The sequence below is a fragment of the Microtus pennsylvanicus genome, chromosome 12, assembly GCF_037038515.1.
Source record: "Microtus pennsylvanicus isolate mMicPen1 chromosome 12, mMicPen1.hap1, whole genome shotgun sequence".
Classification (NCBI taxonomy): domain Eukaryota; kingdom Metazoa; phylum Chordata; class Mammalia; order Rodentia; family Cricetidae; genus Microtus; species Microtus pennsylvanicus.
In genome coordinates this window covers 607,122-749,183 of record NC_134590.1, presented here as the reverse complement: position 1 = coordinate 749,183, position 142,062 = coordinate 607,122, and the positions used below count along the sequence as shown (strand labels likewise).

At 46.1% G+C, this 142,062-nt stretch overlaps 5 protein-coding genes and 1 long non-coding RNA gene across 8 annotated transcripts in view; 2 read left to right on the top strand and 4 right to left on the bottom strand.

The window, feature by feature from the left end:
* LOC142832479 (uncharacterized) overlaps window positions 1–5,776 on the bottom strand; it is a 6,403-nt gene extending 627 nt beyond the window's left edge. The window contains exons 1-3 of the long non-coding RNA XR_012907229.1: window positions 5,282–5,776; window positions 1,425–1,463; window positions 1–652 (exon numbers count right to left, since the gene is read on the bottom strand). The exon at window positions 1–652 is cut by the window's left edge and continues 627 nt beyond it. This is a non-coding gene — a long non-coding RNA (uncharacterized LOC142832479). The remainder of the gene's footprint in view (window positions 653–1,424; window positions 1,464–5,281) is intronic.
* A 61-nt stretch (window positions 5,777–5,837) lies between these two features.
* On the top strand, window positions 5,838–41,024 carry Pigg (phosphatidylinositol glycan anchor biosynthesis class G (EMM blood group)). Of its 3 annotated transcripts, XM_075944123.1 has the most exons (13): window positions 5,838–6,122; window positions 6,979–7,184; window positions 9,127–9,336; window positions 10,073–10,261; window positions 11,051–11,192; window positions 15,238–15,450; window positions 20,304–20,521; window positions 20,915–21,196; window positions 23,527–23,984; window positions 27,668–27,859; window positions 31,298–31,607; window positions 33,089–33,252; window positions 38,684–41,024. In XM_075944123.1, the coding sequence occupies exons 1-13, from the start codon at window positions 5,969–5,971 to the stop codon at window positions 38,898–38,900; spliced, it is 2,955 nt and encodes a 984-aa protein (XP_075800238.1). In that variant the 5' UTR covers window positions 5,838–5,968; the 3' UTR covers window positions 38,901–41,024. The 3 variants fall into 3 exon arrangements, 2 of the variants coding, with proteins under 2 accessions (XP_075800238.1, XP_075800239.1); XR_012907321.1 differs by lacking the exon at window positions 31,298–31,607 and having other exon boundaries at window positions 38,684–38,820; XM_075944124.1 differs by lacking the exons at window positions 31,298–31,607; window positions 33,089–33,252.
* An 18,456-nt stretch (window positions 41,025–59,480) lies between these two features.
* Tmem271 (transmembrane protein 271) lies at window positions 59,481–61,726 on the bottom strand. The gene has a single exon (XM_075942882.1). The coding sequence runs from the start codon at window positions 61,504–61,506 to the stop codon at window positions 60,382–60,384; it is 1,125 nt and encodes a 374-aa protein (XP_075798997.1). The 5' UTR covers window positions 61,507–61,726; the 3' UTR covers window positions 59,481–60,381.
* A 390-nt stretch (window positions 61,727–62,116) lies between these two features.
* Pde6b (phosphodiesterase 6B) lies at window positions 62,117–119,974 on the top strand. The gene is made up of 24 exons (XM_075942881.1): window positions 62,117–62,599; window positions 67,892–67,984; window positions 81,888–82,833; window positions 100,006–100,158; window positions 100,642–100,731; window positions 106,528–106,668; window positions 106,753–106,827; window positions 107,279–107,343; window positions 107,968–108,034; window positions 108,237–108,284; window positions 109,731–109,880; window positions 110,163–110,306; window positions 111,228–111,293; window positions 112,195–112,341; window positions 114,700–114,807; window positions 115,045–115,154; window positions 115,356–115,443; window positions 115,884–115,984; window positions 116,081–116,188; window positions 116,526–116,589; window positions 116,803–116,877; window positions 117,452–117,535; window positions 118,780–118,936; window positions 119,747–119,974. Exons 3-24 carry the CDS (start codon window positions 82,366–82,368, stop codon window positions 119,806–119,808), a joined length of 2,571 nt encoding a protein of 856 aa, XP_075798996.1. The 5' UTR covers window positions 62,117–62,599; window positions 67,892–67,984; window positions 81,888–82,365; the 3' UTR covers window positions 119,809–119,974.
* Window positions 119,975–121,149: 1,175 nt separating this feature from the next.
* Atp5me (ATP synthase membrane subunit e) lies at window positions 121,150–122,270 on the bottom strand. Its single transcript, XM_075942880.1, has 4 exons — window positions 122,128–122,270; window positions 121,853–121,907; window positions 121,581–121,679; window positions 121,150–121,240 (listed from the first exon to the last, which is right to left on the bottom strand). The coding sequence occupies exons 1-4, from the start codon at window positions 122,161–122,163 to the stop codon at window positions 121,215–121,217; spliced, it is 216 nt and encodes a 71-aa protein (XP_075798995.1). The 5' UTR covers window positions 122,164–122,270; the 3' UTR covers window positions 121,150–121,214.
* A 5,698-nt stretch (window positions 122,271–127,968) lies between these two features.
* Window positions 127,969–136,234, bottom strand: Slc49a3 (solute carrier family 49 member 3). The gene is made up of 10 exons (XM_075943316.1): window positions 135,739–136,234; window positions 132,803–132,961; window positions 132,352–132,565; window positions 132,107–132,183; window positions 131,340–131,477; window positions 131,138–131,254; window positions 130,574–130,726; window positions 130,200–130,357; window positions 129,795–129,904; window positions 127,969–129,098 (listed from the first exon to the last, which is right to left on the bottom strand). Exons 1-10 carry the CDS (start codon window positions 135,874–135,876, stop codon window positions 128,815–128,817), a joined length of 1,548 nt encoding a protein of 515 aa, XP_075799431.1. The 5' UTR covers window positions 135,877–136,234; the 3' UTR covers window positions 127,969–128,814.
* Between the last annotated feature and the right edge of the window lie 5,828 nt (window positions 136,235–142,062).

Below are 142,062 nucleotides of genomic sequence, written 5' to 3'. Positions count from 1 at the left end.
TTATTTTATTTTGTATGTACGTGTTTTATCTCCATGGATGTATGTGCTTGGTGACTGGGAGCCAGAAGAGGACATTGGTTCCTCTGGAATAAAGTTAGAGATGGTTGTGAACCACTATTTGGTTGCTGGTAATTTTAACCCAGGTCCTCTGCAAGAGCAACAAGTGTTCTTAACTGAGCTCTCTCCAGCCCAATTGAATATCCATAAAATATTGTTTGGAAGGTGAAATATGTTCAGGATGATTCACTTGCATGTTTTAGCGGACATTTTCAGGTGAGTTCTTAGCGAGGGTAGTCAGTTGTAGCACCTTGATTTTCAATGTGGATGGACTTCCTATAGCATGGAAGGATATGTTTGTTTGGTTTTGGTTTTTTGAGATAGGATTTCTCTGTGTAGCCTTGGCTGACTTGGAACTTGCTCTGTAGATGAAGCTGGCCTTAGATTCACAGAAATCTTCCTCCAGAGTGCTAGATTAAAGACATATGCCACTACTTGCCTGACTTCAAAGCCCATGGAGGGATTCCAAGAAAGCATCTCAAGAACATTCTCCACGAAAGGAAATGGAAATTGCCAGTCATCTGCAGTTTTGAGGTAATAAGGCCCAGACAGTCTTCTATCACATTCTATTGGTCAGAGCAATTATGGTGTCACCCTACATTCAAATGAACAGAATATAAGCATACATGAAGAGCATACATCTTGGTAGACGTTTTAAAAGACTAGCTATCAATAAAACTGTCTTTGCACATGTTTCTTCCATGCACTGGAATGTTCTTTATAAAAAAAATGTTCATTCTGCAAGAGCCAGGTTTTATTACAGTCCTTCTCTGACACTTCCAGTACACAGTAAATCTTTTCTCTGTATAAACTGTATGTATATATATATATATATGTCTTTTTGTGTATGTCATTCATTGTAATGTATTTGCATGCACATTGTATTGTCAGTGTCTAGGAAAAGCTTGTTATCACTAGGGCTGTCATGGTAAAGCTTTTATGGTTCCATTTGTTTTTTTAGATTTATTTATTTATTTATTATGTATACAATGTTGTGTCTGCATGTCTGCAGGTCAGAAGAGGGCACCAGATCTCATCACAGATGGTTGTGAGCCACCACATGGTTGCTGGGAATTGAACTCAGGACCTCTGGAAGAACAGCCAGTGCTCTTAATCTCTAAGCCATCTCTCCAGCCCTATGGTTCCATTTGTATCTGCTTCTAGCCAGTACCAACTTTGTATGGGGTTTTAGAAAATGTTCCTAGAACTTCAACACCAGAGATACTAAGTGAATATTCGGTCATGATAATTAAAAGAAAATGTTCCATTTCAAGGATTCTATTCAGGAAGAAAAATAACACATCTTAAACATTTAATATAAAATTTCAGGAAATCTGGTGTTTTGGTGTTGAAAAGTTTAAACTTACCTGAAAATCTGATTTTCCGTGCCTGCACATTCTCTGGTTCTATGAAGGTGAGATAATATTATAAGTTATCAAGAAAACGAAGCCACCTGTGTTCACAATAGCCACAAATAACATAAAATATCTTGGAGTAACTCTAACCAAACAAGTGAAAGACCTGTATGCCAAGAACTTTACATCTTTGAAGAAAGAAATTGAAGAAGACACCAGAAAATGGAAAGATCTCTTGGGTAAGTAGAATTAACATAGTAAAAATGGCAATCTTGCCAAAAGCAATTTACGGATTCAATACAATGCCCATCAAAATCCCAGCAAAATTTTTCACAGACCTCGAAAGAACAGTACTCAACTTTATATGGAAAAGCAAAAAAACCCAGGATAGCCATAACAATCCTTTACTATAAAAGAACTTCTGGAGGCATCACAATCCCTGACTTCAAACTCTACTACAGAGCTACAGTACTGAAAACAGCCTGATATTGACATAAAAACCAGACGGGAGGACCAATGGAACTGAATAGAAGATCCAGATATTAATCCACACACCTACAAACACCTGATTTTTGACAAAGAAGCAAAAATATAAAATGGAAAAAAGGAAGCATATTTAACAAGTGCTGGCATAACTGGATATCAACATGTAGAAAAATGAAAATAGATCCTTATCTATCAGCATGCACAAAACTCAAGTTCAAATGGATCAAAGACCTCAACATAAAGACAGCCACACCGAACCTCATAGAAGAGAAAGTGGGAAGTACACTTGAATGCATTGGCACAGGAGACCACTTCCTAAATATAACCCCAGTAGCACAGACACTGAGAGAAACAATTAATAAATGGGACCTCCTGAAACTGAAAAGCTTCCGTAAAGCAAAGGACACAGTCAACAAGACAAAACGGCAGCCTTCAGAATGGAAAAGATCTTCACCAACCCCACATCAGACAGAGGTCTGATCTCCTAAATATATAAACAACTCAAGAAATTGGTCATCAAAGGAACAAATAATCCAATAAAAAATGGAGTACAGACTTAAACAGAGAACTCTCAACAGAGGACTCTAAAATGGCTGAAAGACACTTAAGGAAATGCTCAATATTTTAGCCATCAGAGAAATGCGAATCAAAACAACTCTGAGATTCCATCTTACACCTGTAAGAATGGCCAAGATCAAAAACACTGATGACAACTTATGCTGGAGAGGCTGTGGGATAAAGGGAACACTTCTGCATTGCTGGTGGGAATGCAAGCTGGTACAACCCCTTTGAATGTTAGTGTGGCGATTTCTCAGAAAATTAGGAAACAACCTTCCTCAAGACCCAATAATACCACTTTTGCTTATATATCCACAGGATACTCAATCGTGCCACAAGGACATGTGTTCAACTATGTTCATAGCAGCATTATTTGTCAAAGCTAGAACCTGGAAACAACCTAAATGCCCCTCAACCAAAGAATGGATAAGGAAAATGTGGTATATTTACACAATGGAGTACTACACAGTGGAAATAATGACATTTTGAAATTTGCAGGCAAATAGATGGATCTAGAGAACATCATATTGAGTGAGGTAACACAGACCCAGAAAGACAAATATCTTATGTACTTACAAGTGGCTTTTAGACGTAAAGCAAAGAAAAACCAGCCTACAAATCACAATCCCAGAGAACCTAGACAACAGAGAGGACCCTAAGAGAGATATACATGGATCTAATCCATATGGGAAGTTGAAAAAGAATCTCCTGAGTAAATTGGGAGCATGGGGATCGTGGAAGAGGGTAGACGGGGACGGGAGAGGAAGAGAGAGGAACAGAGAAAAATATATAGCTCAATAAAATCATTTTAAAAAGAATGTCCCCCATAGGCACATATATTTAAATGTTTGATCACTGAGGAGAGGGACTACTTGAGAGGATTAGGAGTGTAGCCTTATTGGAGGGGTACATCACTGAGGTTGGGATTTGAGGTTTCAAAAACCCAAGCCAGGTCAAGTGTCTCTTCCTGTTGCCTGATGATCCAGATAAAAAACCCTCAGCACCCTGTCCTTCTCCAGCACCATGCCTGCCTGCATGCCACCATGCCCCACATGATGACAAAGGACTAGACCTCTGAAACTGTAATCAAGTCTCAATTAAATGCTTTTTTTTTTTTGGTTAGAATTGCCATGGTCATAGCGTCTCTTTACAGCAACAGAACAGTGGCTAAGACATTCATCCTTACAGAAAAAAATTCATGAAAACAAAAGCTACAGTTTCACCCCATGGAACATTAGACACCAGAGCATCACATGGCTAAGAAAACAAACAGAGAAATAAAGAGTGGGAGTAGTCAGGAACAGAAGTCAAAGAATTTAAGTGCCCAAATCTGTTATCAAACCAAACCAAACAATTGGATAACAACCAAACTGCACATCCATGGAAGATCTTGAGCAACCAACGAAAACAGATCCTGCAAAGTGAAACAAATGGAGACTCCGCTGCTGAACTCTACAAAGAGTAGACTGGAAATTGAATAAACTGACTTAAAACACAATCTTCTAAGTACCTTTCCTGCGGCGTATGATTTGCAATGTCCAAGATGAAATCTTTCTGGATGTAAGGAACTGGAAAATATGTTTATGTTGGGGCAGGGGTGGTTCTTAAACCAAATACTGCAAGGAACAGACAAGAAGTTAAGCAACCTAAACTGCATTCAAGTACTTAAAGGTAGAAAAATAAAAAACAGGAAGAGCCATACAAAAAAAAAAAAACAGAAGAAAACATCTGCTTTACTGATGCGCGTTAGTGACTTGTAAAATTTAGAAAACATCTATTGTTCTACAAGTTCCACTTTTTTCCCCCAAAGAGAAATAGGCTGAGAAACTGGTGGGGCAATGTGGAAACAATTTAATATACAATTTAATATATGGACTTGCAGAAGAAAACAAAGAATAGAACACAAAATACATGTTTAGAAACAATGACTAAAACCTTCCTAATTTTTGTGAAGGGCAATTTCAAAATAGTTAATGACCTGTAATTAACATAGAAAGAAAGAACAGTACTCATGGCTATTTGAAAGAAAAACAGAAAAAAAATAAATTGTGATGTCTGGCCACCTGTAATGGAATGATAAATTATGATTAACAAGAGATGAGCATGACTGACGTGGAGCCTTTGCTTTACTGCGCTTTAATGAAACAATCAATGCTGGTTAGCTAGAGCTGAGAAATTAGTGCTGATTAAAAAGGGACGGGCAGTCAGGCAGCGGTGGCATACGCCTTAGCCCCAGCACTTGGGAGGCAAAGGCAAGCAGATCTCTGTGAATTCAAGGCCAGTGTGGACTACAGAGCTACTTCCAGGACAGCCAGGGTTACACAGAGAAACTATCTCGAAAACCAAGAAAACAAAATCAACAATGACCACCACCACCAACAAAAAAAAAATAAAATAAAATAAAAATGGGAGAGAGAGAGGGAGGAAGGGACCAGCATCATTGAGGTTAAAATAAAATCTTCTGAAACTATTTCCTCAGGGTCAGCTGTGATCCAGAATGGCCAAGGCTGCCTCTCATGTTGGCAGCCAAACTTGACAATGTGTGCAACTCTATCAAATGGTGTCAGTCTTTGAAGGCATGACGAAGTCATGAAGAGCCGCTGAGTTGTGTGGCAGGGATGAGGTCCCCGAGGAAAGACCATTGTTGAGGGCGCAGCATCAGCTGCTGTGGGAGTGACACCAATCAGTGTCTTGAGACAACCACCTCAAACAGAAGCAGGTCTGGAGGAGAGCCAGCCTGAGTCTACAGGACATGCTGTGGTGTGCTAAATCGAGCCTTTAGAGCCCAGCAGACTGTGAATTCAAGATATTAGATATTGAGATACCTTTGGACTTGGGTTTTGCTTTGATTTTATTGGGACCTTTTCTTGATTCTTTATTCTTGGAGTAAGAAAGTATATCTTTTTTTTTTTTTTTTTTTTTGGTTTTTTCCGAGACAGGGTTTCTCTGTGGTTTTGGAGCCTGTCCTGGAACTAGCTCTTGTAGACCAGGCTGGTCTCGAACTCATATAACTTTATTTTGATTTTACAAAAGTTCACTGTTGAGAGACTTTGGATTCCTTTTAATCAGGATCGCTTAACCTGCAGGCTTGCCCCAGAAATAGCCCTTGAGACCCGGCAGGAAACCGGGGCAGTAACACCAGGTGGAGGTGAGGTGCGCCTAATACACGTGAAAACCAGCAGCTAAAAACCTGCATGTACGACGGCGATGCGCTTGGCTAAAGGTGCTTGGCTCAAGGGTGGAAGGCGTGAAGCTTGCAATCCTGACTGGCTGTGGCACTGGAAACCGGGCTCCTGAGAATCTTTATGCTTTTTGTGATCGCTCCGAGGGCCGGTCGGAAGGAAGTCATCAGAGAGCGACCGCCGGCGCGTTGACGTATTTCCGGTGCGCCGGCGCGGGGAGGCGCGCTGGGAGGTGACTCTGACAGCCCGGGAGTGGCTGCTGCTTGCCGCTCCCCTACTCCTTGCAGCCCCGGGGAGTTTCAGGCCACCTCGGCCCAGCGGCTGCACAGGATGCGGCTGGGCTCCGGGGCCTTCGCTGCCTGCTGCGTCGCGATCGAGGTGGTCGGGGTCGCGATATTTATTCGAGGATTCTTCCCTGCTCCGGTTCGTTCTTCTGCCAGACCAGAGCACGGTGTAGAAACTCCGGCGCCCGAGCCTGTAGCAGGTATGGATCCCCTTCCCGGTGGTCCTCGCTTTCATTATGCCCCTCCCCGGAACAGTTTGCACTGTGTAGGTTGTTTCTGTGTCATACAACTTGGAGGTAATCGCAGCCGGCCTCTGTGATATCAGTGTAAACCCCGAGTGACTCCGGCTCGGCTTCTCGTTTGCAGCTATGCACTGATCCCTGTCTTCCTGATAATCCTCTCAATCACTGCCAATTTAGGTTTCCAGTTCTGAGCAATAGGTTTTAAGAGGTAATATTTCTTCAGACCCCTCCAATTTCCTGCTACTCTCCAGCATACCTCCCCATTCCATGGTTAAGAGTGCATTAGAACCCTGACTGTCCTCACCTACACAGAAATACACACCAGACGAAGACTGATGCTTGAAACAGGTCCACCCAATCCAGGCACTGGACGTGTAAGCCATTTCTAAACCCACCGGTTTACTACCTGATAGGCTATGTTTTAGGTGTGGGCACAGATCCCAACTGTAGGTCTTTTATGGAGAGGCGTCCCTGCCCTAGACTCCTCCCTGTGCTAAGATCAATTCACCACGTATTACTGGGGACCTGCTGGTTGTTAACATAGCCTTGCCCAGAACACATCCTGCTCGGTAGTCTGACGTCTGTGGGCTAGTGATAACCCTTGAAAGAGCCTTGTCTTTCAGGGTTGCCTTGTCTGACCTCAGAAAATTAACAATGGCTACCAAAAATGGGCTTTCTTTCTGGTCGAACTAGATATGATATGTGTTAGAAGAACAAGCAAAAAGACATTAAAGGCAGTTGAATACTAAATAAAATCTAAAGTTTATTTTCCTATTTATTTATTTTTAATTTCCCCTTTTTTAAACACTTTTAGGAGCCAGTTCCAACTGGACCAAGCTGCCATCTCCTCTCTTCAGTAAAGTTGTTATTGTGCTGATAGATGCCTTAAGAGATGATTTTGTGTTTGGGTCCAAAGGCGTGAAGTACATGCCCTACACAACTTACCTGGTGGAAAAAGGAGCATCTCATAGTTTTGTGGCCGAGGCAAAGCCACCCACAGTTACCATGCCTCGAATCAAGGTAAATTTAGCATGATGTTTTATGAATCTTGATTTGACTATTTTGAACGTTTAGAGAGATTATCTGATCTACTTGGAGACCCTGTTTTAATAAAATGGAAAATATTTTGATGCTGTCAGTTTTACTGGGGGAGTGGGATCCTGAAGGAACCCCGTAATAAGATGGAACCATCTTTTTACCTCTTGTGAAGTAGCCAGAGTTCATACTTCATGAAAAGAAGGAAAAGTTTAGAACCAGATTTTCCAGGCCACTGTAAACCAAGAGATCCCCTCCTCTTTGGTGGCCTGCTGTATTCCAGAGTCTTCAGGCTTGAGGGAACCTTTAGGGATATTCAGACTGTTTCATAAGTTGTATACATAAGAAAACAAACTCAATTAAATTAAATTGCTTGTTGAAATTATACAAAATGATCAAACAAGTATGAACTGGCCCCAACAATTGTTACTTCTATATAATTAAGTGTCCACTTTGGTGAGGGCTGCCTGCAGGTGTCTAGTGCTCTTAACCACCGAGCAACCTAACAAGACCCTAGATTATTTGAAGTTCTTGTTTTTAAGCCACTCTTCCATTGGGCTTCACTGGTCCAGTGTGGTTTAGGGCCAACCAGTTACTGCGAAGGTTGTGTTTGAGCTTATCTCATATCAAGACACCTATCTGAGGCTCGTGTGCAGGGACACCTGACTGACCTGATTTTCACTGTTTGAGCAAGAACTCCTTCTCAGCCAGAGGAACTAGTAATTTTGGCTATTTCTAAGTCTCCAGATTCCAAAAATATGTGGATACTTTAAAACTTATCTGTAGTTGTCGTCTTTCCCAGAGCCCCCTTTCAGATTTTAAGTAGGTATCTTGTTTGTCACAGCCAGCTGCAATGGAGCCATTATCAGATCAGGTGATAGGAAAACCACAGGTACAGTGTTTCCTTGGCTAATGCCTGCACAACTTACTGCATAATTTTGATGACTAAGTTTCAAAGTAATTGCTTTTGATAGTTTTGTTGGTTTTCCTTTGCTCTTGGGTGGGGGTGGGGGTGGAGGGATTTGCCAAGCTCCTCATTCTGCCACTCTGGAGTCTGGTTGATTATATTTACTTACTTGGCTGGCGATAAAACTCAGCAGTAGAGCACTTGCCTAGCATGTGTATAGCACTGAGTTCAAGACCTAGAGCCTAAAACTGAAGTTTGCGTTTATTTGCCACTGAAGAAATTTTATTAGAATTCTGTAGTCATTACAAAGATTCCTGTTCCTTTTTATCACAAATCTATGGCTATTGTCTTAAGTGGTAGTATAACTGCAAATCATGGAGATTTATTGTTATTGCTGTGGCCTGGTAGGGTCTGTGGTAAAAGTGGGTGGAGTATTGACTCCTCTATATCAGAAAAACAGGATATTTCAAGGCCACCGTCTATTGCGCGGTGCTACACTGTGGGTGGGGTCTGATGATCCACTAACAGTCTTGGCCCACTTCACTTTGAGAACTCTATATCGGCAGTTTAAAAAAAAAACTATTTAAGAGACAGATATTAGATTTGCTGGATTGTTAGGGCTTGTTTGTTAGAGTTAATGAGCTTGCTTGTCACATAGAGCATGTTAAATCTTACTTGGAACCCTGACAAAGGGTCTGAATATACAGGTTTATGTTTTCAATGTATATGCATACATATTAGCATTAACTGTCATTAACCCAGAGCTTCTGTGATTGGCACTATGTCTGACTGTTATTGTCTCCTCCTCTCCTGTCTTACCCATGAAAGGATTGCCTGAACCATGTTCATTAAATAATCAAATCTTCGTTGTCTGTGTCCTGTCTCCCCACTGCACTGGCCCTATTGCTGACAGCTTTCCGTCAGTGGCCAGTATAGGATCTACTGTAGGTGTGTACCCGTCTGCCGCCGAGGCTGCACTTTTGGATCTGTTTTTTAAGTCTCGAATGTTTCTTCCTACAGGCATTGATGACAGGGAGTATCCCTGGCTTTGTTGATGTCATCAGGAACCTCAATTCTCCTGTGCTCCTAGAAGATAATGTGATAAGACAGGCCAAAGCTGCTGGGAAAAGAATGATCTTTTATGGAGATGAAACATGGCTTAAATTATTCCCGAAGCATTTTGTGGAGTATGATGGGACAACATCATTCTTTGTGTCAGATTATATAGAGGTCAGCTTCCTGCCCTCACCCCTCCCCAATTACAAGGTCTCACGTAGCCCGGGTGTGGCTGGAACTTGATATATATCAGTGGCCAACCTTGAACTTGTTGTATTTGTGCCTCCACCTCCAGAGTGCTGGGATTACAGCCGTGCACGACCACACCCATTTCCGAGGTCGGTTTCTTAAAAAGAGCAGCATATGCCTGAAGTCGAGCCTGGTACTACCATTTTCCACAGGCGATGCTATTTCCTGTGTGGTATTTATTAATTTATGGAGTGGTGTGGCAAGATTATAAAAATCATTCATTTACATAATCAGTTGTAAGTGGAGGCATAAACCCTGTGAACCGAGGTGTGTAGGCCCCCAAATGCAAAACAGTTGGACAGATGTTGTAGGCCCAGAAGATCAGGAAGGGTGCCACAGCCGAGGAGCTGCATCACTGAATAAGGGAGGACCCTGTCTGGGCATACGTGAGACAAGCAATGATCCCCTGGGGGAGGGGTGAATGCCAGAATAGCCTTTCTCCTTTAAATTATCTATGTATATGTCTTGTTCACAAACTAGAGGCATTATAAAAATAGGCATAAGCTTAGTCTAATACTCATATCCATTTACCTTTTTTAATGACTTCAAGGCTTTGGTTTTATTTGGTTTTTGTTTTTTTCTATTCTCATGAGATTGACTCCTGGTGATCCAGGAAATTGGATGCACTATTTATACGTACTTCCTCCCCTCCCCCCTGAAGGTAGATAATAATGTCACAAGACATCTGGATAAAGTATTGAAGAGAGGAGACTGGGATGTGTTGATCCTTCACTATCTAGGGCTGGATCACATTGGCCATATTTCCGGGCCCAACAGCCCCCTGATTGGTCACAAGCTCAGCGAAATGGACAGTATCCTGATGAAGATTCACACTTCACTGCTGTCAAAGGTGAGGCTTACTGTGGTCCATTGCATGGTGGTAGGATTTCATGTTGCTAATATTTTCTAGAATGAATAGAAATGACTGAGAGAACATTGCCCATTGTCAGCCAACCAGTCATGCTTCTGCCGTGGGTACCGTCCACATCGCTGTTCCTTGACTGCAGCTGTTTATAGAGTTCCAGAAATACAGTAAATAATATAAATGTGCCAAAAAGTAGTTGCTGTCTCAGGAAGACACAGGCAGCAGGAGCCAGTGCCCCTGTACTAAGGAGAGGCTATAATTTCAAATAGTGTATTCAGGACACTCTTCGTGAAAGCGTGTTCTATGTGAAGAGACTTGGCAGGAGGAAGGGACAGATTCATACTGTGTGGTGTGTGTCAGGTAAAGAAGAAGCACTCAGTATCACTGGAACAGGTAAGGTCAAATGGCCAGAGCTCTGGGCGAGAAGCCCGTGACCTGCCTAGCACCCCCTCTGGATGCTTCTGTAAAATAAATGGTGGGAAACTGAGGCAAGAGGAGCCATGTGCCCACAGCTTGGAAATGACAGGCTCCCTGCCGTAGGAGGTCATAAGCACAACCCTTGTATACTCTGAGCTCCGCACTGTTCTCTCTTCACCTGTAGCATGATTGCCTCTGACCGTTTGATCTGACTCAAAGCTTATTGGAAGAGATTTAACGCACTAAGGAGAAGGTTCTGTTGATGAACTAAAGTGAAGTTATACAGTTGTTTCCTTTGCAAGACCATAAAGTTCTTGCCAGACAAGTACAGTTGACAGGTTCTCCTTTACCTTACAGGAGAGAGAGACTCTCTTACCCAGTTTGCTGGTTCTCTGTGGTGATCATGGGATGTCTGAGACAGGGAGCCATGGGGCCTCTTCCACAGAGGAAGTAAGCACACCTCTGATCTTAATCAGCTCTGCATTTGAAAGGAAACCTGGTGAGAATTAGGAACGATTAACATTTAAGACTGTAGTTTGGTATAAGTTATCCTAAACAATGTGAAATAAAAATTAAAGGGGAGACGGGAAGTCAGGATTTATAATTTAAATTTTTTGCTCTGATTCTCAAAATATAAGTATTTTTTTTAAAAATTCAATTTTAGAAATATTACTAGCTAGGTATGGAACTCCTCAAAATTTGTCTTGGGCTAGTGAGATGTCTCAGTTGGCAAGGGAACCTCTGGTCAGGTATGTCTCTGAGCTCCATCTCTGGACTCCGCTGGTGGAAGCAGAGAAATCACTCTCACGGTTGTCCTCTGACCTGGCATTCTTGTGCCCACACATGTACACAAAATCAATGAGTGAGTCTGTAAATAAATACAATTCTTTCTTGAGGCAGACTTTCTCTGTGTAGCCCTGGCTGTCCTGGAACTCACTCTGTAGACCAGGCTGACTTCGAACTCAAGAGATTCACCTGCCTCTACCTCCCAAGTGCTGGGATTAAAGGTGTGAGCCACCACTGCCTGGGTCTAATTTAAAAATGAGAAAAATGCCAGAAGCTACTATTTAAATATTTTTATAAGTGCTCACTATTTCAAACTGTGTGGTGACAGCAGGGATAGGGTCAGAGAGCACAGTGGACTAGCTGAGGCCCCATTCCTAGGTCAACATAATCCTGATTTCCCTGGCCTGGCTTGTCTCTCTCCCCGCCCCCCAGCTGCATGCCCTTCTGCCTCCACAAGACTAAAGCAAAGCTGACACCTGCAGCTACTCTGGTTCTGGTCCTGTAACCTGATGCATTGGGTTTGCATCTGTAGCTACTCTCTGGTTCTGGTCCTGTAGCCTAATGCATTGGGTTTGTATCTGTAGCTACTCTCTGGTTCTGGTCCTGTAACCTGATGCATTGGGTTTGCATCTGTAGCTACTCTCTGGTTCTGGTCCTGTAACCTAATGCATTGGGTTTGTATCTGCAGTTACTCTGGTTCTGGTCCTGTAACCTGATGCATTGGGTTTGTATCTGCAGTTACTCTGGTTCTGGTCCTGTAGCCTGATGCATTGGGTTTGTATCTGTAGCTACTCTGGTTCTGGTCCTGTAGCCTGATGCATTGGGTTTGCATCTGTAGCTACTCTCTGGTTCTGGTCCTGTAACCTAATGCATTGGGTTTGCATCTGTAGCTACTCTGGTTCTGGTCCTGTAACATAATGCATTGGGTTTGCATCTGTAGCTACTCTCTGGTTCTGGTCCTGTAGCCTGATGCATTGGGTTTGCATCTGTAGCTACTCTCTGGTTCTGGTCCTGTAGCCTGATGCATTGGGTTTGCATCTTGGTGAGTTTAAAGCCAAAGCAAGTGCAGCCAGGACTGAAAGAGTGGAGAAAGATGTGCCTGCAGCTGGCAAGACCATGAGAGTCATTTCCAAAACAATGTTTTCTTGGACAGAAGCAGGAATTTTAGTTAGGGAACCTATTCGTATTCATTTAGAGAGGTTAGCCTCCTTCTAAACATCCTTAATTAAAAAGTACATTCCTGAGCGTGCTTAGTTTAATGTCACAATTTAAAAAGAAAAAAACAGTAGACACGTTTTGGACTATGCTTAGTTTAAAGTCATGAAACTGTGGAAAAGATTAAAGTGATGGGCAGAAAATGCCTCTGGGCATGCTCAGTCTATACCATAAGGTTTTTAAAATCAAACTTTTAAATTAAAATTGCCTAATTCCTCCCTTCCCTTTCTTCCCTCCAATCCGTTCCATGTACTCTTCATTTGTTCCCCCTTGAAATAAATCATGGTTTCTTTTCATTGTTTTACACACAAAAAAAAAAAGAAAGAAGGAAAGAAAGAAACAAAGGAAAAACGTGGTTTCCTTAAATATACAAATACAGCCTGATTAGAAGAAGAAAGAAAGAACGAAAGAAAGAAAGCAAAGGAAAAGAAAGTGTTCTCGTATACTTTGGATTTCCCAGTGATATTTTTTGTATAAGAGAGACAAAATGTATTTTTTTTCCCACATACCAGTTTCAAATCAATTAATGACTCATTATTATTCTTGAAGTATGGCCAATTAAACTTGTTCAGTTTTTAGTAATATTGGGTTTAAGCATATTGATTTGTTTCTATTCATTATAACTACTATTCTTTATTTTCCCATATCTTTGGTCAATGGGAGCATCTTCATATTAATTCCCAAGTCCTTGCCTAAAGGGGCAAGACCTCAGTGGTCTCTGATCCCTCTCTTACCCTCTGAACAGTATTCCTAACTGCCATGCCTGTGTCTTTCTCAGGGCTCAGTTAGCTTCCCCAGGGTGCCCTGATCCTCCAAGTAGAATTGGTAGACTATACTGTGTCAGAGCTAGAAGTGTGAATTTATGCTGGGTCTTAAAAGGTTGTTGTTGTGTTTTGTTTTTTTGAGACAGGGTTTCTTTGTGTAGCCCTTTCTGTCCTGGAACATACTCTGTAGACCAGGCTGGCCTCAAACTCAGAGATCTGCCTGACTCTACCTCCCAAGTGCTGGGATTAAAAGTATGTGCCACCACTGCCCGGTGGAAATTTTATATATATATACTCTTTTTTATGGTTTATTTAACTTTATTTTATGTGCATTGGTGTGAAGGTGTCAGATCCCCTGCAACTGGATCTTCAGACAGTTGTGAGCTGCCATGTGGGTGCTGGGAATTGAACCCGGGTCCTCTGGAAGAGCAGCCAGTGCTCTTAACCACTGAGCCATCACTCCAGCCCCCCGGTGGAAATCTTTTAAGATAAGGTAATCTTGAGTTTGAATTGATACTTTCAGTTCACATTCAGAACTAGGAAATCACCTCTTTAGATCTGGCCTCTGTTTTCTCTGCCTGAGCCTAGAGTTCTAGTTATTAGTGTTTGGTAAAGTTAGAGCATCACATGGATAAGCTTACGTCACCCCACAGTAGACATGCTTCGGCCTTAGAATAGTGTCTGATTAAATGAAGTGAATTTGTGTTGTTTTTGCTTTTGTTTCATGCTTGTTTTTTTCAGCTCAAAACAATGTAAGAAAATAGTAGCAGAAAGTACTGGAAGATAATAAGCAATAATATTAAAGTAGAAAGTTTGTCTAGAAAATAAATTTGACCAAGTGAAAAGTCTGTACAACAAAAAAATTACTGCAATTAAAGTAAAATCTCCATACATTCCCACTTGTGTGTCTAAGCTCTGAGTAGGGCCATCCAGGAAGACTTTCCTGGTGACTCAGCCAGCCCTGTAAACCTGCTCTGATGCTTCTGGGAGGTAGGGTGGGACTAGGGGTCACATTCTTTGCCGCTGAGAAATCTCTTATAGGGTACTTTTCATCCAAGGTTGTTTGATCTACAGGGCCCTGAGCCTGATGTCTGAACACCACAGCCGTTCTCCTAAGGAGCTGGTTGTGCAGACCGCTACTGCAAGCTTGAGAAGGTTATGTGGATAGACAGAGTCTTACTTCTTATTTGTCCTCATTGTCCTAGTCAGTGGCCTGTCTGCCCTGCTGAACCTATCCCCATCCTGCGTTCCTAGGAAAAGATCCTGTTACAGTTCGGGAACCACTGCTGATCCTAACTCATGTTGACTTGACATCACCCAAGTGGCCCTTCCTTGGCCTCTGCTTGGCGACTTGTCACTTCCATGCCCAATGCTACAATCACCATAACTGTATTTTTTTTGTTTTGTTTTGTTTTGTTTTTCTTTTTTGAGACAGGGTTTCTCTGTGGTTTTGGAGCCTGTCCTGGAACTAGCTCTTGTAGACCAGGCTGGTCTCGAACTCACAGAGATCCGCCTGCCTCTGCCTCCCAAGTGCTGGGATTAAAAGTGTGCGCCACCACCGCCCGGCTATCACTGTATTTTTAAAATTAGACTTCATCCAGTATATTATAAGCTACGTAAGCAAAGTTAGCACTTGATAAATTTCTGTGTGATTGTGTAGTTGAGTGGTTTGAAGACATGGTGGCTTTGATTTATATTAACTGTAGTTGCTTAAATTCAAGAAAAACTACCATTTTCTGCTTTATAAACCTATTGTTTAAAATGTTTTCTTTTTTCCAGGGGATATCCGACACCCAAAGCACGTCCAGCAGACTGACTTGGCTGCCACCCTAGCAATTGGACTTGGTTTGCCAATTCCTAAAGACAGTGTAGGGAGCCTTTTATTTCCAGTCATAGAAGGAAAACCCATGCGAGAACAACTGAGATTCTTACACTTAAACACATTACAACTTAGCAAACTATTGCAAGAAAATGTGCCATCATATGAGAAAGGTAAGGTAATTGTAGTTCTAACTTCTGTAAGGTCGTCGTGATCCCATGGGCCTTACGTTTTCCAGATGTTTTCTCGTGTGCAGTTTGTAGTGGGATACTTGGTAGTTGTCACTCTGTAATTATGAATACTACGTTCCTGTTTTCTTAGTCCCTCAACTGTCACTGTTTCAACACCCACAAATATAATTAAGCTATTTGAAATCTATACATTTATTAATTCAAGAAATATTTACCAAGTTTTTGTTTATGAACAAGGGACACCATGTTAGGAGTACTGGTGACACCAGATCTCTGTCCTCACAGAATCTTTCAGCATGAGGAAAACAAAAGTGACCAGAACCCTAGGAAAAGATTGCTCATGGGAGCATAGGTGGGTTGGTCTCCATAGAAAAGCCTAATCTTAGATTTAAGAGGGAGCTTTGTGGACTGAGGGTCAGAGGTTCAGGAGATGAGTTCAGAGATGTCATCAGAAGGCTGTGAGGCATTAGATGAGCTTTCGGTTTTGTCAAGGTGAAGGAGGATATGGCAGAGTTTTCTGCATTTGCAGAGGTTCTTCCGGGTCCCCTCTGGGAGTTCTGCCTTGTACTGTAGCAGAGCAAGCAAGGAACAGCTGTAGTGTTTTAGTGAGCCCCGCGTGGTGATGGAATTAGCAGTGGTACAATGGGATTGAATAAGGGGCAAGAAGACCCAAGGCCAAAGGAGCAGCTCCAGTTTCTCAGCATACAGTGTAAGAGTAGGTGACCATGCAGTAAGGTGGTCAGGACCTACTTTGTTAGTTTTCTGTTTCTGTGTTAAGACATCATGACCAAGGCAACGTACAGAAGAAAGTTCATGACCATCATGGCAGGGGACATGGCAGCAGGCAGCCAGGATGCTAGAGCAGTAACTCAGAGCTTACATCATGATCTACAAGCTTGAGGAAGAGAAAGCTAACTGGGGATGGTGAGGGCCCTTGAAATCTCACAGCCACCCTCAGTGACACCTCCTTCAACAAAGCCATATCTTCTCATAATTTCCAAACAATTCTACCAGCTGGGGACCAAGTATTAAAAGAATTTCAGTAAGGAGATCGCAAGCCGCTGTACTGATGCTGTAAAACAAAGGGGAATTGAGAGCTAACTATTGGTTCTCAGGATGTGGAGCCAGCAGTGATTGGGAGAGAGGCTGGTGGAATAGGTACAGGTAAGGGCAGTTGAGGATGAGAAAGGCAGACTGTGGTCCAAGCCGATGTTTGTCTTTTAGCTGGAGATACCAGGGGTCATTTCTGTGCCAATAGGAATGATCCCAGGAGAAGCATAAGCCTCTATGAGGCCCTTTATAGATCATCCAAGTATATTTCCAGTTGATTTACTCTGGTACGTCCAGCAGGTCACAGACTAGCACATCTGTCCCTGGTGCTCCTTCTCAAGTCTAGAGGAGGCACTTGTGTTTGAGGCAAGTTTTCTTCTCTATGTGTGGTGTACATCCAGTAGAGTGAGTACCATGGGTGTTACCTGTGGAAGACAGACCGTGTCTGACAGCTAGGAAATGACTGGGAGCCATATACAAGGGGCAGGAAGACTCCCTGAACAAGTCCTCAATCCAGTAGTCCAGGTGAGAGTTAGGGGTGAGGCGTGGCTTCGATGCACATAACTCTTATTCTTGATTTTTTTCCCACCTGAAATAACTGAAAGGCTTGTAAGATTTTTTTTGTTGGTTTGTTTGTTTGTTTGAGGGGTAGGAAAGTGTTGGTGTTTGTTTTTTTTTTCTTGTTTTAGGTATGGTGATGTTTTATTGTTTTTATTTTGATGTGTATATGTGGTGAAGGTTTTTTTTTTTGGTGGTTTTGTTTGTTCATTTGGTTGGCTTTGGTTTTTATTTGTATTTTTGGTTGTGGTGGTAGTTGGTTTTACAGTACTGGGAATTGAACTCTAACCCTTGCACTTGATAGGCAAATACTCTAGCTCTAAACTACATTTCTGTCCTTGAATTCTGTAGCTTAGGTTGACCTTCAGTTTGTGATCTTCCTGACTCAGCCTCTTGAGTAGCTGAGATTATTGGCATTAGCCACTAGGTTAGCCAGTTTTTTCATATTTTGCTGTTATTAGAAAATTTCTAATCTAGTAAAATTGCCAACAAAAAACAGCTACTAAGAATTGTTTGTTTTTTCAGAAATGTTAGGATAAAAAAATTAGGAACCGTGTTAAATAGAACGGAAACAAGTCTACAGGGATTAGGAGACATTTGGGGGGCTTCACTCCTGCGAGGCCTACCTATGTGTACACCGTCGTTACATTCTAAATCCCACAGCAAGGCCAACAGAATCTTCCACAACATCTAGTCAAATCTGATGCTTCTTGCCCCCTGTCTTTCAGTCTTTCAGTTCTAGTGGGAACCACTTTTTTTTTTCTTCAGGAATTTTGAACAATACGTTCATAGTGATTGGATGTTCCTTCCTAGTTCCTCATCTGGTTAATTCCTGGGCTTCCTTTACGGTCAGGTTATCAGACTATCCTTGCCTTCCAATCTAAAATCAATTGTTCTCTATTACCAGAAATTGTTCTCTATTACCAGAAATCTCTCCTATTCCCTCTTTTCCTTTATAGCATACTTTGTGACTAAAAATAATTTCTTTTGTGTGTTTTGCCCTCATGTATGTCTATGTGTGTGTGCATGCATTTCAGAAGCCAGAAGTAAAGGATGTTGGGTCACCTGGAACTGGAGTTCTATATGGTTGTGAGCTGCCACCTGGGTCTTGGGACTCAAACCCGGATCCACTGAAAGAGCAGCCAGAGCTCTTAACCACTGAGCCATCTCTCCAGCTTCCATTCCTCACAAATTGTTATCACGTGTCTATACCTACAACATAGTGCTTTGTTTACATTTGTTTGTGTTTGTGTGTTGTAAGGGAGAGGGCCCCTTGTTTGTCCTGGCCACCTGAGTAGCTTACACCCGAAATAACCACACAGAAACTGTATTAATTAAAACACTGCTTGGCCATTAGCTCTAGCTTCTTATTGGCTAACTCTTACATATTAGTTTAACCCATCTCCATTAGTCTGTGTATCGCCACGTGGCAGTGACTTACCAGAGATTCTAACCAGTGTCCATCTCAGATTGAAGATTCATGGCTTCTCTCCAACTCTGCATTCTTCCTCCCAGCATTCAGTTCTGTCTTCTCCACTTAAGTTCTGCCCTATCAGGCCCAAAGCAGTTTCTTTATTCATTAGCCAATGAAAGTAACACATGAACAGAAAAACCTCCCATATCATTTGTGCCTTCTGAATCAGAACGTAAGCAGACAGGAATTGTCCTGTTTATTCACCATTGTCTGTCTGTCTGTCTTTCTTTCTTTCTTTCTTTCTTTCTTTCTTTCTTTCTTTCTTTCTTTTAATTTGCAATCCATTGTGTTTCTTATTCAGGATGTGATAGCTAGGGACAGAGTCCGTGCTTAGGAAGTATTCATGTAGCTATATGAACAGGAACCCCAGGTTTCTATGACTCATTTTATAGTGGCTGTAAGATGTAACACAAATACCCTGTGTCTTTGTGGTTCATTTGTAGAGATGTGTAAACCTGTTGCGTATACACAGATAGATCGTAGTATACATAGACAGGTCTTTGTGGCTTACTCATGGAGGCTGTGGGTTATAGACACAGGTGCTCTATGTCTTTATGAGTCTTATGGAGGTTGTGGGGTATAGGTATAGGTACCACCAGTCTTCTATAGTTCACTTATAGATACTGTGGGGTATAGGCGTAGGTGGCCCAAGTCTCTGTGACTCCCTGGAAGAGAGACTGTATTATGAATAACAGGTCACTGTGGAGGCTTGGGGTATAAACATAGATACCCCTATTTTCCTGTGGCATACCCGTGAGGGCACCAGCCGTGAACTTCCTATCAGAGTTTAGAATAAAGCTTTCTGTCACTTTGTGACCTGAGCAAATGCCTTAATTCTAGCTCCGTTTCTCATCTGGAGAACAGGCACAGTTGTCTCATCCGTCCTTCGTGGGTCATTGCGGAAGTGCGCAAGCTGCTTAGGGTGACGCTGGCCAGTAACTTGTGACACCCAGCAGTAAGGAGAGGTGCCACCTGAAATGCTGAGGTTCTGTTCACGTTAAAATTGTGTCGTTGAACCCTTGTTCTCAGCAAGAGAATGCCTGCAGGGGTTCTTTTGCTGCTTTGAAGGTGAAGCAGGAGTTGCATTCACAGATCACTGCAGCACTGTAGGGAACGACAGCACGTGTGGCCCTGCTGGTGTATGAGGTGCATTTTAAAGAACAGAACATCTCAGGAGGAAAAGTCTTGTTCTTTAGACTCATATAGTCACAAGCAAGCACAACATAGTAAAGAGTAATAACCAGATCTGGAAAGAGGATTGTCAGCCCCTTGCCTCCAGCAGCATGCCTTTCAGAGCTAACGGAGAGGGGTAGCCGTGAGCCTGGAGCACTGTAAGGAAGAGCGGCTAGTGAAGGAAGCCAGTGTGAAGGCACAAGAATCAGCCTGTGCGGTGTATGGGCAGGATTCCTCACCGCACTGTCTACAGAGATGAGAAGGGCTCTGTGGAGCCAGGGCTGTTGTGCGTACGCTTCAGAAGAGAGGAGAGGTAAGATCACATGAGCAATGTAGAAAAAGTGTCTGGGCCAAGCTGTGGGTGCTTATTTCTGCCTATACTGTGTGTGCTGAGTGCCCAAGCCCTGGCTGTGTTGGCTTAGGTGGATTACATCATCAGCTGTCACAGTATTACCGACGTGTAGCTGACCCTTCCTGCCTAGGAACAGATCGCCTTCCATAGGTATCAGTTCTAAAGACTATGCCAGGAATAAGCGAATGCACTAAAATTATAAGTGTGTATAATCCTTTTGTCTGATAGATCCTGGATTTGAGCAGTTTAAAATGGCAGAAAGGTTGCATGGAAATTGGGTCAAGCTACACTTGGAAGAAAACCATTCAGACGTCCTGCTTGGCCTGGGGACCAAAGTCCTCAGGCAGTACCTGGGTGCCCTGAAGACCCTGAGCCTGTCTCTGAGCACTCAGGTGGCTCACTATGACATCTACTCCATGGCAGTCGGGACTGTCGTGGTTTTGGAGGTACAGACACTTGTATTGTCATGGTTTGTGTGTTAAATTGATTTCACAACTCAGCTAAAACACGATGGTTTTAAATGTATATATCATTACTTCTAAGCATGATAGTGTTATGTCTCTAATCCTAGAATTCAGGCTACTAAGACAGAGGGAAGTCATGCCAGCCTGGGCTACAACAAGACCCCGTGTCTAAAAAGAGCATTGATATACCATGGAAAATAGGAATGTTCTTTGTTCTTCCAGAGATGAAACTATAAATCAAGCTATGTAGTTTTAGTAAAAAACTAAAACTAATTTTTCCTTGGGTCTTTTTGTTGTTGTTATAAGTGGAACAGGATGGGCTCATTTGACGATGCCTGACCTTCCATAGACACTCTCGATCTTCTTCTGTTTCAGGTTCTCACTCTGTTCCTCCTTAGCACCCCACATGTGCTGTGCAGGAAGGATGAGCTGGATGTCCCCCTGTTGTCTCCCGTGTCTTCCCTGCTCTTTTATTTGTTATTTCTGGTTCTCTCGGCCGTTCATGTCCTGGTGTGCACCTCGTCTGAGAGCTCATGCTACCTCTGCAGCCTCCCGTGGCTGGCGGCAGGGGCTGTGATGGTGCTGGCGGCTGCACTGCTCTGTGCGATTCTGTCTGCTCTCATCAGGATGGTCGTCGACGGCACTCTGCTGAAGAAGGTACGGCTGTGGTCCTTGTGGGTGGGCTTTTGCTGTGTTTTCCAGCTAATCTTTCATTAATAAGAAATTGGCTGAAAATCTTGTGTATACTAGTCTTCCAGTGCTGGAGATGCCTTGGAAAGACCACACACCAAGTGAGCTGTAGGAGAAAGAGCTAAGCAGCCCTTCCCAGGCTTCTGAGCGCATTGGCTCATGATATTCTGTTGGGTAGTCAGGTCACAGGCTTTTATTCTCAGCTGGAAAGAGCTGGACTGGAGCAGAGTTATAATAGGGTTTCTGGATGTGGAAGAAAGGGAACATGTGTAGAAAGCTTTATGGACGGTGAACAGTGGGACACGCAGGAGGCTTCTGAGGAAGCTTGGTCCACTATTGGTCTGTTCTGCCTCACAGAACTTTCTTTTCAAGGCTTATATTTTCCTGTGAAATTCTTGGGTTTTGGTATGACGCCTTTATTAGGTAGGTGACAGTAACAGAGCAGTGTGAAAGAGATACATGGGCATGGTAGAGTCCACGGTACCCAGGTACGTGGGCGTGGTAGAGTCCACGGTACCCAGGCACGTGGGCGTGGTAGAGTCCACGGTACCCAGGCACGTGGGCGTGGTAGAGTCCACGGTACCCAGGTACATGGGCGTGGTAGAGTCCACGGTACCCAGGCACGTGGGCGTGGTAGAGTCCACGGTACCCAGGCACGTGGTTGTGGTAGAGTCCACGGTACCCAGGCACGTGGGCGTGGTAGAGTCCACGGTACCCAGGCTCCTGGGCGTGGTAGAGTCCAGGTACCCAGGTACATGGGCGTGGTAGAGTCCACGGTACCCAGGTACGTGGGCGTGGCAGAGCCCACGGTACCCAGGCACGTGGGCGTGGCAGAGTCCACGGTACCCAGGCACGTGGGCGTGGTAGAGTCCACGGTACCCAGGCACGTGGGCGTGGTAGAGTCCACAGTACCCAGGCACGTGGGCGTGGTAGAGTCCACGGTACCCAGGCTCCTGGGCGTGGTAGAGTCCACAGTATCCAGAGCCTGGAATTGAGAAGCTGTGCAGTAACTCCAGCTCTCATCCAGTATACTCTGTCCTCTCCTCTTCCCAGCACAGGGCTTTTAAGGGTCTCCTGCTGTGTATCTGGATCTAGGCACAGTCTCCATGTATGTTTGCATCTTTAGGGCCTGTTTGGATTCGTGGTGTTTCTCTGGGTGCCTTACTATACGTAGTTATTAGCTATCAGAACGATAAGTAACAACAAGAATTTCATATTGAACTGGGGTGTATGACGGTGCACACGTGGAGGTCAGAGGACAGCTTGTGAGAGTCAGTTCTCTCCTCCCACATACGGGTCCTGAGGATAGGACTCAGGTATAGGCGGCAAGTGCCTATACCTGCTGACCCTCATCAGCCCTCGACTGTTGTTAAGTTACTAATTTGTGTTGGTCAGTCTTTCATCACGATGACAAGATATCTGAGATCAACAATTTAAGGGAGGGAAGATTTACAGCTCATTTCAACAGTGTCAGCCTGTATCTGGCTGGCTCCATTACTGTGGGCCTGTGTTGGGATGGAAACATCACATGGGAAAGGCTTGGCTGGAAAGAGCTGTTTACTCGTGGCAGCTAAGAAGCAGAGAGAGGAAAGAAGGGAGAATGGAGTTAGCTCCTTCTCGTTCTAATCACCTTTTTGAGCCCCCCCCCCCTTGGTGAGGGAAGTACTTCATATCTAAATCATAACATAATTGAAGAGATAGTGTTCTGTTGCCATTTCAGCCGAAGTAACCATTATAGTGGGAACTATGTGATCCTGGGAGATTGATGGCATGCAGGGAACATGACAGCTGGGCCAGGATCTTCTGGGCAATTCTTTTATTTATTTATTTATTTTTTTTGGTTTTTCAAGACAGGGTTTCTCTGTAGCTTTGGTGCCTGTCCCGGAACTAGCTCTTGTAGATCAGGCTGGCCTCGAACTCCCAAAGATCTGCCTGCCTCTGCCTCCCAAGTGCTGGGATTAAAGGCGTGCGCCACCACCGCCCGGCCCTTCTGGGCAATTCTTATACACAGTCACTGTGTTGAGGGCCTGCTTTCAGTCTCTGACACTGAGCTTGGGACTTAGAGTCCAGGACTGACATGGTATGTCCATGTCCTCGTGGACCTCCTCTGGGCTGCGCTGCAGGAGAGGGCCCGGTGCTTCCCATGCAGGGGCTTCCTTCCACAGTAGACGATCTGGGTTGGATGGGAAGACAGCAAGTGTCTGTCACGAGGCCTTTTCACTGTGGGCCAGGGACTGTGCAGGGTGATGGATAAAATTTCCAGGTTATCCTTCAGAAACTGTATTTCCTTCTAACAGAGTGCATCTCATCCCAGCTCAGGATGGTCAGAGGTGGACCTCCTCCTTCTTCTGGGCACAGTGGGCCACGTCCTGAGCCTGGGAGCCAGCAGCTTTGTGGAGGAAGAACATCAGACCTGGTACTTCCTTGTTAACACTCTGTGCCTGGCTCTGAGTCAGGAAACCTGTAGGAGTTACTTTCTGGGAGATGACTGTGAACCTCAGCATCGCTTCCATGTTGAACAAGAGTGTGTGGACATACTTGCTTATACCCGGAAGGACAGCACAAGCTATAGTACCCCTGAGCCTGACAGAAAGGGTAAAGGGGTCTCCCTTTCCGAAACAAAAGGAAGCAGCAAATGGTGGGCAGTGCTGGCAAGTCCCTGGCTGGTGCTGATTTGCTGCCGGCTGCTGAGGTCCTTGAACCAGACAGGGGTGCAGGGAGCTCACCGGCCTGACTTCAGCCACTGGCTTACCAGGTGAGCATGACCAATGGACTGAAACTATCTGTAGCTGAATGGCCTTCCTTTTCTGCATTGTGTCCTTTTAAAGATAAAGACTAAGATAATACTTGAGATATAAAGAAATAGAAAATATACCTCATGAAGTTAAAAAGAGGCTCACTTAATAGATTTGATTTATTAATGTGGAATCAGAGTAATTGTTAATGATTGAGACCCTGTGAGTTTTGAAACGATCATTGTGCAAAAGATGTAATTCTGGGGTCAAGTCCATGGTGGCTCATTCTATACTGCTGCCCATGGACAAGAGGACAAGGTCAGTAGGCAGAAGGCTGTGGTCTCTGGAGCATCTTTGCCTTCTGTTCTCCCTTCTCAACAGTCATGCCTCTCTCTCTCTCCACCCTTAGAAGGAAAAGTGTATAGCATAGCAGGTCTCTCAATATCCCCCGAGTCTTCTGCTGAGGCTGCAGAGCCAGGAAGAGATATAGATGGGGTAGATGGAGGGTCTTAAGAAGAGACTTGAAGTAAAAGGAAGGATCTGAGTCTGACAAAGTCAAGACCAGACTGTCTTGATTTTTAATTGTCTGGCAACAAAGATTCAAGCTGAAGTAAAAGAACAGCAAATGAGAATGTTCAAAGGAACAAACAGTTTCAGGACTGCATAACATTGTAGTGCAGAGTGTAGTGCTCCTGCTAGTGCTTGGGAAGTCTCAGGTGGATACTGTTGGGACTTTGTATCTGCTTGGAGGAGAAACAGGCAAATGGTGCTCCCAAGACCTTACAAGTTCACAGTCAACCTGGATGTGGGCATCAAAGAACAGTGACTCAGAGAATTCCCCTAACTTTCATAATCTCACAGTTACAGCTGGCATCTTTGTGGACTCAGCCATTTGCCTGTACAACAGCCCTGGAGAAACAGCACAGTGTGGTCCTCACTTTGCAGTTCAGGGAGGAAAGAGGGCACAGGGCCTGGTAATAGGCCATATCTCCTCAGCCAGGTCTTAGAAGAACATAATGGACTCTGTTTTGTTTTTCTGGAAAATTGAAGCATTTGGTTCATGTGTGTCCTGCATACCTTCTCAATTGTACTGCTTCCTGCACCCTGTTTTTTTTTCTTTCTTTCTTGAATTCCTGGGCCATTCAAGTTACAGAGAGCCATTTTATAAACCCTATTAGCTGTCCACTCCAAAGCTGTTTTAATACCATTTTCTGTGGTGATATACAGCACTCTAGTGGGATATCTAGGGTGTTCAGTGTGGGGCACAGCAGAGACCTCCAGGGTGAGACCTCCTCCAGGGTGAGACCTCCAGGGTGGGACCTCCTCCAGGGTGAGACCTCCAGGGTGAGACCTCCTCCAGGGTGGGACCTCCTCCAGGGTGAGACCTCCAGGGTGAGACCTCCTCCAGGGTGAGACCTCCTCCAGGGTGAGACCTCCAGGGTGAGACCTCCTCCAGGGTGAGACCTCCAGGGTGAGACCTCCTCCAGGGTGAGACCTCCAGGGTGGGACCTCCTCCAGGGTGAGACCTCCAGGGTGGGACCTCCTCCAGGGTGAGACCTCCTCCAGGGTGGGACCTCCTCCAGGGTGAGACCTCCTCCAGGGTGGGACCTCCTCCAGGGTGAGACCTCCTCCAGGGTGAGACCTCCTCCAGGGTGAGACCTCCTCCAGGGTGAGACCTCCTCCAGGGTGGGACCTCCTCCAGGGTGGGACCTCCTCCAGGGTGGGACCTCCTCCAGGGTGAGACCTCCTCCAGGGTGGGACCTCCTCCAGGGTGAGACCTCCTCCAGGGTGGGACCTCCTCCAGGGTGAGACCTCCTCCAGGGTGAGACCTCCTCCAGGGTGGGACCTCCTCCAGGGTGAGACCTCCTCCAGGGTGAGACCTCCTCCAGGGTGAGACCTCCTCCAGGGTGAGACCTCCTCCAGGGTGGGACCTCCTCCAGGGTGGGACCTCCTCCAGGGTGAGACCTCCTCCAGGGTGAGACCTCCTCCAGGGTGAGACCTCCTCCAGGGTGGGACCTCCTCCAGGGTGGGACCTCCTCCAGGGTGGGACCTCCTCCAGGGTGAGACCTCCAGGGTGGGACCTCCTCCAGGGTGAGACCTCCTCCAGGGTGGGACCTCCTCCAGGGTGGGACCTCCAGGGTGAGACCTCCTCCAGGGTGAGACCTCCTCCAGGGTGAGACCTCCTCCAGGGTGGGACCTCCTCCAGGGTGAGACCTCCAGGGTGAGACCTCCTCCAGGGTGAGACCTCCTCCAGTGTGGGACCTCCTCCAGGGTGAGACCTCCTCCAGGGTGAGACCTCCTCCAGGGTGAGACCTCCAGGGTGGGACCTCCTCCAGGGTGAGACCTCCTCCAGGGTGAGACCTCCTCCAGGGTGAGACCTCCAGGGTGAGACCTCCTCCAGGGTGAGACCTCCTCCAGGGTGAGACCTCCAGGGTGGGACCTCCTCCAGGGTGAGACCTCCTCCAGGGTGGGACCTCCTCCAGGGTGAGACCTCCTCCAGGGTGAGACCTCCAGGGTGAGACCTCCTCCAGGGTGGGACCTCCTCCAGGGTGAGACCTCCTCCAGGGTGAGACCTCCTCCAGGGTGAGACCTCCTCCAGGGTGAGACCTCCTCCAGGGTGAGACCTCCTCCAGGGTGAGACCTCCTCCAGGGTGAGACCTCCTCCAGGGTGAGACCTCCAGGGTGAGACCTCCTCCAGGGTGAGACCTCCTCCAGGGTGGGACCTCCAGGGTGAGACCTCCTCCAGGGTGAGACCTCCTCCAGGGTGGGACCTCCTCCAGGGTGAGACCTCCTCCAGGGTGAGACCTCCTCCAGGGTGAGACCTCCTCCAGGGTGAGACCTCCTCCAGGGTGAGACCTCCTCCAGGGTGAGACCTCCTCCAGGGTGAGACCTCCTCCAGGGTAGGACCTCCGCCTGGGTGGGACCTCCTCTGGGGTGAAGCCTCTGGTTTTAAATCATCTCTCCGTGTCCTGACAGTCACAACTGTCTTATGCCATTTTCTGGTTTGTTTTTCTTTTTTCTTTCTTTTTTTGTTGTTATTGTTGTTCTCTCTCTCTCTCTCTCTCTCTCTCTCTCTCTCTCTCTCTCTCTCTCTCTCTCTCCCCCTTCCCCTCGGTGCCTCCCCCTCCCCGTGTGTGTGTTTTGAAACAAAGTCTTGCCCTGTATCCCCAAGCCTGACCTCAAACTTGTGATCTCATTTGTCAAGATTACAGATGTATATCACCATGCCCAGTTTTGTTCACATTTTCTAAAATCTTTTCTCATTTCTATGTATATCTTTCCAGAATATGTATTTAACAACTATTAGCTATCGAAGCTTTATGAGCATAGCTGTAAATAACATAAGGGAGCCAGCCTTGCCCGAATTCTTTTACACGTAGCACCTGTGCACCTCCGCTCAGCGGGACAGCACCTGTCAGAAGCTAGGGCCGAGAGACTTGAGGTCATGGGAGAACAGTAGAGCCAGGATGAGCACGAAGCAAGGCAAGGACTGGAGGACAGAGCTGTTTGTACCTAATGCCAGCATCTGGCCATCTTGAGAGTAAGAAGTGAGTGAGATCTCAGCATGGTCGTCTTTGTGACATTTAAGAACTCGTTTTGTTTTCTGGCTTTCTAGAAAAATCATCTGATTGTAATTCTTTAAAAACCCTTCAATATCCACAATTCTGTTGGTGTAATTTGGACATCTTCTGTCTTATTTCAGCTCTGATCACAAAGCTCAACTCTCAGGCCTGGCTGCCCTTTCTCTGGTTGTGATCTTCATGTTGGTTCAAAATGGATGTTCCCTTGTATCTAAGGCAGCCTTAGCCCTGGGGCTGCTGGGTGTCTTCTGCTATAGGGCAGCCACTGGGATTGTGCTGTTTCCATGGCAGCCAGACAACAAAAGCATTTCAAAGTAAGTGAACTAGAGACCAAAGTTTGCTTTTATATATTTCAGTGTTTTCTGTACTAAAAAATGCCATGCTAATCTTTACGATAGTGGGGTTTATTTTTTTAAGTAATTTGTTATTTTGTGTGCATTGGTGTTTTGCATGTAGCTATATCCATGTGAGGAAGCCACATCCCCTAGAATGGAGTTACAGATCGTTGTGAGCTGCCTTGTGGGTGCTCTTAACCTGTAAGCCATCTCTGCAGACCCTGGAGTGTAGTTTTTATTTTTATTTTATTTTATTTTTTTTAAAGATTTATTTATTTTGTATAGTGTTCTGCCTGCATATATGCCTGCAGGCCAGAAGAGGGCACCAGATTTCATTACAGATGGTTGTGAGCCACCATGTGGTTGCTGGGAATTGAACTCAGAACCTCTGGAAGAACAATCAGTGCTCTTAACCTCTGAGCCATCTCTCCATCCCGAGTGTAGTTTTTATTAATAGTGGTTTCACTTGCAACTATTGTATCCTGGCCAAGAAAACGGTAGTGAACCACTTTGTTAGCACTCTTGGGAGAAAAATAATTTAGAAGTAAGCTCATTGTACTTATTTTTAATTAATAAATAAATTAAGGCCTAGGACTGATGAATGAAGTGATAAATGAGTTAACAGCAACCTTCATTTACTAGGATTTAGTCTTGCTAAGTTGAGCTGTGACTTACATAGCAGGGACAGTAATAGTGTGGATACTCCCAGCATCTGGGAAAGGAAGCTGGCTTTCCTGTGTTACTCCTGTAAGGCCAAGGAGCTCCTGTTGTGCAGATCAAGAGGGCTAACCATGAGTCTGGTGTCCGTGATAGAACTACAGGTGACTGGACAGGGCTGCAGAGCGTGGCTAGCCTTCTTGGTGTGGTTATATCTGTTCTCAAAAGTACCGAGAATACAGCAGAGGGGCCATCGGAAGTAAGATGCCCTCATGTTCTTTGAAGCATCATTTGCAGTTGAAGGAATAAATAATTTGTCGTTGTCCAGCAGTAGTGGGACAACCCTCACAGATATGTTGAAGCCCTGTGGTGGGATCTTGTAGCCATGAGGTAGTAAGTTTTCATAGAGCACAGAAGGGTGGTAAAGCAATAGGCAGACTCTTACTTGAGTCCAACTTACCAAACTCTTTTTGTATATGACTTAAGTTGATTAAATATTGTCATATTTAGGAGCCAAGGTCATATATAGGTTGTGGCCTTCCTTTTTACTCACTTGAGTACCTCACAGAATCTAGGGTTAACAAGTGCTGAGAGCTGAGGGCTGTAGCCAGAAGCTTAGGGGCGTACCAGGAAACATCTCTGTGTCTGCAGCAGGGGCCAGCAGGGTGGTGGCCTTCAATGAGGCAGAAAGCCGCGGGGAACATGAAGAAGATGGTGGTTGAGACTGGGGACATTTTGTAGAGACAAAGTCTGTTCTTGGCTTTGTAGTCTGGAACTGTGGGCAAATGGTTGCATATTACATTTGGGGCTTTGTTTAATCTCCAAGTGCAGTGTGTGCGTGCATTTCTTGTTTTCGCCATGTCTGTCCTTGATTTCTGCATCATTCATCTCAAGACTGTGATCCCCTTACTTTCTTCTCTGCTTATGAGCAGCTTGGCTTTTATAGACGATGAGAAGAAAGCCAGTGCCTTTCCTCTCAGCATGCTCTTTCTGTCTGTAAAATGCATCCATTCCTCACCCTGTCTATCTTGATTTTTAAAAATGCACTGGTTTCAGATCCACCTGGTTCCTAAACTGATCAAATTCTGAATTCATCTTGGACCCTGACCTATCTGGTTCTGCATTTACTGTGAGTCAATATTCACCAATTAGTCACGACCCTTTCTCTTGACCCTTTCCTTTCTTCCCTTTCTGAAGCCCAAGCATGTCTAGGATTGAAAGTCAAAGTCCTAGGAATGAGAAGCACTGACTGGTGAGGTCTGGGGACTCATTTGGATGCTCTTTCTGTTACTCTTTCCTGTCCAGTGGCCTGGGATTATCTGCTGGGAGAGGGCTTCTTCTGTGAAACCCTTATTGGCCATATGTTTGCTGCATTCTATACCTATAAAGGGACCTGTTGTTAGCTTTTATACCGGGACCATACACCCCTTTATATGGTTACACTGCATTCTGTCCTATAAAGGGACCTGTCGTTAGTCTTTATACCGGGACCATACACCCCTTTATATGGTTACACTGTCCCACGTGTCACACAGTTTCAACACTGCATTAAAATGATCATAATAAATGGGGATTTTTATAGTACACAAAGTGTTGGATGACAGCATGATACAGGAAATCCATTTTTAAAACCGGTATACTGCTGTTGCTATTTTATTTAAAATTCATTGTCTGTGCATCATGTATGTGAAGAAGGCATTGAATCCCCAAAACTGGAGTTACAGTTGTGAACCTCCATGTGGGTGCTGGGAAATCAAACCTGTTTTGTTTTGTTGTTTTGTTTGTTTTAAACAGGATCTCAATATGTAGCCTGGGCCTGGAATGCACTATGTAGATCAGGCTGGCCTCAAACTCACAGACTGTCTGTCTCTGTCTTTACCTCCTGACTGCTGGAATTAAAAGTATTCCACCATTAATCTTAAAGTATATAAATACACCATTTATAAAATATTTTGAAAATACCATGTATTAGGAATATATATTAAAGAAGATGAAATTATTAGACATAGTCTTATAACTTGTATCCTTTATATACTTAAATTAAGTGTTAAGATACTTAGTTCATAACAGTGTTTAATATTACTGCTACTACTTAATATTACTAAGCATTACTATGTGCCAAATCCTTCATATCTATTTTTTTACACATATATAATTCCTAGGATAACCCTTGTGATGTGTAGGAACCACTTTCTGTTTCACACACAATGAAGTTGTCAGAGCGTTAATTGTTCAAACAGCAGAACTTGTGAGCCGCAGAGACCACTGCATGCTGACATTGCCCATCTTATACACGTCAACCTGCAAGTTCTTTTTAAATCCATTTATTTGCAATAGAACATGCTGAATTGCAGTTAGCATTTTGAACTTAGGCAATTTCCGATACTCAGGTCTTGGACTGTCACAATGGTTTTTCATTTAACTGTGCAAAGTGGATTAGTGATTTTCTTGGCATATTACAAGGGTATAGCTCTGGTTTTGCAGTCGGGTGATCCTTGGACCATATAAGCAAGTTTTCCCCCAAACTTCATCAGGACAGTACATTCCAACATATGCCTGTTGGCCTAACTGGCTGTTCCTTAAAGGCACACAGGTAGAAGTAGACATGCCTTTTGTTTGTTTAAAGTAGTCACAGCTTGTCTAGTTATACTGGCACATTCAGGCATTCTCTAATTAGATACATCTTTTAATGGAAAAGTATGTACTTGAATTTTTTTAGATAGTACAAATGAATCTAACATGTTTTGCTTTTTTTTTTAGGGGCATTATTGAAGCTCGTTTTGTTTATGTATTTGTCCTTGGCATTCTGTTCACGGGTACCAAAGGTTTACTGAAAGCACAAGTCATTGCAACAGACTTCAAAACCAGGACTGTAGGTTTGTGGGAGATACATAGTGGACTAGTTCTTCTGGCAGCTTTGCTCTTGAGACCACATAATCTTCCAGTGTTAGCGTTTAGCCTCTTGATTCAGACTATAATGACTGAGTTCATCTGGAAACACCTGAGACATGATGCAGCCAAGATCACTGTAATGCATTATTGGTTTGGTCAAGCATTCTTCTATTTTCAGGTAGGTGTTTGTTATTATCGTGGATAGAGGGCTAGTAACTTTTTATGTCACGTATCTTTAGTTTTTCTTTCTGAAAATGTAAGATGGAAAGTTGTATCTGTTCAGTGAAAGAACTGAAAATGTGGATTTTATTAGATAGAGTACAGTTTGTCATTTAAAAAAGGGCATGCTTGACCAGGTGTACTGGTGCACGCCTTTAATTCTAGCATTGGGGAGGCAGAGGCAGGGAGATCTGTGAGTTGGAGGCCAGCTACAAGTACAGAGTGAGACCTGTCTCAAAAAAAAAAAAAACAAAAAACAAAAAGACATGCCCTATGTAGATGCATATAGATATCTATAAGACAATGGGTTGTTGCTTTGCAGGAAGGATTAGGTAGGAATTGATTTATTACAAATGGTAAAGGAAATACATTAAGTCTTTTGTGTGTTCTGTTTGGGGAATGTGCAAAGGTTCTTCCTGTACCTTTGCCCCTGGTCTCAAGGCTGTCCACGCTGGGAACCACTGAGTGTCTCCACAGTTAGTCCTCTAAGGCCTTGAGGATCACAGGACTTCTTCCTTGTATTTAAAAATCCATCATCAGAAACCCAAGCCTGTTTTGTTGTGTAGAAAGGTATTTGGGCAGATAGTGGGCCTTAGAAGGCAACCCCAGGGAGGTGTTTATCACCTTAGATTCCTTCACAGCTCTGCTTTACCTCCTCTGTGTACACTGACTGCTTCTCTTTATCTGTCTTGTCCTGATAGGTCTATCTCCTCCCTGTGTTCCATTTTGCTCTTGGCTTCATATGTCTCCAGCCTTACCCGTGAATCAGGTCTAGGTTGTATGACTTGTCCTTTGTCCTCTTGTCACCAAAGGCCAAGAGTGTTTGGATTCAGTTACAGGAATCTATAATTCCTTAAGTACTATGACCAGCCCAAGACCAGCTCTGGGCTGTTTGCTGTGGTGATCTGGCCCTCCTGACTCTACTCTGGTCTCCCCCACGAACCAGCAGAACTCGCCTCTAATAGACTCAAGACCAGTGAATAGCTTGGGCACACAGATATAATTGGTAGGATATAGGGAGTCATCAGCCTGTGCACTCTGTGGCATTTCAGCAGGATTGGGCTATAGCTAACCTTTTGGCTGCTGTAGAAAAGTGGGTATTCAGTGAGCAATTACCAGTATGGCAGTATCCAGGATGTGTCCTGTGGGCCTCTGAGGACCACACACACCATCCTTGAGCAGAGGTCCTGAAGGAAAGGTCCATGCACTTGTCCTGAGAGCAGTTGATATGTCTGGAGGAAGGTGTGAGATTTCTGTAATAAGTCAAATTGAAGCATGCAAAATTCTTCAAAAGATTCATCTGTATAGGTTATTTTCTACCCCTTCTCGGGTCTGGAGAGCCAGCCCAGTGATGACTGTCTGTGACCAGTGCCCTTGCTCCTCTGGTCATGTATCCATGCTCACATGTGGAAAGAGCAACCTTGTTCTTCTGTGTTCCAGGGTAACTCAAACAACATTGCCACCATTGACATTTCAGCAGGCTTTGTGGGCTTAGACACCTACATGGAACTTCCAGCCACATTCCTCACGGTGTTTGGGACCTACGTGGGGCCTGTGCTTTGGGCCAGCCACCTCGTGCACTTCCTGAGCTCAGAAACAAACAAGTAAGGCACTTACTCTGTCTCTCAGAACAAATGTGATTGCAGATTGTCGGGTTTTAAGAATAATAACATTGTTTTATTTACAAGGCACTTGAGCTCAAAAAGTTAGAAGATCTTTTTTATTGATTTTCTTTTCCTTACATAGGAAATGTAGTTCATGGATCAAAGGCCTCAGTCAGGTCTAAAGGACTCTATCGATGGGGGTCTCAGTTTTTCTGTTCAAACCACACAAGAAGAAAAATACCGTAAAGAAAGCCATGTAGCAAGACCAGACAAGGAGCAAAGCCAGATACCACTGGCAAAGGCAAGAAAAGTGCAGTCTGGAGATCACTGAGGTCAGCAGGAGGAGATGTCCCATGGCAAGAGACACTCTTGTAACCACAGCCAGGAAATGGGAATGGGACGGAGATTCCACACTCAGCTCTGAGCCACTTACATTCTGAGGGCAAGGAGACAAAAGACATGGACTCTTGTTCTCCAAAAAACCCTTTTGGTGATCCAGAAGGAATACGCTAGGCATAGTTGCTGGCTGTACAGGTTCTGAGTCAGTCACCATCTGCCTGAGCCAGTCTAGGCTCTTGTGCCCTCCAGCAGCGTGGAGGCCCTTCCCAGGATCCAGCTTGCTCAGGTTGGGGTATATATAGCTCTTCGGGCTCATCCAGCGTGCTCCAGCCTGCCCCTGCCTATTTTCTCTACAGTGTCCTCCTATTTCATTTTTGCTTCAGTTGTTGGTTTGTGTGTTGTTCCTCTCTGAAAAAAGGCTTCATCAGAGGCCCATAGTTGTCTAGAGGTTCACAGCCACTGCTAGTAACCATATGTTCTTGGATCCAGGTGTGCACATGTATTCTCAATGTGCCTGAATCATAGAAAACTAGCCTCTTTCTGTGACATGGACCAGCCTCTCACACACTGAATGGGCGTGCTTCTACCAGCCAGAACCTCTTCTGTTTTACTGTGATTTACTGTGTTTTACTGTGTCCTAGTCTTTTCATGCCCCTTATCCCAGGCTTAGAGGTGAAGTTGAGACTTCCATGTTTCCATTCCCTCTTCCTGGTTGTGATTAGAAGAACGGCTCTTGTGGTGGCTGTCAGGGGTGACTCCTCTCGGGGTGTCTCCAGGCTCTTGTGGTGGCTGTCAGGGGTGACTCCTCTCGGGGTGTCTCCAGGCTCTTGTGGTGGCTGTCAGGGGTGACTCCTCTCGGGGTGTCTCCAGGCTCTTGTGCTGACTGTCAGGGGTGACTCCTCTCGTGGTGTCTCCAGGCTCTTGTGGTGGCTGTCAGGGGTGACTCCTCTCGGGGTGTCTTCAGGCTCTTGTGGTGACTGTCGGGGGTGACTCCTCTCGGCGTGTCTCCAGGCTCTTGTGGTGGCTGTCAGGGGTGACTCCTCTCGGGGTGTCTCCAGGCTCTTGTGCTGACTGTCAGGGGTGACTCCTCTCGTGGTGTCTCCAGGCTCTTGTGCTGACTGTCAGGGGTGACTCCTCTCGGCGTGTCTCCAGGCTCTTGTGCTGACTGTCAGGGGTGACTCCTCTCGGGGTGTCTTCAGGCTCTTGTGGCTGTCAGGGGTGACTCCTCTCGGGGTGTCTCCAGGCTCTTGTGCTGACTGTCAGGGGTGACTCCTCTCGGGGTGTCTTCAGGCTCTTGTGGTGACTGTCGGGGGTGACTCCTCTCGGCGTGTCTCCAGGCTCTTGTGCTGACTGTCAGGGGTGACTCCTCTCGGCGTGTCTCCAGGCTCTTGTGCTGACTGTCAGGGGTGACTCCTCTCGGGGTGTCTTCAGGCTCTTGTGGCTGTCAGGGGTGACTCCTCTCGGGGTGTCTCCAGGCTCTTGTGCTGACTGTCAGGGGTGACTCCTCTCGGGGTGTCTTCAGGCTCTTGTGGTGACTGTCGGGGGTGACTCCTCTCGTGGTGTCTCCAGGCTCTTGTGCTGACTGTCAGGGGTGACTCCTCTCGGGGTGTCTCCAGGCTCTTGTGCTGACTGTCAGGGGTGACTCCTCTCGGGGTGTCTTCAGGCTCTTGTGGTGACTGTTGGGGGTGACTCCTCTCGGCGTGTCTCCAGGCTCTTGTGCTGACTGTCAGGGGTGACTCCTCTCGGCGTGTCTCCAGGCTTCCTTGCTTACTCAGTGGTCTGTAGGCTGCACACCCCTGTTGCTGTCAGTGTTGTCTGTGGCTCTGCTTCTCCTCTGGCTTCATCCTTGGCTTCTTTCATGGGTTTGTCCTCAGTCCATCCTGTCCGCTTACTTCCTAGACTAGCTCTGAGATCTCCAAGTTCATGTCTAGCCCAGGCTCACTTATTGGCTCTAGAGTCATATCTGACCTCCTATTGGCACCTCCATGGAGGGACCCAGATAGCACCAAACTCAGCAGGTTCAAACTAGAATGACCCACTGGTTCACTGGTGCTGCATTTCCCTCAGGTAGAGGTGCTCAAGCTCTGGTTATTAGCTCAAATGTCACTACAGAAAGCTCTCAAAAGCTGGACAAGAAACTGTGGTGGTCTCAGCCAAAAGAGAAACATCCTCCTATGCAAACCACATTTGGGTTATGAAGAAAAACAAAGCAAACTGATACTCTGCTTTTCAGGGGAGAAAGCTGTAAATTCCCTGTAGATGTTCTATGCCTGCACTTGGATGCAGCCTATAGAAAGTTCGTCTTAAATTATATAACCCACACATGAGGCTACGGGTCAGAATCTGGTAGTGGTGGTTGCTATAAACTGCCTGCTTGCAGTAATGCCGAAATCCTGTGCTGATGTTATGGGAGGAATATGCATAATATTCTACATGGACAATTCTAAAAACTGCTCCACACGGCAACGCCGCGTAGACACCCACTGTACCATGTGCTTACATGTTGGGTAAGGAAAACTACATTGGCAGAGCATTGCCTCAGCACGGACACCCTCTTTACGCTCCCTGGACAGGGCAGCCAGAGCCCTTTATCCAAGGCTTGTGCCGAGTCCTTACTTTTTGGTACACTGTTCGTGAGGCATTTGCAGTCAGTCACTTGGGTTGTGACAAGTAGGAGCTAGCAATTCAAGCCTGAGGTGTAAAACAGGAAGTGCTGGAGATACCTATATGGAGGGGATCAAGTCTGGTGTAACCGTTGGGGAACTAAACAGGAGAAAATGTGCCACGACCGAGATGAGAAGCCAGTGAAAGCTGAGGTGGTGTTGAAGAGAGGTTAGCTCAAGCCATCCACTGGCAACACTGTTTGAGAAGGCAAGAAGTCCGGTGCTCAGAACCAGGTTTGTGTTTTGGCCGCTGAGTAGCTGTTGGTGCCCAACACCGGATAATGAGCATGGAAACAGGTGTTTAGGAGGCTGTCCTAAAATGGCGTCCTGATCAACAGGACAGAACACACCTTACAGAACACACCCAGGTGCACAAATGCACAGACAACCATGTGCACAAACTTGTCACTCTGCCTCTAAATACACACCCCAGCAGGGCATGACTTGCCACTCATGGACTACGTTCAGGAACATCATTCCCCAGTAGGAACCACTCCTTTTGCTTTCATACCATCAATACAAGCATTACATAACTATATTTTATTCTCACAAATCTGCGATAGCTCCAGATTTGTAAATCCCATGGTCCCAGCTTCCACATCCCATCCATAGCCTCATTGTGGAAGGCCTTGTGTGCTTCCCAGACTCACCACCAGCTCCAGCTTTGCTGCCTCACCTCACACCCTGTTCTGAGCTACAGCTTATCTACCTGTGGCCTTCCTGACATGTTCACTTCACATCGCTGCCTAGTTTTTCTGTAGCATGGCCCCCACTGGTCACAAGGCAACTTGCAGTGTACACCCGCTCAAGTGATCCCCATAGAATACAAAGAGAGATGAGAACCTCTGACATAAGAGGCAGTGATTTTTAGTAGTACAGTGTGGTAACTAACTCACCTCCACAGGAAGGGGGCTCCTGTGGTTTAGAAGTGTTTCTAAGAGCCCGAGGAAGCCGGGTGGTAGTGGCGCACGCCTTTAATCCCAGCACTCAGGAGGCAGAGGCAGGCAGATCTCTGTGAGTTCGAGGCCAGCCTGGTCTAGAAGAGCTAGTTCCAGGACAGGAACCAAAAGCTACAGAGAAACACTGTCTTGAAAAATCAAAAAAAAAAAAAAAGCCTGAGGAGCATATGTTGTCCTTCTCATTAAATTTGCTGTTTTGTTTTTTACAGAAATGCTTGCTTGCTATATTTTATGTATTTATTAGGCTTTTACCTCTCCTTTTTAAAAGAAGGATTCCTGGTCTTCATTTTTATTACATTGACTTATTTGGTGTGTGTGTGTGTGTGTGTGTGTGTTTGTGTGCCCTCGCGCACGTATGTGTGTGTATGTCTGTGTATGTGACACACATAGATCAGAAGACAACTTGTAAGTCAGTTAGTTTTCTTCTTCTACCATTGGGTCCTAGGATTGCACTCAGATTGTCAGACTTAGCAGCAAGTGCCGTTTGCCCCCCGCCCTCTCACCAGCCTAGTCTCACTTTTCCTTATAGCACCTGGAGCACAGTTGTCATTGTGTCCAGTGACCCGACAGGGTCACAGAAGAGAACTCACGGGGTGCAAGATCATGCAGTGTTATTTTCTAAGTAGAAACATGGAGTGCCCAGTGACGTGCTCTGACGTGTGTTTGTCATGCCAACAGTAGAAATATGGAGTGCCCAGTGACGTGCTCTGACGTGTGTTTGTCATGCCAACAGTAGAAACATGAAGTGCCCTGTGACTCTGACGTGTGTTTGTCATGTCAACAGTAGAAACATGAAGTGCCCTGTGACTCTGACGTGTGTTTGTCATGTCAACAGTAGAAATATGGAGTGCCCTGTGACTCTGACGTGTGTTTGTCTTGCCAACAGTAGAAACATGGAGTGCCCTGTGACTCTGACGTGTGTTTGTCTTGCCAACAGTAAAAGCATGGAGTGCCCTGTGACGTGCTCTGACATGTGTTTGTCATGCCAACAGTAGAAACATGGAGTGCCCTGTGACGTGCTCTGACATGTGTTTGTCATGTCAACAGTAGAAATATGGAGTGCCCTGTGACGTGCTCTGACGTGTGTTTGTCTTGTCAACAGTAGAAACATGGAGTGCCCTGTGACTCTGACGTGTGTTTGTCTTGCCAACAGTAAAAGCATGGAGTGCCCTGTGACGTGCTCTGACATGTGTTTGTCATGCCAACAGTAGAAATATGGAGTGCCCTGTGACGTGCTCTGACGTGTTTTTGTCTTGTCAACAGTAGAAACATGGAGTGCCCTGTGACTCTGACGTGTGTTTGTCATGTCAACAGTAGAAACATGGAGTGCCCTGTGACTCTGACGTGTGTTTGTCTTGCCAACAGTAGAAATATGGAGTGCCCTGTGACGTGTTCTGACTGTGTTTGTCATGTCAACAGTAGAAACATGGAGTGCCCTGTGACTCTGACGTGTGTTTGTCTTGCCAACAGTGGTTCAGCACTGAGCCGGGCTTGCTTCTGCTATGCACTGATTGGCTCTGTTCCAGTTGCCGCGTACATCGTCCTGGTGACGTCTCTGCGCTATCACTTGTTCATATGGAGCGTGTTTTCCCCAAAGCTTCTCTATGAAGGGATGCACCTGCTCATCACGGCTGCCCTCTGTGCGGTATTCACTGCCACAAACCAGACTCGCCACACAAGGGCTTAGGCGGAGACAGACTCTTGGAGCCGATGTGCTTTTTAGTCACTGTTTATATCATGGATTTGAATGTTGAAACTGCCTCCATTCAAGATTATTCTGAGGGGGAAAATATGTGAAGCCAAGATTAGTGGATAACTTAATTTTACTTGGATTGAAATTAAACAGCAGATTAATAAAAGATCACTTTAAATACTTAAGTATCAAATTTTCCCTATTTACAATGACTCTGAGATTTTAATTTCCTTTGGGTGAGTTGTGACTATGTATGTTAGCTGATGGAAGCAAAGGTTCTGACTTTATCAGTATGTGTGTTAATCTCAGAGAGCCTATGGGAAGAGGTGTGCCTGCTGCAGGGGCCAACATCAAAGATCTCACACTCCTAAGAGCTCTTAAGTCAGAGGCCCCCAAAATGTTTCAGCTTATGTGGATTATATTTATCAATGTTGATAGCATTTGAAATGAAGACTAAAACATTTAAAAATATTATTCATTTAAAAATAATCTGCCGGTGGACAAGGTGGAACATAGTTGCATAATACCAGTACTCAAGGAAAAATCAAGAATATTATGATTTTCAGACTGCTTGGGCTACACAGCATCCTTTTCTCAACTCCCCCCCCCATAAAAGCTGCTGTATATTAATATAACAAAATAACTATATTTTCAAAAAAAATTAATGAGAAAAATAGAATTGTTTTTATGTTTTTGCATTTTTGCAGATGTCTTAAATGACCCACTCAATTGAAGATAGTTGGAATCTACATTTGATCTATTGTAATTTATGTTTGAAAAATAGGAAAAGCAGGCTCACTCAAACCTGTGGTTGGAAATGTGTGGAGTATACTACCTCTTCTCTGTCAGCTTAAATATTGTGCTTTGATATCAAAACAAAAATTGGCAAGTGGTATATAGGCTTTTATTGTTGTTATTTGAGACAAGCTCTCTGTAGCCTAAGTTGGCCTCAAATTTTTGACCCTTCCTCAGCCTCCCAAGTGTTAGGATTACTGTGCCTGGTTTCAGATGTTAGCTCTTCCAAGTTAGTAGGGCTGAAATGGGGGAAGGGAGGTTGTCTGTGTATGCAGACTGAACAGATGATCTGGTTAGGGACACAAAACTGGCCTTCCAGGCCAGATGCCTCCAGTAAGGAGTGGCGTGAATGCTGTGGTGGTAACCAACACTTTACCATTGGGTTTGAAGCCTCTTCTGCATCATGCCAGAGGGGTCGTAAGCTCTAAGACAAAACGCACTACTGTTTTACACAGTGGACATGCTATCACTCTATCTTTTAAATATTTATGTTTGTATGCAGAGATTAGGCTGCTCACAACCTTGGTCAGAGAAGCTTCAATTTTTGCAGTGGGCAATGATTAATGCAGAGACTTATAACTGCTCAAAATGTGGAGGATAATTGATTATTGAATGTTCAGTCCTAAATGGACCATCTGTAACACACACACACACACACCAATCAAGTGACGTTGTTGAAGAACAAAGAATGCAAGGGCTGAGAATGGGGAGGGGGTGTGAGACTCTTTCTTCTGGAGATCATGAACCATAGCAGTTGTGGCTACCTACCCAAGATCTGCACAAGATTGAGCTCCTTGACCTTCTAACGTGGATAGGGGAAGGGCACGTGAGGTACCAAGTGAGAAGCTGTTGTCAGCTAATGGATGCTGGAAGAGTAGCTGTTAAGAAGTTGCCCATGATCTGGTAAATCACTACATACATATATAAGCAACACTAACTAAACTATATTATTAGCTGGGGAAAAGAGACATGAATAGAGGATGTGTTGGGAAAGAGTTCCGGAGAAAGTAGGGGGAGTATGAGAAAGAGGGCAGGGGATAAAAATGATCAAAGTACATTGTATAGATGTATGAAATTATTAAAGACTAAATGCAGTATCTTAAAAGGGTACATTGGGGTAAGTCTGTGTGTATATACTAAGGTATATATAATATAGCTTGAAAGTATAAAAGGGAAAAGAAAATCCACAGTATATTTGTTTTTATAAAAAATTTATTATAGTTTCACTATTTTCTAGAGGAAACAAATGATAATGATTTTTGTTGTTGTTTAGACATTAATATGTCATAGATACTTCAATAAAGAGGCTGCATTAACCCATGACATTAACTTTCGTCTTTTTTTCTTTTGGCAGTGTTAGGGGTCAAACTCTAGACCTTGCCCACACTAAGTTAGCAGCAAGCCCTGAAGCCAGGCCTTTATGGCCAAGATAACTGAGAAATTGGAGAAGGCTTTGTCTAATTTGCCTTGGTCAAGCATAGCTCTTTTGACATGCTCAGTGTCTAAACCCACTTCTTAATTGTTAGGTCCTTCAAGGTCAGCCTTCCTAAAAGATCCATGTATTCAACTAACTTCTTTTAAGTTTTTCTATACCCTGGTATTTTAGCAAGGATAGGGCATGGATTTCTCCTTGTGGGCCCAATACAGTCCTCTCTTTCCAACCCAGCCTCCTTCTTTTCCTGACATTTCTGCTTTTTTCATCACTTTACTAACCCAACACTTTTGTAAACAGCAGCAGAGAAGTTCATTTTTTGGTAGGAGGAAGAGGTGAAAAAATACAAAGAGTTTTGTTTTTTTCTGATTCTTTCAGTGAAGTTGCCCACCCGTTTTCAATCTTGTGAACAGTGATACATAAAATAATTCTTTTTTTAATAAATTTATTTATTATGTATACAATATTCTGTCTGTCTGTCTGTATGCCTGCAGGCCAGAAGAGGACACTAGACCTCATTACAGATGGTTGTGAGCCACCATGTGGTTGCTGGGAATTGAACTCAGGACTTTTAGAAGAGCAGGCAATGCTCTTAACTGCTGAGCCATCTCTCCAGCCCTACATAAAATAATTCTAAAGCTGGTGATGCATGTCTGTAATACCAGCACTTGAGCCTTTGAAGTAGAGATTTTCTTTGCTTTTAAGACATTTTATTGTTTTTAAAATTATATGTAGCTGTGTGTCTGCTTGTGGGTTTGTGCATGAGAGGGCAGATGCCTGGAGAGGCCAGATGGGGTTGAATCCCTTGGAGCTGGACTTACAGAAGGTTTTGAACCACCTGGTACGGGTGCTGGGAATTGAATTCAGGTCCTCTGAGCCGTCTCTCCAGCCCTGATAAAAAATTTTCTTCTCTTTTTTGAGGCAAGGTTTCTCTATCTGGCCTTGGCTCACCTGGGAGTTGCTATGTAGACTAGGCTGACCTCAAACTCCTAGAAATCCCGGTCAGAAGCTCTTCATCACTATTACAACTGCAGGAAACTAGGTGTACTAACTATTTGTAATAAGAGATAGTGGTGGCATGGGGGGATGCAGAATTAGACCCATTTGTCATGAAATTTGCTATAAAACTAGGCCTTTTTTAAATTCATGAATCCAAATAGATAAAATACAAAATACAAAATTTAGAGAGAATTCAGTATTTAACCTTTAAACTTTACTTTCATAATAAAGTTTGTTTTTAATTACTTTCTTAGCATAGAAGATAATGGTTTCCACTAGGACATTTCAATAGAGGGATAGCATTGTGCTCCCCTCATATCTGTCCCTTCCCCTCTCCTGATGGTTCATTTCCTTATCCCAAAATAATCATTCTCCTCTGATGAACTACAATAACTTAAAAGTACAGGCCTTAACAAATGGGGTCCCACAGACCTCTCCCAACGTAACAGGCTGTTGCCATTGCTCTTGGTCATCCCTTAGACTTGACGGTAAGATCCCAGAGTGGATGGCACCATACTTGCGTCGCAGGCACTGGCCTGCAGGCTTCATCTCTGCTGACTGGCGTTCAGCGTGCGTCTCCCCAGCTGTGACCCCTGAAAGCTACAATAATGACTACTGGGGCAGCACTGGCATGGGTACCACAGGAATAACCAGCCACTTTCTAAACAGATCTAAGGCGTGCTCCACAAGATGAAACCCGATACCATCAATGAGGCCAAGAACCTGAGGCTAGACCGGTCATGGTCCTTAAGGGAGAACTTACTATTATTCTGCTAAATAGACATAGTGTTAAAACAACTGGTGACACTGATAGACTCGTAGATGAGTGTGTCTCTTAGTAGTCCTCAGAGAAGCTGCTTGTGGTAGACGGCAATGAACACAAACCCACAGCTGGTCAGCAGCGGAGACTACGGCTGCAGGGTGCTCAGCCCTAGGTGGAACCTCTGGCTCACACCCCTCTCCCTGAAGGGCAGCAATCTTCATGACATAGGGGGTGGGAGACCTGTGTTTACTCAAGCCAGATGAAATCCAAACTTGGAGAAAGTGGGCCCCAAGTCCCACCAGGAGCTGAGAGTTGAGGGCCTCTTGGTATTTGATAACTGCTAAGAGGTGGAGAGTCAGCTTACTTTAATGCTGTCGCTCCTGGTAAGCCAACCACACTCTAGAGCAGGACCCACGCCCACACCCAAGAGTACTTGGGTGGCATAAACTCAACAGTTTTTAAAAGAACAGATCAGGGGGAGAGGATTGGTGGGAAGGGAGGTAAGTGTACATCTGGGAGGAGCTAGGGTGAATATAATCAAAGTACATTGATATTTTCAGGGCTGGAAAGATGGCTCAGTGGTTAAGAGCACTGACTGCTCTTCTAGAGGACCTGAGTTCAATACCCCTATGGAAGTTTATAACTCCAGTCCCAGAGGATCTGATGCTCTCTTCTGGCCTTTGTGGACACAGCATGCATGTGCACAGACATGCATGCAAGCAAAACACCCGTATACATAAGAAATAAAAGTAAATTTTCAAAGACTTAAAATATTATTAATTATTTTAGTCTTTTGAGAGAGGGTTTCTCTGTGTAGCCTTCTGGAACTCACTATGTAGACCAGGCTGACCTTGAACTCAAAGATCCACCTGCCTCTGCCTCCTGAGTGGTAAGACTCAAGGCATATGCTACCTCTGCCCAGCTTAAAATATATTTTTATATTTTGGGGGTTTTTTTTGTTTTTTAAATATATATTTTTAAAAAATAATCAGATCTTAGGCAATTTTCTCATGAATGCCATCACTAGAGAATAAATTTTGTCTTTTCATTATTCTGTTATTATAAATACAAAATAACACCCAAATAAAGGAATGGAGGAATGGCAAAGTCAGTAAAGCTCTTGCCCTGCAAATGTGAGGGCCTGAGTTTGATTCTTACAATCCAAGTAAAAACACGGCATAGTGGTGCACGTTTGTAATCCCACTAGGGAGGAGCAGATAGGATCTCTGGGGCTTCCTAGCAAGTCAGTGTAGCCTAACTGATGAGCTTCAGGCCAGTGTGAGACCCTGTCTCAAAGGAGGTAGACAGCCCGCTGCGGATGCCATCCAGGATTGATCTCTGACTTCTACTTCCTGAACACGTGTCTGTATGCACCTGGGCCACAGGAACACACGTACACACACAGGCGCACACGCGCACACACACACAGAAAAAAAACATTGATAGGATTCCCAGCTCTAGTGGAGCTCACTTTGTAGACCATGCCAGCCTCAGATTCAGGGATCGGCTTGCTCCTGTCTCCCCAGTGCTGGGATCAAAGGAATGTGCCACCATGCTCAGCTCAATAACAACATCATGTTCAATTAACAACAATCATCATAAAATTCAGCAAGCTAAAGGCAGAAGAAACTTAATTTGTTTTAAAGTGTCTACTGAGAATCCCAGAGAAACTATTGTGATCACTAACCTCAGAGGCCTTGGGCCTGTACCCCCTTACCTTCTCCGCTCCGGTGTGTGTGTAGATCCTAGCAATAGCAGTGAGATCAGAAACACACTGAGGGTTTGGAAGGCGTGAAACAACTGTCACTACTCATAACTGATAGGGAAATAGATTAGTAAAAGGAAATTTAAATAAGGCTGCTTACAAAATCAGCACATCAGGTCATCAAAATTCTTCAAACCAGCACTAAAGAAATATAAAATGTAAACAGTGACCTTAGTAACTGCAGATGGACCCATGGAGAGATGGGGAATTTGAATTGTTCAAAAGGCAGTCTACCCACAGTACTTAAAACTCTTTCAGTTCCAGGCTGTTCAGGCTCTCCAGGCAGAGCACCATGAAGTATAAGACAGTCTCATCTACGTAGAGATGTGCCAGGAGCAATAAGAACATTTGAAAGTAGAATAACATTGGATTCCATTAGCAGAAAGTATGACATGCACATGGAAAATGGTGCTATGAACAGCTTAGAAATCATATTTTGTAATAAAGGTAATAAGGTCACAAATGTCACAATTTTATCTATAGATGAAGATACATGTTGTGGGATATTTTAAGGTATGTTACATTTGTTTATGCTGTGAAACATTTGTTTTAATGATGCAAAGATTGTTACATTATTTTATGTTGCATTTGTTTAACTCTATGAAGCTCTGTTACTGTGCCTGTCTAAAACACCTGATTGGGCTAATAAAGAGCTGAACGGCCAATAGCAAGGCAGGAGAAAGGATAGGTGGGACTGGTAGGCAGAGACAATAAATAAAAGGAGAAAATTGGGGAGCAAGAGAGGTCAAGTAGCAAGAAAAGAAAGGGCCAGCCACCCAGCCAGTCATGAAGTAAGAGTGCAAGTAAGGGAAGTAAGAAAAAGGAAAAAGTCCAAAGGCAAAAGCTAAATGGGATAATTTATGTTAAGGAGAGGTGGCAAGAAACAAGCCGAGCTAAGGGTGGTCATTATAAATAATAACAAGCCTCCATGTATTTATTTGGGGGCTGGTTCGCAGGCTCGCACAAGAGTCAAAAGAATAAAAATAACCAACAACACATACATAGGTATATAATAGTGAAGGGTAAGATGAGAGGTGTGCTCACATTGTAAACAAAAATAAATTCCTAAGTGGATTAAAGCCCTAAAGACAAAAAAGAGAACAAAACAACAGCAAAAACTGAGTTTCACAAGAAAGGAAACTTCAAGATCAAGAGGATTTCTTAGGAACAAAACAGAAAGCAGTTTTTAAAGAAAAGATTAACAGTTGTGATTCGTTTTTTGCCAAATAAAGACAGCTGAAACTGAGACAAAATATCTGCAGACCCCAGGCTGATGCTGGGTGTCCCAGTGCAGACATGGAGGAGGAGTGGGTTGTTAAGAGGGGATGCAGTCATGAGACCTAATCCTATCCCTCAGCCTTCATTTCAGGAATGAGTTGTTGGGATCGATGGTCACAGCATGGATTAGTTCTTTCAGATGGGCTAGTTATTGCACGGGTGAGGTAATTGTAAGGTGTGGTTTTTACTTACTATAGAATGTGAGTTAATTACGACGGGGCATGGGATATTACAGAATTAGTTATGGGATAAGTGGTTGTTGTGGGGTAGGTTAGTTCTTGCAGGAATGAGTTTCTGATAGCAGCAAACTGGCCTCTTGTTGGATTCCCTCTCTTCCTTCTATCATGGAATGAAACAGCATGAAGGCCTCCCCAGTACCTTGATTTTCCAGGCTCAAGAAGCATGGATCAATTGATCTACAAAGTGCCCCACCCCAAGTATTCCGTTATAGTTACAGGAAATAGACTGACAAGTGGTATCCAGAATGTGCAGTGAACCTGTGGTGGTTTGGATGATAAATGCCCCATGGGCTCACATATTTAAATGCTTGGAAGAGTATGGAACCTTTAGAAGGCGGAGCCTTTCTGGAGGAAACATATCACTGAAGGCCGGTTTTGAGGGTCTCCCCCTTCCTCCCCGCCTTCCCATCCCCCTCCTCTTCTCCCTCTCTCCTTCCTGTGTTCATATCCTATGTGATCGGCTGTTTATCTCACCATCACACCATGCTTCTTTGCCAATATGGACTTTAGCCCCCTGGTACTGTAAGTCAAAAATAAACTCTTCCTTAAGCTGTTTTGGGTTGTGGGTTTTTTTTTTAGTTGCAGCAACAAAAAAGATGTAACTAATACAGCAAACCCTGTAACTAATACAGAAGTCTTATTGTCAAGTGGAAAGAAGCAATTTTTTGAAAGCTAGGAAAAGAGCATAAAATACACTGGATGCTTAGTAAAGACACTTCAACAATTATAGAATGAAAGTGAGGACAAAATACCACTTCACAGCATCCAAAAAATGACAAAATTGCTGAGACCAGGAACACCAGCTGCTGAGAGAAGTAGGAAAACCCTTCTCCATGTCTTTATGTAGAAGCATCACTGCGCACAGCAATTCTGCAGTGCCTGGTGGAGCCGAAACCTACACACCCTGACCCTCAACCCAGACATGACCCCAAAGAAAGCTTGATTGTAAGCAAGACCATGAACAGGTATCTTGGTGCTCCCTGTTGATATGGCAGAATACCAAAGACTGGCTATTTTATACAGGAAAATGGTTTATTTGCTCACAGGTTTGCAGACCCAAGAGCATGGTACTAACATCTTCTAACCTCTGGTAAGGACTTCATGACTGCATCATAACTTGTCAGATGTCATCACGGTGAGTGGACATGAGAAGAAGCGGTTCAATGGTAAAATAACAGCTCTCTGTGGCAGACCAACATCCCTTCCAAGGGTAGGACACCCCCTAATGATTGTGCACCAGCCTCCCTTCTTAAACATCATGCCTCCTCAGCCTCACCACATGAAGGACCAAGCTTCTAACACAGAAAAGCTCTGAAGGACACTCCAAACAATCCAAACCAGATTGATTATCTACAGCTCCACTTCATCTTCTGACTGAGTTCCTTACGGTTATTTTGAATGCCTTTTGAGCAATTTAATAAATTTCTATGTATTGGGAGTTAGTCACCCAAGAATTAATGCATTGCTTTCATATGTCAGCCAATATTTTATTAAGAATTTTTGCACTGGGGCTGGGAAGATGGCCCAGTGGCAAGAGCTCTTGCCAAAAGGCAAGAGGACCAGAGTTCAGTTTCCAGAACCCATGTAGATGCCAGGTGGGCATGGCAGTCTGCAGGCAATTCCATCCTTGTAAGGAGACAGGAACTCTCTGAAGCAAACTGTCCAGTAAGACCCTACCTCAAAGAACAGGGTAGAAGAGTGAGTGAAGAAAAGTCCCAACATCAGCTTCAGGTTTCCACATGTATGTGCAAACGTGTACCCACACAAGAAAACGTGCATGTATATGCACACATGTGACTCGCATACACATGTAAAAAGAGTTTTGTGTTCATGTTTATAACTTATACAGGTGTGCAATCTTTCTTTCTTGTGACGTCTTTATCATTCTCTGTTCTCCAGGTAGTACTAGCCTCAAAGAGCATGTTAGGTAGTGTTTCCCATTCTGGGATGCTGAAGAAAATCAAGCTTGGTTTCTCTCACAACACACAATGCTTCTGTGAACTCCAGATGTATGGAGAATTTTGCACACCCCAGAAAGCAATCACAGAGTGTGTAACCTCAGCAGAGTGTGCTCTGATTCAGCTCAACTCTGACACTGTCTACTTGGAGACCATCAGATCCCACAGGTCGAGGGCTCAGTCCCAAATATAATCCCACTTCCGGTACAAATGCCAAGCCCTAGACTATTTTACCAGGGTTTCCAACAGACCAGCTGTAGACCAGCTGTATTAGTCTTTTTTTTCCTGCTATAATCAAATACCAGGACTCAAGAGATGACTCAGTAATTAAGAGCACTTAACAGCCCTTGTAAAGAACTTAGGTTCAATTCTCAACATCCATACTAGTTGGCTCACAACAACTCTATTCCAGGAAATCTGACACTCTCTTCTGGGGGCATGCAAGTAGTATATGCAGGCACACACATATACACATACAATTTAAAAGACCTTTAAATTGTAGGCACTTTACAAAGAAAAATCATGGGAGTTCAAGGGCATGGTGCCAGCTTCTGCTCCTCTTTCATGAGGTCCTCCTAGCAGATGGCCTCACAATACAGGAGTGCAAGAATGACATAATGAGATAGGACGCAGCAGAGAGGAACCACGTTTGCTCTTTAACGATAGCTCACTCTGTGGGAACTAATTCACTCTGCAAGACCAGCATTAATCCTTTCAAAGGGCAACATCTCAATGGCCTCTTTATCCTGCAATAAACCTGCCTCTTAAAAGTTTCACCACCACTTAGTGCTGCTATTTTGGGGACAAGGCCTCTAACACATGAACCTTCAGAGGATGCACTCAAGCTCCACCCAAACCACAGCAGCAAGTAAATGAGCGTTTCCTACACCACTGACTATAATAGTAAAGGAGAAATATGAACACTTCAGTAGAGGAACAGTAAATGGACTGTTGCTTACCTATACAATGAAATAAAATGTCAGGAAAAGTGAGCCAGATTTAATGTATCATCACAAAGTAATGTGTTGCACACAAACATGTACACACACACAAAAAAACATATTCACAAACACTTCAAGAAGATGATGGGCGTTGAAGAGGCTCCTCATGGAGTTTGTAGCCATTTGGGCAAGAAACTGCTCTTGCCTGAACTGCTTGACTGGACTTGGAGGACCCACAGAAAAATGACTGCTGAACTTGCCTAACGGTGAGACCATCCTTCAGGGTTCCTGCTTCATGAAAGAGTCTGCCAGACATTCTGCAGGACACAGAAAAAGCAACTGATGAACTTTGCCAATACAATGCATAAGAGATCTTCAAATTTCCTGCCGGATACTATGGACCCATAGGCTGAAGATTACAGCCCCAATGCTACAAAAGAAATATGAGTGACTGTCCAGGCAGTAAGATGTCTCTGTCATTTCTAGAGTTTTGAAAGTGGCTTACAATGCACTTCCTGTTTATTTAGGTAATACTATACCCCTCTGGAGTCTTTTATGGAGTTGAAGAATGGATAGTTTTAGTTTTCCTTAGTTATGATAAAAGATAAAGTAGATATAAATTGATTCTTACTTGATACCTGTTTTGTTATTTGTAATTTTACTATGTTAAAGTTAAAACCTTCCTTTTTATTTAAACAGAGAAGGGAAAATTGTGTGGAAAGTACTTCTGTATATGTGTTGCTTTTATTGGTTAATAAAGAAGCTGCTTTTGGCCAATGGCTTAACAGAATATAGCCAGTCTGGAAGATATATATATATAGAGAGTTGTTGTAATGGAGCAGCAGGGCTGGGCTGCGTCCCGCCACCTGGCTAGCTTTATCCGAAATAATTACACGGAAACTTTATTCTTTTAAACACTGCCTGGCCCATTAGTTCCAGCCTCTTATTGGCTAGCTCTTACATATTGACCTAACCCATTTCTAATAATCTATGTAGCCCACGAGGTGGTTTACCAGGGAAGATCTTAACCTGCGGCTGTGTCGGGAGTGAGAATCATGGCGACTGCCTGATTCAGCTTCTTTCTCCCAGCATTCTGTTCTGTTTACTCCGCCTACTAATTTTATGCCCTATTAAAGGGCCAAGGCAGTTTCTTTATTTAACCAATAAAACAACAGATAGAAAGATGACCCTCCTCCATCAGAGAGTAGGCGGAGTTAGTGAGAAGCCATGTAGCCACCTGCAGGACACAGATGCACTGGAACCTTGCTGGTAAACCACAGCCATGTGGTGATACACAGATTAATAGAAATGGGTTAATTTAAGATATAAGAGCTTGCTAGAAATACACTTAAGCTATTGACCAAACAGTATTGCAATTAATACAGATTTCTGTGTAATTATTTCGGGAGTCTGGGCAGCTGGGAAACAAAATGACACCATCAGGGACAACTACATCCACATAAAACCTGAGTGAGCTTGGGAAGTAATTATGGAAACAAAAGAACCGCTTATTGGTAGCAGCATTTTCTCAGGTGGGCTCTGTTTGCTAGAGGCAAGCATGGCTCATTTAAGAGAGGCTTCCTGACTCAACTTCAGCTGTAAAAACCTTGCAGCTCTTTTAAGAGGCCCCTCCACCAAACACTTAAATGCTGTTTATGAATAGCAGACATCATGCTTCCTGGTGGTGGCAGGGAACTTGAAACTCCATAGAGTTGGGCTCCCACCAGTACCTCTGCATTGAGGCTAGACTCTCAGAAAGCTAAGGAACAGGGTGGATCCAGCTGTCAAAGCCATGGCTTTAATCCTAGCCATATTGTTTATCTTTATTTAGAGTGCTGGTTACAAATTGTTATGGATAATGGTCTGGAGAAAAACTAAACAAAGGAGATTAAATTCAGAGTTCTTGTTTTGGAAAAAAAAAGGGAGGGAAGTGCTGTGGGACAATGGTCTTTTACCCTGTAAGATTTGTCACTTGTATTGGTTTAATAAAATGCTGATTGGACAGTAGCCAGGCAGGAAGTAGAGGCAGGGCAACCAGAATAGGAGAATTCTGGGAAGAGGAAAGGCTCAGTCTGCAATAGTCACCCAGACACAGAGGAAGCAAGATGAGAATGCCTCACTGATAAAAGGTATCCAAGGCATGTGGCTAACACAGACAAAAATTAAGGGTTAATTTAAGATGTTAGTTAATAAGAAAGCCTGATCTCATAGGCCAACCAGTAAATAATTAATGTAGACCTCTGTGTGTTTCTTTGGGACTGAACAGCTGTGGGACCGGGTGGGAGAGAAAACTCTGTCAATAAAATGTAGTATGCTTATGTAAAAATTTTAAGTGTACAAAAGACGACAATATATTGTGTAAGGCGACACATACATATGCACTACCAAAAAACATGCTTAGGGGTTGTTTCAGTCACTGTTCTATTGCTGTGAAGCAACACTATGACCAAGGCAACCCTTATGAATGAAGTATTTAATTGGGGGCTTACTTACAGTTTTAGAGGCTTAGTCCATTATTATTACAGCAGAAAGCATGGCAGCAGGCATGGTGGGCATGGTGCTGGAGTGTAGCTAAGAGTTGCATCCTGATCTGCAGGCAAAGCAAGAACCTGGACGTGGCATAGGCTTTTGTAACCTCAAAGCCCACTCCTAGTGATACACTTCCTCCTGCAAGGCCACACCTCTTATTCCTATCAAAGAGTTCCGCTCCCTGGTAACTAATCGTTTAAATATATGAGCCTATAGGAGCCATTCTCATTCAAACCACCACAATGGTAGATTTACATGTTTGAATACTTGGTCACCAGTTGATGGAACTGTTTGGGAAGGATTAAGAGGTGTGGCCTTGTTGGAGGAGGTGTGTCACTGGAGGTCTGCTTTGAAGTTTCAAAAGCCTTCACCATTCCCTGCTAGCCCTCTCTGCTTCCTTCTTGTAGATGAGATGTGAGCTCTCAGCTACTGCTCCCGTGCCATGCATGCCTGCTCCCATGATGGTTATGGGCTTACACTCTGAAGCTGTAAGCCCCCAGGAACATTCTTCTATAAGTTGCCTTAGTGTTGTTGTATCTTCACAGCAATAGAAAGGTAACTAAGACAGAGATGACCCACCAGCTTCAGATAATTGACATCGTGGAGGATCAGAGGGAAAAATTAGGGGAAAGCTCTGGATATTCCTGTAATTTTATATAAGAATAAAATTAACAAATAATAACCAATAGAATAAAGAAAAGTGGACTGATTGGGGGAAGAAATTTAAAACTAAATTTAATTTTTCTTCTCCATTTTTTTAGTTTAAAAATCTCATGCCATAATTTTTATGACAATGTAAATAGGTCTCAAACTGTAGATACATATGGGGTATTATATGCTCTAGTTCATCCTAATTCTCAATATAAGAAGCATGTAGAAAGAGATTGTTCTAAGCTAAGAGGCTGAATAGCTGACACTGCTATACAGGCCCTGAGAGGTTGAAATGTGGTTTGTCTAGGCTGAGGTGTGTTTAAGATGCAGAACACAGCCAGGTTCTTTGAAATCTCTATCCTACATTTCTCCCAAAGAGTGGAACACAGACTTGGATTAGGGAACGGCAATTGCAGAGATAGATAGTATCCAGCAGGCACCCAAGACACACAGACTTGGATTGGGGTGTGGCAATTGCAGAGATAGATAGTATCCAGCAGGCACCCAAGACACACAGACTTGGATTAGGGTGTGGCAATTGCAGGGATAGAAGGTATCCAGCAGGCACATAAGACACACAGACTTGGATTAAGGTGCGGCAATTGCAGAGATAGCAACCAACAGGCACCCAAGACACCTAGCAGTGCTAGAGCTGGCTGACAATTGCTAGTGAAGAGAGAATGAGCTCAATCAGAAGTGTACTACAGGGGTGGCAGGCTCCCTGGAAGGGGTTTGAGGGCTAGGTGAGCTCCTCATTGAAAGAGAGGAGGTATGTAATTTGAGAGAAGGGCAAATTTAGAACCTCGCGAGATCTTGAACAAGCGATGAGCAGACAACTGAGCATCTGTATTCAAGAACAGTCAAGGCTACCCCACTGCTGACCGGCAATCTGGGCCGCGAAACGGAGACAAGCTTGAGTTCTACCTTGTCCCAAGCCCCAGGAAGACCACTGGCTCCCCACGCCTTCTGAAAGGAGCAAGCAGCTCCGATCTGAATTTAGAAGTCTTCTAAGGCTCCTCTTCCCACCTCAAAGTGACTGTGTTCGAGATAAAGAGCTGTTCACACGCCCCCATGTATGCACTCACGATCAATTAGCCTTGATTACCTGTTGCAAGGCATCAGTTAGATCCTCAGCTTGATCTGAGAGTAACAAAGGCCCTGACCATTTGGGCCTAGACATGCTTTGGCCTCCAGAGAACCCTGAGGTGGTTCCAGGAGGGAACACTGAGTTTGCGACATCCTGCAGCAGTGTGAGTAGGAGGCTGCACAGTAGCAGCTGAGCTTCAGTGTGGGAGAGGCAAAGTCACGCATTTAAGGAAAAAATAACCTGAATTACACTTTAAAAAGCAGGAGGGGCTGTCATGGGTGGGCCCCCGCAGACCCTCCTCCAGGGCAGTTCCTGTTCCTTTGGAGGGGCGGGGTGGAGTGCAGTAGGGGAAATTGAGGATGTGGGAATTCAGAGACCTCTGTTGGGAAGGGACGTTGAGTAAGCAGGAGAGATAACCTCCCAAGGTCCTAAATGGAACAGTCTGGGAGGTGAGGTTCTGAAGGTCCTGGCAGAGCAAGTAGAGAGACATAAGAAATGTATATGTCACCTCTTCCATAGATTCTCTAGGGCCCCAGGCCACTGAGAACAAGTCTCTCATCCAGACTGGGAGCCCTTTGAAGGTCATGTAGGACAGTCCTTCTAGAAAGAGGGGTGATACACGCCAGCCTGAGCTGTAAAAGTACTCGGATATTTGTGGCTGTCTTAAAAAAAAAAACACTTGCAAATAAGACAAATGTAAGAGATTTTCAGAAATCCTTTTCCCCTTCTGCAGTTACTTTCACTGTTTTCTGTTTTTCTTCATCTGACATGTCTTCTCAGATATGTGAACACACATGGCCTACTGTGGGTGTGCTTGGCCTCACTGCCCAAGGCTGGGACTCTTCCTGTCTATGCCTGACTGAGATGGCAGAAACTGGCTGGTTCTCCTATTGGAGGGAAAGAATTTTTCCATGGAGACCCTTGGCCCAGAGCCACAGGGATGAAAGCAGACATCTATTTCCTGTGCTGACTTTGGTCATCTCTGCATTCCCATGCCAACACTGAATCTGCACACAGTAAGTACCCCCATGGGTGCCCTCCACTAACGAATACAAGTGGATGCTGCCAGCAACAAAAGTCCCCAAGTCCACTAAACACTTGAGAGTATCACAAAATCCATTCCTTCTCAGTGTTTGTCCACTGGCCCCACCCATTCCTCCCGCCAACACCCACGTCCTACTGTTCATCCTACTGTTGAGGAATATTTGTCTAACTATGCAAAGATGCATTGTATCTGTTTAACTATGTAAAGATGCATTGTATTTGTTTAACTATGTAAAGATTTGTTGCTGTTTTACCTTGCCTGCTTAAGACACCTGACTGGTCTAATAAAAAGCTGAATGGCCAATAGCAAGGGATACAATAAAGGTTTTACTTCTGGGCAGGGAGAGTAAGTAGAAGGAGCAGTTTAGGCTTGGAGGAGAAGGAAAAGACACACCAGGGAGACACCAAGGGCCCAGCCAGCCAGACACAGAGTAAATAGGAAAGTGAGGCATACAGAATGAAAGAAAGGTTAAAAAAAAGCCCTGAGGCAAAATGTAGATGAATAGAAACAGGTTAAATTAAGTTAACAGAGCTAGCAAGACAAACATAAGCTAAGGTTAAACATTCATAATTAATAGTAAATCTCAGTGTCCTTATTTGGGATCCTGGGGACGGGGAAGAGCTGATGAGGTTTTCAATGGGGAATTCAGTGACTTAATTCATGTGAGGATCTACAATGAGGTTCCAGGCAAACGAAAGACCTGTAGCGTGTTTGTGGGAAGCCCATGTGGAAGACAGACCTGTTTTCAGATATGGCTGAGCCCTGATGACATTTCATGAGGGCCATTTTTATCTTTCTCTAAGAGGGGCCTATGTTAGGGAGGAGAGGAGACTACCTAGGTGAGCGTAAGGATGTAGAGAGGAGGAAGGAAGGGCCTTGAGAATGACGCTGTAATAATAGCGGGAAGGATAAACAGCAGAGGAAGACTCCATTGCTCCGGGTGTTTCATGGCATTTGTATCACTTGCTCTCTTAAGACCCTGATACTGTTAACATCTGCTTTATAGACAGGAAGACAGAGGAACCTAAGGACCCCAGCACACGTGCCTCTCAGGAAGCAGAGATGAGGTCCCTATCAACTGTCTGCTTGTTACAACAGGATCACCGTGATCCGGCTTGCTTGGCTTCCTTTCCTAAGTCCAGTTCCTTGATGGGGAAGCTCAGCCAATCACATCTGGCTAGGGTGCGGCCACCTGGAGCCCAGGTAGATAAACTGGGGGGTAGATAGGTGGTGGGCTCTGCACGGTACTTGCCTGACCCGTTTTGACTTCGGACCTTCTACTCCAGTAGCATGAGTTTCCCCGTTTTTTTAATTATTAAATTATATCTGTTGTTTTGAGCTGGTCTGGTTATTTAACGTACTGATCGAATACGCCGGCACCTACAGTTCCTTCGTCAAGCCATCTATGTCCAGCCTCTTCTCTCCTGACTTCCTCAACTCGGAGTAGCTTTTCATGTTCTACGTCTGGGAAATCTGAACATTTTGCTCAAATTCAGTCTGCATGCCTCTGGAGGAGCTAAGTACCCCAGCCTATAGTCATCACAGTAATCACTCCCTCCTATGTAGAAAAGACTGAGCCTCTTACCTGCTGTTTGACTGGCCCTGAACTTGTGGGGTAGGCCTAGCCTCCTCTGCTCTGTATGGGCAGAACTGGCAATGAAACTTGGATGACAGGAAGAGAAGCAAAGGCCTAAAAAGCAGGAGGCCTGTCTGCCCTGCTCATTTCTGTGAGAGGGACCAGTGGAGGGCTAGAAGCCCCTGTGCCTCTGCCTCCCTGTCTGCTGCTTCCCTCACCATAGTCGGTCATGAACAGAAAAGTGGCCCAAAAAAGCATGGATTTTGTGGAATATCCTGCATTTTAAAGGAGATTTTATTAATCTGACAGGACAGTCCATTGAAGATCAATGGTTGATAAAGTGAAATATCACAAGATCAGGGACTCTCTGAGAGAAACCCACAAGTATAAGACTAAGAATGCGGGGTTGAACATATCCGCAACATATCAAAACTGTCCATGACTATCCTCCTAGCCAAACAACTTCCATCTTTGGAAGCTTGGCTGCTTGCAAAAGATCACTCCAGCTGGGTTTGTTGACTCTAGCCGCCCCATTCTATCTGCCATATGCAATTCTGTCTTAATTGCACAGGGCCTCAGAGAGGGGATTGAGTCTATAGACCGGGGAAGATCGGCAGGGAGGAGCTCCATCTATGACTGTGGGAAAACCATCATCCCTCCTGAGTGAAGACTTTTGGTAGGGAGCACCCACACCCCTCACCTGTGCTTCATAAGTAAATCCAACAGACTCATTGGTTCCCCCAGTGTGAATGCTGGTGGAATCATGCCTCAGTTTATGTTTGAAACCTCAGGAGGAGGAGGCATTGGTTTACATATCCGCCTAGGAAGGAAGTTTAGCAGCAGAATCACCAGGCTTCTCCTCTTATTCCAGGAGCTGCTGAGATTTCAATTTTGAGAACATAAGGATAACTGCTTGCTATTGCCCTAAATTAATTTCTTTCTCCCTTTTGGGATTTTTTTTCCTGTTGATTAAGCCGTAAACTAAGCTGGGGCACTGGGCACTGGAAATTACACCTGTTGGCATGAGGTCACAGCAGTGCTCAGAGCAGGTAAAACAGGCGTATAAGCTACTGGTGCTTAGTTGTACACCCGCTCATTTTTCTTAAGGTCTCTGTCATGTACTACTTCTCTCTGAGATCTTAATGAGAAGAAGTATTTTGGGGGTGATGATGACTTTGGGGGACAATGTAGGATCTTCACAAGGATGTGCCAAGTGGTTAACACTAGAGTTGCATGTAGCAGGCTCTGAGTAACGAGCATGGAGCCTGGGGATTTAGCCTGACAGCCTAGCCTTTGCCCAGATCCCAGAACATCTCACCACGCACCCACTGGAATGCCTTGACATGGGATCTCATCTTCTCTGTCTGCCTGTTAGATATTTGATATGGCCTCGGGGGCTCCTGTATATTCATCCTGACATATCACTGCAGCAGGAGGACGGCAGTGTACGTCAGGGCCCACGGCTAGACGACAAAGCTAAGAGTGGGTTCCACTTGTGTCTCATGTGCCCAGACTTCATTATCTGGCCTGGCCCTCAAACATCACAAGAGACCGTGTGTTGTGTTATTTCACATCACCCTGAACAGAGCATCCTTCTAAGGCAATGCACGAAAACACAGCTGTTAGTGTCCATTGATTCTATAATAAAACATGCCTTGCTTGGCAGTTTCTCTGCCTAAATCTATGCCATGTCCTAGCCCCTTAAAATTAAGTTCCCAGGCCTAAGGGCGGTGAGCCCCTTCTGCTGAACAAATAATGCCTTACAAATAGTATTTAGCATTTAGAACACTAAGATGTGCTTGTGCCTAATTTTGGAAAAAAGGCCAAGAAGTGACTTACTTTCCAGGTAAACACAAAGAATCGGCTTGAACAACTGCTTAAAGCTTCGGGAAGGAAGAGTGGACAAATGAAAGTTGCTGTGAGTTGGAGGGCACAGTGGGGCGTTGACAGCCTCAGTCCTGTCTCTATGCCAGGTCCCCTGAGCAGGGATCTTTATGGGAAACTAACAATAGTGGGATTCTTTTTCTCCAGTAAGCTTTAAAAGTGAAACTTTGTTTCCCCACATCTCATACTCACCTCTGTAAGAGCCGAACTAACAATATTTGTGGACTTGGGAGTTAGGAACACCAACTTGAAGCATTTGTCTGACTCACTGGTCTCGTGGAAGAGGCTAATTTGTCCAGGTCTAGGAAAAGTCCCCATCTTCCAGGTCCCGCTTTTGCTCTGCTGCCCTGGCCAGGCAAATGCACAAATGTCATAATTCTCTGCCTTCCCTGGCCTCTGGTCTTGCCCAGCCCATTCCTCCCTGAGAAACTTCCATTCCAAGAAAATCTGAAATAAAAAGAGGCCATTGACCTTGCTAGACAATCTGAAAGACTCATGGGGCGTCTAACGGTTTGAGCTATATGAAGTGTGCAAGGCTAAAACTGCAGGGAAAGCAACAAAGGTCCAGTGAGGACTGACAGGCCTGGGGCATCTGGGCAGCTGCTTGGGCTCATCCACAAGGCTGCCGAGTGGACCCAGGACAGTGGCCTATACCCACCTGTGAGATCTCTGCTCTCAGTCGGAAATACCTGGCAATATCACATGGTTGGATTTGAATAGATAGAAGAAAGCATATTAAATCAGTTTATGCTGCCAATTGTAACATTTCTGCTTAAGCTGATATCCAGTTGGCTACTAATGTGGTACAGAACGGCTAGAGACCAACGGCAGGACCAGTGAATTGGGCTTAGACTTTTTTTTTCACTTTTGATATAGGTAAGAACTAAGAAAGCTAGCCATGAGTGCTTGCTTTTCCTTGGGTGGCTTCCATCAGGACTGATTCTTTGACCAGAGCCTCAAGTTTTAAAGGAGATGGGTAAGCACAGGGAAGACCAGTTCTCATCACATAGATTGGTCCATCGCTGGTGATGGACCTCGCTGTTCTTCATGGAAATGGGATCGGGTACCTTCCTCCTCTAGTCCCCTTGTTTTTGAGGGCAGATAACTAGGTTTCAACTGGGGTAGGATGCCTACAGTCATCAAAGATACAGGGGAGCTCTGGGCAGGGCATTTGGGAGTTGAGGAAAGGTGCCATTACATAGCCTGCACCTGGAGACCATGTCTCCTTCTTAAACAGGAGGTTTCTTCACAGTTAGAAGTAGCCATTTTCACCCTGAAGACATACCCAGGATTCCACAACTCTCCTGGCCTCTGGTGATTGGTATGGGTATTTGCACATGCGTAGGGGCTGCTCCCCCCCTCCACATGAAGGAGGCACACCTTTCGGGCCAGGGCTCTGCTCCCAGCTGGCCTGTGAGTCACTACCTGCCTGGTCGCACTAGTCTAGGCACACAAAGGTCGGATCACCTTTTCCCACAACTTAGAGCCTGCTTGGCTTCCAGCCAGCCCACCAGAAGGATGGAGACACTCCGGTCATAGAGAACTCATTTCATTTGTGTGTAAATGGTTACACGCATATTAAACTCACTTAAAGGTATGTCCTCCACATTCATTAAGGCTATTAAAGTGGTGTACTTTAAATGAAATCCTATATAATCAAAATTACCAGATTATTGAGTTAACAGGAAATTTATCTTTGCAAAAAAACTAAGACTTTGATTTTTTTCAAAATAGGATTAAACTGTTCATATGTATTAACCAAAAATAAAACCTACTGCTTTGCAGTAGAAACCACACAGCCAGTTTCCAAAAACAGAAATGCAGGGGTCTGGCATCAGTGTCTCCCCGCGCAGCAGTTAGCTTGGAGACAGGTTGCACCCAGTCAACCAGCCAGCAGAACACAGCTGTTCTAGCTTAGCCTTTGTCCCAATTCAGCCACTTGCCCCCATGCTGATTCGAGTGTAGACTCCTCTAATTCCAAGCTGAGGGACATTCTCCAATAACATAGCAATCAATTTAATAAAGGAACTCACCAATGTCAAATTGCAATAAATTTACCAAACAATTTCACTGTTTATGGAGAGCTTTACAGTAAGAAAGTGTCAACAGAAGCAGGCACATCCGGGTACAAAGTGTTGCTGTTGGTTGGTCTTCACTTCTGTTCCTACAGCTCCAACTGCTTTGTACTCTCAGCTGAGGTCCTCCGCACGAAATTCACCTTGGATAAGCGTTCTGTTCTTGCCCATTCGACCCAGGACCTCCCAGCGCAGTCCTGGGGGCACGGACTTGTCTAAGAGAAGTGTGATTGGCAAGCCCACCCCAAACATTTATTGTAAACTTTAAATGGAGTCCAGATACGAATGACATAGAGGGGAGACACCTCCTCACACAGAAAGGAGAATACCGGAGTGTCCTAGGGTCTCGCAGATCTCACAGGGCCGGACCAGAAAAGTGTCAAACCACGCGCAGGCACGACGCCAAGCAATGCCCGATTGCTGCCCTTTCTGGTGTCCCAGGCCGCTTGGGCCCGGACTCAGCAGGCCCGACTAGGCTCCCAAGGGCGCGCCATCTCACAGGGAGGCCGACAGCAATAGGGGTAGGAGGCGTTGAGATCGGGGTCCGAGGGCGCGTACCCCGGCAGCTCCACCGACGGGTGCCCGCCACAGCACACCTCCACGCCCGCCTCGTCAAAGGCATGGAAGACGCCCACGTTGATGTAGGACACAGCGTGGTGCGCCGCGAAGCTCGCGCAGTCTCCTGGGGTGTTGAAGTCGGACTCCTCCGGGGACAGGATGGAGGCCTCGCTGGGTCGTGGCTGCAGCCGCCGCCCCCTTTTGCCCCGCCGGCCGCGCCGGGTCCGAGAGGCCAGCGACTGAGCGCGGAGCCCGGGTCCGCCCCGCGGCCGTGCCAAAGACCGGCTCGCCCTCCGCCGGCCGCGCCGACCGCGCCGGGCCTGCGAAGACTTGTAGTTCTTGACCAGCAGAAGGCTGAGCAGGCCCAACAGGCACTCGAGCGAGTTGAATACAGTGGAGAGCACCAGGCCGCGCTGGTAGTCCTTCAGCTGACGGCATTTGGCTGATGTGGCGCTGTCCAGGGTGCTGCGGGCGCGCGGCGTGCTGGAGCCCGGGGTTGCAGAGCCAGGGGCCGAGCCGGGGACAAGGGCCGGCGGGCGCGGGGGCAGGCAATAGTGGGAGTACTTGCGTTCCACCAGGGACACTGTGTCGCCGTCGATCACTGCTCCCGCAAAGGCGCTGAGAACCCCGAGCATGAAGACCAGGACGCCTAGGAGCAGCAGGTTCTGGCTGTTCACCCTCCCCGAGGGCCCGGCAGCCGCCCGCGTCTCTCCAGAAGAGGGCTCCGGAGCGCCCGATGGAGATGCGGGGACCCCGAGTCCGGGGCCCGACCCGGCCCCTGACCCGGCGAGGGGCGCCTCCCGGGGCCCGCAGCACAGCAGGGCGGCGCCGAGCAGCGAGAGGCCGGCGGCCAACAGTAGCCCGGAGTAAAAGGCACCGGCAGCCGCCCCTAGCCGGAAAGGCTCCCCGCGCAGCTCAGAGCCCAGAGAGAAGCACTTGAGGCCGACGGCGGCGGCGCTGAGCGCGCAGGCGAGCAGCAGGCTGGAGGAAAGCGCGGCGCAGGCCCCGCGGACGCTCCACTTCATCCTCCGCGCCGGAGCCGGCCCGCACCCGGCGCGCCCGCCGCCGCCCGCCGCCGCCCCCGCCGCCTGCGCCTCCTCCCGGCGCCGCGCGGCCGGACCGCCGGCCTCCTCTTCATCCTCCCGCGTCCTCCCGAGCTCGCGCTGCCGCCACTGGAGCCCGCATCCTCCGCCTCCCGCCGCCGCCGCCGCCGCGACCCCGCACCGGGAATTGAGCCGGCGCGGAAAACCGCAAGGCGCGCGCGCCCCCTCCCCAGACCGCGGCGCCGATCCCCGGACGCGCGGCCCCCCCACCCGCGGCTCCGCGCGCCTCGCCCTGACACCACCCTCCGCGGCCCCCTCCCGACCCTCGGGCCCCTAGGACTCCCCTGAGGTCCTCCCCTTGGGAAGGGCCCCTCGCCAAGTCTCCGCCTTCCTTGTCCTCCCCCTGTCAATGTCACTGTCCAGCGCCCGCCGCCTTAGGAACGCCACTCCACCTGGGCCTTCTTCTCCAGGGACCCCCTGGGCCCCACCCCCAGGACCTCCCACCTCTGGAAGCCCTGCGTTTGCTTTCCCCCATCCTCTGGGCGGCTAGTCTCCACGCCCACCTGACTGGACCCGGAAGCTCCAAGAAGTTAGCAGGGGATTTCAGCAATTAGGGATGGGTATAAGGGAGAGCCTGGGCGAGGAAAAGGGGAAGGAGGAAATGTCCAGAGGGAATAGAGGAGGGTGCGCAGGGTATTCGAGGATGGAGGAAGAAGGGAAGTATTGGCATGTAGAGCTGTGTGTTGTGTGTGTGCATGTATGAGGAATATGCATAGGCCTTAGAGTATGGGGTATGGGAGAGTGGTGTGCGCGTATGTGTTGTGTGGTGTGGGGAGCGGTATGTATTCCGAGAGTGCAGTGTAGTGTGTGAGGTGTCCAGACTTGCGATATGGGAAATGTGGTATGTGTGTTAAGTGGTGTATGTGCAGAAGGTATGTTACCTTGAGATGCGTGAAGAGTATTGTAGGTGCTTAGGGGTTGTGAGTAGGGTGTGCGGGAGAACTAGCTGGAGATTTCTCTCCGAGGATCCAGCCACGAAGCAAGGCCCGGATGGAGTCTTGGGGGAGAACCTCAGGTGAGTTCACCTTTGGGTCCAGTCCCGTCTCCAGATCTGTCAGAAAATTTCCTCACACGCAGGTGAACAAATTTGACCTGCGTTCTAGTGCGCTAGGGAGAGTGCTGTGGTCGCTCAAATCCGTACTTAGACCTCTCGAGGCCTCCGGCAGCCCCGCCCTGACCCGCAATCCCGGGTGTGGGTGAGTCAGGCCGCCTGCGCAGCTTCGGAACCTCGGGTTGCAGAGGCTGTGCCTGAGGCTGGGGTGGAGAGAAGCGGGGTCCAGGCGTGGGGACCAGGGTGCGGTGGAGAGAACGCGCCTGCGCGTCGACCTTATGGAAGGTTCTGGTAGGTCAAAGGCCCAGGGGCTTTCCTACTTATTGTTAAAGACCTCCCCCCCAAAACCAAGAACTGTATTGCCTGGGGAAGCTGAGCCCCTGCGTCCGAGGCAGCACCGGGGTTCTCGCCCACCCTCCTAGAAGCCACTTGCTGGTGGGTGTATGGAGGCCTTCCAAAGACTCCCGGACGTTTGCGTGGGTTTCAGTTCGGCCCAGAGCTTCAGAAAGAGCGAACCAGCCTCTCTGTATTTTTAGTAGGCGGAGCAGAATTTGAAACAGCATCCTACCGATCCTGCGCCTGGTAAATGATGACTCGCCAGAAAGCAAAGACGCAACCCTGCCTCGGTGAGCTTGGCGCGTGGCCCAGGAGGCTCCGCGAGCCTGCGTGCGTAAGGATCGTGGCGCCCACGCTTGGGAGCAGAGCTCAGTGCAAACTTCCAATGGTTCTTCCAGTTTCCAGGGAAACGAGATTTGGAGCTGCTGCGTGTTGCAGAGCTCCCTCTGCTCCCCATGCCAGAGCCTTGCAAATGGCTGGGCTTGGAGAGGAAAGGATTGAGGACACCTCCTCTATGCAGGGTGAACTCTGACCTTAAGGTGGAAGAATTGAGCGGGGCTATGGGGATTTCTTCTACCATCAGAGGACTCATTGGAAACATTTCTCTTCTGGGTTGTTCCTCCTCTAGATGGGCGCTGCCACCCCTCTATCAATCTTCACATTTCCCAAAATCACCATAGGGCTCTTGTACACGATGTTCCCACTCCTGGGGCATATTCACATTCTATGACGATCCTCACCTGACACTGCTCCTCATTTCTCAAAATTTATCGTCATATTTCTTAATTGCCTCGGTTTTATCGGAAACCTGTCTGATCCAGTTTTGACCTCTGTTTTCCCCAGACGGGCTTTCCATGAGTGTATCAGTGACTGCTGGAATTGGGACTGAAACCCCCGGGCTCTGTGCACAGGCTATCGTTCTTCCTCTGCCTTCCGGACTCCAGCCCCTATAGAGGATCCCATAGCACAGGATTTCCCTGTAGTGCAAATATATGTTCCCTATCAGGTGGGACTGGAAACATCAGGGTAAGGGCAGTTCAGTTCCATCTGCTTGGTTGTTTGCATGTCTGTGGTGGAGTAAACGTTGATCTGGTTCTGCCGGAAGCTTTAGGTCCAGGAGCTGGAATACAGTTGTCTCTACAGCACTGGGTCGCTCAGAGAACCTAACTGGGCAGCTGCAGGGAGAGGGGGAACTCTGCTGAGAAGAACAAGCTCAGTCAATTCAACTCTATACTGAGGGCAAGGGCACCACAAGATTGCAGGAGAGCATTCCGGTGTGTATTGAGGAGCTCTGCTGGAATCTGGAAGAACCAGAGGAACTCTCTCCCTACTTCAGCATACTGGTAGGACTACTTACAATCACCCTGCAGTTTCTGCCCAGCATGGAATCAGCAGAGAGTGGGAGGGACAGTCTGCGGTCCCATGACATCTCAACTAAGAGTGACATTGAAACTTACCCGTGTAGGACTTTAGAGCAGATTGAGTTGCTTTATGCCAGGATCCTTTCACCAAGGAAGAGCTCACCATGATCTACTATGAGCCCGCTTCAATCTCCGTTTCCAGAGTCCGCTTAATTTCCTATTTATGCCAAGAGAGACCTGGTGGACTCAGGCAGGGAGGAGAGCAACTCCAGAGAGAGAGAGAGAGAGAGAGACAGACAGACAGACAGACAGACAGACACCAGACTGGAGAGGAATCATCAGCTACTGACCAAATAAATTCCCAGAGCCTGGGCAGGTCTGGCAGCCTCCTGGGGCAGTTATCACCGTCCCACACTGAAAAGCGCTAATTCCAGGAAAGACACACAGAAATACAACAGCGATTACGTCTTAAGGACTACTTTCCTATCACCTTTGAGACTTATTTTAATATTTACATGTTTAGCCGGGCGGTGGTGGCGCACGCCTTTAATCCCAGCACTCGGGAGGCAGAGGCAGGCGGATCTCTGGGAGTTCGAGGCCAGCCTGGTCTACAAGAGCTAGTTCCGGGACAGGTACCAAAGCTACAGAGAAACCCTGTCTCGAAAAACCAATATATATATATATATATATATATATATATATATATATATATATATATATATATATATATATATATATGTTTACTAGCATTTAAAACCACACCTCCTAGAAGATTATTTGAGCTCTTATTTTTTTTCTACTCCACCACTTTTTAAAGTATTTTTGTTCTTTATTTTACAACCTATGTCTTAGGCCACCTTCTTTAACTCTAATGGAATACCATACTGTCTACAAAGAACAAAGATTTATTTAGTTCACAGTTCCAGAGGTGCTTGCAGCTGTGAAGTCCTTGGGCTGTACTGTGGCATGGTGTGGAGCATCTCATGGCAAGACAGAGCAACCAAAGAGTCCCTTCCATGACAAAACCATTCAACTAATTACATCCCAAATGTCCCACCACACCCCGTGAACTTTGGGGGTTGTATTTCTAGCTCATGAGTTCTGAGGACAAGTGTTCACACATCCTACTAACCAAATAACTGAAATTTTCATTGTTACCATCACCCCATTTTCCCGGGAATAGCCATGGTTAACCTGTTTTTTCAGATAGATAGTACAGGCATCTCTATAAAAAACACCCCGTGAGCCTTTCAAAGAACTCAGTGAAACCATGGTCATGAGTTCTCAGAGGTGGATGTAGCCATGTTTATTATTTTAAAAGCTTGTGTTTTACAGAATATAATCACAGAAAATATTAAATAGTCATGTGACATCTTCATGACATTTAAATAAGTGTTTATCCTAGCTTCATCCAAGATACAAGACTGAAGAGCCTGAGGATGCAGCCCAGAGCCTGTTAGCCCATCAGTCCTGTTTTCCTGCATTTGTTTAGACATTTATTAGGAGAGGTGCTTTCCTATTCATTGTAGTTGGCTTGGCCTGGTTTTGTTTTTGTTTGTTTATTTAGCTTTGTACAGTGAATCTGTGTCTGGCTCCTTTTGTTCTCTATATGTTTGTCAAGTGTGTTCATAATGTTGTGCTCAGCTATAGCTCACTCATTGCTGGTTACGAAGCCCGGTAGCTTCTCCGTTTCACGGCAATAAGCATCATGTTGCTGCTAGTTTGGAAATATTTGTGTGTTCTGAATCATTGAGACATGCAGTTGAGTAACGTGAGAGTGAAATCGCTGGGTTGTGAGTAATACCATCTTTACTTTTTTCCCCTTTAGGCGCTGAGGTTCAATTATGAACAATAAGAACCACTGATTTTAACTATGCAGTTCCATGAGTTTGAACGATTGCATACGTGTCTACAAACAACCACTTCATGACTCAGTACTGTTCCAGCTTCAGCAAAAGTTAGCTGTCTCAGCTTCCCCCATTCGAGGTCCATGCATTATAGCTCTTTGTTTGTTTATTTTTAAGACAGGGTTTCTTTGTGAAGCCCTGGCTGTCCTAGAACTTGCTTCATAGACCAGACTGACCTCAAACTCACAAAGATCTGCCTGCCTCTGTCTCCCAGTTGCTGGGATTAAAGGTGTGCACCACCACCATTCAGCAGTGCACAATAGTTTTCAATACAGCATTTCATATGCATGGAATCATGCAGTGGGCAATATTTTCTGGTTTCAGTGCCTTTCAGATTTATTCATACCCTTGCATAAACAATGAATTGCTTATTATTTTTTAAAAAAAGAGTTATTTATTTATTATGTATACACTGTTCTGTCCATATGCATGTCTGCAGACCAGACCAGAAGAGAGCACCAGATCTTATTACAGATGGTTCTGAGCCACCGTGTGGTTTCTGGGAATTGAACTCAGGACCTCTGGAAGAGCAGCCAGTGCTCTTAACCTCTGAGCCATCTCTCCAGCCCAGATTGTTTGTTCTTATCATTAAATACAATTCTACTAAAAAGTGTTGATCTATTCACAACATGACGGTCATTCCAGCTTTTCCTACAGGGGTGACTGAGATACTATGCAAAAGTGACATCATGCAGGTTGAAGTCCTTATGAGCCCATTTCCACCTCCTTAGTGTGTAATAGGAGTGAATGGCTGGGCGCCAGCACACATTTATCTTAAAGAAACCAAAAGATTGTTTACCAAAAACTTTTCATTCCCCCATGCCATTCTGCGAATCTGCATTCTTGGCAACCTGGGATGATGTCAGCTTCCCTGGTATTTTGGCCAGTCTGGTATCCATAGATGGAATCTCTCTGTGACTTTAGTTTGCATTGCCCAGTTATGAATACCACCAACCATTTCACTTTTCTTCTTCAGTAAAGCATTAAAAACAACTTTTGTTAGGCCGGGCATGGTGGTGCACACCTTTAATCCTAGAACTTGGGAGGCAGAAGCAGGTGGGTCAATGTGAATTTGAGGCCAGCCTTGTCTACAGAGCGAGTTCCAGGACAGCCAGAGCTGTTACACAGAAAAACCCTGTCTCGAAAACAAAAACAAAAAAGTTTCGTTAACTTTTTAAAATTAAGTAGTCTGTACATATATATTATGGTCCTTTGGATCCTCCTGTAACAACCGAAGTACATATTATACTTCATTCAGTCCAATCCCTTGAGAGCCCCACCAGTCATCCAACCTGTAAGTTCAGTGAGACAACCATGATTTCCCAGTGCAGGTCTGGATTTGTGCCACAGAAGGGCCTTGAGGTCTCATAATATTCATGGCTCCAGAGGAGCTACTCACCCAAACCTACCAGTTCTACCGCATGCAGCTGCCCTTCCTTCCTTCCTTCCTTCCTTCCTTCCTTCCTTCCTTCCTTCCTCCCTCCCTCCCTCCCTCCCTCCCTCCCTTCCTTCCTTTCTTCCTTCTTTCCCTCCCTCCCTCCCTTCCTCCCTCTCTTTCTTTCTCTCTCTAAAGTGCATACTGGGAAGTGTGCCTCTCATAAAGGCTTGCACTGTAGTGGGTTGGAACTCACCTTCTTGCTTGCCTGAAACAGGTAGGAAGTCTGAATCAGAAGAGTCACACCAAGAAACATCATTCTGAAGGGATCTTCAGAAGTTGAAGTCTTGATGAAGCTGTCGATGCCCAGGTGAAAATAAGTTATAATAAGTTATATAAGCCTACAACTAAATAAATTATATTAAAATATTGGTAACGTATACTTAAAGCAATCACTTTCTATTTTACCACACATTTCCGTTCACTCTTTTTAAAAATCATTTATGTATATATTTTATGCATGAGTGCTCTATCTGCATGTATGCTTGTAAGCCAAAAGAAAGCATCAGACCCCATTATAGATTGTTGTTAGCTGCCATGTGGTTGCTGGGAATTGAACTCAGGAGTGCCCTAACTGCTGAGTCATCTCTCCAGCTCTTTACCACACTTTTCTATTACCTGTTTTCTGAAATTGCATCAAGCTGAGCAAAAATGTATATTCTGCTCTGTATCTCTCAACCCCTTGCTCAGTAGCTCCAGGTGACAGCTTATAATTTACCTTTCCAGGAGAATTTATATCACAGAAATGAGCAAATGATGCAAATCTGACCGGGGATGCTTATTTTACTTATCTACAAAGAAAAGGGAAATATGAATGATGTAGACTGGACTTAAAATGGATTGTGGCTATAGCCATCATTTTAAGTTCAGAATGCGTTTCTTCCAGTGTTTGGGAGCAATCACCTGTGCAGTAATAGCATGCACATTGTATATCTCTAACGGAAGGCATTCCAACACGATTCCCCCTTGTCCTCCCTGGAATTCATAAGCTTCTGTAGGAACAGCACCCAGCATTCAGATCAGAGCAGCACCCTCTTGTCAGGGATGGGAGCAAGCATTCTGCTGAGTCAGATGCAATCAGGGTTTATTCATGTCCTAATTTTGCAATATTGTTGTCAGTGATAGAGTTACAAAAACAGTGGATTTTGCAAGAAATAGCAAGTCACATTGAAGTCATAAAATAAAAAGCAGATAAACGCTTTCATTTAAAATGTTATTTCCAAACTTATATAAGAAAATGCTTTTTTTTAGTTTTTTCAATTTTTTAAATTGCATTTATTTGTTCACTGTGTATGCACATTTGCATGTGGGAATGGGAATGTAGTGGAAACTTGTGGGGGTCAGAGGGCAACTGGCTGCATTTGGTTTTCTTCTTCCTCCTTGTGGGTTCAGGGGACCACACTCAGGTCTACAGGCTTGGTGGCAAGTGTCTTTACCTGCTGAGCCATGTCACTGGCCCACGACATTACTAATAGAATTTTTATGTTAGCTCAAGCAGTGGCACAAATTTTAGTAAGGTTATAAAACCGTTTCTCATATTTTGATCCACCAACTGCCAATAAACAGTAAATTCTCACATTCTTTTCCCTGTGAAACAAGCGGAAACAGATACAGGAAGGAATCTTGTGACCTTCAGTCTGGCAGCTGCTAATTTTCTGAAGATTTAGCTGACCACCAAGATGCTCTGAGTGTTCAGGAATAGTCACCAGGAAATGCATGGCTCCTGCTTGAGTCAGCTCTGGGAGAGGAAAAAAACCACCATTCAGACAGCTAAGGAAATGCCTTCCTGTAGGCTAAAGTCCAACACATCAAACATGGGTACATGGGAAGTGGTGTTGCATTAAGCGGGTGGAAGAGATGCCTACAAGGCTCAGCCCTTGACAGTGCCTTCTCCATCACACTCACTGCTGTGGGCTTTACCACCCAGCCTCATAGTTGTAAGAAACACCTAGCTACTGAGAACTCCAAACTCATGGTTCAGTTCAAAGTTCCTCCTGGCGCTCCAGGATAGGTTCCGACCTCCTGTCTTCATCTACTCTATTAAGGCCTCATTCTAGCACATGAAACATTGTATCTCATCTTTAAAGATAAACAAGACCCACCCCAGCCCCTGTACTCAGCTGAGAAAAACTCATTCAGAGTGAGCAAAAGCAATTCTGTGTTTGCACCTTTATCTCCCTTACTCTCTGACTCGCTCTACCCAGTACCTATGTTCAGGGTGCCTGCAGGAAAGCAGTCCTCATTCAGACTGCCCTAAGCTCCCTGGCTTTTCTCAGATCTCTCTTCTCATTGAAAAATGAGACAAGTTCTCTTAATGGCCTGGAATTCACCAAGTAGACTTGGTTATTTGACCACTGAGTCCAGGAATCTGAAAACAGGAAGTGTTTTTTTTCACTTATTGTTTTCAGTGTCAATAATAGCATCTAGCATGTAGTACCTGGTCTGTGAATATTTGTGTAGCTAATTTTAAAATTTTACACAATTAAAATTTGAAGAATGTAAACCATGGATTGCTAGCCATAGTGGTCTACAGCCTTGCTTTTCAATCCGTGGGTTACAACCCCTTTGGGGGTCGCATATCAAATATTCTGCATATCTGATATCTACATTACAACTCATAACATTAGCAAAATTGCAGTTATGAAGTAGCAATAAGAATAATGTTATGGTTGGGAGTCATCACAACATGAGGAATTGTGTTAAAGGGTTTCAGTACTAGGAAGGTTGAGAACCACTGGTCTGTAGCTTGGAATGCTCTCAGGAGACTTTCTATACTTGAGTCTGGGCATACTGTACTAGACTTCATTCTCAAAGTGTGAGAGAACATTTGGATAAACTCCACCAGGAAATTATGTGACCAGATGTGTCACCTTTGAAATCTTCTGGTCATAAAGTCTGGCATCAAAAGCTACTCAGGCTTTGGTTCCAAGGTTTCCAGGAGTTGCCACCACAAAAACTCCCTCATGACCTGTTTTCATTACTGTTCTATGGCTTCGAAGAGACACAATGACACAGAAACTCTTATAAAGGAGAGCATTTGAGTGGGGGCTTAGAATTTCAGAGGATGGTTCATTATCATCATGGCAGGGAGCAGGTGCCATGCAGGTAGACATAGCACTGGAGTAGTAGCTGAGAGTTCTACATGGAGAGGGAGAGAGGGGGCCACTGAGCACATGAGCTCATCCTAGCACTGACTCCAAAGCCACAGTCAAATTCTATATATGAGTGCAACCAGGATAATAACCTTAGGGGGGTCACTGCTTTACCGGATACAGGTGGAATTTGGGAAACAAAATAATATTGCCAGTCCAGGGCCAGTGCTATTGCCAGTCCAGGGCCATGGAGGGCTGGATGCTGTCCTAGGCCCCAGACCCAGCAACAAATCACTAAAATGAGGCACACGCTTATGAGCCAACATGGAAGGGCAGATTGTCCTGAGAAACATGAGCATGAGGTCTTGGGTGGACCTCAAAGACAGTCACTGTTCGCATGTCTGTCATGGTCTCCTTTGGAGTCTAGCTGAAGCACTTGATTGGAATCCCTCTATGTCTCCTCTGACTTCTGTTTATGATAGCACAGAGCCCAGGTGAGCCATGGGGGGACAGTGCTGCCAGCTGTCCGTGTTTTAGCAGTGGGATCCAGAATCGGTGGGGCCCATCTCTCAAGAGAGAGTTGCCACTCTTCATCTCCACCATGAAGACACAGCTGGATCTCCTCGGCAGGAGCCTACACTGATGCTGTTCTGTGAAGGACAGAGACCCTTCTCTGCTTTGGTTTCCTTTAGAAATGGACCTGGCTCTGTCTCCCACATATCCCAGCCTTCCACCACTCCAATTCCTTGCTTCTACCTGTGGGACTAAAGCAGGGTTCTTGTGTTTCCTGTGTTCATTTCCTCATTTGTAATCATGATTCTGTGACTAACTGCCACACTGTCTCCTCATATTCCTGGACTACCAAAGCCAGGGCTGAACAGTCCTGGTGTAGCCTTTCTTCCTTAGCACACGTAAGTAGACACAGCCATCCTACAGACAAAACTTTCATGTAGGGCAAACAAAAGCCCAGTGGCTGGACAAGTACCCCCAGATTTCCAAGTAAACCCTCGCAGAGATGCTCAGGGATGCTCCCTCTGGTGCAGTGAAAATAAGGACTTCTGCCAAAACAATAAGAACAAAGGTATCAGGGTCTCCTTCCCCTTGAAATAACTCAAATGCTGCACAGAAGGCAGCAGGCATGGTTTTCAAATGCTAAGCATTAAACAAGGTAGGACAGAAACTGAGTATCAAGTAAGTCCTCCAATACATCGTGTAATAGCTTAAGAGCTGCCAGAAATGATGCCAGCTGAGGAGTCCAGGCAGAGTCGAAAGACCTTCCTGGGTTTATGAGACAGGGTTGAGCTCAGGAGATCAAGCTAAATGTGTGCTAGTTTGATTTTTGTCAATTATACTTTAATACAACTGTAAAAACGGTGTTAAAAGCACATTGTAAAATGTTAAATATCAGAAGTGACAAATATCTGATAATATCTAATAAATATCTCTAAGAGGATAAAGAAGCAATATGCCTTAATCACATATATATGTGCTTAACCATATATAAATGAATTGATTAGATAGATTGGTGGAGGAGTGGCTAGATGAATAGATAGATAGATAGATAGATAGATAGATAGATAGATAGATAGATAGATAGATAGATGGATAGATAGATGGATAGATGGATGGATGGATGGATGGATGGATGGATGGATGGATGGATGGATGGATGCCGCGCACCGCGGTCCCCGTCTGCGCTCTATGCGCTAGAACCCAGTTAGTGAGCTTCGGGCAAGGGGCTGGAGGTTGAGAACACACACGCAGAGACAGACCGACACACAGACCTTCAAACACTGGTACCAAAAAGCCCCTCTTTAATAGACCATGGAGGCTTAAATACACTACAGTCAATGGCCAACAGGTGAAAATCCCATCCTCTGATCCTCTACGCTAGGAACAGCTTTTAGTAACTTCTATTAGAAGGCTCTAGACAGGGAAGAGCAGCTGAAGGCCAGGACTCGATTAGTCTCAACAGATAGATAGATAGATAGATAGATACATAGATACATAGATAGATGATAGATAGATAGATAGATAGATAGATAGATAGATAGATAGATAGATAGATAGATACAAAATCAGATGTGAAAGGGACCCAAGAACAAAGACAATATTATCACAAGAACTAGAGTAGAGATTGGAAGCTAACACTGGAGTTATTAGTTTACCCTTTGCAAAGGTTTAACCTCAGGTGAGTTTGGTTTATAACAACCTTGATTCTGTCTCCCTTTGGTTTTTCTCTACATTTTGTAGTCAGAGGATGGTTGCGATAAATCTTTTTCATTCTGAAACCATGGCTGTGGAAAGAGTTCTTTTGTAGATGTGATTTCTGTGTGAACAAGGAATGAGGATAATGGCCCCATGCCATGACAATCAGAAGAAGCTTTCTGGCTCTTTCATGAATTCTTTCAGCAAGGCCACAGGTCAGTATCTTGTGGACAATCGCCAGGCAGAACTGACTTCTCACTGCGTTATTAGCCCTGCTTCAAACATCGCTTAGACAGAAGCGTTCTATCCAAGGTCTCCTCAATCAGACCTTGAACTGCTGCTTTCAGAGAGCTCTTTCTGGTCCTCGTATTGTGACGACTACATTTCTGTATCAGTGCTTAGTATTACTCTGGGTGTCCTAATGCTTCTTCAATGAGTGAGTGAGTTTCTTAAATATTGTTTCTTAAATAGTCTCTGCTCAGCTACAGCCCAAATGTTCTGCTCTAGCCCCCACATGGGACTCCGTGATGGGCAGGCAGCCTACGCCTTAAAGACAGGACACTATCCCGCAGGTCAACACCTGCACCAGGCACTCTGGCTACAACGCTTTGGAAACAGGTTGTGTGTTGCTGGGGCTGCACTGATCTTGGAACCACATTCTGCCTTCCTGCTGAACAAGCTGTAGACAGGCATCCACTTCCAGTTCCTCACAGTGACAGCCTGGCCCTGAGCGATATTTTCCCACCAACCAAGAGATGCCAGACTCATCTTCACTCTGAAAGGATATAAGCTGATAGCTTATCTTGGGGTGGATGATGAACCAGAATCTAGCCAACAGGTCACACATGACCCAGATGGCTCCTGCTTTGAGTATTGGAGACAACTTCCTGGTACTGATCAGGTTTCCTGGTGGTGGTAAGGGGTGGCAGTGGGACCACAAAAACCCATATCCCCAACATCCAAAGCCCACGTGACAACAAACTGAGCCATCAACTGGCTCATCTTGTGTGGTTAGAGATCACCCGGGGTACAGGCACAGGAATAAATGGCCACTTCTAACCAAAGAAAGATGCCACCAACCTGGCCATATCATGAGGAGGTGAGTATGTAGGCTTACACTTCACAGTGAACCATTTGGTTTCAATTCTTAGCTTGACATAACGTAGGCTCACCTGAGAAGAGATTCTCAATTGAGGAATTGTCTAAATTGGCCTGAGAGCATGTCTTTGGAAGATTGTCTTGATTGTTACATAAGGCCCAGCCCACTGTGGGCAGCACCATTTCCTAGGCTGGGCCCTGAACTATATAAGAGTTAAAAAAAACTAGCGTGCAGGCTGTAGATATGTTTAGCTCTCTACTCTTAACTGTGGATGTGGTGTGACCAGCTTCTCCAGATTCTGCCTTGATTTCTCCCAAATCATGATGGACTGTAACTTGGAATTGTAAGCTAAAATAACCCATTTTTCCTAAGTTGTTATTTGTCAATATATTTTATCACAACAATAGAAATAGAACCGGGACAGTCAGCAGGACTCTTGTTCCCGCTCAGGCAACTGGTAGAAGATGATCGTGGCTATCTGCAAAGGCCTCTGTGCTTCACGGCAATGCAACTGAAAAAACTGGAGGATCCAGAAAGACCACTGCAGCTTCCACCAAGAGCAGCTCTGACCAGTGGCAAATTCAGCCTGTTTTCATCTGACTGACTCAACCAGTCACCAGTGCCTTCCCCAAATGTGCCCGGTTTCCACCTCTGTCCTTTGTGGCTCATGCCTGGCTAAACTATTGGCCGCCCGAGGCCTTTATTGAGTCTTTAGCCCCTTCCTTTAGGATCATTGACTAAGTTATTTTTCTATTGCTGTAACGGACAATATGACCAACTCATAAAAATTTATAAAGGCAACTTATAAAAGAAAGCATTTGCCAGGCAGTGGAGGTGCATGCCTTTAATTCCAGCACTCAGGAGGCAGAGGCAGGTGGATCTCTGTGAGTTTAGGGCCTCCCTGGGCTACACGAAATTGAATCTATCTAAAAGAGAAACAGAGCTCACACAAAGGTGATTCCAGCACTTGGGATCCCACGCCTTTAATCCCAGCCCTAGGGAGGTAGAGACAGGAGTGATATGGCTGGTCAGAAGGAGGAATATGAGGCAGGAGAGACAGGAGCTCAGATGAGTCTGAGGATTCAGTCGGAGCATGCATCTGAGATTTCGTAGAGAAAGAGGTCAGTCTGAGAATTTGTAGAAATAGTATACCTCATTCAGTCTGAGGATTTCGTAGAGGTAAGAACTAGTGACTGGCTAGTCTGCTTCTCTGATCCTTCAGCTTTCACCCCTAATATCTGATTCTGGGTGTTTATTATTAGGAATAATTAGAAATTGTGCTACAACATACCTTCTAATCCTTCCCAAACAACTCCATCAACTGGTGACCAAACATTCAAATACATGAGCTCATTCAAACCACCACACTCATTGATACAACAGATTACGCAGATGCCCTCTCCCAAGTCAGTGTCTTGAGAGACATCCGGCTCCTGTACATGTCAATAGCTCTCATTCCTCTCTCTCTCTCTCTCTCTCTCTCTCTCTCTCTCTCTCTCTCTCTCTCTCTCTCTCTTTCTCTCTCTCGCATACACACACACACACACACACACACCACACATACACAGAGAGAGATTCCTTGGCTCTGTGTTCTGTGCTGTCTCCGCGGTGTGCCTGCTGGACCAAAGACATTAAGCATGCACATTGTATAGTAATAATCCCCTGCCTTCTTTCTTTGTTTCATTAACTTTGAGCTCCCCATTTCAATATCCCTACTCACACACTACTGGGATTCCAGCACTATTCTTTTTGTTTGTTTGGTTTCTTTTGTTTTGAGATTCCAGCACTAATCTTTTAACTGCTGTGCCATTTCTCCAGCCCCAAGGATGTCGTGTTCCAGCACTAATCTTAAAGCCTGACAGTTCTCCTAACTTAAAGTGATATAAATCTTTTAAAATAGATGAGGAAAAGTACTTCTCTTACATCTGCAGAAAAGCAATAAAATTTGGATCAATAAACAGTTCTTACAGGTCTTCAGGGGCACATCTGTACACCCAAGTTTGGATAGCAGTATTCACAGCAGCCCAAATATCCATGGAAGGATAGGAGGAGAAAATGCGGCCCATTCCCTTCGTGGAATATTATTCAGTCTTGAAACGGGATGACACTCTGACACCTACTGCAGCCTGTATGTGAGGATGTTACGCTGAGGGAACCAGACACAGAAGGACAAATATTTTGTGATGCTCCTAACATGAGGGCCCTCGAGTTATTGAGGTCATAGGAACAACGTCAAGGGCCAGGGAGAGGATGGGGAACGAGTGTTTGATGGGAACTTAGTTTCAGTCTAGAAGATCAGATGGTAACGGTAACATTCTTAACACCACCAAATCTCACACTTAAATATGATTAAAATTGTTGTTGTGTGTATTTTTGCCACAATAGTTTTTGTTTTAATTTCAAAAGGCAGTCCTTGTCCTCAAGGGTCAATTGGGTGTGCTAGAGAAGAGAGCAGAACCTTGCTGGAGGCCCCACAAGGGGGCTCCACTTCAAATGAATGAATTGCACTTTGTTCTCATTTGTGGGCTCACACTACAAAAGAAAACGGTATCAAAGATGCTGGAGTCGAGTCCTCTCAGATGTTCATTGACAGTCTTTGATGTTTCAAATGGACTTATTGTTGGCTTTGAGTTTAAATGGCCCACATGTTTTCTTAAAAATCCAAAACAAAACAAAACAGCAATAACAACACAATCCCACTGTATTCAGAGTCGCTAAACATACAGTGATGGTTGTAACTGCAAAACCTCTTAATTGCAAACTGGAGCAAGTCCTTCTGCTGCTCTGGTCCAGGTGCCTTCTGGATGATGGTGCCACAAGGCCTCATTCCAACACACAGGGTACTAAGAATTGTGTGTGAGCTTGAAGCCTCCAGTCTGTCCCCAGACCTTGGCTCCACCCTTTAGGGAAGGTGCACCCTTGGCCTCTGGCTCCATGCTGTGCTTGGTGGCATTTGCCATCATCTGCACAGATTACAGTATTGAGGTCTCTTAGTTCCTGGGGCATCTGTTTCTTGGTCTGTGCTCATCCAAACTGAGGGCTTTGTTTTGACTCGCCTGTCTTCCCTGTTTACTGCTGCCAAAAATCGCCTATCCACGCCATGGGAATCTTGCAAGTGCCCTTCCCAGGCCTTCTGTACTAACTCAGGTCTCCACTGCAGAACGTTCTACTCTGTTTCCCAGGATGAGCTCTCTGTGCCAAGCCTGAGGAGCCCTGATGACTGCACAGACCTCAGTCATGCTGTTTAGTCGTAGGAGAATTCAGAAGCCCCTAAGGTGTTTACAAATACCCCCAAAACTTGAAGCCATTAGAAAATAAGAGACTTACAATTATTGGGCAACCTTCTTCAGGAACAGGGCATGGCCTAGCATGTTGGATGACCCCCAGCTCCGCTGAGTGCTATCCTGTTGTGCTTGACAAGACTGAGACCAAACAGGTTTCTCTACCAAACCCTGGGTCAAAACCCAGGAAACCAGGAAGTCAGACAATCTTGAGGATGACCCATGGCCATGCAGGGTCATCCCCATGTCCATCACCTACCTAGATGAGGATCATCCCTACCAACCCACTGTCAGCCTCAGGGACCAACCTCAGCATCCACACCTCCTCCCTACCTGGGTTCTATGCAAAAGAATCACAGGAGGGCCACCTGTCCCTAGAGATGATGTTCCTCGTCTTCCCGAGACCTCTAGGACTTCTGCTCGTCAGAATAGAATGAACCCTCATGGGCCACCACCAGGCATCTCTACTCTGCCTTAGCCATTGGCTTAGTGGGCAGTTTTGAACACATCTGTGGAATTCTATAATACACATCTGTTGACCCATTGGCCCCATGAGACACAGGGACAGTTTGTCAATGTTAAGTTGGAAATTCCAAATTCGTGGCCCAGAACTTCAGATAAAACAAAACAAATGAGGGCTGGAGAGATGGTTCAGCGGTTAAGAGCATTGCCTGCTCTTCCAAGGTCCTGAGTTCAATTCCCAGCAACCACATGGTGGCTCACAACCATCTGTAATGAGGTCTGGTGCCCTCTACTGGCCTTCAGGCATACACGCAGACAGAATATTGTATACATAATAAATAAATATTAAAAAAACAAATGAATAAATAATAAATGAATAAAGGGTTTCCACTGGGGAAACATGGAGCGGGAAAAAAGTAGACATGGGTGTGCACAAATAAGCTTCCACGTGTTAAAGTGGGTTCACACTGCCAGATGCCAAGGACCCCAGGCTGGCTCCTAAGCTCTGTCAGTACCTGGGCAAAGGACCCAGAACTGGCAGTAAACATGCATTATACTTCTTGCCCTGTGTGATGCCTCCTCACCCACAGGCACATCCTAGCCACGCTCAGAAGGGAGATTCATCAGAGTGGCCTTCCTGGTACCACCACCCTGTCCCTAGCCCTGCAGCTATGGGCTGGACATCAGCATCCAGGGCTGGCCTTCTGTGTCACTACTAGAAGTATGAAGCTGATCACAGGTCCTCTCTTTGCAAGAGGCAGGACCATGGGTGGACACTGCACCTGGGCTGCTAGCCAGCAATTTTCAGCTTCAGAATGTTGTTTCCAAAACAGCAGGCACAGGTCCTGCTTTCTCCATTTGGCCTAACATTATCTTCTGCCCAAGCCTGCTTGTTAGTGAAATGCCTCCCGCAGGGTCATCCCAGACCCTCCATCACGTAAAGGGCTGTCTTTTGTGGATCTCTGATAGTGACCCGTCTTCTTTGGGTGTACGGTTGGTGCCTGCTATGTACCACGTCATTCCTCACTCAGAGAATATCTATGAAAGGTTGTTGGCTGTGGCATGGAGTGTTTGTTTAACTGTATAAAATGTGTTGCATTTGTTTGCTTTGCAGAATAATTGTTTAACTATGTAAAGATGTGTTATATTTGTTTACTCTGCATTTGTTTAATTTTGTAAAGGTGTGTTGCTGTTTTACCTTGTCTGCCTAAGGCACCTGATTGGTCTAATAAAGAGCAGAATGGCCAATAGCTAGGAAGAAGAGGGACATGTGGGGCTGGCAGACAGAGAGAAAAGGGGAGCCAGTCAGCCAGCCAGGGACTAGCCAGCCAGAGCCAGCCAGCAGGGTGGGGGTGGGGTAACCAGCCAACCACACATGGAGGAAGCAGGAAAGCAGGCTGGGCAGTATGCTGGTGAGGTAAACAAGCCTTGGGGCAGCACACAGATTAACAGAAATGGGTTAATTTAAGTTAAAAATTTTAAAAAGCTAGCTAGAAACAAGCCTAAGCTAAGGCTGAGCATTCATATGTAATAATAAGTCTCTGTGTCATGATTTGGGGACTGGTGGTCCAAGAAAACCTGCTACAGTCATTGTTAGCTGGGAAAATAAAATACGAAGTCTGAACTAAGCCGGACATGAAGACTCATGCCTTTAATCCCAGCCCTCAGTAGATAGAGATGGGTGTCTTGAGTTGGAGACCACCCTGGTCTACACAGGAAGACTATTGTCTCAAAGAGAAACCTAGCTGAGGGTCTGCCCATCTTGTTCCCACAGAAGGCCTACGTGTTTGATCTGCCCCACATTTTCCTGCCTGTGGTCTTTCTTATGCTGCTCCCAGCATCTCATTCTGAGATGCGTATATCTGTTCCTCTGCATGATGGGACTCTGGTAGTGAGCTCTAATTTCTCCCCACTTCTATCTCTTGCCATTTTTTTCCTGACTGGTTAATTTTAATTCCAGAACATACTGCTCCTTGTCTAATTGTATCCTTTCCACAATTTGGTACAAGAAGCCAGATTCTCTTCCCGTAACAGCTGGTGATGACACATTCCTGTTCTAAATGACTCCCAGGATGTGTGACTCATTTTTAAATTCCACTTTCTGATGAGGCAAAATTAATAGGAGACCGGTAAATGGAACAATCCCACTTCTCCTTAACCACCCCCCAGTTGCTATAGAGACGTCACCTGGTGAGTCCAATGGTCCCTGAGCATGCTTGTCTCCCACAGGTGCAGCTTGCAGGTATACCTCATGGGGTGCTTCTCGCAGATCTGTCCCACAAGGGCATCTCACAGGAGCTTCCTACTGGCTCCCTCACAGTTTTTCATCACAGAGATGTGCTACAGATGTTTCCAGGTGTGCCCCACAGGTCTATGTTTATGACTTTGTTGAGTCCACCCCAATCAAAGACCCTAAGGCACCTCTAGTAGATGTTTAAGAATGTGAGGGGGACTGGGACTATCAGTGCAGTGCATTGCCTTGAGACATTTATACAGAGTTCTTATCAACATGAACTTAGGGCTCCTCTGGGGATTGCTGAGTTCTGGACACCTCTAAGCCAGTATGCCTACAGGCTCCATGTTGGATGCATTAGGGTCAGAGTGAATGAACTCTGAGCTAAACTTGTCCTGTGACCTCTGCCCCTGCCTGTAGTTTCCCCTGTGGTTTGCAAACCTGTATGACTTCCTCATGATGTTGCAACAGGATGATGGGTCTCCAAGTGGAACAAGGTGACCTTGTGGACATTTCCGTCTCATCCAGCCACGATAACATGCCGTGCCTCTTCCAAGCCATTCCAGGACCAGGCCAAGCAGGTGGCCTGCTGCCCTGAGTCTAAACCTCAGCACTACAGCATTTGCCCACACACCTGTCCCTGTCCCAAAGTCCTTCCCCTGAGTCCCCAGTCAGAGCGCACTATTTTTAGGGAAAGAGAGAGACCTACAAGCAGATTCCTGAAAGGAAACTGTACATGACTCAGCAGAGGCAAGAATTTGTGGGTGCAGGGCCCCGTTACGCTCAGCTAAGCCCAGTGTACACACACAGCTGTGCAGTTAGTCAACCTCCCTTGCCTGGGAAACTGCAGGTGTCAGCACAAAGCCAGAGTTCTATGCTGAGAAATCATTAAACACGTGTACACCAAACATACACCTTGTCAGATGATAAGAAAAGTCAAAATTACAAGCAAACCCTTTCCTGGTGGAAAGTTTAGTGATACATGGAAGAGGCAAAATGAAGGCACTCCCGAGTAGTCCCCAGAGTGTTATTTCTGGTCTCACCTGGAACAAGGCCCAGAGTTCTTGCAATTAATGCATCCTGTATTCTCATCTTTGAGGTCAGGTTGGATGCTCTAGGCCAGCTCACACAATGGGCAGAGTCCTGCATCACATGTTCTCATGCCCAGGTATGCACACCTGCGTAAGGCACCCACAGACTCTGAAATACCCTTAGTGCTTAGTGCACGAGGCTGGCCAACAGCAGAGCATCTGGACACCAGAACTGAATTTCTGAGTAATTCTTTTTATCATCTCCATGACTACACCAACACCAGGAGATCTACTGACAACTGAATGCACTCACCCTCCCCTGATACACAGGTTTTCCGGTCCATAAAACAGTGCTTACAATGTAGCAGTGAGTGGATAACAGGGCAAGAATCTAGCAACACAAACAAATATGCCTGAAAACTAAGTTTCTAAATTCAGGAAAGTAGAAAACACTTTCACCCGTCTAGCTCACACAACACTCTGGGTAATTCTACTATATCGCATAAACTTTATGAACCCTCAGTTCAGGGAGGAGGTAGTCCAGAATCAAGACAGAGTTTCTGGAGAGGACAAGTGCGCCCAGGGGCCTGTTGACCGGTGACATCGAAAAGGAAAGTCCTGAATTTATAGGGGCAGCTGTTCAGCTTGAGCCCTCCTGCCTGTGGCAGCCACATGGATACAGAGTGATGTTAGGTCAAAGCTGTGTCCTCCATAGCAGGTACAGACCAAGGAAAGAAATGAGAGCTACTTCTAACAAAGGATTCTGGGGACAGTTGCCTGAAATCCATGTATCTATCTTTCTTCCAGGCATGGACCCCTCCTTGCCCTCTCTGCCTCAGAAGTCAACTGCAACGCTGGAAAGCCATTGCTCATCCCCCCCCCACCCCCACCCCACGGCAGGGTACAAGGACATCCAGTTGGACCAACCCAAACCCTTCCGCAGCTCCTCAAGCAAAGAGGATCATATTCTGTGTTTGTGAAATTATCTAGTTTGGGACCTGTTTCCCCAGAAGTGAGTTGTCTTCCCTTTACAGCGCCTAATTCCTGAAACAGACAGGAAGCCCTGCCCCTAGCTTTATCCCAAATCCCAATTTTAAATATCCAGTTTTTGCAGGGGAACTGTGACTGCTGAACCTCTGAGAAGAGTGAGGACGGGCCGCCTATGAGTCAGCCGTCTCCCCTGGGCTCTCTAATCATCACTAAGAAAGACTTTGCTGACATCAGTGTTTGCAGATCCATGCGGACCTGGGAGTGGTGAAAGCCCTGGGACAGCAGTAGGGGCACCATGAGCCTCAGTGAGGACCAGGTACGTAGCTTCCTAGATGGGAACCCCGCTTTTGCCCACCAATACTTTGGGAAGAAGCTGAGCCCTGAAAATGTGGCAGCGGCCTGTGAAGATGGCTCGCTGGTGGACTGCAGCAGCCTGCGGGAGCTGTGCCAGGTGGAAGAGAGTACAGCACTGTTTGAACTGGTGCAGGACATGCAAGAGAATGTCAATATGGAGCGTGTGGTCTTCAAGGTCCTGCGACGCCTCTGCACCATCCTGCATGCTGACCGCTGCAGCCTCTTTATGTACCGCCAGCGCAATGGCGTAGCCGAACTTGCCACACGGCTCTTCAGTGTGCAGCCAGATAGCCTCCTGGAGGACTGCCTGGTGCCCCCTGACTCTGAGATCGTATTCCCACTGGACATTGGGATTGTGGGCCATGTGGCTCAGACCAAGAAGATGGTGAACGTGCAGGATGTGGCAGAGGTGGGTGTTCTCCAGCCAGGGTGCAGACGCATGCTCTGCCTCAGCATTCAGAGATTTCTCGAGGACTTCAGGTCCAGAGCCAAGGTTCTCGCGGCTCACCCTTCCATGCCCCTCTGGTCACAGTGCCTAGCCTCCTGTCTTTCCCTTCCAGGACCTAGTTTTTCACATCCCCAGTTTAAAGAAAAAAAAAAAGGAACTCAAAGAGAGCTTTAAAAGGTTTCCCCTCCCCTTCTGGGTGTGGAACATTCACACAGCTACTAATTGTCTCAGAAATACTATTTAAGAGGCGTTCTTGTGGAGGCTTCTCAGACGCAGTCTCTGTCCTTGCCAAGGCTTCTGTATCTGGGGGTCCAAAGTCAGGCCTCTATGCATGGTAAGCGTGGTGAGGACCTAGGGTAGCCTCATTGATCATCAGGGGTGAAGAGTCTTCCCTGGAGGACTACAGTTGTCTGCATGGGTCTCTGAATGGGTCAAACTAGGGCTGGTATAGAAACTAACACCCAATCATGGCAGAAGCAGCTTCACCCACAAAGGGAGGGACCATACTGGTCCTGGAGGCAGAGATCTGGGGTCCAGTAGAGGGTGGGAATGGAGTGATAGGAGATTCCCAGGCTGGAATGGAAACGGTCTTATTGACAGGGTCTTCATGGAGGCTGCTGGCCTGTGGCAGGTATAACCAGGACAGAGCTCCTATAGGTGGGTCTGGGATGCTGAGTGAGGTGCCCACTAGATAATAGCATGACAACCGCAGGGAGGGCTCAGAGAAGGGCCAAAAAGCAAATTCCAGGGATTAGGGAGCTTCACGGAAGGGTTGGGGGACAGATTCCCTCTCCCTGCCTGTTCCCCTCCTGGTTTTCTCCCTTTCTTCCTCAAGGGACCCAGGAAACCCCAGCACCTAGTTTGGAATCCCAGAGCGGGGGAATGTCCCCTCCAAGATCGATCCCCAGGGACAGGCACTACTCTCACTCCTGGCCATGTAGGAAGGCTGGGCAGGAAGGTGTTGCAATCCTCTTACGCTTATCTTTTATAAACAGGCAGCCACCAGCGACCTGAATCTGCGGGATTATCTTGGTCTTCACTTTGCTTTCTTTTAAAGAAATGGGTCATCCATGAGCTGAATAGAGCATGAACTACCAACAAGCAAGAAATTTGGTGTATAGGGCTGGGATAGGATATTGATATTCCAGGGCTTATTATCTACCCCTCCCTCCTCATGTCTCTCCTTTCCCTGCCTCTGTCCTCTTTTCCTCCTTCATTCTTGCATTCATCCCCACTCTCCCATCTCCTTCCTCTGTCCTCCCACTTCAGCATTGCTCCCATAGAGCCCGGAGTCCGGCACAGGCTCCTTCCTTCCTACTGCCCCCATCCACCTCAGAGGAATGGTGTTGCTCTGTGGGTCAGTTCAAGTTTCAGGGCTGTCCTAAATCCTATACCCACACTACCCATGTCCTACAGCCCCTCTCCAGTGTTTCTGGTCACTTTTGTGGCCTAAAGATACGTCCTTGGTAGGATGGTGGCGGGGACACCATACCTTCTAGTGTGATGCTTCTGTAAACTTCAGCTTGTGCTGATTTGTACTGATCCCAGACTGGAGGAAAAGAAATAATAATCAAAGTCAGCAAAATCCAGATTTCCATTAGCTGCATCAGGTCGCTCTTTGTTGCTAAGGATGGGATTCTGGGTTCACATACTGGTTTTCAGCAAAAACACGGAGACAGACAGCACGCAATCTCTGTAACAAATTCAATGGTGAACCACATGGTGGACCTTTATGGGTTATAATTGCTCCATAGTGTGGAATACACAACACAGGACTGATACAACACATAGGTACTCATTACACCTGGACACACTTGTATCCAATCTTTGCTGGTGAAATGATGTCTACTTCATCACATAGTTGAAACGGTTAAACCAGACTGCTACTAAACATAGACTCAACCATGAGCACAGCTGGTATACCATGAGTACAGGAAAATCTGGAGCACCCAAGGACCATGAGAAAAGGTATATGACCAGTTCATGACGGCCACGAGCACAGGTGGACCATGAGCACAGGTGGACCACGAGCACAGGTGGACCACGAGCACAGGTGGACCACGAGCGTAGGTATATATAAATATAAATACTTGATTGGTACAGCTATACCATGAGCACAGGTAGACCATGGTCATAAAACAGAACACAGGTAAACTCTGCTTAGAGCAAGGGTTAGCAAGTATGGGGAACTGAATCCCTGAGCTATGAGTGTCCATGTTCCTGGCACTGAGGGTGTCAGACTGCTCGTGGTTCTGATGTGATGTCTATCTCTGAAGCCTCATATTCCTGCTTACTTCTAATTAGCAGCACGTCCTAGGATGTGGCTCTGAGGAGGAAGAAGTCTTCTTGAGGCTCTGTTCACATATCTAGCCAGGGAACCTACCTCTGAATAGAGAACCTGAATCCATGGCCTGAGACTTTTTGCCCCAGGACCCTATAACTGCATATGATTGTCACAGCCTCCCCCAAGAACAGAGGCTAAAAAACTTGAATAATAGATATTCCATTAGGTCTCAGGGTCATCATATTATTTCTGGTAACCAACTTAGAAATAAATAAGGTCTCCAAAACCATACATCCAAGAGCCCATAAAGCTCAGAAGGTAGATGCTGGGTTCTCTGTATTCTCCTCAACATGTCAGAATCCAACAAAACAGCATGATCAGCTGCCCTGCCTGTCTTCTGGAGAAGCCTGTTAGCAGGAAGGAGGCCAGGGTTGCATACATGATGTCAAACCAACATACAAATGGAGAGACATTCACCAAAGAGAAATGATATTTATTTGACAATAGCAAGTCATTGCAATGGGAAATCATATGTCTTAGAAATCTATTAATATAGTCAAGGAAGTTAAGATAAGGGGTAGATTTCAAAGACAAAAGAGAAAAAATCATAAACTTCTCCATGCAAAGTTCATTGGTGTTAGGGATCAAAGGCAAGAGTTGGCAGCAGCTCACTGGCAGAGGTACCCATGCTGGACAGGTGTTTTGTTCAGAATGTCTCAAATGAATTTTTTCAGTCTTAGGGACTATTAGAGATACACTTTGGGTTGGTATGATGGTGCATGCCTTTAACCCTAGAACTGTGGAGGCAGAGGCAGGCAGATCTCTCTCTGTGAATTAGTAGCCAGTCTGGTTTCAGGCTAGCCAGGGTTATATAGTAATACCTTGTCAAAACAATAAAGAATAAACTTTGCTATAGAAATCTATGAATACATTGGAAATGGAAATCATGGCAGAAGAAATATCTCTGGGGTCTTTGGAAAGTACTTAATAAAGTGTTTGCCTCAGAGAAACAACCACAAGTGCCCCCCGCCATGTCCCTTCATCACCTTCTGAATCCAATTATTTATTTCTAAGATCTGACTAGAATTTTTCAATCCTTTAATTATTAATTTTTATATTTCTCCCTTTGACCAAGAACATTCTTCAAAGTCATTGTTGACCAATTAACTTGCAACTAACATTGCATCAGTGCTGCTGAGAGGGCCCTGTACTGATTGGCTGGGTGTGTGAACGGGTTGCTTAGCTGTGAAGGAAAAGAGAAGGACAGCTGGAAATTAGTGTCAAGACAATTTCAGTCATATTTAGCTAACAGGTAGCCAGAAGGTAAAGCTCTCAGGACTGATCCCCGCATTTTATCACTAAGCTTCATCTCGTCAGGTGCTGGCTATCATTTCAAGGCACTGGGACAACTGTCATTTTGTTAGGAGATGAACTTCTATCCACACTTGGCAAATTGCAGGTACAATTTTTTAAAGAAGCAATACAAAGTATTGTTAACAATAATACAGCATTATCAGTGTTCATGTTGTTTTATGGAGAATGGTTTATCAATTTCCTTCCTTCCTTCTTCCCTCCCTCCCTCCCTCCCTCCATCTTTCTCTCTCTCTTTTCCTTCCTTCCTTCCTTCCTTCCTTCCTTCCTTCCTTCCTTCCTTCCTTCCTTCCTTTCTTTTTGGTTTTTTTGAGACAGGGTTTCTCTGTGTAGCCCTGGCTGTCCTGAACCTTGCTCTCTAGACCAGGCTGGTGTTCAACTGCCTCTGCCTCCCAAGTCCTGGCATCAAAGGTGTATACCACCACTGCCTGTCAATTTTTTAGTAAAATAAAATATAATAAGATAAAGCAAATAGAAATAGGACAAAACAATCAACAAGAAAAGGAGTCAAAGGGAAAAACACAAGAAATGCATATAGATGCACACACACACACATTTGCACACACAGGAATCCCATAAAAACACAAAACTGAAATCTATAATATATATGCAAAGGACCTACAAAATTAAAAAAAAGGTCCTGACTTGACATTATGAAACAAAAAAATCCTTCAAAGATGCTGTCAAGTTTATTTTCTGTTGGCCAGCTACTGCTGGGCATGGGGCCAACCTTTCAGAGTGGTTTGTCCCCCAGTGAGACTCTCTTGGAGAAAACAAAAACTGATTTTTCATTTTCAAGTGGCTATCGATTGGAGACAGCTTCTGGGTTACGGATGTGGGCATGCATACACTTGTCCTTTTAGTTCTGGGACTCCACCTGTCTGGAGCAGACCCGGACAGGCCCTGTGCACGAGTTCACATGTGTGACAACCCTGCTCTGTCTAGAAGGCCTTGATTCCTTGGTGTTCTTCATCCTCTCTGGCTCTTACACTTTCTTCACCTCCTCTTCCACAGAGTTCCCTCATCCAAACGACAGCTGGTCCAGAGCAAATTTACCACTTAACATCCCATAATTAAGGAGACATCATTTAAAAAGTCCATTTGTGTAATTTTGAGTAAAAACTTGCCTTGGTGATGTTGCCAAAGTTACCCCCTGGATGGACAAAAGGGCTTCTTGGCTCAGATTCTGTCAGATTAGCCAAACTGACTATTGGCTATATATTCCTAATATCACCATCGTTCTCACGAGCAAGGAAAGATTGAAGGATCAGAGTCTTATGATACAGTCTTATTCTGACTTTTCATCCTCTTTCTGCCATTTCTGCCTTTGTCTGTACTATGAGACCATTTTAAAGACTTTCTATATTTGAAATTTACATCAAGTTATCCAGTTCATAGAGCTTTAGGAAAGAGAAATTATTGATCTTAATAATTGAAAGCTGTATCAAGACATAAGAGAAAACAAAAAGAATTTAGAATCTAGTCTAATCTATAGATGGACAAAATAATCAGAAGGCAGTTATTGCATAATCACAGACATTTAATTTTTAGTTGTAACTCTCTTAATTATACTCATATTTTTTTCAAAAGGACTTGTTATGTGAGTTTTATCAAATTTGCCTAATCCAGCCTTAATACGAGGGATGTGCCCAGTTTTATTGTAACTTGGTATGCCATGTTTGGTTGATATCCCGGGGGGGTGCCCTTTTCTGAAGGGAAAAGAGGAAGAATGGATCTGATAGAGAGGGGAGGTGGCAGGGGTGAGGGGATGGGAGACTGGGAGGAGAGGGGGAGGAGAAGCTGCATACAGAATGTGACATATGAGAGGATACTTTTTTAAAAAATTGACTTAACACAAATACAACTACAAAAGTGATTTCTCATATAATAATCTCAGACCTAGGAACCTTGAAACAAGAAAGCCAAAGAAAGGCAGAACTAATCTCCTGGTCCCAGGCTTTCTACTTTAACTTTTAATTGTAAAGGCAAGGTCCTCAAAACCTGTGTACAACTTAAAATATGTCATTCAGTTTGAAGGCAACTTCTTTTGTGGGGGGGAGAGTTTATTTATTATATTTTTTTATTTAAAAATTTTTTCATTTTACATACCAACCCCAGTTCTCCCTCCCTCTCCTTCTCCTACCTTCCTCCACTTCCCACTTCCAATCCACTCCTCAGAGGGGGTAAGGCCTTCCTTTGGGAGTCAACAAAGTCTGGCCTACCAAGCTGAGGCGGGACCAAGGCCCTCCCCCCATATCAAGGCTGAGCAAGGAATCCCACCATAGGGAATAGGCTCCAAAAAGTCAGTTCATGCACCCAGTAGAAGTCCTGGTCCCACTGCCAGGCCCCCCTCCCTGAAACATGTCAAGCCACATAACTGTCACCCACACTTAGAGGGCCTAGTTTGGTTCCATGAGCTCAGGTCAGCTGTCTCTGTGGTTTTCCCCATCATGGTTCATATGATCCCTGCTCCCTCTCTTCAGCCGAACTCCAGGAGCTCAGCCCAGTGCTTGGCTCTGGGTCACTGCATCTGCTTCCATCAGTTCCTGCATGTAGGTTCTAGGATGACAGTTAGGGTAGCCACTGCTCTGATTATAGGAGAAGGCCTGATCAGGCACCTGGATTGAATTTCCCTAGCACCAGGTTTCTCCCTAACCAATAATGGCTTCCTCTATCGAGTTATCTCTTTCACTGTTTTCCCCCATCGGTCCCACTCCCAACTCATGTTCCCCTCATGTTCCCATCCACCATCTCCTCCCTCCTCCCTCCCTTCCAGTTTTCCCAGGAGATCTTAGCTGTTTCGCTTCCTGGGCCCTCCATGTGTGTCCCTCTTAGGGGCCTCCTTTGCAGCTAGCTTCTCTGGGGTTGTGGATTGTAGCCTGGTATCCTTTGCTTTGAGTCTAATATCCACTTATGATCTGGGTCTGGGTTACCTCACTCAGACTGTTTTTTTTTCTAGTTCTATCCATTTGCCTGCAAATTTCAAGATATCATCGTTTTTTACTGCTGAGTAATACTTCATTGTGTAAATGTTCCACATTTTCTTTATCCATTCTTCAGTTGAGGGGCATCTAGGTTCTTTGAAGGAAACTTCCATGAGAACACATTTTACTGATCCTCTTCAAAACAACCATGGGACCAGAAAAAAACAGAAATAACTACAGATTTTAGAGAACCCAAGTAAGGAAAAAGGGAAATGCTTCCACCATTGCTTACAAAATTGTGTTTTGTCAAATTGCTATAAGTTCTAGAAAGCTTAAGCAAGTTTTCTTAAATCTAGAAAAATATCTAAGAGCTAACAATGTTTCAAATAAGACATAAAATCTGCTGGGCAGTGGGGGCGTGCACCTTTAGTCCCAGCACTTGAGAGGAAGAAACAGGAGGATCTCTGAGTTTGAGACCAGCCTGGTCTACAAAGCAAGTTCCAGGACAACCAGGGCTACACAGAGAAACCTTGTCTCAAAACAACAACAAACCTTGTTAAAAAGCTGTTTTCTTGTGTAATAGAAAACTCAATGAAGGTACAACACACACACACCCCAAATTGTCTTCACAAAATATAGGACTTCTGTTTCCTGGAGAAATTATGAAAAGGGAGAAAGCTCCTATGAAGTGGTTACATCTTGAGAACAGCCTAGACGTGTGATGGAAGGTGTGGGAACCAGTAGGTACCGGAGCAGTATGTACAAACTACTTTCGTGCAGCACATGTGCACAACTCGCTGTCGAGCATGCAAACCAAGATCAGAGCCTTGACCAGGGCCGTGGATCTGGTTATTCCAAGTTCACACATACTAGAGAAAGCCCCAAAGGAAAACTGTCATTTTAGACCAGTAAAACAAACATTTTTAGCATCCAGCTACACTAGCAGAGTCAGAATTGAGGCAGGAGGGGGCATGGGGAATCACCAGAGCTGACTGAAATGTTGAGAATCAGTCTCCATGTTAAGAACTTAAACAGAGTCAGGTGGTGGTGGTGCATGTCTTTAATCCCAGCACTCTGGAGGCAGAGGCAGGTGGATCTCTGTGAGTTCGAGGCCAGCCTGGTCTACAAGAGTTAGTTCCAGGACAGCTAGGGCTGTTACACAGAGAAACCCTGTCTTGAAAAAGAAAGAACAAACAAACAAACAAACAAAAAAATACAAAGCCAGACAAACAAACAACTTAAACAGAAACTTTAGGGCAGGTAGAAAATGGTTGAAAATTTTGTTTTGTTTTTAGTTAAATCTATTAACATTTTATTTGTTAGAAATTTATTCATTTATTTTTCTTTATTTTAATTAATATACTTATTTAACAGCATGATCAGTTTCCTCTTCTCCTTTCCTCCCACAGTTCCTCATACAGCAATAGATGGATTTGTATTAAGTTACTCAGAAATGACTCAGACATTGCATGAGTGTCAATTAATTCCATATACCATAATATAATTTTGAAATTACATTGAAAGTTCAAAACTAAGCATTCACTTACTTTCACCTAATTTATTTATTTTTAGCTATTAGGTCTAATTGCTTATGACAACTGAGATAGTCTAGAGTATATTTTTGTCTTTTTGTTTTCAATACATCCAGCACAGCTTCTCCTTCTTTCACTCCTTCCAGTCTGTCCCGCCCACCTTCCCTCAGATCCACTCCTCCTCCATTTCTGAGGATCATTTCTTATCTCCCAGTCAAAGAAATACCCTAAGAATTTCTTATTTTGTTATACTTTGGTACTCAAGAACAATGGACATACAGGTGCATTGTATGTACTTATTTTTGGTAACAATTCCATACCTGTGTGATCTTAAACACATAACAGAGAAAAAAATCAGAGCTGTATTGTACTCAATGTTGACAACAGAAGATATATTAACTTTAATTAAGCCAATGATATCATATCAACTTTGTTTATCAAAAAACTGTACAGACACCTTCATAGTTTAAGGCTTCTTTCTGTGTCAAATCTACACAAAGTAGCAAAACCAGATGAACTCATACACTGACCACTCTGAAGACCTAACTTTGTTTTACAAACAAATTTAAGTCAACTTACTTATCAAAGATTTATTTAAATCATGTGAATGAAAAAGCTTTTGGATTAATGTATTTTTAGCAAGCTTAGGTGTACTCAACTTATGAGCTTTTATTTACACCTAAGCCAATTAAAACTTCAGCTCTTATAAATCTAAGGAAGAAAAATATCAGGTTCACACACACACACACACACACCATAATCACATGGAGAGAAATGAAATTCAAAGTCTTTCTTTAATTGGGAGCTGTGGAGGTTGCTGGATGAGGTAACTTGTGTCCTTTGATCACGTTTCCCTGTAACTCTTGGTACTATCAGGTTATATACTTTTTTGATCTTGATTGGGTAGAGTTAAGTTAAAGCTGCAAGTGATCAAGAGAAAAATAGATCACAGGTTCCATGAGGAGTCCCCACTCCTAAATGACAACCCCAAAAGTGGAGTTGGTGAACTGCAGCTGATAAAGGATTGCTAGTTGGTGCTGGGCATGGTGGCACACATCTTTAACCCCCACACATAGGAGGCAGAAGTGTGCAGATTTCTTTGTGTTGAAGGCTAGTGTGTTCTACATAGTGAGTTTCAGGTCAGTTTTTTCTAGCACCAATGTTCTGCAAAGCAAACAAATAGATGAGTGTCTGGGAGGCTGGGTTAGTAAATGAACGCAGGTAAATGGGTGAGGGATGAGTGGGTAGATGGATGAGCGACTGTACGGGTAAGCGAGGGGTGAGTGTGTGAACAAGTGTGTGTGTAGGTAGAAGAGTGAGCGGGTGAGTGGGTTGACAGATGAGCGACTGTACGGGTAAGCGAGGGGTGAGTGTGTGTGTGAGTGAGTGGATGTGTGGATAGAAGAGTGAGCAGGTGGATGTGTAGGTTGATGGATGAGCGACTGTACAGGTAAGCGAGGCGTGAGTGTGTGTGTGAGTGAGTGGGTGTGTACGTAGAAGAGTGAGCCTAGAAGAGTGAGCCGGTGAGTGTGCCAGAGAGCTTCACTGGCCAGGGAGAAGCAGCAACATACCATTGTAGCCAGAACAGCAGAGCATCAGACTCCGAAAGGCTCCAGGAAGGGCAAAGCTGAGCCATGGCACAAAAAAGCTCAGGGCAGAAATCAGAGTGATGGTTAGGGTCTCCAGCCATTTCTTCCCCCATCCTAACCAAAGAGATGAGAGCCCCTGATTCCATGTGCATAGTCTCACCCCCTCTCCTACTTACCAGCCCCCTAAATGTCACAGAAAACGTCCTCAGGCTTGGCCCAGGACATTATACACCCCTGTCCCTCCCCTGTAATAGCTTCTCACTAGGGGTTTCATTCAGTCATAGAGTCAGACCAGGACTCAGCCCTGAGTCCAGGACGTGTGAGGTTGAAATGGATCTGGACAAGATGGGCCCAAGTCTGAAAAGATGAAAGAGTAGGGGTTGGTATCGTAGTCAGTGATGGGGCACTTGCAAAAAGTCGTGGGCTTTGTCCCCAGCACTGCAAGTGCAGAGAAGCTTAGAGTTCCTGGAAAACATGGAGAGCATGGACACCACCACTGAAGTGATCTGGAAGGCCTTCTCTGTAGCGCCACCACTGAAGTGATCTGGAAGGCCTTCTCTGTAGCGCCACCACTGAAGTGATCTGGAAGGCCTTCTCTGTAGCGCCACCACTGAAGTGATCTGGAAGGCCTTCTCTGTAGCACCACCACTGAAGTGATCTGGAAGGCCTTCTCTGTAGCTGGCATCTTCTTTGAGCTATTCCCAGCTCCCAAATAAAGACACAGAGACATGTTATTAGTTGTGAATGCTCGGTCTTAGCTTAGACTTGTCCCACTAGATCTTTTAACTTAATTTAGTCCGTTCCTATTCATCTATGTTTTGCCTCAAGGCTTTTTACCTTTCTTTCATTCTGTATGTTCTACTTTCCTATTTCCTTCATGTCCATCTGGCTAGCCTCTGGCGTCTCTTTTTCTTCCCATCTTCAGCCTAAATTCCTCACCTCCTATTTACTCTCGCTGCCCAGAAGTCCTACCTATACCTCCCCCTCACCATTGGCCATTCAGCTTTTTATTAGACCAATCAGGTGCCTTAGGTAGGCAAGGTAAAACAGCAACAAATCTTTAAAAGAATTAAGCAAACGCATCACATCTTTATAAAGTTTAACAAGTATTCCACAACAATGCTCCGTGAGGGATGTTCTATGTATTTAACTGAAAAGATTCTACTGCCCAAGGTCCAGCACATCCCTGAGAAGATGTGGCTCAAGATCATGCTCCCTCATACAGCGAATATCCAGGGTGGATGGGAACAGCTCGGGGGTGCGGACTATAGCTTTATAACGGAGCGGTAATGAGCAAAGTTAATTTTAGGTCGCCTAGAGAAAGGCTGGAAAGTTTGACGGTTGCAACCTCTTTCTATGTGTCCTTCTTTGGAAGATTTTATCTGAAATAGTCTGGAGGAATGCAGCAGCCATTTAAAGGGACAGCAGTTTCCCCTGTATGCAAATCTGATTCACCCTATAAATTTCTCCCAGCTACCAAACGAAGCTAGGTTGAATGGGTCATGGCTTCAGGAGACCCAGAGATATCTGAGATAAAGGATACATGCAGATGGTTAGAGGGTCAGCAGAATAGGATGGGTCTCAGTCCAGACAACAAGCAGGGAGTAGTGAATCTTGTAGACGTCTTGCTGGACAAGAAGAGTCCTAGAAGCCCACTCTGTGGTTCAGATGCATTTATAACTTGACAGTGAAGAGTTAAATCCCAAGTCTCCAGGACCCTGAGTGTCTACCACCTTTACACACTTCTGAGGCTATCAAAGATTCTGAGGAGATCCTGGGGAGCAGAGAAGCCTCGGGTGGACAATGGAATGGAAAGGAAGGCAAATAGAAGCCTCCAGAAACTCCTGGAGCCACAAAGAGGAAAAGGAGGGAGGCTGGAGGCTGCAGGGCTGCATGTCCATCTTCAATGCGGAATGTACATTTACATCACATGCATAGAAAAGATTAGCATCTGGAGTGAAGTCAAGAAGCTGAGGGGACACCATTTATACGGTGGTGAGCTTGGGGGCTATCATTACAGGAGGTGTAGGGCCAGGACTGAAGGATTGATGGAGGCATTTGAAGGCCCAACCAAAGTCATGACATCCCTTGTAGACAGAGGCTGCTCATTCGTCTCTGCTGCCCACACCCAAAATAATCACACAGAAACTATATTAATTACAACACTGCTTAGCCAATAACTTAGGCTTCTTTTCTTATGAACTAACTATCACATCTTAAATTAACCCATTTCTATTATTCTGTGTATCGCCACAAGGCTGTGACTTACCACGTACAGTTCCAGCATCTGTCTCCTTTGGTAGCTACATGGCATCTCTCTGACTCTGCCTACTCTCTCTATATATAGCTCTGTTCAGATTTCCTGCCTGACTATATTCTGCCCTGCCATAGGCCCAAAGCAGCTTCTTTATTAACCAATGGTAATAAAACATAATCACAGCATACAGAGGGGAATCACACATCAACCCCTGACTGACTGAAACACATGCATGTGATGGAAATCAAGGAAAGGTAATTTTTTTTAATTTAATTTTTTAAATTGTTTTTAAAAAGAAACAAACTATCTTTTTTCATTATATATACCAATCCAAGTTCCCACTCCCTCCCCTACTCCCATCCCTTCTACTTACCCCCAACAACCCACCCTCCATCCACTCCTCAGAGAGGGTAAGGCTCATTGCTCTGGGGGAATGTCCAAGGCCCTCCCTACTACATCTGGGCTGAGCAAGGTATCCATCCAAAGAAAATAGGTTCCCAAAAAGCCAGTACAAGCAGTAGGGATAAATCCTGGTGCCTCTGCCAGTGGCTCTTCAGTCTGCCCAGCCATGTAACTGTCAACCACATTCAGAGGGGCTAGTTTGGTCCTGTGCTTGTTCAGGAAGGTAAAAATTTAGCTATGAGGTAGTCATATGCTTAAGGCTAGAAGGAGACTTGTCCTAGGGAACTCTATATTCTTGTCTCACCTGTGGATTTACAGAAGGAAGCTCAAAAGAGAACGCTAGCCAGACTTGACGTAGATATCCCCAGATATCTGTATCACCAACCTCACTTTAAACCAGCTTTTCAGAGAGACACGAATATAACCAGATCTGCCATGAGGGACAAGCCCCAGTTCTGCCCAGTCTCTGGCCCTGGACCCCAGCACTTCTCTACCTTCTTAAGATTCTTGTCTTGTGAGAATCATGAGATACCCATAAAGATACCAAGATTCTGTGGACGTAGGCTATGGGGTAAAGACCCCAGAGCAGGGTCCTAAGTGGGAAAAGGTTTGATATACCAGGGACAGGTGAGACTAGAAAAAGTTGTTTCAATACAAAGATAGCAATTGTACACCTGGAACCAACACCAGGCGCCTGATAAGGAGACTGGGAACCTGGTCCAGTGGCAGAAAATCCAGGAAGGCAGATGCCACAGAAAAAAGGGCATGGCAGATTAAAGGGATTCGTGAGCAATTTACTTATTTATTTGATAATTATTCTTAATTATTTCCACACTTTATGTGATGAATGCACACAAATCATATGTGAATTACCCAATTTAATATTTTATTTAAAACTGTCACATACTGGTAAGTAGGAGGTAAATTACTGTTATTAAATATTTAATTTTATCAATATTTAGTCAATATTTCTAAAGCTATTATATAGCACATCTTTTAAAACTATTTTCATACTTCATATTTTATCTTAGTAGTAATAAATATCCATTATTTTATATAACAAGTAAAATTTTCCAATACACATAAGCATATGTAACTATTAGTGCCCATCTCTTGGAATTTTTCTTCTTTTTTAAAATTAATTTATTTTTTAATTTCATCTTACATTCCAACCACATTCTCCCTCCCTCTCTTTGGCTGGGTTCCCAGAACCTGGCCTGGTGCTTCGTTGTGGATTTCTGCATCTTCTTCCAGCAGTTATTGGATGAAGGATCTATGATGATATTGGTATAGTCATCAACCTGATTACAGGGAAGGCCAGATTGGGCTTCCTCTCCATATTGCTAGGAGTCTTAGCTGGGATCATCCTTGTGGATTCTTGGTAATTTCCTTAGGACCAGGTTTCCCCCAACTCAATAGTGACTCTCGCTATCAAGATATCTCTTTCATTGCTCTCCACCCCATCCCTCCCCACTCTTGACCATCCCGTTCCCTCATGTTCTCATCCCCCGTTCCCCTCCCTTTACCGCCCCCCACCCCAAGTTTACCCAGGAGATCCCATCTAATTCCCCTTCCCAGGGCGACCCATGTGACCCTCTTAGGGTCCTCCTCGTTACCTAGTTTCTCTGGAGCTGTGGATTTTAGTGTGGATATTCTTTGCTTTACATCTAGTATCCACTTATGAGTGAGTACATACTGTGTTTGTCTTTCTGATTCTGGGTTACCTCACTCATGATGGTTTTTTCTAGTTCCATCCATTTGCCTGCAGATTTTATGATGTCATTATTATCAACAATTGAGTAATACTCCATTGTGTAAATGTACCAAATTTTCTTTATCGATTCTTCAATTTTTTAAATGATTACACAGTGGAGTATTACTCAATGTTAAAAACGATGATATTATAAAATTTACAGGCGAATGGATGGAATTAGAAAGATTGTCTTGAGTGAGATAACTCAGATCCAGAAAGACAAACACGGTATGTACTCGCTCGTAAGTGAATATTAGCTATAAAGTAAAAAATAACCATGCTATAATCAACAGAGCCAGGGAGGCTGAGTAACAAGGAGAGCATTTTAAAATCATACCTTTATCATATTTAATTTCCATCAGGGGAAGAAAATGCAGAGAGAGAGAGAGAGAGAGAGAGAGAGAGAGAGAGAGAGAGAGAGAGAGAGAGAGCGCAATGAATAGGTGAGGTTCCTTGGTGGAGGCCAGGTCAAGTGAAAGAAGTAGGAATATCCCAAGCTACTCTATGGTTTTGTTTACAAAATGAGGCTTCTAAGGTATCTAGATAAAATGGGTGCTAAAGTGAGGTCTCAAATGTGAGGAGAAATGTGGCAGAAATAAAGCCAGTAAGAAAAGCAAAACTAGACAACCACTGTACTGGCTGGTTTTGTGGGTCAACTTGACACAAGCTAGAGTCATCAGAGAGGAAGGAGCCTCAGCTGAGGAAATGCCTCCATGAGATCCAGCAGTAAGGTGTTTTCTCAATTAGTGATCAGTGGAGGCAGGCTCAGCCCATGGTGGGCAGTGTCATCCCTGGGCTGGTGGTCCTGGATTCTATTAGAAAGCAGGCTGAGCAAACCCAGGGAAGCAGGCCAGTAAGCAGCACCCAGTAAGCAGAAGTAAGATACGGCTTCTGTATCAGCTCCTGCCTCTAGGGTCCTGCCCTGTTTGAGTTCCTGTCCTGACTTCCTTCAGTAGTGGACAGAAGTGTAAGCCAAATAAACCCTTTCCTCCCCAACTTACTTTTGGTCGTGGTGTTTCACCGCAGCAATAGAAACCCTAAGACAATGACCTGTGTCCCCGAGAGTCACATCGTAGACCTCTGTGCCTCATCGGAGGATCAACTGTGCTTTGTCTATGGCAGTGGCTCTCAACATTCCTGATTCTGTGGCCCTTAAATACTCATGTTGGGGCAACCCCAACCACAAATTATTTTCATTGCTACTTCATAGCTAATTTTGCTACTATTATGAATAACAATGTAAATATCTGATATGCAGGATTGCTGATATACAACCCTCATGAAAGGGTCATTTGACCCGAGAGGGTTTATGACCCACAGGTGAGAACCACTGATCTAAGCGTCAACTATGTGGACATGTATGAACCATCTGAGGATTTTGTGTGTGCGTGTGTGTGTGTGTGTGTGTGTGTCATATAAAGGTCAAGTGTGGACCTGTGTGCAACACATGAGGGTCAAGCGTAAAGATCTGTGTATAACATCTGAAAGTAATTTCTTGTTCTATACAGAAACGCTTCTGTACGCCTTAGTATAGTGCTTTAAGACTACTCCAGAAGCAACCTGCAGGTCAGGATTAGCCTCTAGCTAATCAGGAAATAGGCACATCCAAACCACCAGGTTTACAATTGCTACAGTGACTAACCATGAGGAGCTACTCAGGATATTCCTTCCTTGGGAGCACACACCATTTCATTTCCACATGACCAGGGCCTCGTACCTACACTTCAGCCAGAAAAAGTTAGTGATCTTCTACAAGATGTTAGTGTCTAGCTCAGTTATGTCACCTCCGTCAGGACTTGCTGCTCACCTTTCTTCTCTGCTATCATACGTATGCTGGTTTACCTCCAGCTTGGTGCCACATGGCGGCCAGGTGGCAGCTGCTTCTCCAAGAATCAGGAAAGGGGAAGAGTTGGCTCCACCTACATCCCAAGCTCCAGGATGCTAGCAGGCTCCTTCTAAACATCTTTAGCCAGCCTGCTACCAAGGAGATAGAATGCCAGCAGGGAACTTAACAAATTGCTCACAGTGTTGAGCTAAGGAGAATTAGTCAAATCACAAGGGCTGCAAGATACTGTCTTAAGTACATGTAAGAAAATCTCTGTCAACAGTGGCACAATAGATGTCAAAGGTATTGATAGCTGTCCATCATCTTCTGGACAGGAATGGGGGGACAAAAAGCTGCTCTAGTTCTCAAGGACAGACCCTAACGAGGGGCTAAAGTTACAAACAATCGCTCACCTCAGTCACTGTGCCAGGGAACTCTGGCCTCATGTAAATAAAGGAATAACAAGAAGGCAGAGAGTGAGGCAGAGACATGGCTCTAACTTAGTACCCTGAGCCTAGTTCCAATGGCCCACTCCTTTCAGATATGGGACATAGGAGCCCTCCTGAGCCCTCTTTGAATCTTCCCTGAGCCCAGAAATAGGTGAAACTCAGCATATCACAGAGTCTCATGGTGGACAGTGATCTGTGGAGCAGAGTTTGAGTGCAGGGCTGGTGGACAGACCCCAAGATAAAGAAACCTCAGCTCCTGCTCCTCAGCCGCATGTCTTAGTAATGGCGACCTGTAACAAGCCACCAGTCTCAAGAGAGTCCATTCTTCATTCAGTCACAGTTACCTTTCCAGGAGGAATGTACAGGAGGGTTGGAGGGGGCTGGGGGTAGGAGACAGTCACCCGGGCTAGAAGTCGAGGGGTAGGCAGTGGGGTAGACATGAGCATCCAGGAGGCCAACTTTGCCCCAAAGTAGAGAGTTGCTAAAGGATCTTGTAGGGGCTATTTGGGAGGAAACGTTGGGAGACTTCTTAGGAATCAGGGGTGAAGTGAACTAGGAGGAACCTTAGGGACTGGCTGAACTCTCTTTGGCCAGAGACTGTCCTGAGTTCAGAGGTGGGGCTACCTGACATTACAGCGCTAGTCTAGACTGTGACCTCCTAGAGCTTGGCCCCAGTGTGAAGCCTAAGAGGGCCACACCGCAGACCCCACACAGACCCCAACAATAACCTCCCCCCTCTCGCTGCAGTGTGCTCACTTCAGCCCCTTCGCTGATGAGCTCACCGACTATGTGACCAAGAACGTTCTGTCCACACCAATCATGAATGGCAAAGACGTCGTGGCTGTGATCATGGCTGTGAACAAGCTGGATGGCCCGTGCTTCACAAGTGAAGATGAAGATGTGAGTGTCCAGGACATGCTAGAGACACATGTCTTCATGTGTGTTTGCTCTGTGTGTCTGTGTATGTACTGCCTCCCAGCATGCCTTGGCTCGTCTTCATGTCCCTGTCTCTTTTCATGTGGTTAACCATGTCCCTCGACAAGTCTTAGTCTGGTTTGCGTCCCTCTGCTAATCTCAATATGTGAGCTGTGCTCCTCCAGATGTACAAACCGTGTCCTTCAAATCTCTGTGTATCTCTGTTATTTGGGTGTGTGCAAGCTGTTCTTCTTGATGCATGAGTCACGTCCCCCTGCATATCTTTGTATGTGAGCCATGTCCCTGCCCCACAGGACTGAGCTTGTGTGTGCAAGCCCACTCCCATGAACTAGTATGTTTGTATGCATGTGACAATTCCTCCGGAACCTTTGAGACATGTCTCTTTTCTGTACATATATCTTTGAATATCTGGATTTCTAACTGAGTCTATTATGATTGCTGTTTCAGGTTTTCGCAAAGTACCTGAATTTTGCTGCATTAAACCTGAAGATCTATCACCTAAGCTACCTCCACAACTGTGAGACACGCAGAGGCCAGGTACTTGCATGCACTGGCTAGTTCTTTCCCAGCCTTCCATCCTGCTAAGTGGTTTTCTCTTCGTGAGTGACTGAGACATGGTGCTGTCCAATCAAAGCATGACTCTGGCCTAGCAGGTCCAGATGTTCCTATCCATGTCATTGCCTGTACAAAACTGAGAAGGGTCAGGGGTGCTGTGCTCACCTGGGCAGGCAGGTTGTAAGGCGGACCCTGAAAACAACCTCTGCTCATTCCTACAACTGACCTAGTCGGCACAGCTTCATTCAGAGCCAGACAGACACCACTGCTGCAAACCTTTGGAGGAGCCGAAATGAATTGTAAATTAACTAAGCACAGAATCTCCTTATGGGATTGGGTCTGACAAAGAATCTGGAATGCTTTTGCTTTGCATGCTATAGAAACTTGAGTGTCCGACAGGGTAGTATGCTGGGGTTTTGAAATACATATCAGTGTGCCGTAGGCTACAGCACGAGAGTTCAGAAGAGGTCTCAAGGCAAAGTTCTCCTACCTGAGTCTTAGCCTGTGGGAGCCTTTGAGAAATCCCAAACAAGCTGGGAGTGAGAATGTGTGTCTGTATCCTTCTCAAGTATCTGATGACCAACACTCAAATATTGAGTTTATGGGGCCCATTCTTATTCAAACCCCTTCACCAGGTGTGCCCAGGTACCCTGCACTGCCTGCGCTCAGTTATTGTTTTGACAGAAGTGGATGTTGTCCCAATCTGCTGCCCAGCCATCCTTTCCTATACACATAGGTCTATATTCCTCTTTCTGCATTTCCTCCACTCTCCTGAGAGACTAAGTCAAAAGTGGCTCCTGAAATTCCAGAGTCAGCCTATGCCCCTCGTGAGTGTGGTTATTTGTACCCATTTGAAATTGCGTAATTCTAATCTACAGCAGTGGTTGCTCCAGCAGAACCCACCCTCCACCCTACCATCCACAGTCAGCTCCAGATAACACTGACAATTCTGTCACTAGCCTTTCGCTTATTCTGGTAACTTTCCATTTTACCGTTTCCTTTTGTTGTTACTATTGTTGCTTTGCAATTGTTATTTGTTGGGACGGGCACAGGCCATGGCATGGGTATAGAGATCAGAGGAGGACTTGCCCGAGTTTGTTCTCTCTCCCACCTTGTGGGTTCCAGGGACTGGACACAAGTTAACAAGCTTGGTGGCAGGTATCCTTACCCATGGAGCCATCTCACTGTCCCCTTTATATTATTTCATAGTCTTTTTTTCTAACAGTTTTAGGTTACAGAGCTGTACAGCCCTCACCAGCAGGTAGTTTCTTCATTTTGCCATGTCTCACTGGGGTATGAGGTTACCACAGTTAATGAACCAGCCCTGGCTGCCATGCTTGATTTCACATCTCCTTACTGTTTACTCTTCTTCCTTGTGTCCTAGAATGGCATCCCAAACCCCATGGGATGCTCAGTTGTCTTTGTCATATCTGCTTGTTTCCCATGGCCTTGACAGAGAAGCCTGGCTAGCAATGTTCATGGTGTTAGAATTGTTCTTTTTTTAATATTTATTTATTTATTTATTATGTATACAATGTTCTGTCTGTGTGTATGCCTGCAGGCCAGAAGAGGGCACCAGACCTCATTACAGATGGTTGTGAGCCACCATGTGGCTGCTGGGAATTGAACTCACGACCTTTGTAAGAGCAGGCAATGCTCTTAACCGCCAAGCCATCTCTCCAGCCCCGTTAGAATTGTTCTGATGTCATTCTTGTGATTAGACTAGGGTCACTGCCTGTAGAGGCTAAGAGCCTTTCCTTTGAATCACAAGAGGTGCTGCCATCCTCGGGCCTACCAGAAAAAGAGTAAATAGTATCCTTTCCACTACACATCTGTTACTTTCTCAACCATAAAGATATCTGAACTTTTATCCTTTACTTTCTGAGGAAGTCATTGCTCGTACTGTGCTTAGGAATGGGAGGCATACCCCTGCTTCAGAGTGGAGAATCTATACAATTGTTTGTACTCATTATTTATTAATTTACTTAATGATTCATGTCTAGACTCATGAGTATTTATTTTATGTTTTATGTTGCGATCCAATATTATTCTTTACATTCCATAAGCTGTTTTATGTCTGGCCCTGCGCTGGCTCCTGTGACTTTTAACATGCCTCATCGCTGTGTGATTCCCCGGCTTCTTTGATATGCTTCCTGCCCCAGCCCTCTACCCATCATTTCTCTAATAAGCCCAGATCGTATATTAGATAGCTCTGATAGAAGCTAAGATCTGAGTACTCAGTATATTTATTTTGTTGCTCGAAGGCCCCTCTCACCTGACAGAAAAAGATTATGTGTGCTAACCCGTATGTGCCTACACAATGGGTATACCACATAAAACCATCATACGTGTATAAAATTAGATATAATTTCTGATTGATATTTCCAGCCCTGATCCATTGCCACAGAGAGCTTTTTCTTCTTCTTGGTATGTACCCTCAACAGAGAGAGACCTGGCTCCTCTAATCCACCATCCACCTCCAAAATGTAAGAATTTCTTTGATCAAGAATGTTAATCTTCACTCCTATGAAAAGAGCAGAGCACAGAGATTATGCAACCCCTTTGCCTTCTATCCTAAAAATAAATTAGCACCTTCTCCCTGCCTCTGCACTAAACAGTACACTTGAATGCTTTTGGTCTACATTCTTTCTTGTTTAGTTTAAAATATATCTTTACATATACATATATCCACATACATACATACATACGGTGGGAGAGATGGCTCTATAGCTGAAAATGAGTACTACTCTTTCAGACGACCTGGGTTCAGTCCACAACTGCCTATAATTCCACTTCCAGGTGGTCCAATGTCTCTGGCTTCTGTAGACACCTACATTCACATACATCCACACTTATGTGCACACACCCACACAGAGATATAATGCATGAGAGAGAGAGAGAGAGAGAGAGAGAGAGAGAGAGAGAGAGAGAGAGAGAGAGAGAGAGAGAGGAGAGCACAAGGTCTATAATCCCAACACCCATTCAGAAGGATCATCCTCAAGTTTCAGACCAGCCTTCTCCACACAGTGATCTTAGTGAGTTTTAGACTAGCCAGAGCTTTATAGAAATGCCATGTCTCAAACAACAAAAACAAAGAAGAATATATTCGTATAAATTTTAGATATAAGTCCTTTACCAGAAGTATGTTTCCTCCCTTTTCTTTTCATTTTCTTAATAGTACGTGTGGCAAGACAGAAGTTTGGAATTTTAATAACTCCAATTTATCATAGTCATCTTCATAGATTATTATACCTAAAACTTCATCCTTAAACCCAAGATTACGCAGGTTGTCTTTCAGGTAGGTCGTCTTCTAGGAGTTTACATCTGGGAGTCTGAGTTTAGGCTTATTAGTTTGATGAACATTGTAAAGTCTGGGTCTGGGTTCTCTTTTGCATATGGATAGCCAGGTTTTAACCATTTACAGAAGACAACAGTTTCTCTCTGAATAGCTTTTCCTATTTGTCAAAGGATAGTTGAATACATTTGTGCAGCTCTATTTTTTGGATTCTCTGGTTTTCTTCCTCCCATTGATCATTGTAGTCTAGAGAAAATTTTGAGGTTAAGAATATCAGTCTCCCAATATTGTTTCTTTTCCAGGGTTGTGTTGGCTATTTTGGGTATTTTGTCTTTCTACATAGACTTTATAGTCACGTTTTCAAGATTTGTAAAATAGACTGCAGGTACAACTTGGATTTTTCTAAGTCTATACTAAGATGGAAAAAAATTAACATCTTAAAAATAGTGAGTCTGAGCCAAGTAGTGGTGGCCCATGCCTTTAATCCCAGTCCTCGAGAGGCAGATGGATTTCCTGTGACTTAGAGGTCAACTTGATCTACAGAGTGAGTTCTAGGACAGCCAGGCCTACACAGAGAAATCCTGCCTCGAAAAACCAAAAGAAGAACAAAAAAAAAAATGTGAGTCTTCCGGGCTTGGGATACGACTTACTTGGTAAGAGTGCTTCCCTTCCATGCCTGAAAACTGGGCTCAGTGCCCAGCATGACATAAAAGCCGGCGCGTTTGCAATCCTAGCACTTGGGAGATGGAGGCAGAAGGATCAGGAGTTCAAGATGATCCTTGGCTATACTTCAAGGTCAATCTGAGCTATATGAGACTATCTCAGAAAAAATCCACAAGAACTTAGTGTCTCTGTGTTAACTTTGGCATTTCTTTCATCAGACTGTTTAAGTTTCTAGGGGCTGGGGAGACAGTTCCGTCTGTAAAGTGTTTGCTGCACAAGCCTGAGAACTTGAGTTTGTTCTCTAGGACCCAGGTAAAAAGCCAAGCACGGCAGCTCACACTTGTAATCCCAGTTTTGGGAATGTGGAGACAGGTGACTTCCCTAGGGACTGACTCACTGACTGACTTCCAAGGGTTACTTCCACACATATGACAAACACCTGCACACATATACAAAAGATTGAAGCTTCTGCATATAGATTATTTATATTTTTCACTAGATTTATACCTAAATGTTTCGCTTTGGGGTGGTAATGTAAGTGGTATTGTGTTCTGATAATTTCGTCTTCCAGTTGTTCATTGCTGGCATGGGGGAAAGAAAGTAGTTGCATTATGCTAGACCTATAGTCTGTGACCTTGCTGAGAATCACTTACTAGTTTCAGGTTTTTCTTATTGAATCTCTGGTATTTTCATATAGACAATCATATCACCTGCAAACAAAGATAGCCTTATTTCATCCTTGTACACACACACACACACACACACACACACACACACGTATATTGTGTTTTCTATTTCTGGTCTTATTGCACAAGATAAAATTTCATGTTGAATGTATTGTGTAAAAGATTAATCTATTTTCAATCTTAAAAAAGATTTTTAGTGAACGTCTCTTCCTCATTCCAGATCTTAGAGAAAGGCACCAAGTTTCTTGTCATTAAGAATGATTTCACAGGGTTGCTGCATGGTGTAATGAATTCCGTATTAGACTTTTAGAGCCTGAAGAACAAAGTCATCTGTCAGAGTTTCATAGCATTTTTTTTATCTAATTGAGGAAAATTAATGTATTTTTGTAGCTAATATGTTGTATTTTAACTGAATATTGGATGCTATAAAATAATTCTTCAACATCAATTGGTAAGATCATGTAGATTTTTCCTCTACTTTGCTAATGTGTTAGATTATATGAGTTAATTTTGGGTTTGGGTTTGTGGTGTGTTTAGTTTTGGACTGTGGTCTTACTGTATCATGCAGTCAGGTCTTGAACTGCTGGGCTTCAGTGATCTTGTCACATTAGTCTTGAGCTAACTGAAACTACAGATGCATGCCCCAAATCTAGTTTATATTAACTGACTTTGAAATGCTGAGTTGGTCTTACATAATCTGGGTCATTGGGGTATAATTGTTTGGTAAGCAATTGGGATATAAAATTTAATAACAATTGCATTATTGTTACAGCATTAGACTGGTTTTGTCTATATTCTTTCTTTTCTGAGACAATGACTTGCTTTGTAATCCAACTTGTTATGTAGTGTCTACCTCCCAACTGCTAGAATTGTAGGTATGTACTACCACAAGTGGTTGTTTTTGCCAATGTTCAGTTAAGAATTTTTGTATATGTGCGTGCGTGCGTGTGTATGCGTGTGCGTGTGTGTGTATGTGTGTGCATGCGTGTGTGTATGCACATGTGTGTATGTGTGTGCATGTGTGTATGTGTGTGCATGTGCGTGTGTGTTTGTGTGCATGTGTGCCTGTGTATGTGTGCCCACACATTTTCTCTCTGGCACTCATGCTCATAGCGGTGTGTGTCACCCCTCCAGGTGCTTCTCTGGTCAGCCAATAAGGTATTTGAAGAGCTGACAGACATCGAAAGGCAGTTCCATAAGGCCTTCTACACTGTCCGGGCCTACCTAAACTGTGACCGGTACTCAGTGGGCCTCCTGGACATGACCAAGGATAAGGTGAGGTCTCACATTCTCAGGTGCCTCCTTCCTATGGTGGCACAGTTCACAGACTGAGCATGTCCTTCTCTCTTCTCTGCCCAGGAATTCTTTGATGTCTGGCCAGTGCTGATGGGGGAAGCCCAGCCATACTCAGGCCCACGGACACCGGATGGCCGGGTAAGTCAAACTGATAGGTGGCAGGCACCCTATAATGGGGCTACCCTGAAAAGGATTAGGAGATAGAGTAGCCTCAAATGCCTACCTGTGCTCATTGCCTGCACTGCCCAATGAAGGTGGATTCTCTAGATCAGCTTTAGCTTGCCAGAGTTCCTATAAACATTGTGGCATGCTTGCATGTGAATTTTAGTGTATGTGTGGGGTTAAATGTGATAAAGGAAAGATAGATGTGAACCTGGTGTGCAATGCACATCTATGAGTGTGAATGCCAGAGAGAATGTATGGGCACACACACACACACAATTACATGGGTACTGTGCATGTGTTATCTGTGGATGTGTATCTTTGTGCACGGATGTGTCTGGGTAGGCACTGTTCTCTTTTCCCTTCAACAAAGACTCTACTGAGAAGCTGACCAGGAGTCCCTACACTGATGTGTTCTGTTTCTTAGGAAATTGTCTTCTACAAAGTCATTGATTATATCCTCCATGGCAAGGAAGACATCAAAGTCATTCCGTAAGTGCTGGGGTTTGACAAATGGTTCACTCCAGAATGGAACATCCCCAAAGCCAACCTCTGGACTAGCCATCTCTAGGGTGTCTCTGTAGAGCCAGCACGGCCTTCCCAGAACAGTGAGGAGGAACGTGCCTAAAGCACTTAGATATCTAGGGAGTCAGGTGGGCTGTCCAGATGGCCCCAGCAGCAGCAACTCAACCATCTCAGCCCTGGCAGGTAAAGCCTCTACAAGGTGAGGCCATCATCACACTCCAATGGGAAGTCTGGTACAGAGCACAGGTCTAGAGGGACAATGAGCCTGTATTTATGTGGCTAATGACTCATGAATCTATAAGTCTGTCAACATCCCAAACAGGCTCCAAGAAGGAAGTAGACTTCAGGTATCAGGACTGCAGAACAGGTAGCTAACAGGCCAGCTGAAGTCAGGAGCCTCCAGGAAGGGAGGAAACCCTGCAAAATGAGGAGATCCATCATGGCAGAATGGAATCCCTCTGGCTTCCTCCAGTCCTCATCAGTTTCCTACCTCTCCCCCTGAGCTCAGAAAAGGGCATGAAGTGAACTTGGGCACTGGCTCATCTCACAATCTAAGCATCTATTCCTCTGACCTCTGCTCTTTTCCCACAGCACACCCCCAGCCGATCACTGGGCCCTGGCCAGTGGCCTCCCAACCTATGTAGCAGAAAGTGGCTTTGTGAGTACCCCTCTCCAGGCCCTGGCCTGTCCTTGCTGGTGCTTCAATGCCTGCTGGCCTGCTACCTCCTGCTAGCCCTTCCTGCTAGCTGCTACTCACCTTGCCCAGTTAGAAGCTCCTCTCATAGGCAAGGCTAAGTAGATTAGTGCTTGTGTCTACACATTCAGTTGCTCAGAGTGGAATTGCTTCTGATCCTTCCCAGATCTGTAACATCATGAATACTTCAGCTGATGAAATGTTCAACTTTCAGGTAATCTGCCTACTCCTTGTTAGACACTGAGTTTTACTTGAAAAGAGCGTATTTTGTTTCAGAAATGGTGGGTTGAATTAGGTTTTTCCACGTCAGGAACAACTTTATGGGGTTGGGGAGGTGGCTCAGTAGGTAGAGTGTTTTCTATGCAAGCATGAGGATCTGAGTTCTGATCCCCAGAACCCACATCAAACAAACAAACAAACAAACAAAAAACAGGCATGGTAGCATGTACCTAAAATCCCAGTGCTGGGTTGCGGGGTGAGAAGCAGGCAAGACAAGATAATCCAGTTAATCTAGCCAATCAGTGAGCTCCAGTTTCAGTGAGAGGCCCTACCTCACGAAAATAAGTGGAAAGCAATAGAGGAAAACCTTCAACATGGACTTCTGGCCTCCACATATATACACATGGACGCGCACATGCGTATAATATACACACATAAAACAACTTCCCTCATATCTGTAATCCCATTACTCAGAAGGCTGAGACAGGATTGCTACAAATTAACCCAAAGTCAACCTGGAATCAAAAAACAAAAGAAAAATAAAAGACCAATTTCATTCTCAGTGACTAATGAACATACCAGAAATGTGTATTTGTGCTTCCAGGTCTACAACTGGGGTGATTTTATGTGGGTTCAGTTAGAATCTGTTGGTCTTGGCTAGACTCAGGTGATCTTGTCTTGGTCTCAGGTGACTTTATCTGATCTCAATTGATCTTGACTGGACTCAAGAAAGCTTATCTGGGCTAAGTGGATTCTGTCTGGTCTCATTTGGTCTAGTCTGGTCTTAGTTTATCTTCCCTGGGTTCATCTGGGCTCAGTTGTTCAGGAAAAGTCAGCTAATCTTTGGGCTCACTCAACCCTGGCAAGACTCAGCTGAATTTTCTTTGGTATCCACTTGATTGAACCCGGTCTGGTGTATTTCTCTGGCCTGGGACTAGGAAGGGTTTAGAGTTTCTCTGCTCTATCTGTTTTCAACTGAGGTTTGGGTAAACATGCCCAGGGCCACATAGCACTTTCCTGAGGGAGGTCATGTTAGTAGGAACATACTTGTCACAACAGCCTCTTGAAGGAACAGGTCAAAAAGTATTATGCATATTTCATGTTGGAAGACATAATACACCAACTATATAATGTTCAAAGTCCAATGTTAAGTGGAAATGTGGGTTCTTTTGTTGAGCAGTTAGTAAGAGCTTTAAGAGCAAGGCTTCTGAGAAGTACTCGTAGAGACTAGAACCTTCATGTGCCCTTGATATTTGCTACGGAGGGGAAATTGCTTCCTCCAGCCCATAAAACTACAACACAAAACCTATGAAGATAAAGTTCACAGACAAGTAAGAGTAAAGAGACAGTATTCAAGCTCTGAGAGCAGAGAAACCGAGGTCTACCACCACCAAGCCTCACCAGACCACACCCGAAGCAGCCTTTCTCTCTGCTCCTGCAGCAGGGGCCCCTGGATGATTCTGGGTGGGTGATCAAGAACGTTCTCTCCATGCCCATTGTCAACAAGAAGGAGGAGATAGTGGGGGTCGCGACCTTCTACAACAGGAAAGACGGGAAGCCTTTCGACGATCAAGATGAAGTTCTCATGGAGGTAAATACCCAGCACCACGCACGGACAAAGGTGTCCATCTATGACGGCGTGGGGCATCAGTGAGGATTGCCCCTCTCCACACACATCTGGGCCCTGCTTAGCACTGAGTCAGAAAGAAGGGACAAGGATAGTTTCCCAAAGTTCTATCTCTGGAGACTTCATTCGGAGGCATCCACCGTACTGCAGCAGTGTGGGAAACCGGCCACTGAGTCACAGGCATAGAACAGTAAGCCGTCACCAGGGTGACTTGCTAATGGGGGGGACACTGTTGTCTCCCTCCAGTCGCTGACACAGTTCCTGGGATGGTCAGTACTGAATACCGACACCTACGACAAGATGAACAAGCTGGAGAACCGTAAGGACATCGCCCAGGACATGGTTCTGTACCATGTGCGGTGCGACAAAGATGAAATCCAGGCAATCTTGGTAATGTGCTTGGCATTCTACAGGGCCCCTCTGTCTGGGAAGGAAGGGGGATGGTTGATAACGGCATATCTTTGGGACCCAGGCTATGTCTAACTCTAATACTGCGTACACACTGTACAACCCAGACACTCCCTGTGTCTCATCCTAAGCAGTGAGCAGGGGTGACCAGAGCCTTCCTAGCCCACCATTATTCCATCTGTCATCCGTGTGTGTCACTAAGGACAGCACAGGGAAAGGAAGGAAAGTTAGGGTTCCTGGACTGACCCCTTATGCCTGGAATTGAGGGTCTGAGCACAAGGAGACTGCTGTCTTCCAATGATCAGGAGCCGTGTGTTCAACATGTTCCATGACTGCACACCATCATTCTGGTACATGTCCCGGGTGAAGGTGATGTTGCCACTGTCACATGGGTAAAGGCGACAAAGCCACTGACACACTTATGGATGGGCCTATCACATGGGGTACGGGTGATATTGTCAGCCTATCATATGTCTGGGGTACGGGTGATATTGTCAGCCTATCACATGTCTGGGGTACGGGTGATATTGTCAGCCTATCACATGTGGTACGGGTGATATTGTCAGCCTATCACATGGGGTACGGGTGATATTGTCAGCCTATCACATGGGGTACGGGTGATATTGTCAGCCTATCACATGGGGTACGGGTGATATTGTCAGCCTATCGCATGTCTGGGGTACGGGTGATATTGTCAGCCTATCACATGTCTGGGGTACGGGTGATATTGTCAGCCTATCGCATGTCCAGGGTAAGGGTGATAGTATCAGCCTATCGCATGTCTGGGGTGAGGGTGATAGTGTCAGCCTATCACGTGAGGTAAGGGTGATGCCGTCACTCTGGCATATAGGGTGAAGTGACACTATCACTCAGTCCCACAACTCACCTGTCACTCTCTGTTAGCCAACAAGGGACCGCCTGGGGAAAGAGCCCGCCGACTGTGAGGAGGATGAGCTGGGGAAAATCTTGGTGAGAACCTGCTTCCAGTGGACACAAGCCGCTCTCATGAGTGGCAGGAAGGGAGCGCTGGCACACACAGTATCCTCTCATGACGTTAGTGCTACCTGTGTAGGAATGTCAACACTTCCCAACAGAGGTGACAGTATTGACTCTGAGAGTGTCCAGCTGGAGACTACTTGATACCCGCCTTGCTGAATGTCTCTGTCTGCCTTCCTGCCTCCTCTCTGTTTCCCAGAACCATGCATGTTTTAGCTCGTGCAGGCACAATTTGGGCCAAATGTCCATCTGTGCTGCCTCCCTACAGGAGTAACATGGGCTACATCCCCTAGTTTAGATATAGCTGCGTTCATGTGTTTACATACTTCTGTGTGCACTTGTGTATTCATGCATGTGTGTGTATAGGCACATCCAGACACATGTTTGTGTGTCTCCCAGAGAACATCCCCACATCAACTTAACAGTTATGGGACACCTACCTTTTTCTGTCACCTGTGTGATTTACCTGTTTGTTTTACTGAATAGTTTTGGAGTTTATTGGTTCTGAGTACCAATGGTTCTGTGTGCCGTGAGTTTGCACATATGTTCCCATGTGTCCAGATGGGTAGGTCTGAATCTATGTATGTGCCTCTATAACTTTTTGTGTACATATTTTTATGTTTGCTTTTCCAACATCACTGCTACCCAATCAGGCAAGCGTCTCACAGCCCAGTCACCTTGCGGGTGGAAACAGTGCAATAGGATGGGTTGGGACAATATGAGTAATCTAGCTATAAATCTGAGTAACTGGAAGGCAGACATCAGCAGAGATACCTGAGTGTCTTCCTGGACAAAGGCTCAGAGAAAAAGAAAGGTTAAGAACCAGTGGGGGTGTGGTAGGCTTGCTTCCCTCAGCCCATAATCTCTCTTACAGAAAGAAGAACTCCCAGGGCCTACCCAGTTTGACATCTATGAGTTCCACTTCTCCGATCTGGAGTGTACTGAGCTGGAGCTAGTCAAATGTGGCATCCAGATGTACTATGAGCTGGGTGTAGTCCGCAAGTTCCAGATTCCCCAGGAGGTGGGAGATAAGAGGAGGTGGAGGGGTGGTTAGGGGTTACAGCTCCCTGAAGAGGTGAAAGGCATGGGGTGGTGGAGGGGGGTGGTCCATGGGTTCCACGGACAGTGTTGGGGCAAACATGCTTATCATAGAATCAGTGAAATATACACAGCAAATGTACCTAGAATAAGTGATTGGATGGATGGATGGAGTGATGGAGTGATGGAGTGATGGATGGATGGATGGATAGAGTGATGGAGTGATGGATGAATGGATGGATGGATGGATGGATGGATGGATGGATGGAGTGATGGAGTGATGGATGGAGTGATGGATGGATGGAGTGATGGAGGGATGGATGGAGTGATGGATGGATGGATGGATGGATGGATGGAGTGATGGATGGATGGATGGTTGGATGGATGGAGTGATGGAGTGATGGAGGGATGGATGGATGGATGGAGTGATGGATGGATGGATGGTTGGATGGATGGAGTGATGGAGGGATGGATGGAGTGATGGATGGAGTGATGGATGGATGGATGGATGGAGTGATGGAGGGATGGATGGATGGATGGAGTGATGGATGGATGGATGGATGGTTGGATGGATGGAGTGATGGAGGGATGGATGGAGTGATGGAGGGATGGAGTGATGGATGGAGTGATGGATGGATGGATGGAGTGATGGAGGGATGGATGGATGGATGGAGTGATGGAGGGATGGATGGAGTGATGGAGGGATGGATGGATGGATGGAGTGATGGATGGATGGATGGAGTGATGGAGGGATGGATGGAGTGATGGAGGGATGGATGGATGGATGGAGTGATGGAGGGATGGATGGAGTGATGGAGGGATGGATGGATGGATGGAGTGATGGAGTGATGGATGGATGGATGGAGTGATGGATGATGGATGGATGGATGGATGGATGGAGTGATGGATGGAGTGATGGAGTGATGGATGGATGATGGATGGATGGAGTGATGGATGGATGGATGGAGTGATGGATGGAGTGATGGATGGATGGATGGATGGATGGAGTGATGGAGGGATGGATGGATGGATGGAGTGATGGATGGATGGATGGTTGGATGGATGGAGTGATGGAGGGATGGATGGAGTGATGGATGGAGTGATGGATGGATGGATGGATGGATGGAGTGATGGAGGGATGGATGGATGGATGGAGTGATGGATGGATGGATGGTTGGATGGATGGAGTGATGGAGGGATGGATGGAGTGATGGATGGAGTGATGGATGGATGGATGGATGGATGGAGTGATGGAGGGATGGATGGATGGATGGATGGAGGGATGGATGGAGTGATGGATGGATGGATGGAGTGATGGATGATGGATGGATGGATGGATGGAGTGATGGATGGAGTGATGGAGTGATGGATGGATGATGGATGGATGGAGTGATGGATGGATGGATGGAGTGATGGATGGAGTGATGGATGGATGATGGATGGATGGATAGAGTGATGGAGTGATGGATGGATGATGGATGGATGGATGGAAAGTTTGTTTATTAGGTGTTCCAAACAACGTTTTTATTGTGGCATCATAGGGGAAACAGGGAATTTGTCATAGGATCCTGAGGGAATTGCAGCAGCTGCTCGCTAGAATAGAACCGCACAAAGCATCCTTTAGGTTTGCCTACAGGAGAGCCCTCAGGGATCACTGCTGGGAGGAAGGAAAGCTTATTACAGCTCAGAGCCCTCCATTCTGCTCCCTCCCTGGGCTTCTCACTCTGTCATGCATCCATCCTCCACACCTGTGTCCCCACAGCCCACATGAAGAATAAATAATCTCTCATGCTCCCCAGAAAACAAGAGTGATAGGCTGGTGTATCAGAAAGGATATTTTACTAAATTCTAAGGGAAATAGAACAGAAAATTATTTTTAAAACAGGACCAGAATAAAAATATTTCCAAACAATTATTTGACCCTAACTATCATAATGGAAATATTAGCATGCTCCCTTAGCCTGCATTCTCTTTCTTGAAGAAAATATACAGGCGATCTACCTTCCTGCTCATAGACCACACATCTGACCCATTCAAAAGATGTTTCTGTTTTGTTTCTCAAAGTATCCCACATCCCAAGGGTCCTCTTTTCATTGTGGGTCTGGGCCATGGAGACAGAGGCATCAAATTTCTAATGTCTGGAGCTATTCTTAGCTCTACTGCATGAGAGCCCTTCCCAAACAGGAAGGGGCCAAATAGAACAAGGAGCAAGGGCTCTGAGGCCAACAAGATAGAAGGAGGAGAATAGGTATGACCAGCTCCACTGCAAGCAGTCTGAGAGGCTTGGGTGGATTCTCACGTGGTGTGACTTCCAGAGCCTACATGTCCTCTGTTCCCCCAGGTCCTGGTGCGGTTCCTGTTCTCTGTCAGCAAAGCCTACCGGAGAATCACCTACCATAACTGGCGCCATGGGTTCAATGTCGCCCAGACCATGTTTACACTACTCATGGTATGTATGTAAACGGGATTGGGTAAGATGCCTCGTGGGCTGAGGCAAAGACCGCAGCTAACTACCTTCAGGTCCAAGGACACTCACTGTTCTTACCCAGTCCTGGAAATGGGTGGAGGGGACCTGGGTGGGCAAAAGAATGGGCTTGGGCTAGGCCCACATTCTCTTCTACCTCTGCTTTCTGGAGTCAAAGAGTCGGGTCAGTGGCAGGACCCAGAACTGGACTTCTCCCCACAGACAGGCAAACTGAAGAGCTATTACACAGACCTGGAGGCCTTTGCCATGGTTACTGCTGGCCTGTGTCACGACATTGACCATCGTGGCACCAACAACCTGTACCAGATGAAGTAGGCTATGGGGAGGGTAGGCTCGTGGTGGGCGTGGTAAACCATAAATCAGGTTCCCTTAGGGTTAGTCTTTGCAGTCTGGCAATCAGTACTGAGAGGGGCCACCTTGAAGGTACAGTGCCAGGTGGGCCAGACCTCATCCTAGACTGCCTTCTAACATTGTTTTTGTTGTGTCTTCTTTTTAAACAAAATACGCAACAGATCCCAAAATCCTCTAGCCAAGTTACATGGCTCCTCAATTCTAGAACGGCACCATCTGGAATTTGGGAAGTTTCTGTTGGCAGAGGAGGTTTGTTCCTGATTTGGTGATATGTCCTCCTTTGGGCTGTGGCAGACAGACAGGAGACCCGGGGAAGTGTGGGTTTACCAGTGTGAGGTGCTACGGGACAGGCTCCTATCTAGAGATGTTCCCACAGGGGGTAGAGTTGCTTCAAGGGGCAGTTACCAGGAATGCCCACTAGTAGGTACAACAGACCATGGAAATGGAAAAAGATATCTGACCCAGGACACTCCCAGGAAGAGAACAGACACCAAAGGGGAACAAGGATGTCTATCCTTGCTTGGAGAAGTAGCCATAAGATTGATCTGGGGTCAGTATTGATCTGGGATCATGTAAATAAAGGCCAGGTTAGAGCGAGGGAAGTAGACAGAGCAGACCCTGAGAGTCAAAACCAAGGGTACCATAGGCAACATCTGTCACAACCCGACACCACCTGGTGGTCCCCACAGAGCTTGAACATCTACCAGAACCTGAACCGGCGTCAGCATGAGCATGTGATCCACCTCATGGACATTGCCATCATTGCCACGGACCTGGCCCTCTACTTCAAGTAAGAACTCATCTGGGGCAGGAGTCTGGGCGGAGCCCTCAGCCGACATAGCAATGACCAATCTGTCACCTCCTCCTCCCCTCCTTCTGGGACCAGGAAAAGAACAATGTTCCAGAAGATTGTGGATGAGTCCAAGAACTATGAAGACAAGAAGAGTTGGGTTGAGTACTTATCCCTAGAGACAACACGAAAGGAGATAGTCATGTAAGTAACAGGTCTATTGTTGGCCAGTTAGCCCTGAAGACCTCCCTAACCCTAGGATAGGAGACTCCAAAACAAGAGTAGTTCTCTCTAAATTGAACAAAGGCGCTGGCTCAATCTGCCCCGAGATTCATGGACGCCAGCACAGAATTCAGACTGAGATAGCCTTCATTAGGACCCTTGATCATCTCTTGCTTCATCCTCAGAGTTCCCCTTCTTTGCCTACAAGGTGGTGGGTGACTCAGGCTCAGCACCTTCTCCAGGACTGTCTCAGAGATGCTGAGAAAATGTGTTCACTCTGTTCTCAGAAGGACATGTAGTCTGCTCTGTCTGTCCACAGGGCCATGATGATGACTGCATGTGATCTGTCTGCTATCACCAAGCCCTGGGAAGTCCAGAGCAAGGTCAGGACTGATGACCATCTGCATTCAGAATAGCCTTCAGAGGCCATCCTGGGTCTTCACCTACGGAGCTACAGGGAAATAGTGTTGATTTTTGAAGTAATTTCTGGGTACAGCAGTGAGAGGCACCATATAGACATTTCCTGCAGAGCTTCAAGGGGGAAGGTCTGCTTCTCCTGAACATAGAACCCCACTATAACCTTTGTGTGTGCTCAGGTCGCTCTTCTGGTGGCTGCTGAGTTCTGGGAACAAGGGGACTTGGAAAGGACGGTCTTGGATCAACAGCCCATTGTGAGTGTTGCTTCCAGAATCTTCTATCTTGACAGGTGAATTAGAACACTTGGTAGTGCTCCAGACCCTAGGAGTTTAAGGTCCTGGAGTCTTAGCCTTGATTTGAGGGGTTATTGGTGTGAACAGGGGGTAATTTGGCTTGTAGAATAGAAATCATGAAAAATTGGAATATCCAGGTTGCAGCCCACAAGCAAGGGTCTCCAGGGTCTATGCAGCTGCACAGTATGTACAGTAGGCAGGGCAGTCTAGGGACAGAAACTGTGAGAAGGGCAACCCTAGGAAAAAGGGGAGGAGTAGAGGCAGTAGTCCATGGGCAAGAGAGACAATGAGGCCATTACAGTTAGGGGTAGGCCCACAGCTAACACCAGGGATGGTATCTATCCACACATGAACTAGGAACTACATAGGTTTGCTTTGACCACTTGGGGATATGGGAGGCGAAGGCTTTATCTCCCAAGCCAGCTCTAATGTGAAACCTGACTGGAGCGGGCTTTAGGCAAGGTTCAGACTCAGCTAACAAAGTCTCATAGAGGGGAGCAGCATCCTTTTCATCTTCCTGTGTTTCCTCCACAAGCCCATGATGGACCGGAACAAAGCAGCTGAGCTCCCCAAGCTGCAAGTTGGCTTCATCGACTTTGTATGTACTTTCGTGTACAAGGTGCGCAGCAGAGGTGCTCTATGTGGCCTGGGTGGACTGGCCGAGAATGGGTAGGGAATGGGCTGGACCCAGCTGTGATCTTGCGGGGACATTTGTGTGGTCTCCATCTTTATCTGATAAGGTGTGATGTACAATACACTTGTCCTTCTACCCTATCACAACACCCATCTCAACCTCCCAGCCAATGGTCTGTCCCAAAATTTGTGAATGTCCTTCAGAAGCACCTAGTGCACCCCTAGAAGGTCCTTACTCACCCTGAGGTCTCACTTTAAAGATCCCTGCCTCAGAGTGCCACTACTCACAATGGGCACACTGTCTTCAGGAAAACGACTGCAACTTGCCTACTAGTTTCTGTGAAAATGTGGAGGTGAGCCTGAGTCTGTCTCCACTGGCACACCCCAATACAACCTGAAGAACCACGACAGCAGCCGTGTTCCCACTAGCTGATCAGGCACCAGTGCATGTCAAGGTTTGAGTTCTGCTATTGATTGTAGGACATGAGGCAGGAACTTGGAGAGACTCGAAAGATAGGCCTGACTACAGTGTCCTTGTGTGATGCACATGACACCCCAGCTCCACCTACTCTGGTTGTCCTTTGTGGTAACAGACACCACATTGTAAGGCAGACACTGTGATTCCAGGTGAAGCCAATCCTAAGCAGCCAGGCAAGCAGGAAGAGGGGGTCCCTGGAGGCCGCACTGTCTTCCTCGGTCCATCTACATCACCTGAAAGCAGTTCCAGGGCTTGTTGAAGCTTCCAACCCTGCTGCAGCTGACATTCCCTGCTCTATTCTTGGGATGCTTATCCTGCTAGATCTCTATCAGAAGTACTTCCACCCAACAGCTCCCTCTCACACAAGCTCCTATCTGTCCTCCTCCTTGGGGACTATCTGGAAAAGGAAGACTACAGTGGTTCTTTCCTATGCTAATTGACTCTATGTGACATCGTCTAGGGTTCAGCCCCACGTGGAACAGCCTGAGGGTGGGGAACCAAGCTCTCGCTGGGTCTGGTGCAGCCACAACTCATGTGACCTGGGGATCAGTAGTGGTCACCTCACAAGCATAGTGCAGGGGAGTGTGGGGCCTCACTTCACTGTCCTTATGACTTTTAAAATAAAATACATCACAGATATGAGAGCATCCTCAGTCTGTTGAGTTTGCTGCAGGGAAGCCCGAGACCTTTGAAGAGCTACTGAGCCCTCCAGGAGCAGGGGGACAGCACAGTGACTTCTCAGTTCCCTCTAGGAATTTTCTCGCTTTCATGAAGAGATCCTGCCCATGTATGACCGGCTGCAGAATAACAGGAAGGAGTGGAAGGCACTGGCTGATGAGTATGAGGCCAAAGTCAAGGCCCTAGAGGAAGAAAAGAAGAAGGAAGAAGACAGAACAGCAGCCAAGAAAGGTCTGGACCCCACAGAGGACTGGGATGGGCTTAGAGTCAACGCCCGAGTCAATGCTGTAACATGGCACAAAAAAAAATCACCAAGGAGTCAGGAAGGGAGGCTAATTCATATAGCCCAGCAGCTGAGGCTGAGGCCCTGGAGCCAAAGAATGCCCATCCATCTACCTGTCCTTCAAGGGGCATAGCTGCTCATGCCATGCAGATAACAGATCAGACCGAAATGTTCTCTCACTCAGACAGGAATGCTATATTCCTATACATGAGAAGTCTCACTGAACGTTTCAGTAAGTAGTTGTTCCTTCCCAGGTGTGGTAGCACATGCCTGTAATCTCCCAAAACTATCCTCAGAAACCAAAGAGCAAACCTGAATTAGACACAACACAAAGGCAAAAATGAAATCAGTGAGCTAAGCAAGAGTTAAATTGGCACGGTGCTAACCTGTATCCCGTGACTCAGTTAACAACCCACTGCCCCCCAGATCAGAAACCCAGTGATATTATCTTTTCCAGGGTTTATTTACCCTGGGCCTGGGGTTCTCCACAGCATTGAGAGAGCACACTGAATAAGGCAGCTTCTGGGTCATGGAAGGTCAGGGCTGAAAGTAATCACAGTGACCGGAGAGGCTCAGCATAATCCCCTTGGGTTGTTCTCAGATCCAGTTTAACCCCTGCAGGGAGAACCTGCTGGTGCTATTTGAGGGCACTTCTCAGATCCAGTTTAACCCCTGCAGGGAGAACCTGCTGGTGCTATTAGCGGGCACCTGGTGTAGAAGGCAGACCAAGCGACCACTCAGTCTATCTTCTCTTACAGTGGGCACAGAAATTTGCAATGGTGGTCCAGCACCCAAGTCCTCGACTTGCTGTATCCTGTAAACCCTATCTAGTGGCTGCTGGGCCCTCCTGCCACTCACCCACTGGAGACGACTCTGCAGCTTGGTATAAGACATTAGGAAATAGCAGAAGAAAAAGATCAAATATAACCGAATATTTTTAAATTGTAAAGGTTTTTTTTTTCAAATTAAAGCCAACTATGAATGTTAAATGGTGTAGCCCGTATTTATCTGGTTTGATGAAGTCCCCACAAAGATCTTTACAAAGGATTTGTGAATTGTCTTAAGTCAGAGTGCTACTCTTGTACATACGTGTGCATATAGGTATTCAGTTCCATCTGCTTTAGCAAAGGCTTACGCCCAGGAAGTCAGAACAAAACAGAGAAGGTAACCAGTTTTACACATGCTAACATTACGTGACAGCACATCATACTTGATCCATTGAGAGCTCTGCTGGGTCAAGGCTGTGAGCAGAGCCGAGATCCAATGGAACTGGTCCGAATGGGGATAACCTGTACTGAAAGCCTGGGTGGGATCCTCCTGAAGGAAGCAGTCAGCAGCTCTGTCTGCTATAAACACTGCAGCTATTTGTTGTAAGTTCAGTGGGACTTCACAAGACTAGGCTTTTAAACATGCACTATCTGACAAAGAACAAATTCATGGGATTTGTTTTCCCATTCCTGGGAAGAAACTATATCTAGCAGTTTGCCTTCAGCACTGGGAAGAGGTGGCAAATTTAATCCTCAGAGTCCCAGATAGTGGGATACCATTTAGGGGAAGCAGAGGGAGGAAGCAGCTTTTCACTCAGCCTGCTTTTTTTATACCAAATACCATCTTCCCAGGAGTGGTACCACCCACAATGGACTGGACAGTCCCATATCAACCATCAGTTAAGAAAATATCCCATAGATATAACCATGAGCCAATTTGCTAGACAATTCCTCGATAGTGGTTCCTGTTTCCCGGGTGACTAGTTTGTGTCAAGTTGAAAAGAACTAGTGGCCAGGATACAGGAGCCCAGGGGTTCGGATGGAGGGTCACCTTCCAAGACCCAGGGGAAATTACGAGTTGGGTGGTGCAAGACCCATGTTATTGGGAAGGCATCAACCCCCACCAGCCTTGTACAGGGCCTGTGCTGCTGACAAAAGCAGGCGTGCTCAAAGCAGAGTGAGCTGCATCCAGGCAGCTAAGCCACTCTATTTCCTTGGCATCCTCGGAGCCCAGTTTGGCCTTACCTCAGCACCCTCCCGAGCTGCACTTCGTATCCATGTCAGGCAATGATCACGAATTCCATTGAAACCGCCCCCTCCCCCATGAAAACCCAGGAAACAACTGCAGAGCCAGTCTAGAAGCAAACAACCAAGGCAGTAAAGAGAGGCAGCCGGAGCATCGCTCGACAAAGCTTTTATTCATTCTCAGCGACTTAAGAAAGGCAAGCTCACTGGCGCTTCACTTGAGTATGCTGTCATCTTGAGCTGAAAATCGAGAAGAGACAGTGTCACACATTATACACACTCGGGCCTCCTGCGAGAACTTCAGGATTGCATTTATAAAAAGTCCAGAATCTAATCCCAAGAGAACCTCACTTTTGACACTAAAACCATCCTTTGCATCCCAGGTGCCCAACGCCCACTCCACCTCACTGGAATCTGCAGGAAGTCAACAGAGAGGGGTCAGAGGGCCTGTTCGTCGGCAGGCAGCCTCTCTGAAGGCAGTGCTGCAGCAGCATGGCCTGCACATTCCGCTAGGCTCCACGGAGGACAACAGCTACTTCCAGAAAACCTGGGCTTGGGGGGGTGGGGCTAAAAGCCATACCTTCTGCCCGTTCTCTTTCAATCCGTTTCAGCTCATCTAGTCTCTTCTTCTCCTCCGCTGCCACCCTCCTCTCCTCCTCTGCCCGGGGCTTTAGGTAACCTAGAGGGCGGAAAGAATTAATTTCTTCCCCAAAAAGCCGACCCCAGAATCTCCCGGCAGCTGTTCCCTCCCACCTGCTCCCCTGTGGCCCAAGCATCGTCTCCCTCCCCAGGAGCTGCAAGCCCGGCAATCCCACACACCCCGAACCCCGCACTCCCGGTCCCTGAACTCACTATAGCGCTTGGCACCGTAGGCCATGCCGAGGACCAGGGCTGAGTATCGGCCGAGCTGCAGAAAAAAGGACGTTAGAGCAGAAGGACGAGGGGATCGGAGATGGAGGAGTACGGGTAGAGGGGCACAGGGCAGGGGGTTGCAGGGGTCGCCAGGCCCGGGACTGCCTTGAGACCACAACCAGCAGTCTCGAGAGGGTGGGCGATGCTAAGTCGGGGTAGTGGCAAGGGGCATTCAAGGGCTCTGAGCACCGTGCGCGACGGTAAAGAGGGTTCACCTTGATGAGCGGAGAGACCTGAACTGGGGGCACCATCTTGTCCGTGACCTTCGCGCCGGAAGCTTAACTGAGGCGGAAGACTTGGCAAAGAGCAAAGGCCTCCTCCTGCAGCCAGGAAAGCGCATGCGCCATAGCGAACACCCGCCCCCTGGTGGCCGGAGGGTAGCAGTGCATTCCCGATGAGACGGGTACGAAGTCATTGCGACTGCGTGTGCTAGATGACTTCAGGAGGGTGGAGACTTGGAGCCACGTTACTTCTGCACAGGCGTGTAATGAACGACCGACTCTGGAATCCGTCGCCCACCTTCTCTGAACTGGAGCAAGCAAACAATTCGTTCCTCTCTTGGAACAGACGAGCACACCCAGCAGATTCGCCCAGGGCGGTCTTTGGGAGTGGGGGCGAGATTACAGACTTTGTTTTGGTCCTGCCTGAGAGAACTTCAACCTTCTAGGCCTTTTCTGCAACTGCCTGCCCTGAATGCGTCGCCTTCTGGCCAGTGCAACCGGGTTTTCACACTTAGAGCCACTTCAGGTTTTGAGATCTTACAGTTGAAGGTCATTCAAACCGGGCTGACCTCTGGGTCTCTCAGCCCACAATCTTGGGATCCCAAGCCCTGAGCCCTAATGACCCCTCTCTGCCAGGCTTCATGGGGACGGACTATGAAGCACCCAAACTGGTTTTCCGCAGACACTGTCCCCAGAGTGGGTGCCTCTCTAGCAACTGTGTCCACCTAGACCAACAATTCTCAATCTGTGGGTCAGGATCCCTTTGGCAAGCCTCTAGCTCCAAAAATATTTACATTATGATTCCTTTTGTTTGTTTGTTTGTTTTTTCAAGACAGGGTTTCTCTGTAGCTGGAGTCTGTCCTGGAACTAGCTCTTGTAGACCAGGCTGGCCTCGAACTCATAGAGATCAGCCTGCCTCTGCTTCCCAAGTGCTGGGATTAAAGGCATGCCGACTACATTTCTATTCATAACAGTAGCAACATCACAGTTATGAAGTAGCAATGAAAATAATTTTGTGGTTGGGGGGTTATTAAAGGGTCGCAGCAATAGAAAGGTTGAGAGACACTGGCCTAGATTGAAGCTGTCCCGCCATGGGGCAAACATCAGACAAGCTCCTTACCAGCTGTGTTCGCCATTGGCATGCAGTCTCTGTGGAAGTCAGGCATGGCGACTTCCGTTGGCTGGCTTTACCCCAATGCCCAGCAGTGACTTGACGTCTCCCTAAGGCTGTCTTTGAGTGAGCCTTCTCAGTTTTACATTGCATCAGGGCTTGGAAGGGCACACAGTCCACAGGGATGGGGTATCTTCTCCTGACTCTTCATTAAGTCTCTATTTGTAAAGAGAATGTAACTGTAAATATAGTCGATAAAAAGTAGCACTGAGAAACCCCAGAGCCCATAATAGGTGCTCAGCTATCCTGAAGGGAGGAATCCTTGCAGAGAGTGGAGGGGCTATCCTGGGCAGTCAGAAGAGGAGCCCCTGCCCTAAGGCCTGGAACTGTGCCTGCATTTGGTCTGGAGTCTAAGTCCCTGAGCCTCCTCTGTTGGAATCCTAGAAAGTTCCCTGAGCTGGGAACAGAAATACCCAGACCATATGCCACAGGTGCGCCACTTCTTTTCTTGCCCTTGATAAGTCTGATCTTTGGTTCCCCACCCCCATCCCTACCCAAGCCTGCCGGAGACAGGCAGACTCCTGCCTTCTGAACCATTGCTCCCTGAGGAAGCTGCAAAGGCACGCTGACCTACAAGGCACCAAATAAACCTCCTCACCCCTCACAGCCATCTGCATACTGAGCCCCCTCCCTTTCCTGCTCTTAAGCAACTGGTTAGATAACCTTAGGTGACCAAACAGGTTTCCCTCACTAGACCTAAACTCAGACTCCTCAGCAGCTCAGGCTTCCAGATCTGAAGCTGTCTCTGGGGCCCACGGGGTGTGTGGCTGAGGGGTGAGTGCACAGAAGCTACCTGCAGGAGTAGGGGCAGAAGAAGCACCTGACACCCACACTGTCACAGCGTGCAGATGACTGGCTCGGCATCTGCTTTGGCTCAGGATCATTTGTGGGGACAGCGTAAGTGGTTAAGGTTCTGCACAGCTCAGGACACCACTGGGACAATTCTGCACCTGTTGAAGACAGCTGTGTGCAGAATCTAAATATTCCCAACGTGCTATCTTTAGTGCTGTGCTCAGGTTGAGCCAAGATCCTCCCTGGGGTCTGGTGGCCCTCTCAAATTTAGAGCTTACCACTCCTGCAGCTGAGCTAAACCCAATCGAGGCCCTTCACTCTCAGCTACCATTCCCATTCCTGAACAAACTCCCACCCCTGGCAATTCCCCCTGGAGGTCTGAGGTAGCATCTGGGAAGGCAATTCTGTGACTGAGGCTATGACCCTGGGGGATAGGACAGGACCTCTGACAATGCACAGTATGGAAGATGTCACAGCTTAGAAATGTACCAGGGTAGGATTGCCCAGCTATCAGATTCTTGGGCCAGAGCCTTTCAGCACCTCTGCTGATCTTGAACAGGTAGCACTCTATCCTCAGTACCAATAGTTTCTGCAGCATCCAGTTGCCTAGGACGACTCAGACCCCCAGCCTTTGGCCAATAATGTGGCACAAGGCCATGAAGATGTAGCATTCTTGGCAGAATAAAAACCTCCTGGTGCCTGGGCCGAGATTAGTGGTATCTGAGTAACCACCAGGCTACCTAGGCTTACTCTGCAGCTGTCCAGTTCCCTGGGATGGCAGTCCTCAGCCTGTCCTTGTAGGAAGTGGTAACCAAAGTCTGCCCTATCCTAGGGGGACAGACAGCATCTTAAGACAAGCAAAAAGCTGGATCCTGGACAGGAAAGACTCAGGCATGATGAGCAGGCAGCCAGGGAGGTGCAGGGCAGGGGCATCCAAGCATGTATACACACATTCACTTACACATGGGTGTCTTTATGTGTACGCTCACGTGAACATACACAATGGTGTGGGTGTAGAGGTACATGCCCCACGGTTGTCATGGTAACAAACTGGACAGAATGAGGGAGGGTATGAGCATGGGATGCATGAGTCCATCCTTGGAGTCCATTTACCCTGGAGCCCTCTAGGACTGGACACAGTGGACTGACTGAACCCTCCAGTGCCATAGTTCCCCCACTGTGTGAGTTAAGTCTCCCAAACCATGGTTTGTCCCTGAGTGTTCCCCCAGTTGCTTCAAAGCCCTCATCCTTGGCACTCCTGCCACTCACGCCAGCAGGAATACCAAGGAAAATGGCACTGCATACCCAGAGAGCACCCTCCAATGTCTTCTCTAACTCTGAGCAGACCCAAGTTCTGGAAGTTCTAGGAGGTGAGTCTGCCTTTGCTCCCTGGGAGCCCCTCATACAGTTGGTATAGGGGGACACATGTGACCTCAGAGTGTCTGTGCCTTTGGTGGAACAGAGCCAGGTGTGGGGATAAGGGTAGGAGCTGGGGCAAAGCTGGGACACCAGCAGTGCAATAAGCCTGGCATCGACTCCTAGGTCCTCACGCTCATGGATAAGAACAGCGATAGCTTCATTGACAAAGAGGACCTATAGGATACTTACATTTCCTTGAGTAGGTGTGATCTCGTCCTCAAGTATAGCAAGGACATTGTCCCTAAATGCTGACACACGCTCATATTTTGGGGGTATTATGGCCACCTCTAGGTTTGTTTGATTTCCTTTAGTTATACTAAAGGACTTTGTTCTCGGGGGTCTCAGAATAGCTCCTCAAGACTCTGGTTTGTTAAAAGCTGGCAGAGGGTGTTCATGGTGGTTAGAAAACTGGAATGGATTTGAGGCAGGAACTGGAGAGACAACCCAGTTCCCTATTGCATCCCCACCCCTCCACATTACCCCTAGGCTCACCCTGTGGGCTTGGAAGAGTGTGTACGGGTTGACCTACTCATATCTCAGAGCCAGATGCCAGCTCTTCCCCCACCATCAAGTCACTTCAGCTGGCACTTAACCCTCTCTGTCTCAGTGGCCTGCCATGGACATTCCTGAGGCGGGGCGCAGGAGCCTTCTGTCCTACCTCAGAAGCTGGGAAAGGCAGTTATATTTTACCTGGAATGGGGGTTCCCTAGTGCCCACCTTCCCTATATTTGAGAACAGAAACAGTCCTCAACTTTCTCCTTCCTCCACAGAAGATGGTGTCTTTAGATTGACTCCAGCCTATATCCCCCACACTTGAGCCAAAAGACTCTGTCTTTTTTTATTATTATTTTTATTTTGCTCTACATTTTTCTCTGCTCCCCTCCCTGCCTCTCCCCTCCCCTTCAACCCTCTCCCAAGGTCCCCATGCTCCCAATTTACTCAGGAGATCTTGTCTTTTTCTACTTCCCATGTAGATTAGATCCATGTAAGTCTCTCTTAGGTTCCTCATTGTTGTCTAGGTTCTCTGGGATTGTAATTTATAGGCTGGATTTCTTTGCTTTATGTTTAAAAACCACTTATGAGTGAGTACATGTGCTAATTGTCTTTCTGCGTCTGAGTTACCTCACTCAAAATGATGCTTTCTAGATCCATCCATTTGCCTGCAAAATTCAAGCTGTCGTTATTTTTTTCTGCTGTGTAGTACTCCACTGTGTAAATGTACCACATTTTCCTTATCCATTCTTCGGTTGAGGAGCATTTAGGTTGTTTCCAGGTTCTGGCTATGACAAACAATGCTGCTATGAACATAGTTGAGCACATGTCCTTGTGGTACGATTGAGCATCCTTTGGATATACACCCAAAAGTGGTATTGCTGGGTCTTGAGGAAGGTTGTTTCCTAATTTTCTGAGAAATTGCCACACTGGCATCAAAAGGGGCTGTACCAGCCTATCTAGCTCTCTGTAGACTCTCTCACCATCAGAGCCCTGGTTCCCAAATGGAAGCCAGAATGACCCATGTGGATGAACAGAAGTTCTTCAGGCCCAGGAATAGGAAAGACGCCTTAGACGGTACAGCAAGACTAAGCACTGGATGCCCTAGGATAAGATAGGACTCTAAAAGCCTTTTTGTGAGCAGGCACTAATACAGAGACCATCCTAAACGCCTTCAAAATGCTCAACCTTGATGGCAGGGGCAGCATCCACAAGGAATAATGAGTCTGGCTTAGGGGCTGGGGAATATCCACTCTGAAAAGAGACATGCCTGGGCCCAAGTCCACCTCACCAGGCCCTCTTGAACTCTTAATTCCAGGGCCTCAAATGGCCACCCTGAGACCCTAAGAGCAGAGTCATTTGGAATAACTAAGAGAAGGGTTATTCCTGCTATCTGGCCCTTTATTACCCAGGGAGGCATCGTCCATCTATTGCTGTCTTAAGCCCCTTTCATAGATGGCTTACTTAAACGTAGCACTAGGGAAAGGAAGCATTCTGGTGTCCCAGGCATCTGCCCCTTACTCCATCAGGTACCTGCTGTGAGTCACCATGGGCTCCAGGGACCATTAGGCACCTGGGTTTTGAGGACAGATTGGTAGGAGGTACACATCAGACTATCCTCAGGCCTCCCACAAGAGGAGTCACAGTAGGAACTTCCTAGTCTTCCTCAGAGCAGCTAATCCGTCTCTTTCCACTCTCAGGTCTACTGATGTCCCAAGCCAACAAGATGACTGCAAGTGAGGTTCGCCCAACCCCCACCCCTAAAGTATATCAGAGGGCAGCTAGGGGCAGCATTCCCACAAAGCATACACCACCACTCTGCTACTAGCTAGCTCAGTAATAGAGGCAGCAGACTAGGAGTCAGGAATAAAGTGTAGGTCCTAGCTTGTCTATACCATGTATTCCTTACCGCCACCAGGACACGACTCCTGGTAGCCCCTCCCCTCCCCCAACCCCTCTTTGTCTTACCTACTTCCTCCATCCCTCTTCTGATCCCACCTATCATACATCCCTAGCCCCTCCCTTGGCTGGGTTCTTAGTTCTCTGCCCCTCTCCACACCTGAACAGGTCAACCAAGAATCAGGAACCCACTGAATGGAGTCAAGTGCCTGAAATTTACTGTGTCTGGGCTGGAGCCCAGGAACCTGGTCTCTCCCGGCTCCCACCCCCACCAACTTGATGTCCCTGCCAATACCCTACCCATCTTGGGCTGACTCTTAGGAGAATCAGATGCTAGAGTTTCCCTTCATTGATGTGGCTGGCAACCTAGACTGCAAAATGTTGAGCTATTGGTCCTCCCACGTGCAAGAGGCAGCATGAGCTTCTCCATCCTTCAGGCTGCAAGCTGTAGCCAGTTCAATAAAGTTGGACATACAAACTTGCCTGTGAGTGTTCATTAGAGGGGGTGCATCTACCAGAGATCCTTCTGCTCCCTACTCTAAGACCAGCTCACCCCTCTCTGTGCTATTCTAGAATCAGGCTAAGTGTCTGGTCGTACAGTTAAGACAAAAACCTTTCTGCACCTGTCTACCTCAGACTGGCCATGCCATGGTCCCCAGATCTCCTTCAGTTTCCTACCAGGAATCTTCCACTCACTCCGGCCCCTGAACAGACGCTCCCTGCAACAGCCACACATGTCCGGCTAGGCCAGGGTCTACCCTAACTGACCAGTATCCACACAACAGCAGTTATTTTCAATCTATTGTTGTCTACCTAAGGACCAAAAGGCAATCCTCTCATGCCCTAGGTATGCTAAAGACTTTGTGTCCCTGTCAGAGTTTTTAGCGTGACAGGCACAGACAGAGACCCTAGCAAGTCTCTGCTTTACCAGATGTCTCTGCCCATTCTGAGTGTCCTTTGGGAAGAGAGGCAGGACAAGGAGCTTCCTGCAAGGCCCCAGCTGGAGGTGTTAAGCCAGAAGTCTCAAGGGGCGGCACTTGGGTGGAGCTTGTTAACGTTGGCTCCCTGTCACATATCCTGGGCGAAGGGGGCCCTCCAGACTCAGCCTCCAGGCGTCGATACGGGGTGTTGAAGAAGAGCACCAAGACACAGGTGAAAACGGTACACAGGCCAGCCATCAGCAGCAGAGACACTAAAAACACAAGCACAGGTCTGTCCCTCAACTGCCTAGGCAGTCAGAGTCCCCAACTTCTACCACAGGCAAGCCTTAGTAGGCCTGACACAGCTGACCCTTGGGACAGTGACCACAGAGAGGTCCGCAGACAGTCTTGGTCTCTGGCCTCAACAGCCCACAGGATGTTCTCAGATCCAACAGCTGGGAACCACAGGTTATAGGGACACGGGTGTACTTCTGGTCTCTAACCACACTCATCCGAAAACCTCTATCTCTGTCTCTCTCAACCCTGTCCATCTCTGATCAACCTCCCCCATCTGTCCAGGTCTCTATGCCCCTTTCTCTCTCTGTTCCTGTCTCTATTTCTATGTAAATTTCTATTTCTATCCCCTTCTTTGTCTCTTTCCCTCCTTTTCACTTCAAGATCTCTGCCCCCTTTCTAAGATCTGTCTCTATATTCTTGGATTTCGAAACATGTCACAGGGGGGCGGGGATACTGATGCTGGATTTTTGTCAGGGTCTTGGGACTACACCTACAAGCAGAGCCCAGACATTTGGCCATACTACTTCACACCCATACCAACTGGTAACTGCCCAGTAGGGTGTAAAGACCAACAAGATCCAATATCCTCAGCTGGGCCAGGCCTCCTAATACCCTATCTTCCTGGTCTGGTCTTAGCTCTCTGGGGCCAAGGCCTGGGCTCAGAAACTCACCTGTCCAGTCTAGAGGCTCCTCGTCCTGCCGGCAGGTAGAAAAGGATGGGCCCGTTCGCCTCATGGTCAGCGCTGTCAGTAGGAGCATGATGAGCACACCCTCGGCCTGCCTAGATATAGAGGGCCCTCAGCCTGGGCAGCAAGGCTCTCTGCCCACCACACCGAATGCTATCTTGGGAAGGAAAAAACACCTATGCCCACCGGTGCAACACCTGTCACTCCTGAAGCAGTAGGCTGCCTTTGTCCACACTGGCCCTGCAGAGGCACAGGCATGCCCGCAGCAAGTACTCAGTACATGCTTATCCCGGTCAGAGCAAGCACGTTCCTAGCTTCAAGGATAGGGAGCCATGGCGCAAGATCCATACCCTGGGAGAAGTGATCAACGCCACCCAGAAGGATACTCACCCCAGGACAAAAATCAAGCCAGCAGAGGCACCTTCACCCACAGGAAACGAGCATTCAACTGCCAACTCCATGACCACGGGTGCCACTGAGAAGCCAAACAGCCCCAGGAGGGAGCAGATGGCAGCCAACGCAAAGGTCTGTCCCTGCAGCTGGGACACCTGGCACCAACAAGGGGTAGAGAATGAAACAGGGATGGCGGTGAGTCGTGCCACCTCCCCTGTGAGTTCCTAGACTGAGTGACAGAGTGTGGCGGTGAAGCCAGTCCTACCCAGGGTTACCCAACACTGAGGCGCCAGCTCTGGGGAAGCCACCGCTGTCCCTCACCTGCCCATCTGCCATAGTCTCCCTCCATCTTTGTTCCCGATGAGTCTCACCAGAGCAAAGGCCACGAAGGTCATGGAAGTCAGACAGAGGCCTATCTTGGTGGCTTCGGTGAAGTGCTTGGTCCGATCTACATACAGGCCTAGAAGCAGTGCCCCCAAAATCCCAAACACGATGAAGAGAGCCCCACAGAGGCCTGAGAACTCCTAGAAGTGGGGAGGGCAAGCTTAGAACCATCCAGAGGCAGGGAGCCACCAGGGCTCCTGAGAGCATACATCATCACCAGGGAGGTTCCAGAGGGCCAGTCTAGGCAACCCTATCAAGCTGCCTCCTAGCATGGATTTTCTACAATGTGAACCTCACTAAAGGGAAAGGGGTATCACCACAGATACCCCATAGACCCTAGATACATGCCTATGGCCCATGAGAGACCTACACCAGCCACTGTGTCAGGAGGCAGAGGTCATGACCCAGAGATATATAAACAGCCATGGCTACCATCTTCATGAGGGGCTGTTGATCTCACCCCTATAGGACAGGGGTGAACTGGGTGCTCAGGAGCAGTAGGTAACCCTCGCAGAGGCAGAGCCCACTCCAAAGGCAGGGCTACAACTTACATTGGAGTAGCCATTGGCACAAAAGATCTGTTCCAGGAGGGCTGAGAAGCTGGAGAAGATACCAATGCCACCACCGAAGCATATGGCCAGGATGACATAGGCCTTATTCTGGATGAGCTAGAAGGAAAAACAGCCCTCAACTCAGGAGCCCAAGCAAGCTTCTGAACATAGCTTCCCCGCCCCCAGAACCCACATAACCCACCAGTTTGAGGCCGTGGAGGAAACTCTCTGAAGTGGAACTGGCAGCCCCTGTGGATGGCGGGCTAGGAGGCACGCTCTCCCAGAGGCAGGCAGTGGCCAAGAGACAGGCAAGGGCAGCAGGGATAATGTAGATACCAAGCTGGGGAGAGATTCTGAGTGTCACAAAGAAGCCATACTAGTGTTGCAGGCCTTTAATCCCAGCCCTAGAGAAGCATATAAGACTGGAGGAGACAGCTCTCAGACACAGGATTGCCATTTCGGACTGGGGTAGAAGTCAGAGACGGTAGCTGGCTATTTTGCTTTTCTGACCAATATCTGTCTCTGGGTTTTTATTAATCATGCTACATCACACTGACACATGTACCCCCACATGTCTCAGTCTACTCTGTCCACCTTACTAGCTGGTACCTGCCTTTAATCTCCAGAATCGGCAAACCCCGCTCCTTTGGGGGGCTGAATCCCTCTACCCTCATCTGTTCTTTATGGCTGTATGTAGAATCTAGCATTCAGAATAATATTCAAGGATGAATCCCTTCTTGATAACACCAGCCCAACCTCCCAGCTCCAGACTTAGTCCTACATAAGAAGCAGATCATGTTAACATACCTAGGATGTCATAACAACAAGCATTTATATACACCAGGTATATGTATGTGTGTGTAGATCACATACCAGTAAAACTACCATATGTACTGTACACAAGTATATGTATATACTCAAGTTGACACAGCACACATGCCACATGTAAGATCATCAAGAGCCCCTCACCATCATGGGGATGTCTTCTGCCTTCTTGACTAGGGCAGGAGATAGCACATTTGCCACAAGGATGCCCAGAGGATTTGCTGGGTAGAAAAACAGTTGTATAAGCTCAGTTGTGACAGGCCTCACCCCAGCCCTTGTAGGGAATCCTGCCTGTTTGGGCTTTGGCCCAAGCTGGAGAGCAGAGGACACACATCCAGCAGGGTCTGTGAGCTGAGCCCAAGTTGCAGAGGTCCCACCCCGGGACTCACACATAGTGCCGATCATGTTAGCTGTGGCTCTCTGGTGCTCTGGGAACCATAAGGCAGCCAGCTTGGCTGGAGAAGAGATGACCAGGGTCTGGGCCAAGGCACAGAGGCTCTGGCCACTCATGAAGAAGGCAAATGGACTGGGGATCCTGACATCCAAGCAGGGCACAGCACGTAGCAAACTCCCAGCAAAATTCAACCATGCACCCAGGATAGTCTGTAGGAATGGACAGTCAAAAGACTATATGGCAGTCAAGACCCTTCACACCTACATCTCCAGATGCCTATCCCCACCTTATAGAGATACCCCAATATCTACCTGCCCTCCCCAGCTGCTTTGCCTGGAGAGCCCAGCCAGAAGGACTGGTAGACTCTAATCTGGAGATGAGACCGAACTTCTGCACCCAAAGTCAAAGGGTCCCTCCCCATCTCACACAGGTATGAGATAACTTACCGCTTCACGGAGCCCAACAGAGTCCAGAACCCAGATGGCTGCCATGCCAAATGGGATGGATACCACAAGGTAGACTAGTGACAGCCAATTGATCTGCTCCATGGACAGGAAGAAGTGCTGTGCGATGGTGTCTGCTACAGGTGCGAAGCTGAGCCATAGCTATGGGACACACATAATCAGCTATGGGTCACAGACATTACCTAGACAGCCCACATTTGACTAGCTCAGGGTAGGAGCAGGGGTGTGGGCATGCCTGTAAAGTCTATGAGGACAGAGCCTAACAGAAACTTTGGGTCACCCTGCTAGAGAATCACCCTTGTTCTGTTACAAACCATGAAAGCAGCCAGGTATGGCCCACAGCCTGCCCAGCAGTGAACCATGAACCAGCCTGGAGGCAGACATGAGGCCAAAAACCTGGCCAGAGTCTGAAGGACCACTAACCTCATCAGAATTGGTCTGAATCTCTGAGGCTAAAGGCAATCAATGGAGATCATGTCCATTGCTTGGAAGGTACTGTGTTGAAGGTGGTGGAAATATGAAAGTGGGCAGCTGAGACTTGGCTGTGAGTAATGAGAGACAGAGAAGCCAGAATCTCAGTGGGTGGGATATCCTGCACACTGAGTGGGTCATAGCACTTAAGGACATAGTCCTGAAGCACACAGGGTAAGAGGGGGAGATATGGGCGTGAGTGCAGATGGTAGCCATGGTTCCAAATTTCATGGTTGAGCAATGTGCTGAGACAAAATAGACAAGGTACACATTTTGGAGGAGACTATGAGGCCTGGTCTGGTGTGTGGACGAGACTCCATGCCAGACATCCAGACACGGCTAAATGATGCCTTGGGGGCTCAGAACATGCATGAGGACCAAGGAGGGGCCAAAGAGAGCCAAGACATAAGAGTTCAGAGCCCAGGACTTTTTTAGGGATGGATGGAATCAATGACATCTCTCTCTGCACAACATCCTCCTGTCTTAGGCATTACAAAGCATAGGGACTCTGAAGCCCGGAAAAGTGAAAAAAAATGTGGAGGAAGTTTTTCTGGGGGGCTGAGTGGAGAGAAGAGGTCACCCAAGCTTAGAACAGTAGAGAGGATAGATTTGTGGCCCAACAAGGGTGTGTCCCAAATCAAAGTTCCTGATGAACCCTACTCAGGATGTCAAAGGTCCAAGCCACACCCTCCACAGCTGAACAGAGAGTGTCAGGCTTCCCAACCACAAAGCCTCAGGAAACCCCAAGGTTGTGCAACAGCTGTATTTCCTTTTTTTCTCAGAGAAGGATACAAGAACAGATAGGTCTCCCAGACTTATAAAGTGCCCCATGCAGGCCCAGTTGCCTCCTACCTGGCCTCATAGAGCAAACAGGGACCAGGTATGTTTTCAGAACCTGTGTGCTGAGCAAGAAAAACAGAGCCCACAGGGTGGTGGTGGTGCACGCCTTTAATCCCAGCACTTGGGAGACAGAGGCAGGTGGATCTCCGTGAGTTCGAGGCCAGCCTGGTCCACAAGAGCTAGTTCCATCCCAGCACTCGGGAGGCAGAGGCAGGCGGATCTCTGTGAGTTCGAGACCAGCCTGGTCTATAGAGCTAGTTCCAGGACAGGCTCCAAAACCACAGAGAAACCCTGTCTCGAAAAACCAAAAAAAAAAAAAAAAAAAAAAAAAGAGCTAGTTCCAGGACAGGCACCAAAAACTACAGAGAAACCCTGTCTCAAAAATCCAAAAAAGAAAAAGAAAAAAACCCAGAGCCTATCTAGCAAGTCTCTCACCTTTGTTCTTGTTCCTCCCAGAGCTGTGGCCCATATACAAGAGGACAGAGATATCACACGACAGATGTGGAAGAAAAAAAAGTCCATCCATCTCACCTACTGGACAATACTTTGAACCAGCTCTCAGCCTTGCCCTAGCTCACCCCCTGACCTCCTTCCCATGTAAATCACAGGGCCATCTTTTGGTCTCACAGCTATGTACCCCTCAGGCTGCTCTCTCAGAATCCTGGAGCCCCGTCACCAGCTACAAAAGAGCAGGGACTCCAGGAAGCATGACTGAACATGTAGCCCACAGGTCACAATGAGGACCCAGCCTGGATCGTGACAATTTTTAGCATCAGGGTAACATTCTGTTTGCTCCATAAGGACAGCAGGACACTACCCAAGTGTCCCAGGATTTCCCGCATCTACAGAAGGAAAGATTCAAGTAGATTCCCGCATGTACCCACAGACATTCATCCCTAACCAATTATGTTTCCTAATTCTAGAAACTGGACCTGTGAGCCAAGCCATAGCAGCAAGTCTCAACTAGTAAAGGCAGCTACCAGGAGAGAAGTTTCTGATACTGTCATAGTTAATAAACTCTAGGACCACAGCAGGTATCACCTGTATCCCTCTCTTTCACCCAAAGCAGGGGAAAAGATAGGGCCATCAGAACCAACCTACTGCTGATTCACATTGAGTGCCAGTGGGTAGCTGAATCCTTGGTAGGCGGCTGTACACCATCTAGACCCACCGAGGGCTGTACTTCCTCATGGCCCCCAGGCTTGCCACAGTCTGAGCTATATTTTATACAACTCATAGCTGCATGGCCCAAATGCTAGCCATTCAGCTACCCAGCACCAGAGAAGTGCAGCGTTGGCTGTCTTTGAGCGGCAGACGGTAACAGCTCCACGGTAGGGAGGATCACCAGCAGTCTACCTGTGCCTGACGGGACCCCCTGACATTAGCATTTGGGGGCTAGAAAGCAACAAGTTGCAGGGTTGAGACCCTTGAGACTAACAGACCTGTCGTCTTGGCTGTTCCCTCCAGGCAGAACAGGTATTTACCTTCTTTTACTACCTCTTGGGCTAGAAGAAAGGTAGGTTCCCATGAAGAAGCAAAAACAAACTGGCGCTGGGGCTGCTGGAAAGACCCGCCCCGCCCTCCCCGCCCGTCCCGGCGCCCGGTACCATCGCGTTGGAGCAGCTCAGAAGGCTGACCGCCAGCAGGAAGACCCAGCGGCGCGCATAGACCCGAGGAACAGGCACCTCTTCTCCGGCGTTTGCAGATGTCCCCGACCTGTCCCAGGCTTCCAGCCTGTCCCCCATAGTGTCGGCCGTCTGCGTGCATTTCACGGCAAAGTGCTGCGCGTGGGTAGGATATCCGAGGACCGGGCCGGGAGGAATGATCTGGTTAGTCCCCGCCCCAAAGGAGAAGTTGGGTGGGAGAAGCAGGGTTACCCTCCGACAGAGGCCAAGATAGAAACCGGAGGGATAAAAATCACCTTTAGAGCTAATTTTTTTACCACAGCCTGTGTGTTCTGCACCGGGAACTTCATCCGCAGTGGAAGGTGCCCAAAAGGGGTCTCTACTTGAGCAAAATCTGCATTTCCTGAAAGCCCCCCCTCAAATTCTTGAGGTCCTAAGTAGCAGCTCTTTAACGGCCCGAGGCCAACCAGGAGGAGGAGAGTGGGTTCAGTTTTCCAAAAACCTCCAATCCAGGACAGTTACTAGACTCCTCCTAGAGGAGGAAGAGGCGGGGTGGAGGAAAGGCTGTGTCTGGCTACACCACCCCTGCCTGCAGGTAGGCAGCTGCCAACTCCACTCAAGACTCTTTAATTTGCACCTGGAAAACAGCTGGGTTGAGTAGGTAGGGGCAGTTGCTTTCTGTGGTTAGAAAGAAGGCCTGGCAAAGAAGTTAGGAGTCACCTGACTCTGGGCTAACGCAGTTGATAGGAGTCTCCAGACGCTTGCCACTGTTTGGCCTGACTGGTTCAGGTGAAGCCCTGTAGGCCAAAGTTCCTGTTCATACTAGTGAGGAGTGAAGAGCTGTTAGGGCAGGAACAGGGGGGACTGGCCAGGCAGGGTCAGAAAGTGAGTTCCTCACAGTGAGGAGGCTTTTTCTGGAACAGGGAGGACTGGCCAGGCAGGGTCAGAAAGTGAGTTTCTCACAGTGAGGAGGCTTTTTCTGCTTCAAACACATCCCTATGGTCTTGCCCTCAAGATTACTGTTCCTTTTGTTCGTTTCTGGGGCTTAGGGATTTAGTTTTTGAGCTGGAGTCTCACTTGTGTAGTCTAGGCTGTTTATCTTCAATATCAGATGATATTCCACCATACAGGCATGAGCAAGCCCGCTGTGTGGCTCCAGCCTTTGGTGTGTTCTTAGTGGGGCTGTGGACATGGCAGATAGATTCTCCCATTAGTAAGGAGAAATGAGCAAAACCCTGGTGATACCCTGAAAAGGGCAGTATATTCTGAGACTCATGAGGACGCCTGTGGTCCTTGCCCTCTTCTCTCCCGTTTCCATTCCAGTCTCACCCCTGCTTACCCTCAGGCCACAGTTTATGGTCACTTCCCTGAAGACCCGGTCCCCCATACCCTACCCCTATGGCCTGGAGCTGCTCTTGGCTGGGGACTTTGACATCCTGATATTCTGTCTGGGAGACTGAGAGGGTAGTTCATGCGTCACTCTTTGCTGCTCAGGGCCCTAGCTTAGATGGAAACATGCCTGTCACCAGCGTCTGGTTTAGGTAGCCTATCTCCAAATGGGGCATCACTGTAGTTACTTCCTGTATTGCCTGTATTGTTTAAGTAAACCTGCTGACCTGCCTCCATCCACTATCTTAGGGCTCTTGTGCTAAGCAAGTGAGTTCAACGAGGTTATCAAGCGTAAGATCAGTACACAATCAACAGCTGTCTTCCTAAACACTACCAGTGTGCACAACATGGAAACCAAAATGAAAAACAATACATACATGATCTCATCGAAGATAATACTGAGCTATAAATTTAACAAAACAGGTATAACACATGCTAAAAACTGTACAGCACTTATGAAAGAAACCAACAAAGGCCTACAGAAATGGACAAGATACTTTACTCAGGCACTGAAAAACTCAGCATGTTAGCTGATGTTAGTTTTCTCTGAATTTACCTATAGGGTTAATGTAGCTTCTATCAAGAAGCTTTTCTTTCTTTCTTTAAATATTGAACATGAATTTATTGTTGTAGATGTTTGAATATTGTAAGAAAAGAAGTAACATAAAATGAAACATAGAAACTTTAAAATGGATAAAAATCAAGGAATAAGTGAAAACTGTATGTGGTATAAGGCCTCATTTGTCTTGTTGAGAATGATTTTGAAAAGTTTGACCTGGAAAAAATATTGAGAATTATTTCATGCTTCAAAACTAGTGGATAGGTTCCAGGTTTGATTAGAGAAGAAAGGGTCTCACTTTGTCTTCCTGGCTGGCCTAGAACTCATTGTGTAGACCAACGTGGTCTTATATTTACAGAGATCCTCCTGTCTTGTCTCTGCTGAGATTAACGGTCTGTGCCATATTCAGCACATACATGCACATAGATTGGAAGAAAATATTTGCAAACCATATCTAACAAAGGACTACTACATAGTGTTTTTCAAACCCAATTAGAATATGGGCAAAAGACTGAAGAGAATAAACAGATGGCAATTAAGGATTAATGACTAACTTTATTAGCCACCAATAAAATGCTAATTAAAACCATAATGAGCTAATAGCATACTTCTTTTTAGAATCTTAAATAAAAATACTGACAATTTTTTTTTTTTTTGGTTTTTCGAGACAGGGTTTCTCTGTAGCTTTGGTGCCTGTAGACCAGGCTGGCCTCGAACTCCCAGAGATCTGCCTGCCTCTGCCTCCCGAGTGCTGGGATTAAAGGCGTGCGCCACCACCGCCAGGCTAATACAACTTTAAATGTTGTCAAGGCTATAGAAAACAAGTTGGCAGTTTCTCATAAAACTAAGCAGGTAGTTATCACATAACCCAGCCATTTCAGTCATGAGTATTTATCCATGAGAGATAAAAACCTGTAGCAACTTTATTTGTGATCATCAAAAAAGTGTAAACACTCAGGTGTCCTTCCGTCAGTTAATGGTCAAGTAAACTACAGTATAAGCACTATGGAATATTACTCGGGAATGAAGAGCAAATACATGTGGCATCCTGGAAAAGTATGCAGAGTAAGAGTGTAAAAGCCGGCCTTACAGGTGATATATATATATATACAATATATATGTGTGTGTGTGTGTGTATACATATATATATATATAGTACAAATGAAACACACACACACACATACATATATATATATATATATATATATATATATATATATATTGTACAAATGGAATCGCACCATTTGCAACGGTTTGGTGTGGTCTGGGTGTGTGTTTCAAGTGTCCCTGTGCCATAAGCTTTTCTCTTAAAGTGTTGATATTGAGATGGAAGAGGTTTTAAAAGATGGGGCCTGCCTGGCGGTGGTGGCGCACGCCTTTAATCCCAGCACTTGGGAGGCAGAGGCAGGCAGATCTCTGTGAGTTCGAGACCAGCCTGGTCTACAAGAGCTAGTTCCAGGACAGGGTCCAAAACCACAGAGAAACCCTGTCTCAAAAAACAAAAAACAAAACCCAAAAATAATGGGGCCTTGCCGGACGGTGGTGGTGCATATCTTTTGTCCTAGCACTCAGGAGGCAGAGGCAAGCGGATCTCTGTGAATTTGAGGCCAGCCTGGTGGTCTACAAGAGCTAATTCCGGGACAGGCACCAAAGTTACACAGAAACCCTATCTTGAAGAAAAAAAAAAGGTGGGGGGGGGGGCTAGTGGGAATCTTGTTCTCCAATTTTCACAGGACCTTAAGTTAGTTCTCCATATTATTATTTAAAAAGAGAAGCTTAGGTGCCAGGGACTTCGCTCAGTGATAGGATGATTGTTTAGAATGAGCAAGGTCTTGAGTTCAACTTCCATCACTGGAAAAAAAGGGGGTAGGGAAGAGAAGAGAGGAAAAAGCTCATCCCCTCACTATGGCTTCCTGCCTGTCAATGTGATCACTCCCTCTAAGCAATGTTCCCTCATTATGACAGCATTCACCAGAGTTGAGGTGATGACTGTGCCAAATACTTGAATCTCTCTCTCTCTCTCTCTCTCTCTCTCTCTCTCTCTCTCTCTCTCTCCTCTCCTCTCCTCCCTCTCCTCTCCTCTCCTCTCCTCTCCTCTCCTCTCCTCTCCTCCTCTCTCTCTCTCTCTCTCTCTCTCTCTCTCTCTCTCTCTCTCTCCCTCACACACACACACACACACACACACACACACACACACACACATATATACCAAACACACCTCTTTTCTTGTAAGAGTTACCCAGGCTCATGCATTTCATCACAGTAAACAAAAAATAAACTAACATAATATTTATATACAGCAGTTTTGTAAAGACAAAACTTTAGAACTGGAGAGTGGTAGTGGATAGGGCTTAGACACTAGGGTAGGAGAGGGTGGGTTGTGAAGGTGCAACAGTAGGGTCTTTGTTAGGCTGATGGTATCCTTCATATGACCATGAAGAAGCCTGGCATCTTCCTTAGTGATCTTCAGGGGCTTGGTTAACATTCAACCCCCTAGTCATGATGAAATCTATATTAAGTGTCTTTCCTTCTATTTTAAACCAAATTTATACTTCTTCCAGCAGCTCAAACCAACACTAAGAATGGCTTCTCAAGCCTGTTTGTTTTCCCCAAACAGCATCTTGTCAAAAATCAAGCAATTGATACAAAGAGAACATGAAGCAAGGCCCTTTTTTCTGGGAGACTACCAGGAATAATACTCTGAGATGAGATGGGGCCAGGAGTCCTGCCTGTTATTTATCTGTTGTTCACCTGCTCCTCCCAGAGAATGTTGGGGATGTTGAGGGCGAGGGCCCCCATCTGTTGTCTATCCCAATTATTTGTGTTACTATAGCTGCCTATATCTTGGGAAAACAAAGGTGGAGGAAAAGAAGCCCTTCAGCTGTGGGCCACTCCTCTACACAGCTGTCAGGCACCCACATACTGCTGTGTAGAGCCTCCCAGACCTATCTGGTTCCAACAGCATGCCTCCTTCCTGTATCTGCCCAGTGACTCACCTGTGCCTCACTAATCTAACCTGGTCCCAGCTGCAGGAAAACCAAACAAGGTACACACACCCAGCAGGGACCTTGTCAGCATATCAGTATCCAGACTTTCAGGTGCCTCAAGCTGATTGATCGTGACTTCATCTTCATGGCCATGGAAAGATCCATTGCTAGAATGTGAGCCTTTTTGGTTTTTGGGGTTTTTTTGGGGGGGGGTCTCTGATCACTGTCATCTGGACTCTAGTTTGTCCCTACAGACAAGGCCCCCAGGTGTCCACTTCTTTTCTTCCCTTCCCCATCCAGCCCCAGAGCTCTCATAAGCCCCAAAATAGAAACCAGAAAGTGTCTATAGCTCAGCTTGTAGCCCCCACCCCAGGACTGCATGGCTCCAGAACTATTAATCTCTTAAAGAAGTGAAATCTTTGGTTTTCCTATTTGCATGTATAATATTAGATAGGAATTTTCTGATTAAGTATGGTGTGAAATAGTATTGGGTCTCTCTCTCTCTCTCTCTCTCTCTCTCTCTCTCTCTCTCTCTCTCTCTCTGCTACTGAGGCTTGAATGCAGACCCTTGTACAGGCCAGGTCAATCACTGTATCATGCAGCCACACCTCCATCTCCTGTATCTTTCTGTGTAAAAATCTGATGTTTATTCTGCGCATTTATCTGGACTGAAACTGGTATTTAGTTTGTGTTAATGTTTTATGCCCTTGCATAATATTTAGTTTCTAGTGTGACATGTGAGATAGGTCTGTCCTTTGTGTATATAGAAATGGTTATCTTCCTTTTTTGTTTAAGTGTGACCAGGGGCTTCTCGTTTAAGAATATGCAGACGTAAGGAGTGTCTCTTTAGGGGCTAGAGAGATGGCTCAGCAGTTAAGAGCACATGTTTCTCTTGCACAGGACTCTGATTTGGTTTCCAGCACTTGCATGGTGGCCACCAACCATTTGTAATTTCAGTTCAGGGGATTTAATACTGATATTTCTGACTTCAACTGACGCTAGGCTTACATATGGTGCACACAAACACTCAGATGCACACAGGCAAAACACTCATACACATTGTGGTGGTTTGAAAGAAAATGGCTCCCATAGCGAGTGGCCTTAGGAGATATGGCTTTGTTGGAGTAGATGTGGCCTTGTTGAGGAAGTGTGTCGCTGTGGGGACAGGCTTTGAAGTCTCATATGCTCAAGCTACACCTAGTGTGGTCTGTTCACTTTCTGTTGCAGACAGATTAAAATGTAGAACTCTCAGCTACCTTTCCAGCACCATGTCTGCCTACATGCTGCTAAGCTTCTCACCATGATGATAACAGATTTAACCTCTGAACTGTAAGCCAACCCTAATTAAATGTTTTCCTTCTTAAAGGTTCC

Excerpts from the sequence above, each read along its gene's own strand:
- Atp5me (XM_075942880.1), bottom strand. The coding sequence starts at position 122,163 with ATGGTGCCCCCAGTTCAGGTCTCTCCGCTCATCAAG. Across the intron at positions 121,908-122,127 it reads AGGTCTCTCCGCTCATCAAG|CTCGGCCGATACTCAGCCCT; the intron begins GTGAACCCTCTT and ends TTTTTTCTGCAG. Across the intron at positions 121,680-121,852 it reads CTACGGTGCCAAGCGCTATA|GTTACCTAAAGCCCCGGGCA; the intron begins GTGAGTTCAGGG and ends TCCGCCCTCTAG.
- Tmem271 (XM_075942882.1), bottom strand. The coding sequence starts at position 61,506 with ATGAAGTGGAGCGTCCGCGGGGCCTGCGCCGCGCTTTCCTCCAGCCTG.
- Pde6b (XM_075942881.1), top strand. The coding sequence starts at position 82,366 with ATGAGCCTCAGTGAGGACCAGGTACGTAGCTTCCTAGATGGGAACCCC. Across the intron at positions 82,834-100,005 it reads ACGTGCAGGATGTGGCAGAG|TGTGCTCACTTCAGCCCCTT; the intron begins GTGGGTGTTCTC and ends CTCTCGCTGCAG. Across the intron at positions 106,828-107,278 it reads CACGGACACCGGATGGCCGG|GAAATTGTCTTCTACAAAGT; the intron begins GTAAGTCAAACT and ends TCTGTTTCTTAG.
- Pigg (XM_075944123.1), top strand. The coding sequence starts at position 5,969 with ATGCGGCTGGGCTCCGGGGCCTTCGCTGCCTGCTGCGTCGCGATCGAG. Across the intron at positions 20,522-20,914 it reads GGACTGTCGTGGTTTTGGAG|GTTCTCACTCTGTTCCTCCT; the intron begins GTACAGACACTT and ends CTTCTGTTTCAG. Across the intron at positions 27,860-31,297 it reads GACAACAAAAGCATTTCAAA|GGGCATTATTGAAGCTCGTT; the intron begins GTAAGTGAACTA and ends TTTTTTTTTTAG.
- Slc49a3 (XM_075943316.1), bottom strand. The coding sequence starts at position 135,876 with ATGGGGGACAGGCTGGAAGCCTGGGACAGGTCGGGGACATCTGCAAAC. Across the intron at positions 132,962-135,738 it reads TGAGCTGCTCCAACGCGATG|CTATGGCTCAGCTTCGCACC; the intron begins GTACCGGGCGCC and ends TGTGTCCCATAG. Across the intron at positions 131,478-132,106 it reads CAGAAGACATCCCCATGATG|CTTGGTATCTACATTATCCC; the intron begins GTGAGGGGCTCT and ends ATCTCTCCCCAG.